The sequence below is a fragment of the Malaclemys terrapin genome, chromosome 14 (genome assembly GCF_027887155.1).
Source record: "Malaclemys terrapin pileata isolate rMalTer1 chromosome 14, rMalTer1.hap1, whole genome shotgun sequence".
NCBI lineage: Eukaryota > Metazoa > Chordata > Testudines > Emydidae > Malaclemys > Malaclemys terrapin.
Genome location: NC_071518.1, coordinates 34,754,474 through 34,898,652, shown reverse-complemented (window position 1 = coordinate 34,898,652; position 144,179 = coordinate 34,754,474). Strand labels below are relative to the sequence as shown.

Below are 144,179 nucleotides of genomic sequence, written 5' to 3'. Positions count from 1 at the left end.
TTTAGCTCACCACTGAACCAGCAACTGTTGCACTCACTTGCAGCAGTCCGCATTTGGCCCTGTGCGTCACCCCGAGTTTTGCAGGGTGTGTGTGACAGAGCTAGGACAAACTCAAGGGGAGAAGAGAGGAAGCTCTGAGCTGACTAAATAGAAACGAGTTCTGAGTGCAAGTGAACTGGGTTTTATTTCAAGACAGGTAACAGGTGGGATGAGGGTGAGCAACTGTAGTGGAGTGGGCTTAATAGTGCTCTAGCAAACAAGTGCTTGATTTTCCTTTCCTTGATGCGCATGTAAATCTGGAGTGATCCCAGTAAAGGCAATGGTATAAAAAGGATGTGAGAAGTGAGTCAAGACCCCAGAAAGCTTTGATTCAAGAAGAATGCTGATTGGATGACATTCATTCCAAAGGTAACATTATTCTGTCTGAAATGCCCAGGGCAAATGGAACCCATTCATAGCTCTCGACATGCCATCTCCGACTCCTATCCGCAGAGCCCCAATAACACAGGGATATCAAATTGCACCCTAGGAGGAATTCTGCTACTCCATCAGCAGTGAAATATCAGGGGGTTGCCAGATTGAACCTGGGCACAAACTCTTCTCGGTCCTTTATTCATATCGTGACTGGCAAATGAAGATACCCCATCTTCAAAAAATCAGGCCAGCTATGAACGGCTAAGGAGGCCAGCATGAACACTAAGGCCTTTTCATAGGGAAAATACCAGTAGCAGGTTGGGTGGGAAGGGAAAATGTCACCCTGGAATCCAACATTATAAAGGTATCCCTAAGGTCAGAGATACCTGAGTTAGTGCCAAGTGGTTTGGCACTGACTCTAATGTAATACGATCCAAAAATAACATTAAACCACACACCCGCAAAAACTCACCTTGCCTTCAAGGAACATTAAGCAACTTACTTCAACCTTCGCAAGTAAGGAAACTCTGGGCTGTGGTGAGCACTGTTCTCTTCGCCCTCCTTGAAATAGCTCAGGATTGATGGATCTATTGGAGTTCCTCACAGGGTCGCCCAATACCAGGGTGTCTGAGTACAGGGAAAGTACAGCTGAAGGCTCCAGTGATGCTGGTTTACAAAGAGAGCACTGTAGCCCTGTACTATGGAGACAGGTGCAAGTGCAGTGTGAGCACGGTGAAAGAGAGCCCCTTCTATGCACCAAGGCCCAGGATAGTGACTAATAGTGACATATTAGTGATAACACTTTGCACTGAGGGTAAGTTTCCATGAGGCCCCTGAATTGCCTTGCTGTAGATCTCATTGGTGTGTCTGTATAAAATGACAATGAAGACAATGAAAAAGAAAATCCTGTGAAAGAGCACAGGAGCAAAGAACAACTTGGGGGAGGGATAGCTCAGTGGTTTGAGCATTGGCCTCCTTAGCCCAGGGTTGTGAGTTCAATCCTTGAGGGGGCCACTTAGGGATCTGGGGCAAAAATCAGTACTTGGTCCTGCTAATGAAGGCAGGGGGCTGGACTTGATGACCTTTCAGGGTCCCTTCCAGTTCTATGAGATACGTATACCTTCATTTATTATATTCCCCAATGCCATGATGGTCCATTTAAGCAAAGACAGACCATTGTTTTCCATGTGAATCGTTGTTTGTGGAAGAGGCTCTAGTGAAAGAACTGGGATTTGAGGTCCTATCCACAGGATAGGTCCTACCCAGGCAGGGCAGTGCAAACTTCCCGGGATACTTCACCAATGTGCCTCACCTTTGGCTTGGAGGCTTCTGCACTTGTCGAGATGGAAGGGTAGCACGGTATCTGTGCACGTTGTGATAAGCGTGCCACTTGTGATTTTTATGATAGGGACACCTGTCCACTAAGAATAAGACTGAGGTCCTTAGCGCATTTCACGTGGGCCAATGAACAATCACCAGGCGAGAATGACTTCTGGTCATTCTTTGACCTGCCCCATGGAGTGACTATAAACCCTAGTACAACTCCAGCCAATAGCAGCATCTTCTTTTGTCTGAGTGGTAAGGAGGCTGGACTGTCCCAAGTTACCTTTTCTCTGAACCAAGGAAGTGAATGTTCAGAAGTCATTTCAGTTACAGTGAAACTGGGGAAGGAGACTGCACTTTAGTGTTAAATACACATCCCATTGATTGCATTTACTGAACACACAAAGTAACCTGAAGGTATTTCTGTAGCGTAAGATATTTCTTTGTGCCACATTCTACTCCTGCAACTTTCACATGGAGCACCCAACAGTGCAGAAAGAACTGCCCTTAGGGCAACCCCTAAATTATTCAATCTGAAATATCTCTAGTCATTACCATTGAAACTGGCTGCATGCTGGCTATGTGCATAGACTGGTACTTGCTCTACAGGTGCTCAATAGGTGATAAATACTTTTTAGAGTATTCCATGCCGATGTGAAGGTCCTATATAGTATGAGCCTGTTGCAAGATAGCTCATCAGTGGACCCAAGGAGGAAGACAGGAACATGTTAAAACTATGAACCAACTGCTGGCCTTTGAATTTGATATGCATGTGTGTGCACACACATTTACTGTCATGCAGTATAGAGAGATATACAGGTATAGATTTTTGTTTGGTCAGTTGAGATTTTAAATGCATTTTATTTGTTAAGACAAATGCATTTTATTTGTTAAGACAAAAAGCCTCCCCAAAGGAGAGTCCCTGTAGAAAACGGTGACAGTATTTTGCGTTAGGCTGTTCCGGCTCCCAAGGTCTTAGTGGCCAGAAAGGAGCTGAGTGTCCCCTGATAAATGCCGAGTATCTTCGACTCCCTTGGCCTTCAGGGGGAGTTCAGAGGCTCAGTGCTTCCCAAGATCTCTCCCTTAGTCTCTATCTAGCAAGCTGTTTGGAAGATTGAAATAGCCTGTTTGTTGTTAAATTCCTTTTTATCCCTATCTGAATAACATGTACTGTTTTTATTTCCAATGCCATATTTTCAATGTCAAATTCGTCACTCGACAAGGAAATCTTGCCGTGGCATAGCAACTGAAAGATTTCTCTCTTCCCTTCCCCCTCCCCGCACTTCTTCTTCTTGTGGCAATGAATATAGCTTTTTTCTGGTTTCCAAAATTCTTACCACCCTGCCCTACCCAGGTTTTAGTAGCGTGTCATGTCATTGAAAGATGGCACTCAGAGTAGAATTGACCAATGGACTCTCTTGGCCAGCATCTTAGAGGCAAACATAAGAATACAGCATAGTCTCCCGCAGGTCTGTCTAAAGGTCCAATTTCTCACATGTGGACGTTCAGTATCCAATCCAAGCTGCACCGGCTGGTTCTGCTCTTCCAGCCCTACATCTATCTCATGCATGTTCTTCTGGAGAGATGAATAGGCTCCTTGTTGGTGCAGCAATCTGTTCCGTCTTGCAATCAGTCAGCACTGGTTTTGATTTCACTGCCTTGTTTTCAGTGACAAAATCCGTTCGATGGAGAGGAAAATTTGACCTTGAGGGAAAAAAATTAAACAACCTTTTCCCTTACCCCCTTTCTTAATAAATGCTCTGCTCTATGCTTTGAGAGTCACCTTTGGATGAAAGAAATCAGGTCCTACGGTATCCGCCATCTTGCTAGTTTCTGGCAGTGAGCAAGCAGGACTATTGAAAATATAAATGCATGAGATGATGATGATGATAATACTTACTTCATACCTAGCTTTTATATAGCACTTTTCATGCATATCTCAAAGCACTTTCAAAGGAGGGGAAACTGAGGCACAGAGCAGGGAAATGATCGGTCCAAGATCACCCAGAAGATCAGTGGCAGAGCCAGGAAGAGAACTAAGGTCTCCTGAGGGCCAGTCCAGTTGATGATGATTATTGTAGTACCTACAGGTCCTAACCATTGATTAGAGTCCCACTGTACTGGGTACTGTACACACATGTACCAAAAAGATGGTCCCTGTTACAAACAATTTGCAATCTAAATAGAGCTTTAGCTACACAGATAATCTAAAGTCTGGATTCAAGAAACTCTCTCTCCAGTTGCTTGGTGAGAAGATCCGTGTCAGTCCCCACACAGATTTTCCAGGCCCTGTACAAGTTTCCAGAAACCATGGAGAATTTAACTGAATGTCTCCTTTGTTTAGCGTCAGTGGTCCAACCTTCTCTGCTGCGTTCTCTTCCTTCCCCTGCTCCGTGAAGAGACCCAATGAGTGACCCAATGCAGCACTCTCAGCCTAAGGAACTAGTCTCTGACAGATTAAAAACACCATGGTGTTATGATCCAAGCTCTCTGGCTCATTTATTTTTCTAAATCCCCACTGTCAACCATTGCCATTGTACATGAAGGAACTTTGTCATCTGTGAGGAGACATGGGCGAACAAGCTCAGCATGACATTTTCCATTAAACTGCTATTGAAGGAAAGGTAAGCCAGCGGTCTACAGTAGGACTAATTAGAAAAATTAGTTCCAGAAGTCAGCATGTAGATAATTTAGTGGTAAGAAATTAATCTAAATTCCCATCAGGTATTCATTACATCTTGTGTGTGTATGAGAGCGAGGTATCAGACCCACTCATGCGGGGTATATTTCCATACCTGTGAGAAATTAATATCACCTTATATTAATATTCTGGAGATGAGGGGGTGTTTTATAGCAGTACTTGGGCATGAATTGTGGTATCTCCTTTTCCTATTTATTTACTTATTTTATCAATAATTGAAACAAACTATAGCTGGAGAGTTACTGAACCCCACCCAGTAAACTAAAAGGATATAGGCTCACCAAACCTAAACCTTGCTCAGATCCGCCAGTGCCAAAGAGGCTCTAAATCTGTTTCATTGCTTAAAGTACAGCACATGGACTGTGAAACCATCCTCGGAGCTAAACGGCTGAGCTGCACAGAATCAGAGCCACTAGAACGCACCTTTGAGGCTTACTGGCGGTCTCCTGGATGCGCAGGTTCAGGGGACACCTCCTCTCCATTCTTCATATCAGTACCAGCCAGCGAACGGAAAGTTGAATGCGGCAAGCAGCTAGAGGAAAGCGATGGGAGGGTGAGTGGGATGCAGCTCTCATTCCACATGTCGATGTGGATGCTCTGTCTAATGCTAAGCAAATGTGATTTTCACCTCACTCCTCTGAGAGAATGCAGCACTTACCAGCTCTATGGTGCACGATTTTCTGCACGGACTGAAAGCAACTCTGAGGTGAAACCGTAGCCATGCAGTCAGCTGAGATTAATCTTAATGTGCAAGATGCTTCTAAATTAGCTGACGGGCGAAGATCAAAAGGTCCTGAAACTGTCTCAGTGCAGATGAGGCCAGAGATTTCAGATGTTTATTATCTAAACTTGAAGCGAAAGCTTGGGATCCTTTTTCGCCTCAATTGCCGAGACACCATTTGCGGGCATAAAAGGGCCGAATTTTCAACGAGCCTCCTAACCACATCTAACATATATGTAGGCGTGTCCATTTGCACATGCAAATTGGGTCACTCACAGTCCATGATTTGCACCTATAAATGGCTCTGGGTACTAATTCGGCATGTGCAACAAAGAAGGGTTAGATTGTGCACTTGCTACCCAACCTCTCCATGAAGGGCACAATCTGCCCAGTGCTGCACCAGCCCCACTCAGGGAGGGACGGGGCCATGGCCTCCTCCCACCTTCCTCCTCCCCTCCCTGTCTTGGGTGATTGGCATGCTGGGAGCAAGCAAGCCCTGCTCCAGGGTTTGCTGTTGTGTTCAGGGCCCCAGAAAGGTGGGGAGGATGAGTGCTCAAGTTTGGGGGGCTGAGCCCCCTGACTACTTTTAAGAGCTACCTCATTTCTGACATACGGCCCCCTTACTTCTCCCTGCTGTTGAAAGGAAAGCAAGCCACTTGAGATTCAGGGCCACCCTACTTTTCCCCCCATTATTTGAGCACTGGGAAAGGATTCTTAGGTACCCCCTCCCTCCATGTCAGTGTAAGGTCTGATCACAATCTAGGCCTGATAATCTGGCCCAGAGAAAGCAACAGTCCTATGTAAATGGTAACAATACAGTCTGGTACAGACCACTGTTGGGTTACTTTTGCCTTGTGCGTGTCTGTGGATAGCGCAGTGAGACTATGGTGCCATAAAGTGCCATGGCCACTTGTCACGGAGTTGGGGGACACAAGGCCCTGCACCCCCGGCTTCCTGCGACTCACCATGACTCTCAGCCAGCCAGTAAAACAGAAGGTTTATTTAGACGACAGGAACGCAGTCCAAGACAAGTCTTGCAGGTACAGACAACAGGACCTCAGTCAGGTCCATCTTGGGGAGTCGGGGGGGCCAGGAGGTCTGTCTGGCCTCCCCTCCATTTCTCCAGCCAGCTCCAAACTAAAATTCTCGAGCCCCTCCTCTCCCTTTGTCTCTTTCCTGGGCCAGGAGGTCACCTGATCTCTTTGTTCTTCAACGCCTTTAGTTGGCGTCTTTGCAGAGGAGGGGCCCAGGCCATTAGTTGCCAGGAGACAGGGTGTCAGCCATTCTCTGTGCAGACAGGATCACACTGGCCCCCTAGGGCTCTGCAACAATCACACACCCCTAGACACTCGAGAAATGCATAGGGGAAACTGAGGCACCCATACAGCACTCAGGGAAAACATTAAGAACATCCCCCCTTCGTCACATCTCTAGCCTACTTCGTCATGCCACTTTCACCACTTCTTGCTTCTGAGCCTGAACAGTAGTTGGGTTACTTCTCAGAAGCCCCATCTGCTATTGTAATCTGTTGCTGTGCTTTAGAAAGTGACACGCATGGTGGCTGCTGCTAAAATCCCGGCAGGGCTACATTTTGCCGAATCAACTTCATTGTGGTATTCCCTGTGCTTAGCATAGGGTAATGTTAATTACGGCCATAATAGTCATTACGAATGACAGCTGTCAAGGTTTTAATTGCAACTCAGTGCCATGATCAGTACTCTGGGCATCTCTATTCGCTGACTTCACTCTAGGATACCATCCTAAATTCTCCAGATAGATGCCCAAAGGAATATGGACTCCCATGAGTTTCAAACAATTGTCGGGGAGACAGCAAGAAATAGAAGAAGATATCGGAAAAAGCGAAACTATTGCTCTGTAAGGATTTCTTTAAACGATGCTCGGCATTGAACAACGTTGTCTATAAAACTTTGACCTGTTTCTGAAGCAGCTAGTTCGATCAATAGCCATCTGTGTAGTCTGAATGGAAAAGAAATCTAATTTAAATGTTAAAAATTATGTTTGTTCTGAAGTTGGGGGGCAGCAGTTTCTAAGTCTCTCCAAAGACAGAAGGGAAATCTCTCTCGCACATTAACTTTCTCCCTTTTTTTTGTGTTGAGGGGGGGTAAGTAAATAGTCAACACAGGGTGCTCAAAACACCAGGTCAGTTGCTGCAGCGCCAATCTAAACTTTTAACATGCTATTAAAAAAATCTCTAAACATCTTCCTACAGAGGTGTTTGCCATGGAGACTATCGTCAAAGAGAGGAGGGAGGTTTGGAGAGCCACAAGGTATGTAAAAAAGGGAAACATTCACAAACACGTTAGCCTGGGTGGACACACAAACAAACACAACCCATCCCCATAGCCTCTGCAGGACTCACCTTTCTAATAAAGACAATAGGGTCTGACCATTCTTTCCTTCTGCGGGTTTAAAGCAAAAGTAAACTCCAGTTGACGTCAATGGAGAGACAGAAGTGTAAATTAAAGGAGAATCCGCCCCATAGAATCCCTCAGGGTTGGTCTATTCCACCAGTTTAATACACAGCAGTTGCAGAAAAAGAAGAAAAAGCCACATTTTCATTGCATCACTATATTCCACACGTAATGGACTTCAGATCTGTATCCTGTTCTCAGAGCTCAGTAAATGACTGAAATTCAGAGTGTGGGACAAAAGTTAACAGTACAGTACACTCTGTGTGTATGGACAATAGGGTGTTCCCCGGCTCCTAGGTTTCCTACCATACTGGATAACACTGACGTATTCATTAGATATCGCATTCTTCTTCACTTCCTGATGCAACTGTTGTGTAGCGCGACAGTGTGCTGTTAGGTATTCCCTCCAGCACCCCCACGAGACGCAATTTCGCTCTCTCTGTCTCTCTGTATTTCTATAAAGTGCTTTAGGATTCAGCAGGATTAGAAATGCTGTCAAAGGGCTAGATTGTCACTTGGCCTTCACACCCACTCAGGAGGGTAAGAACCCTGCCTCCTTTGACCCTGGCACGGGCTACCTTGAGTCCGGACTCACAGGAATAAGTACCATTCCTGTCTCCCCTCGTTGGTGCAGGTAGACAAGGAGAGGGCGAGGAATGGGCAGAGTCTTAGCTTCATTTCCCTCAAATGTGCCGGCCAGCGTACCTAAGCCTGCACTGGGGGGGTATCATAATTTGCTGTTGGACCAGCACAGAAGCAAGGGGAAAGCGAGGAGGCACTGCACCTCAGAAGGTTGTCTCTGAGGCACCAGGCCTCCCAGATTGCCCCTGCTGAGACTCCCAGATCACCCCTTGCTCTGGGCTCTGCAATCCAGCCCCAAGTGTGAGTTCCCAAGCAGGAAAAGGTGATGGATGATATACCGTGTTCTCCCTCAGTGCTGAGTAGGCGGGCTGTCCCTGTAAATCACATATCGCATGTGCCTCAGAAAAGCCACCTTTCCATTGTAGATGTGGGCTTTGAGGCTGAGAGTTTCGAAGGGGCCTAGGGGAGTTAGACACCCGACTCCATGGGAGCCAGGTGACTAAAGATGGGATTTGCAAAAGCTCCTAAGAGACTTAGGAGCACAAGTCTCACTGATAGTCCATGGAACTTGTGTTCCTGTCTCTACGGTGCTTTTGAAAATTCCTCCCTAACCACCTGTTTCGGGGCATGCAGGAGGTGAAAGGCCTGAGAGGCCAATTAATGCATCTGGTTGCACCTGGAGAGTGGGATAGTCCTAATTACAGATGAAACCCAGCTCGGGAGGAGCTGGGTGGTGCTATAAAGAGGTGACCCCTATAGGCAGGAGCTCAGCAGGTACTCTCTTGGTGGTAGAGAGACCAGAGGGGAAGAGGAAGGCTTCTGCAGGGTAGAAGAAAGCCTGGAGGGGATGGGAGATTAGCACAAGCTCCTGTGGCTGAACCTGACCCAAGGGTAAGAATCCGAGGATGGGGCTGTGGAGAAAGGCAACCAGGTGTCTGATGGAGCAGGCGTGGCTCCTTGTCCTAGTGTCTCTAGCCTGGAACCCAGTGTAGAGGGTGGGCCTGGGTTCCAGGCTAGGGACACCAGAGGGAAACCCCTGATGTAAAGGCATACGGGTGATTTAAAATCCTGAGAAAGGGGGGAGGACCACAGGGCCCACAGTCAAGGGCTGAAGACCTGATGCAAGGTTTAGGACTATTATCTGTTGGGCTTTCAGTTACCATGGAAGGGGTGGAACTGACCCCTGACCTGGCTGGAGGGCTGAGTCCCAGGGAGAGTCAGACCAGCACAGGAACAGAGTGGGGATCTGGAGAGGAAAGAGCTGCTACACCCACCCCCGAGGGGGTGCTCCAGCGGGGAGTCAGCTCTGGTACACCCCCGCCATTTGGGCCTCTTTGAAAATCCCAGCCTACGCTGAGCTGCTTCAAAGGCTGCGACGGGCCTATACACTGGGCGCCGTACATGTGTGGGGCTTGTGGGGATGGTCTGAGGGCGGGAGCCTTTAATACTCCTCGCAGTTTGCGGTCTACACTCCTACAGGTCACAGAGCTCGGCAGGCCAAGCGCTTTCTCTCCTGACTGATATTGCATATGCTGGGCTTCTCTGCAAGGTGTAGGCGTTACCATGTTTCATGCTCACCTGAGAGCTGCAGTCCGTGCATCCCAGGGCTCAATTGACGGGCCTAGTTGATTTAGGGCACCATGCTGTGGCGTGTTTTGATAAATCAGCAGCGCTGCCCCTGGCAGGGGCACTCCAGCGTAGACAATCTCTCCCCAGGCTCCGGCTCTCGGGCTCTCTCTGGCTCAGCTTATGTGCCTGCTTAGATCTCACCACATAATTACATCCAGCCGCTCGACAGTTTGTGTGGAATTATTATTTTTTTTCCCCAGCCGCTGCTCTGTCTCACGTGTGTTGCCGAAAGCGAAGTGAAATGATTTCTTAATAATAGACCTAGCTGTGGAGGGCCCACTCTGGAAATGACTGCCCACATAGCAACAGCTTCTGTTTGCAGAGCTTTCCAGTCAAGTATCTTAAATTATTTCATCTGCCTTCATTCATTGTCTCGTAGAGACGGGAGCCCAGATGAGGACCAGAGAGGGGAGTGGCAGAAAGCCATTTATGGCTCCCTTCTAGTCTGACTTGAGTTGAGATTAGAGCAGCCTGAGGGCAGCTCTCACTTGTGCTAGCTGTCAACAGCCTCCAAGAGACCACATGCTAGCTGAGCACAGCTGAAAAGCAATGCGCTCTGCACATACTCCCTCTCCAGCTCCTAGTGCAGGGAGGGAGGGATTGTGGGAGTTAGCTCTGTCGCCACTGAGGACTCCCTCCCCCGCACGCAGAGTAGGGACAGCTGGTGCACACGGGAGGCACACAAGGGGATGGAGTTATAAGTGGCCCTTGGTTGGATCAGGGCCTGAGTCTGCTGCTAAGCACCCCTGCCCTGCACTTATCCAGCCCGGCCCAGCCTTAGCCGGAGAGTGCCACAGTTCTGATGGAGCTGAGCCTCGGTTTACCTTAATCCTCCCCCGGGAAGACTCCATTCCCTTCAAACGTCAGTTTCTAACTCTTGCGAGTTCCGCACCCAAGTGAAGGGAGGGGAAGTCCCTGTCTGCGACTTGAAGAACCCTCTTCGGCTTTTCGCGTGCCTGTAGGGTCTCAGCTTGACAGTCATCAGAATGATGCAAATCCTGATGAAACTGTCACTGCTGAGACAAAGAATGTCGGAAGGCCGCAGCTTCTGACTCCTGATGCTCTGGTTCTGATTAGTCTTTCATGTCGTCTGTGATTTCTCATCGTCTATGCATTGCTAACCCTAACCCACGATTGTGTCTCTCTCCAGAAGCCAAGATTTGCCTTTGAGGTTTCCCAGGCAGGGCAATGAGCCAAGGCCATCAAATGGGCATCAAATGTAATGTTTTCTATACAAATACGTGCACTGGAGGCTATTATGTGCTTTGACAGCAGTGCTGAGGAGACCTGCCCCGACCCTGGGGCAGATCTGAGAACGGTGACAGATATACAACTGCTTAATTAATAAAATAAATAGATGGAGATATACCTATCTCATAGAACTGGAAGGGATCCTGAAAGGTCATCGAGTCCAGCCCCCTGCCTTCACTTTTGCCCCAGATCCCTAAGTGGCCCCCTCAAGGATTAAACTCACACCCCTGGGTTTAGCAGGCCAATGCTCAAACCACTGAGCACTCCCTCCTCCTCTACAACCAGAGCTGGCACAACAGGGGCCTGGGGCCCCCAGCTGTGATGACCTCCAAATCTAAGTGATGATGTTTCTAGCCCTCATGATTGCAAAGAAAAAGTTGAAAATTCACACTTCGCCTAGCCCATGCTGTGGCACGTGCCTGAGTCTGCAGACAGCTGCTGGCAGAAGGAGGCGCAGCAGCTGCTAGTGATCAAGCTGCCTGGCCCAACACCCACTACCAGCTCAGATCAGATCAGTCCTCCTGCTCTAGATGCCACTCCCCTGCCATTGCTTGGAAGGAAGGGGGAGATCATTGGTCCATCGGCTGCTGGGGTGGTGTCAAAAACAGGTTGGACTCTACCCTTGGGGCACAGAAGAGCTCCAGTTGCTGAGGAGAGTTGTGTGAATGGACTGAGGCAGCCTAGAGCCCAACAAGAGCCAGACTCTGCTGTCCGTGTTACACTACGGATCTCCGAAATGTGTAAGAAGTTCTCGAGGGGCTTACGGCAGCTCCCGTGCTTAAATTACAGCAGCGTGGTATTCTGTAATCCTCCAAAAGTGCAGCTGCTCAGAGCCACACGTCCTTCTCATCTGAGATGGCGAGGAGCCATCTGGAGCATGGTTTGGCCAAAAATGGGCTTTTTAAGTAAAAAGATCAAATTAAGTTATACTCTAGCATCTTAAAGAGCCAGAACTTGAGCCAGTTCATTAAGCAGAAGTTGCAATTGACCTTAAAAGGATTCATGTGCCTTTAGGCTAACTCAGACTCTGTGTGTAGCTAATAGGGAACTGTTTGGCTTTTTTTTATATCTTTCAGCCAAAGTGGGGGTGTGAAGGTAAAATCTAGGACAGAGGGACACTGAGTTTTGGTGACACCTGAGCTGAACAGAGTGGAATAGTGCTCAGCTCAACACACGGGACTAACGAAGGTCCACTGACAGTGAGTGGATTAAACTGATCCATACATATATAGGTTTCTCATATGAAAAATAACGAATCCTATTTATGCTTCTGTTGGCCAGTATGAACAGGCACAGCCATCAGTCTCAACTCCTCATGATCTCCCCTGGAGACAAAATGTTCAAAGCTGCCGCTGTTCTGTGTCTTTTACCCAACACTGCAAGATATTTCAGAAAACATGGGGGAGCATATTTATATCCCTGCATTTCCTCTCTGGTAACTGAGAGAAAGGGAGAAGAGGCAATGAGGGAAATCTAAGCTCAAATTGATTTTGCCACATAGTCCGTTTGCAGAAGAAATCAAAAATAACGCAATGGACAAGCTCTCAGGTCCTTTCGCAGAGGGTCCCTCCCCTGGCCTTTGCCCCATGGAAGGTGGAGGATTAGAAGTGAGAATGGGTAGTCCATGCTTAGGGCAAAAGGACTCTTGATGGCAGTTCAATAAGGGAGGGAAACCTTACAGGTGGCAGGGCTGGCTTTGGGAGGACTAGTGCCTTATGCAAAGAAATGTGGGGATCTCCCAAAGTGACCGTGGCCCAGCTTAGAATCAGCGAGATGGCTGGAGTTCTCTGGACTGCCTCCTACAAGTTCTGCGTTAGGTGGAGTCTGAAATGAGATCACAGAAGTTGGATTATCTCACTTCCTCACAGTATTAAAGGGAGGCTGAGGTCCTGTCCAAGAACAGGCCAAATGATCTTACACCCTCCGTTCAGATAAATTGCTGACTCACTGCGGTCATGGCCAAGACAGTTGTACAACTCGCCAAAATGAATAAACCTCCTGAACTCCCTGATTTCTTGGGGTCAGGTAAAAATGAAGGAGATCAAAGGAAGGGGGGTTTTCAGAGAGTATGACTGGGACGCCCGCCCTTCAGTGCAGGAAAGAGGTTTTAAGAGAACACTGAGACATCAGGTTTCTGAGAGGATGACTTTGGATTGGAGATGAGCAGGCATAGGCCTTGTTGTGAGTCTGACAATAAGGCGAGGTGATTCTTCTCCAGGTTCCCATGTCAGATGGTCATGCAGGGAAATGCCTCCTTTAAAAAATGGTGCTGGAAGGATTTCCTACACCTGGTGCCATCTACAGTTTTTCAAAAGTTCGTTGCACATATGAATTATTATTTTAGTGCCTAGGACCCCTACTTAGGCCAGGACCCGCTGGTGCTAGGCGCTGTACAAACCCAGAACAAAAGGCATTCCCCCCCCAAAGAGGAGCCTTTCAGAGCTGTTTGTTGACAGCTCCTCATGTTGTGGCATCAGCAGGGCTGGCTCTAACTTTTTTGCCACCCCAAGCAAAAAAAAAAGAGCACCGCCCCGCCGTACCACCCCCCCCCGCAGTGCCGCCCCGCCCCGCTGAAACACATCCTGAGCGCCGCCCCGCCAAAACACCCCCCCAGCGCCGCGCCGCCGAAACAACCCCCCCAGCGCCGCACCGCTGAAACACCCCCCGAGCGCCGTGTCACGCCACGCCGCCAAAACAAAAACAACCCACCCCCCCAAGTGCCACCCAGCCAAACAAAAACAACAACAACAAAACCTTGAGCACCGCCCCGCCACTCCAAGATTGGCCGCCCCTTACAAGGTGCCGCCCCAAGCACATGCTTGGTCGGCTGGTGCCTGGCGCCGGCCCTGGGCATCAGCCAGTAATTAGTAGATTTGCCACTCTAGTTAAATCAGGGTGAGGGCCCCAGTTATATAGCATGGGGAAACAACACTTCGCAGTGTAACCCAATCTCTTCAGCAGTCCCAGCAAGGTGATACTATTAACTTTCCCTTGGCAGAGGGGAAGAGAACATATGACAGAATACATAGGGGCTTTATCTCTTGAGCAGAATCCTGAATCAAAGATTCCTGAAGGTATCTAAGGCTCTAATTGTTAGATTTAAAACTGATAAGATTCAGAAGGCAAGAAGTCTTACATTTTTCTCTTAAGACTCAGTCCTCGCTCACATTAATATATTCAGGGAGCACAACATAATACTATTCAATTGACTGATGGCAGACATTTAGGAAAACCAGCGCAGAGAGTGAAGGTGAGGGACAGAATTACCTCTTAAAATAAGCCTGAGTGGTCTGTATAGCTATTTCCACTGGAGCTGACATCTCTAAGGGTACGTCTATACTTACCTCCGGGTCCGGCGGTAAGCAATCGATCTTCTGGGATCGATTTATCACGTCTTGTCTAGAGGCGATAAATCGATCCCGGATCGATCCCGGAAGTGCTCGCCGTCGACGCTGGTACTCCTGCTCGGCGAAAGGAGTACGCGGAGTCGACGGGGGAGCCTGTCTGCCGTGTGTGGACCCGCGGTAAGTTCGACTTCAGCTACGTGAATAACGTAGCTGAAGTTGCGTATCTTAGTTCGAAGTGGGGGGTTAGTGTGGACCAGCCCTAAAGGTAACAGCTTCACGAGGAGAATGGGAGGATTGCACACTAATGCCATAAAAGGAGAGGCTCCCTAAAGACCTTTCGGTCCCACCTCTGGAATGGGCAGCAGAAAACGTTCGAGGGGTTCCCCTGCCCCAGTTTGTGTGTAGACACAAGAACTTTGGGGATGCCCAATAAATGCTCACCTTTTCCAGGAGGAAATGAAAATTCAGTAGCTTTTGCCAAAGAGAGGGCAAGTATCAATTGAGTTCTATTAATGTCCTACCAGCCGGGAAGCGAACCCTTTTGGCATTGTGGTCATATGACCCTCGGGGTTGTGAAGGGCCCCCAAACGGATGACTCGCAGCTACAGCCGTGTCTCTCGCACTGTTCCCTTACAAAAATACCACGCTGCAAAGAAGACAAAATAAAACATGTACAGAAATAGCAGCCTTTTAATGAAAAAGTTATATGTGGTTTACAATCCCCAACCTGAATCATGCCAAAGGAATTTAAAGCTCTGGTTTAGATCTGATTCAGCAAAGCTTTTATAACATCTCAGGGGATCCGGAGATTTGAGCCAGCACACAGTCAGTATGGAAAAAAGATTGATTTCTGTAATTGATGTGGAGCTCTCTGTAATAACTTAGGAATACTGTAGGCTGATCAAGTTATTGGGATGTTTATTATAGGTTTAATTTAGTAGGGGGCTGTTGGGGAGAGGGGAGAGCAGAAAGAATGGCTCAAGATAATCCACTTCTCAGCAAACACTTGGAGACACTGCCAAGACCTGAAAAGGCCCATGAACACGGGTGTTAAAAAGGAACACTTTCTCGAAGGGCCGGTAGTTGTTTGGAGGTACCAGACTGAGACACTCGCGGGTTTGGAGCAGTTAGGCCTGCCTAGGTAGGAGAGACGTGTGTGTAGACAGTTGTTTTAAAATCCTTATTTCTGTCCTGCTTTGTTCTCGTGGGCCTGGAGCCAGTCAACCCTGTTCAATGGGGGGAGGGATAGCTCAGTGGTTTGAACATTGGCCTGCTAAACCCAGGGTTGTGAGTTCAATCCTTGAGGGGGCCACTTAGGGATCTGGGGCAAAATCAGTATTTGGCCCTGCTAGTGAAGGCAGGGGGCTAGACTCGATGACCTTTCAGGGTCCCTTCCAGTTCTAGGAGATAGGATATCTCCATTAATTTAAATGAGCCCTGCTCTGCTACACCTCTGCAGAACGTGAGCCTTAAAAGGAGAAAGAGGGAGTGGGGAGGTTTGTTCTTAAGGAAAAGATGGCTGGGGAGGAGAGCAGGCCGGCTGCTGTGATGTGAGGCAAGAAGGGGCTAGCAACTGGTGAGAGATGGGGCCTGCCAGAGGCCTGTGGTAGGACAGTAGGCAGTGAGGCCTAAGATCTGTGGTGGGTGCACTCAGCCCAGGAAAGGGACAGAGGTGCAGTTGGCTGCCTATAACCATGACAATTACAAAGGTGATTAGCATGGTGACCCCCCGTGCAGGGATGATGTGACAGTCGTGAAGCTTTCCATGCTTCGAGAAGGTGTGTTGTCCAGTGCTCAGAGCCAGAAGACTAGGTGTTCTGGGTTCTAGTACTGGCCCTGCCGCAGTAGCTTTCTGTGTTCCTGTTTCCATGCCTGTAAAACGGGTATACAGGCCTGTCGCATCTTAGGCGCATTTAACATGTGCGATTTCAGCTTTACACGGTCGGCAAAACAAAAAACAAAAACAAAAAAAAGAGAGAAAAATAACAATTTAAATACTGTTTCTGTAGTGCGGGTGATTCTGCCCCGCCATTACACTCAACGTAATTTTGACTATAGGCGATTTTCGCTTTAGGCACTGACTGCGGAACGTAACCCCAGCGTAAGATGAGACAGACCTGTAGTAACATGGTATCACGGGGTCTAATTAATGTTGGCAAAGCCCCAAGAGATTCAGATGAAGGATGTAATGTAACTATATAAAGCATTATACAAAATCTAATAACAAGTAAGCCAGTGATTATTCAACTCTTTCATTGTTAAGACAAGTTAATGAGAGCGCCACCAGTATAATGAATCCACCTCCCTTCCCACATCTCCCTTCTGATCATGTGCCGCTCTGTATGTACACCATTGGTGGTCCATGCAGCACAGTGTGAGAAACAGTGATCCGTACTGAAAGGAGAGGTAGTCTTGTTGTTGAGGCGCTGAACTGGGCTCCTACAGACTTCCTATGTGACTTGAGACAATCACTTAGCGGCTCAGTTCCCCATCCAATAATACTTCTGTTGTCAGTTGGTTTGCAGGTGTGTGTGTTCTTTCCATGCGCTGTCTCCTGGCTCTGCGCAGATAACTGGTTCAGTAGACCTTGATAGTACGACCCAGCGTGGTTACATGCGGGAGACTGGAATATTGTTGCCTTGGTAGTGCTGTTCAGGCTGCTCAGCACTTCTGTCCTTGGAGCTTTAATGTTATTAGTAGATATCTCCGCCTGCTGAACTAACATGCTGCACTGTTACTCATAAAGAAAGACCATAGGCATGGTTCAGGGACAAAGGCTCTCAACCAGGCTTATTGCCATCAAGACACAGTCCTAGCGCCCTGGCTCCATGGTTACAGGTATGCTAACACAAGTGCCATGTGACAAGCATCAGCCCAATCAGTGGCAGGACTTTCTGCTGCCCTCTTGGCCAAACAAGGAATTAAGGTGAAGTACCCCAATATTTATAGGCTAAAAGAAGCAGGATTACCGGCGTCGACGGCGAGCACTTCCGGGATTGATTTATCGCGTCTAGACAAGACGCGATAAATCGATCCCAGAAGATCGATTGCTTGCCACCGAACGAGCGGGTAAGTATAGACGTACCCTTATTTTGTATGTGTAGAGTGGTGTTATGACATGGTTGGGGCCCTTAGGGTCTAGTGTAATACAGATCATGATAAGTAACAATGATATTGCTGTAAAGTGATCCTGTCCCTTTTTACAAAATCATATTTCAGTTTAAACATTTTTGTACACCCTGCTGTTACAAGTAACTCTTAAGGTGACCATAACTGAAAGAAATCAGAGAGAATAATCATTTTCCATTTTGTTTAATTTGTATATTTGACAGCATTGAAGGATATGGTCAGTTTTACCATTTCCCCCCTGTACAGTCAGTTTCCTCTGTTGTTTGGGTGGATTTTTCATAAGATAGAGGAACCCATTTAAAATTCTGGGAATTGTCACACACATTGGCAGGGAGACTCAGCAAGAGACGCAGTACATGAAATTTAACTTTTAACCTTTTTTTTGGGGTAATCGACTAGGTGTCAAGATGACAGAAAGTTGTTGGTTTTTTGCTCATTTTCCTTACCTATCTGTTCTCAATGTGCTCTTTATAATTTGTATAATCCCTGTTATGAACATGCATATCTGATATCATGGCATACTGGCTCCACCCAAATTAATGCCAAAAGGACATTTCCATTATTAATCAGATTAAAATTTCCCTGGATTGAAACATGCTACAATGGCCTCAGCCTAGAATGCACAGGATGTTTAGCTATGACACTCCTGGTGCCTTAGAAATACCAGAGCTAGTCTAAACTGAATGGATGGAGAGATGGATTTTATCAATAGAGGAAAAATGTAGTTTGGTCCAAATCCAGGCCCTTCATTACTCTTGCCTGTTCCCATTCCACAACAAACGGTACAGAATAAACCTGAGACGTCCTTGTGCACCAAATAACCAGCCCACCCTGCTTTTGCAGAGCTTTTCAGTGCTAAGCCACAGCCGAAAGAAGTGGGCTAGAACTTAGCAAATAAAACGGAAATCTTCACAGACTTGAGTTCTGACCATCTAACGGTCACTTGGTGCATTAAGGGCCTGATTTTTCAGAAGAGCTCCACTCACATTTAGGAACCAAGGCCAAAGTCGTCAACAATCGGAGCCTTAAGTTAGGCCCCTGAATTCATATTTGGGCACCTCAAGATGAGATTTTTCTAAAACATCTAAGTGATTTGGGAGCTCAGTGTTCACTGACTCCATGGGACTTGTGCTTCTAAATCACTTAGGAGACTACATTTAGGTGCTTTTTTTTTTTTCAACTTGCCCCAAAATAAGTGGCCAGATTTTCAAAACAGCCTAGCATCTAATGCTACTTATAAAGTCTCTCTGTGGGCTCCTGGGTTCTATGAAATGTGTATTAACAGCTGGTGAAAGATTTTGCCAGTTGTATTTTGTTGTAGGAATGTAAAACATACACTGTAATTGATTAATTCTTGATGTGGCAGCCAATCAGTTTGTCAAATATACTTGTCTTTGAAAAGATTATCACTTGATTAAAAATGTAATTGAAAAGTCAAGGTTTATAACAGATGCATGTGAATAGTAAAACCAGCATTTCCCATATCAACAGGGTACCAAGACAAGCAGATAAATAACAAGATGGTCATATAGCCCCTGATTCAGCAAAGCACCTAACCCCATGCTTAACTTTTAAGCAGGTGCTTAAGTCCAATCCTGTTCAGCAAGACATAAGCACATAATTAACTTTGGGACTCCATGGGACTTAAGCCTATACTTGTGCTTAAGTGCTTTGCTGAATCAGGGCCATAGTATGGATCACAGACACACCAAAAGTGCTGAAGCTGCAAAAACTGTTCTACAGTACACACTGGGGGTTAAAAGAAAACCATCTGAAAAGTAAATACATCACACAAAGCATCTGGTAATAGACAAAGTCTTAGTGTGGCGGAAAGTACATTAGAGATGTTGGTTTCTTAGCCTAGTTTGTTCTTTAGGCAAAAGCAATAAAAAGGGGCCACGTACAGGGCCGGCTCTGGCTTTTTGGCCGCCCTAAGCAAAAAAAAAAAAAAAAAATGCGGCGCGGCCAAAGCGTGGGTGCAGGGGGACCGGCTGGGGGGGGGAGGGGGAGGAAGCGGGCGGGAGAGAGAGAGAAGGGGGTGGCCAGGGCTACAGCAGGGGCGCTGCCACGCGACCCCTCCCGCTGCGCCACCTCCTGCCACCTGCCGCGAGGGCTCCACTCCGGTCGGTGGGGAGGGGAGGATGAGGACTGCCCTGCAGGGCGCTCTGGTTCTCCGCGCCGCCCTCCCCTACACGGCGGCCAGAGCGGAACAAAACAAAACAAAACAAAACACCATTTTGCTCAGCTGGTGCCTGGAGCCGGCCCTGGCCACGTATCCAACAATTGCTCATGTGAGTCATTCTGAAGACTGACAATTACCACCTCCCAGCCTCCCCCACCATGGCTAAGACTTCCCAGGGTTTTGTGAGCCATCTGTCCAGGGTGGGAGAACTAGTCTTTCTCTAACCAGCAGCAACAGCAGCTAAACTGCTCATAATAAAGAGCACAATAACCGCGTAGGGCTAAAAGACTGATCAGCAAGGCATTGTAGGAAGTTGTGCACTAGGTTCACTGAAGGCCCAGTTAAAATTCCTTTCAACAGAAGGCCTTAAAGACCAAGGTTTTCAAACCTGGGTGTCTATAGTTAATCTCCTAAATCCATACTGAGACATCTAAGTGCCCTGATATTTTTTTCCAAAGGGGCTAAAGCACCCACAAATCCCACTGAAGTCAATGGAACCCTTGAAAATTTACGTAGGTACCTAAACATGGATTTGGGAGCATAACTATAGTCATCCAGGTTTGAAAAGTTTGGCCAAAATCTCTTAATCTCCAGACCGCTTCATCATCCTGCATGTGGAGCACAAAGCCAGACAAAATCTGCTTTACCACTGCACTGAAAGAATGCATTTAATTATTAGATTAAATAAATCATTCCTAAAGCAGTATTAAAGGGATTATATACACTGTCAATGACTTCAGAGTCTGGGTTATGGAAGCCAATTATTCATTATGCATTGATTTCAATGTTAGTTGGATCAGACTCGTAAAGTGCATTATTTAAAGTTTGCAAGTACTTTACCAAACACTTTTTAGCTTAATTATTCTTGAAAATAAAAGTCAACATCCCTGGCTCCTCCACATTCCGAGATGAAGGGCTTCAGTTCACTTTGCTGGGAAAAGATATATCTCAGTAAGTGGTTCTGGCTTTTGGATGTGTCCACTTTCTTTTAGCATAGTCCTGAATTATACACACATTGTAACTAATCACTGCAATTAAATCCTTTTTTTTAACCTTTCCTAATTAGAGTCCATTTCAAGATTATTGTAGAATACTTGCAGTATGAAAGACAGCTACAATTTCACATTCAAGATCTCTCCTTCGAGCAAAGCAAAAGGAGGCGGGAACAACTACGGAACACAGCCAGTAATGGCTATTACCGCAAGCACTTAAGAGAAGAGCCTTCTTGTCACTTTAGGTAATACGTTTGTTTGCTTTTAATACTTCCAAATATGTGCTACCTTTTTTTTTTTCCAAAGGAACATTTTTTTTTGAATAGTGCATCGAAGAAGACCACAAGATTACCTCATCCCAGGCTGAAATAATTAGAATGGGCTGAGAGCTTACGCTGTTCCCCCTTTTTTTTTTTTATGCAAACTTTGCCACTAAGGGCTGCAGTTCCACTCCGTCAGGTGGGAGGGAGAGGCGGCCAGTCAAAGATCTCACATCCCTTAACGCCGTGAAGCACTGCTTTAGAGCACCCCAGATGGCATGGGGCACAGCACTGCTTTAGGGCACCCCAGATGGCATGGGGCACAGCACTGCTTTAGGGCACCCCAGATGGCATGGGGCACAGCGGTCCCATGGACAATACATATCCACTGCTAAAACCCCAGTGCATGGACTGCATACGAGGCAAAGGCTACGACTAAAGACTGGAGGTGGGTATAACAGGGCACACAGGCCTTGGGGCACATGCACGCATCCCAGTGTGCCTGTCCTGGCCTGGGGGAACCTTTAAAACTGACAGCTGTAGCTGCTTCTAGCTATGTGCCTTACAGGAAATTGCATATAAAGCTCCCTGTCTTGTAGGGTGCATCAACACAGGCGCTCGAGGTGACCAAACCAGTGTGCTAAAAATAGAGGTGAGGCCACAGCAATGCAAGCAGGGTTAACTGATTGTCAGCGCACTGGGATCTTAGGTACTTATGAAGTGGCTAGCCCACTGCACCAGCGTGGCTAAGTTGCTATTTTTAGCCTGCTAGCATGAGCAAAGCAGGTGAGTGTCTACCCACATTGGAAATTACACCTCCAGCTCCAGTGGCGACATACCCTGAGACAGGGAGAAGATGGGAGAGACCCAGAAGTAGAGGAAGACTGGGGGGATGGGCTTTCTGCAAGGATGGTTAGGCTGAGGGGAGACAACTGCGGTGAACAGGGCTGGCTGACAGGAAGCCTCAGCTATGCAGCGGGGAGGATGAAGCCCTGAAAGGAAGGCAGTGAAGCCGGGTGCTAAGGCTAAGCTCTGAGGAGCGGTGAGACTGTTTGCATTGTGGATCAGCCCACAGTTTACAGCAGGACTTTCGAAAGTGCTCTTTGGTAGCCTACCTCTCTTCTCATCCAGGCAAGGGTACAACTCCCATTGACATCAGGGGGAGCAGAGTTAGGCCAACACTGAGCACATGTGAAAATCCCGGCCTGTATGTCTGCTCCATGCTCTGATTTCCAAGAGGAAACCAAACCGCAAAGGAAATGGAGAGGACCAGACCCATAATTCCCAGCTATGGACAAATGTCTAAAGCACAAAGAATGTGGCTGTCGTCTAGACGTTTGGCTTCAAAAACCCAATTGCTGGGGGGAAATGAAACCATTGTGAGAAGAAACATGGGCTGGTGGTTAGAGTGCTAGTCTGAGCTGTGGGAAACCCAGGTTCAGTTGCTGCTTTGCCACAAACATCCTATGGGGCCCTGGTCAAGTCACTTAGTTCTCTGGCATGTCTACACTGAAGCTGGGACCGAACCTCCCAGCTTGGTAGACAGACTAGCACCAGCAGGGCTCAAGCTATCATGCTAAATATAGCAGTGTGGCCACTGCAGCCCAGGCTCTCCAGCCCATCCAACCCCCTGGGCTTGACAGCCCCAGCCACACAGCTATTTTTAAGCACCCTAGCTCAAGCCCCTTTAGTGAAAGTCTTTCTGCTGGGCTGGAAGGCTCACTCATAGCTGCAGGGTAAACATACCTCCTGTGCCTCAGTTCCTCATCTGGATAATGGGGATAGTCGCACTGCCCTGCTGTTGTGAGGAGAAACACATGAAAGGCTGTGAGGTGCTCCGATACTGTGATGAACGGGGCCATATAAGTACCAGATAGATGCTCTGATAAAGAGTGATTAGTCATTAAAATTGCAGCCATCTCTATGAAACATCTGACGAATACTTCAGCGGATAGTTTTTTCGTGGCTACCTGAGCAATACTTTCTGATACCTGGCTTTTGATGTAGCTAAAAGATGATACTGAACTTGCCCCAGAGGCCTCCATTAAAGATTTATAAACAGCCCAGCACCTTCTTCATATCAATATCCCCCTTACCAAATGGATACCAACTCTTCCAGAATCAATACCTGTTCCCACCACCACTTTCTAGCGTTCATTTGCTTCAGGATCTTTATTTATTTATTTATTTATTTATTTTGCCTATTCAACTGCAGTCAGTGAAGAAACAAAGAGTTTCCCTAAATGGCGCCTTCTCCTCTTTTCCTCTTGGGGCACAAACAACAAGCATGATGGCATTTGCGAGTCCTCCCGTTCCTTTCCCCGGCCACCCGCATCCTCAGCCCCACAAAGAAGCCGTGGTGAGTCATTTAACTGACTGAAGGTGCAGGTTGGGGGTTGAAGCTGAATCAGTCTAAGTCCTGGGCAAACAGACTTGTAGAGCCACAGGATAGGAAGGGGACTCTGAAGAAGAGGGGGGAATCTAGTCTACCCCCCTGCATTGTGAGACCATAAATAAAGGTCAGAGACCAATGGTAATTTCTGGAACATAGCAAATTCATTTCTCAGGTCTTTGCTACCTTAACGTAAGAATTTGGGAGCAGGGATGCAGCTTCCGCGCTCTTGGAATAATCACACATCTCCTGCCCAGGAGTCACCTGTGAGCTGCAGCTCTGAATTCTCCCTGAGGGGCCCAAGGAGTGAAGAGGAAGCAGTGTTCTGCAGAAGTCACGCTGCCTGGCGGGGGAAGAGGAAGTGAGCCTAAGTGTTTGGTGCTTGGGTCAGAATGTGGAGGTCTGCAACATTCCCCTGTTGCATGTGAGTCGCTGATAACGCTTGTGGTGTCGGTTTAACTTTTGCTTCAGTAAAGCAGAATCTAGTGCAGAAACCCAGTTTGGAGCAGGGCGTTAATTGCTTATCACAGTAAAATAATAATAACGATCCCTACTTAGTCTGAGCCAATGACTAGACTGCTGCAGATTTCTGTAGATATGAGGCCTAGCCCTGTGACATTCTGAGTGTACTGGTCTCACAGGAGGTATTAATTACCCTATAGGATTGAGTCCTTTGTTTGCTATTGCGGCTTTCTACCCTTGTAAAGCCCCAGGTAAATCTTAAGCCCAGAACAGCTGACGTAGCCTGGGAAGACTGTAGCAGTGCCCTGAATGGGGAAATCTGAAAAGAAATGAAATGTATATTGACTCAAATAATCCTGTGTCCCAAGGGATGAGTAAGAGTTTGGCAAGACACATGGGATCTGACTAGGAAATGAATGTCTTCTTACAGTCTGAAGTTATCCTCAGGTGAGATCAGCGGCTTTTTAACCAGAGTTCACCCCGGTTTCTGAACCATCTTAAAATGCAAATACTTAACCTACATGCCAACCCTACTCTCACCACTCAGCTTAGAGACTCAAATGTAAAGTCCAGTCTTGGTTGAACTGTAGTATCTTAAGGAAATACAATCACGGAGGCATTTTAAGCCCTTGCCTTAACCTGTAATATTTGATTGGTTGAATCCTGCATCCCAGCTCAGACTGGGTGGGTTTAAATTGTGTGCAGGGCAAATCATTGTTACAGTGGAATGCAACCTCTGGAGATGAAAATAAGGCTTGCATAGTGTACATTCCATCAGATGAGGAAGGGAAGAGAAAGAACAAAGCAAAATACTTTTCACTGATTAGATTTATCTCTCCAGCACCCCTGACACAATTCAGGATTTCTCAGCAAACTGAACCCGCCTGTTTTGCTAAAGCTGATTTCATCAACTATTCACAAAGCTGAGGAATGCTGAGGGCAGAGTTAGGAGGTTTTTGCTCCCAGTGGACTTTTCCACGATAGCATTTCCACCAGGGAGAGGTAGTGGGATGTGTGTTTGTGTGTCACATGCATACACAGTGATCTAGCTTGAAAAAAAATGAATACAAGCTGAAGTATAAAGGTGTGGAATGGTGCATTGCTGGCGCTCCAGTCTAGAATACAGTGTCCCATCTGGGTGTCCCATGTGGGCCTTCAGTTTTGACTGCTGCTCAGGCCAGACCTAGTGAAACGGTTTGTAAGAAGTTGTTGTGGTCTGTTGTAGGGTGTGAACCATCATCAGGCTTGCAGTCCGGGTGCAAGGAATGCGTTGCTTTGCTTGGCAGTCGCGAGACACACATTGCTCGCCGTATCCCCTACGAGGTACTCCAGATGGTAGACATTAACTCACAACAGATTGCAAAATAAATCAGAACTGTAAGGACAAGTTTGTGACAATCTATTGAGTGGGAAGTCTGGCAGTTTCATTATAAACCTCATATTTTAAAGGTGTGGAGAAAATCACTGTTACACTGGAATGCATTTTGTGGCCATTTTAAGTTGCGCGGTCATGAAACATAGAATGCAACCCTTTAGCCCGTCTTATTCAGGAGCCAGTCCCAGAGTGTTTGTGGCAGACGTGAAACATAGACAGGGCAAGAAACTTCTCCCTTGTCTTTACTTGTGAGAGGAGAAACTTATTTGCTATTGCTATTTCCACAGCTCATTAGGCCCCAGCCAAGATCAGGACCCCACGGGGGCCTGTGTACTTACACATAGCGAGAGACAGTCCCAGCCTGAAGAGTTTACATTGTAATTAGACAAATAGTTGGAGGGGAAATAAAGGCACAGAGAGAATCATAGAATCATAGAATATCAGGGTTGGAAGGGACCTCAGGAGGTCATCTAGTCCAACCCCCTGCTCAAAGCAGGACCAATTCCCAACTAAATCATCCCAGCCAAGGCTTTGTCAAGCCTGACCTTAAAAACCTCTAAGGAAGGAGATTCCACCACCTCCCTAGGTAACCCATTCCAGTGCTTCACCACCCTCCTAGTGAAAAAGTTTTTCCTAATATCCAACCTAGACCTCCCCCACTTTGCAACTTGAGACCATTACTCCTTGTTCTGTCATCTGGTACCACTGAGAACAATCTAGATCCATCCTCTTTGGAACCCCCTTTCAGGTAGTTGAAAGCAGCTATCAAATCCCCCCTCACTCTTCTCTTCTGCAGACTAAATAATCCCAGTTCCCTCAGCCTCTCCTCAGAAGTCATGTGCTCCAGCCCCCTAATCATTTTTGTTGCCCTCCACTGGAAGAAGTGACTTGCCCAGTGATGGACACAGCTAGTCAGTGACAAAGAAAGGAATAGAACCCGGGTCTGTTGACGCCCCATCTAGTGCAATATCCACTAGATTGCATGGCCTCTCAATGCTAATGAAGAATTATTCTGAAGGAGCAGACTGAGGAAATGCAGGCGCTATTAAAGACAAGTTCAGACTTTCACACCACTATAACATAGAAGGAAAAACATGTTATAATGGCATATTAATGCTGTGTGGTTAAGCACTCAAATCAGAAAATGCCAAAGGTGAAATAGTAGTTAATCACAAGCTCACATACTATCTCTCAAGCAATATAATACAATATGCTATGGTTTCTACACCTTTGCAGCACATGGTAATGTTCTTTTCACTCTGGTATGCTTACACTCGCATGATGGCCCAACATACCATTCGTGACTGAGGGCACAACTGATTGAGGGACACCTTAAGTCTGATTTTCAGAAGGGCTGAACACTTACATGCCAATGCAATGGCTCAGCACCTGCTAAAATCGGGCCCAGGGTGTCTCAGATTGGGGCCCTGAAATCAGAGGCCACATTTAAAAGCTTTACCCTTAGAATTTTGACGTTACTTCATTTTCAATGTATGTAATTTAATAAGGGAAGACCTGGATTCAGCAAAGCACTGAAGCACATGCCTAACCTTGAGCATGTGCTTAGGTTCATCCCTATTCAACGCAGCCGCTAACTTTAAGCATATGCTTGATTTCAGTGCAACTGAGCGCTGGTGGGCAAGACTCTTGAAAATCCCACCCATCCCAAATAGGGATGCTTTCCTGAATCAGAGCCTTAGTATTAATCCATGTGCTCGCCACTCAACAGGATAGTCTTGTTTTCCTTTTCAGCCCCAGGACAGAATTTTTTCAGTATTTCACAAGCTGCTTCTTCACGGAGTACTTCTAAAGGTTCCAATTCTGATCATAGTGGGGCCTGATCGAAAGCCCATTGAAGTCAATGGGAGTTTATTTCCATTGACTTCAATGGCCTTTATATCAAGCCCTTCATTCTGATCTTATAGCTCCAACTGAAGAAATGATTTAAGCACATGCTTAAGTGTTTTGTGAATCGGAGTCTTAATTCCAAAGCCCTAAATACGCCAGCCCAGTTTTACTGTTATTTCCCTTTGTTGCAATTCAGCTGTTGTAAATATGGTATATTGTGTCCCATTCATATAAATAACTTTCACAGAGTCTGGTTGACTAACCTACGTAGCGAAGCCCGTGGCAATGCAAGATGCTACACGTGCTTAGCTCGTTTGTTTGGGCATTCAGCAGCTTGTAAGAGGGTTGGTCTGTTATTCTCCCACCCATCCCTGGACACACCATTTTCTGTTTACCTTTATAGATAATTAGTGATTTAAAAAAATCAACCTGCGGAAAGTGAGACACACAGATTTGCAAAGGCTTGATTTGTTTCTAAGTAGTTCAGAGGTAAAACTCCTGCTCACTTTTTGTCCTTTTACCAACAGACTTCACATATATGCCGGTGGGCAGCAGCTCACCCTGCGTGGGAGCTGCCTGGCTCAATGTCTTTCTGATTTCAAGCCAGTGCTTTGTTCACTACCTTGATCCTTTTCAGCTGCAGCCCTTGTCTGCCTTGTGGTTCGTTATCAAAGGCTGTCTTGAAATCCAGATAAACTATGGCATATGCACTGCTGTTCTGAACTTTGCATGTAACCACTCAGACATGCTGAAGAGATTACACCAGGAGCGCTCTCCTTACATTTGAAGCCAGCTATGAATTTGTAGGCTGTTCCGATGTGTTAATCCAGTCATATAAAAAGGCATATATATAGCTGCAGCTCTGCCAAGCAGTAGCAGATGTCTGAGGCCTTGCAGATCGACTTCTTACCAGAGGGGAAATCAGGGACATCCATTCTAACTGTAACTAGTTACACATACATACCCGTCCAGGAACTGAGGTGGTCAAACAGTATGCAGGTAATCCCTTCTTACAGAATCTCAGGCCAGCATGAACATCAAGTCCCAAGGAAGCAACTCTGCCTCAAGTATTGACTGTATTCAGAGACCAAGACAGAAAGCAAACCTTGCATAACTTGCATCCCAAAGTACTATACCAGAATCAGTTAGATACCATACTGGCCACTGTAGCAGCCACTAGCACTCAGCAACTGATCACTCTCAGCCTTGGATGGTAGAAACTGCATTTTACTGGAAAAGGGGATATGGCAGAAAACCAGGGTTATCCGCCATTTTGAAGCATGTTATTTCTAAGGCCCTGGCTACGCTCCAACTTTTAACCACGTTGGGATCCAGTTAGAAGAAATGGTTTGTGATCACAGACCACATGATGTTTACAGCTGTGTTACTAACCAAAGCCTGGCACATGGTTTCTTCCTGTGTCCAGTTTGACATTTTTGCATGGACAGGACATGCTTATCTGTCTGTCTGTAACCAGTTTTGCCTGTACTCCTTCCTCCCAGCTTTCTGGTTGGTAGGACATCCCAACGTTCATTGGCCCTTGTGCTGTTCTGTTTGTAAAGGCTTTGGGCACTCTGTCTGCCTGAGGCACTCCGAGATACCTAACTGGATTTTCCCAGGATACACCAATACACACACAGATAGGCAGTGATGTAGTTGTGGACACATGAATGTAGTTGACATGTTCATGTTGTGAAAAAAGCAGCGGTGTGGTCACAACTCACTTGGGCTTGTTGCAGCCCGGTGAGCTGAATATCACAAACAGATTGCAAACACACAGTTGTAGCTGTAGTAAACAGAGGGCAGGGGAGGAGTGGGGTGGGGCCAGTGGTCCACAAGACACTTGGCCATATTGAGCAAGAGCATTGGGACCGGATGCATCCTCAGGGCTGTAGCAGTGGCCGGAGTGGCTCAACTCGCTGTATCTAGATAGAGTAAAAGGGATGATTCTTCATCGCCAGGCACCACAGAATATCGCTGAGAATTTGGACCTTTGTTAGCAGACTTCAGACAGGGCCGCATTCAACCAGCAGTATGACAATACTGGGTGGACAAGGACATACCATCAACTCTCTGGAGAAGGAAGCTTGGGTTGGGCTGTGTCAGGCAGTGGAATGGGAATAAAGACTCCTGGTTTCCATTCCCATCTCTACCACCGTAACACTTCAGAAGCCATTTCATCTCCCCATGCCTCAGTGTAGCCCTCTGCCTAGATGAAAGACGCTAATTTAGCTACAACTAATCAGGAAAAAGATCTTGGAGTCATCGTGGATAGTTCTCTGAAGACATCCATTCAGTGTGCAGCGGCAGTCAAAAAAGCAAACAGGATGTTAGGAATCATTAAATAGGGGATAGAGAATAAGTCGGAGAATATCTTATTGCCCTTATATAAATCCATGGTACGCCCACATCTTGAGTACTGCATACAGATGTGGTCTCCTCATCTCAAAAAAGCTATACTGGCATTAGGAAAGGTTCAGAGAAGGGCAACTAAAATTATTAGGGGTTTGGAACCGGTCCTGTATGAAGAGAGATTAAAGAGGCTAGGATTTTTCAGCTTGGAAAAGAGGAGACTAAGGGGAGATATGATAGAAGTACACCTCTACCCCGATATAACGCGATCCAATACAACACAAATTTGGATATAACGCGGTAAAGCAGTGCTCTCGGGGGGCTGGGCTGCACACTCCGGCGAATCAAAGCAAGTTCGATATAACGCGGTTTCACCTATAACGCGGTAAGATTTTTTTGGCTCCCGAGGACAGCGTTATATCGGGGTAGAGGTGTATATAAAATCATGAGTGATGTGGAAAAAGTGAATAAGGAAAAGTTATTTACTTGTTCCAATAATATAATAACTAGGAGCCACCAAATGAAATTAATGGGCAGCAGGTTTAAAACAAATAAAAGGAAGTTCTTCTTCACACAGCGCACAGTCAACCTGTGGAACTCCTTGCCTGAGGAGGTTGTGAAGGCTAGGACTATAACAGGGTTTAAAAGAGAACTGGATAAATTCCTGGAGGTTAAGTCCATTAATGGCTATTAGCCAGGATGGGTAAGGAATGGTGTCCCTAGCCTCGGTTTGTCAGAGGGTGGAGATGGATGGCAGGAGAGAGATCACTTGATCATTGCCTGTTAGGTTCACTCCCTCTGGGGCACCTGGCATTGGTCACTGTCGGTAGACAGGATACTGGGCTGGATGGACCTTTGGTCTGACCCAGTACGGCCATTCTTATGTTCTTATGTTATGTTCTTATAGAAATGCCAATTGGTAACTATTTATTCTTATTCTTGCCACTGCCTAGAAGATTCATCATCTGTTTATAAGTGCTCCTTCCCTTACAGTTTGAGGAGTATCCTAGTTAATTATTTTTCCTCCTTTCCTGGTACTCAGTGCTTTGAAATACCAAACATTAATAGCACTAGACAAGCTTCAATTGTTCTGTTTGTTCAGCTATGGGGTCATTATACCATCAGCTGTCCCAGTACGAATCCTTTCTTCCATTACTCCCCCAGATTTACCTCTATCTGATTAAATTAACGGTATCTTGAGCTGTTTGTCCATTACGGTGAATTCCCACTGAAAAGCATGGGGAAAATATGACAAGGCACGGGATAATCAAATGAAAATTTAATGAGCACTTGCGAGAATACGTTAAGAGAAACACCAATCAATATAAAACAGATTTCCTGTTTTTAAACACAAAATGGACCCATCCTAGAGAAGTCACTTCCCCTAAACCCATGTCCCAACTAACCCAAACATGCCAGTAACATTGTGTGAGATGATTGCTATTTCAATCAAATGAGGCAATTACCTGAAGGTGCTGGAACGATGTGGCCATAAAACACAAAGGCTAAATGATGCCCACAGTGGTAATGCACTCAGAAGCTTTTAAACCCAAAGCGCTGCATGTTCCAGACACTCCTGTTACTACTGTTACAGCCAATATGCGAACGGAATGGAAAACTGCTTGACATCATTCTGACCAACATTGTTACATTCCCTGTGCAGCATCTGATTCAGGTTTGTCTCAGTGCTTTGACTCTAATCTAAGCGAATGCATTTTGTACGCGACGTAGTCTGTGTTGCGTGACCAATGATTTCAGATTCCCCTTTGTTCCTAAGAACAGCTGAATTATAGGCAACAGCAAAAGCCAGTTTGGGGGTGGGGAAGTGTGCTGCAGTCAGAGGTGTGATTGCAGTCTGTGCAGACATGCCGGAGCTAGCTTTAATTTCGCCAGTGTGAGTGAAGTAGCAGTGATGCTGTGGCAGCATGGACTTCAGTGCAGGCTAGCCCATGAGTAAGTACCCAGGGGCCCACCTGTCTTGTATAACCTGCAGTGAAGCCCATGTTGTCGCAGCGTCACTGCTTCTGGTACTTGCGCAAGCTAGATTAAAGCTAGCTCAGGGATGTCTACATGTACGGCTATCACATCTCCGACTGCAGTGGAGACGGACCCTAGGAAGTCTGGTTTTCCTCACACTTGTACCAGTGTAACTATTGAATCCAGTGGGGCTGCTCCTGATTTACACCAGCACGGGAGACAAGAACCAGGCCTTTCCTGTGTGAATTCTGGTTGAGGGGAAATGGGTGGCTGGAGGGCAGAAATGGGACTATGGAGCCATGAATCTAGTCCAGGTTGGTTGTGAGCAAATGCTGTTAGCGTGACCAGCCTTTGTGAATGAGTTTGGTGGTTTCAGTCTCATGCCCAATGGAAAAGCCACATACACATTGTTAAGCTATCTGATTGGCTGTCTCAGCAGAGAGGGCAAAGATTCGATTGGCCTTGGAAGCAGAGAAGTTACCCCTCTAGGTCACGCTTGAGGCCTAGGGTGGGGCAGTGTTAGGTAACTTGTGATGCTGTCCATGCTGTACCTGCTGTGCGAATAAGGAGAGGCCTTTTGTCCGAGAGCCATCATTCCTTCACCTTTCAGAAGCATGAAATGCACACAAAGCATTTAAACAGAAAGGATTTTTAAAAAGTCTCAGATGAATCACTTTTACTTAAGACTGGTGTCAGCAGCTCTAGGTTTTTGTTGGCCTCTTTGGTGTCATTTCCCTTTAAACCACACGAAAGACCTTGTTTTCAAGCATCTGTGCTTGATTTGCACACACCACTGTGTGCCACTGGGGAGTTTGCAAGGGAAACTGACCCGCTAGATGCACGACTGGTTGCTTGTATGCACAGGAACCTCATTTACATTGACAATTGCCATAAGTGTTTGTGCATAGAACTGCACCCTTTTTTTGTTTTTTTTTTTAGTATCAGGCCTGCAAGGTCATACTTGTCATTTGTTAATTATTATTACAAGTGTTTGTAAGGGCACCTGTCACTTACATCATGTAAAGTGTATCCAGATTGCAAGTGGAGAGCAATTCGTTTCCGGTACGTAGAGGTAATATTAACTGCCAGACTGGATCAGACCAATGCTCCATCTAGTCCGGTATGCTGTTTCTGACAATGGAGAGTTATGGCATAACATGCCCCCAGGGGAAGTGTCCTCCTAGTGTTAGAAACGCCAAGTAATACTGATGCCACCACAATGGTTAAGAGCCAAGAAGCTCCTGCATAGCCCTTGATTCTAATTCTCTCCTTAATCCCTTTGCTGCTGATTCCTTTCCACCGGTTGGGCACCCACCTTCAGCTAACACTCCATTTGAAATCAGTGGAATGGCCAGTTATTCTTGGCAGATCGGTAGTAATTTCTGTTTGAGCTACCAGATGCATCTGACATACACAGTGACATTGGGCGTGTGTCCTGCCAGCTGTACTGTAGCTGGTTCTTTAGGCAATAATCAACAGAGTACAGCCTGATCTGGAGATTTGATTTCTTCTTATGTTTTATCTAACAGCTGCTAAAATCCAGTCAGGCCGCTGCAATGGTTATCTTGGCTTTAGTCCTGTATATGCAAAAAACTAGAAAAACACTAAGCAGCAGATTTTTAAAGATATTTAGACACCTAGTGGGATTGATTTCAATGGGGGTGGGGTGCCTAGATGCTTTGGAAAATCCCACTAGGTGCCTTAATACCTTTTAAAAATCTGGGCTCAGGGCACTTAAGCACATGAACGGTCCCATTGAAGCCCATAGGTTTATTCTCAGGCTTGAAGTTGAGGAGTAATGGTCTCAAGTTGCAGTGGGGGAGGTTTAGGTTGGATATTAGGAAAAACTTTTTCACTAGGAGGGTGGTGAAGCACTGGAATGGGTTACCTAGGGAGGTGGTGGAATCTCCTTCCTTAGAGGTTTTTAAGGTCGGGCTTGACAGAGCCCTGGCTGGGATGATTTAGTTGGGGATTGGTCCTGCTTTGAGCAGGAGGTTGGACTAGATGACCTCTTGAGGTCCCTTCCAACCCTGACATTCTATGATTCTATGTGTTCCTGCATTTACTCAGCCATGACCCAAGGGACTGATTTACAGAAGTGCTGGAGCACCCACCGCTCCAGCTGATGTCAATAGGAGGTATGGATCTTCAGCCGCTCTGGACGTCAGATCCCAAAAGGATTAAAGGGCGTGATTTCTTAGGCAAGGCTGGGGAAGCTGAACGTCAGCAATACTAATGGACTATCATGCTGTGCTTAAATCATAGGTATCCTGCATCAGACTCCAACAGACAGTATCCTCTATAAAGGTCAGTCACGCACAAAATAGCTATAAATCCCGTGACTTGAAATCTTTACTCCCTTGGCATTCATTATTAATGAATCGTTAATTATGTTGCAAGCCTCACAAACAAAGGACCCGAAATGTACTTAACTCCTGGCTTAACACAGACTTAACAGGGTGGCTACTGTCTGGGACACAACAGCAACCGATCACAGAAGCACCCGTTTTGAGGATTGACAGCTCTGTACAACTTCCCCCTTTTTATGGCCGAATGGTTACGCCTACCTTTTGAATAATCAGCAGATATTTAATTATAATCAGTCACTCTTGGAAGTGAGATCCAGGGACTAGGCCTGTGACAGCAAGTTAATAGAAGACAATCCTATTGATCCTCAGTGAACACATACCGATTTGTTGTAATGGGAAGGAGCAGCCTCCAAAGGGCTGGAAGAGCTATGTCATGATAGGATTTCAGATCCTTCTCCTCCCAAGACCCATGCACCTCTTCTAAAACCCCTGTCACCACTGTCGTGTAGACAGCCCACCAAAGGGCTCTATTGCCAGTTCCGTAATTGACTCACTGTGTGACCTTGGATAAGTCACATGGGGCCAGATCTCCCAAAGGAGCTCAATGCTAGGTTTTGAAGAGCTCAGCACCAAGCGTCAGGACCAGATCTTCAGAAGAACTCACCTGTCATGTAGACACCAAAATAAGGGCCTGATTTTCCAAACAGCTCTGCATGTTGGCTTCTGAAATCTGAAGCCTAAATGGCAACTGAGTCCTATTGAAAACCTGCTGCTTAAATTCTTTGGGCCAAGCGAATCCTTGAGAAAAATCGCTGGAGTTGCTCCAGGGATGAATTTGGCTCTTTGGGCCTTAATTTACTCCTCCATCAAATGGGGTAATGAAACGTATCTATCTGATAAGAGTGGTATGAGACTCATAGACTGTAAGGTCAGAAGGGACCATTATGATCATCTAGTCTGACGTCCTGCACAACGCAGGTCACAGAATCTCACCCACCCACTCCTGTAATAAACCCCTGACCTATGTCTGAGCTATTGAAGTCCTCAAATCATGGTTTAAAGACTTCAAGGTGCAGAGAATCCTCCATCAAGTGACCCATGTCCCACGCTGCAGAGGAAGGCGAAAAATGCCCAGGGCCTCTGCCAATCTGCTCTGGAGGAAAATTCCTTCCCGACCTCAAATATGGTGATCAACTAAACCCTGAGTGTGTGGGCAAGATTCACCAGCCAGACACCCAGGAAAGAATTCTCTGCAGTAACTCAGATCCCACCCCATATAACATCCCATCACAGGCCATTGGGCATATTTACTGCCAATAGTCAAAGATCAATTAATTGCCAACATTAGACTATCCCATCATACCATCCCCTCCATAAACTTATCAAGCTTAGTCTTGAAGCCAGATATGTCTTTTGCCCCTACTGCTCCCCTTGGAAGGCTGTTCCAGAACGTCACTCCACTGATGGTTAGAAACTCAGTTCATTAAAGTTTTCTCAGATGAAAAGATGTTATACTATATGAGTACTTGTCTTTTATCAACAAGACAAAGCCTGAAATCCTCAGGCAATAGAAAAGCTATTTCATAACCAGCCAGAATTCAACCAACAGGTTGCTAGTTCAACACCAAAAGAACCAGGGACTGTTTATGCAGACTGAGGATCCCTGTAAAATCAGACAATTTGGGCAGGCTGAGGCCCCAAGATGCTGTGTGTGGCTTTTTCACTCTCGGCACTCCAAGCCCCTATGCCACGCCAGCTGTCAGCCTGGGAACAGATCAGGGAATGGGTAATAGTATGTGACTTTCCATTGCCTTATACCTTGGGCAGTTATTCACCTGTAAAATGCTACCAAGTCAAAATGCTCCATGCAGTCACATTGGTGGTAGCGATACACACTCAAGAGTGCACTCAAGCTACAAGGCTGTGGAGAATCAGGCCCAATGAGTCCACAACTGTTGAGTGGAGTGTTTGTGGAGGGCATGGTGGGTCAAGATTTCCTGTTAAACAAGAGGAAGGGAGAAACTTGCGATGTGTCCTTGCACCTACAATAAAGACCAAGTAATCCCGATTGTCTTCCATGGCTCAAGTTCCCATCCACCCAGAGCTCTCTCTGCACAAAGCAACAGAGGGTCTTGTGGCAGCTTTAAGACTAACAGAAGTATTGGGAGCATAAGCTTTCGTGGGTAAGAACCTCACTTCTTCAGATGCAAGTAATGGAAATCTCCAGAGGCAGGTATAAATCAGGAGATAACGAGGTTAGTTCAATCAGGTGCTCTGCTAGCAGTTGAGGGGTGAACACCAAGGGAGGAGAAACTGCTTCTGTAGTTGGATAGCCATTCATAGTCTTTGTTTAATCCTGATCTGATGGTGTCAAATTTGCAAATGAACTGGAGCTCAGCAGTTTCTCTTTGGAGTCTGGTCCTGAAGTTTTTTTGCTCTAAGATGGCTACCTTTACATCTGCTATTGTGTGGCCAGGGAGGTTGAAGTGTTCTCCTACAGGTTTTTGTATATTGCCATTCCTGATATCTGACTTGTGTCCATTTATCCTCTTGCGTAGTGACTGTCCAGTTTGGCCAATGTACATAGCAGTGGGGCATTGCTGGCATATGATTGCATATATAACATTGGTGGACGTGCAGGTGAATGAGCCGGTGATGTTGTAGCTGATCTGGTTAGGTCCTGTGATGGTGTTGCTGGTGTAGATATGTGGGCAGAGTTGGCATCAAGGTTTGTTGCATAGGTTGGTTCCTGAGTTAGAGTTGTTATGGTGCAGTGCATGGTTGCTGGTGAGAATATGCTTAAGGTTGGCGGGTTGTCTGTGGGTGAGGACTGGCCTGCCTCCCAAGGTCTGTGAAAGTGAGGCATCATTGTCCAGGATGGGTTGTAGATCACTGATGAATGTAGATCTCTGCACAAAGCAACTCATTCTCCACTGCTTCCAGCATGGGGCTTTGAATAGTAAACATCACATTAGCTCTGGTTGGGACCCTGTGATCTGGGGCTCCTTTCAACTGTAGAGGTAGCAGCCTTGTCTTAACCAGCCTTGAAAAGCCATATAGATTATATGAATTGTAGGCTCAGAGGACTGAAGTGCATAGAGCAGCTGTAGAGGAAATAGATAAATGATGCTGTTTAGAAAAGATGTGGATTGTGATTGCGGGGGCTGAGGTTTGCCTATCTCATGGCTTCCTTATAAGTAAAGCTGGTTGACATTTCAACCATCTTCAAAAATGTGGTTTTACTGAAATAAAAGTTTTCCTTGCGAAACGGTCGATTTTTGGACAAACTTTTCCACTTTCTGATCTGGAGAACTGAAATGAAAAATCTCATTTCAAACCAAAGTTTTTTCATTTCTAAATGTCATTACCAAGTGACAATTTCATTTTGACCCGTCTAATCCTTGTGTTTCAATTTGACATTTTGTGTTCACAATTCAAAACTCTCTGGAATTTTTCATTTCATGAAAATGTGTGATATTTGGACTTTTCATTCCCAGGGATGGGAAGTCATTTCAAACTGACAGCATTTCCTATGAAAGGACATTTCATATTTTTAACACAGCTCTTTCCTAAGCAGCCCTGTAACTGTGAGTCTTGGTTGTTCAACCTTTCACATTCTGCACATTAAGGAAAAAGTGAACCGAAGGACCATGGGAATACAAAGGAGAAGTTTTAATATATATTTCACAAACTAAATTTACACTCAAACAACCAAAAAGAAATCCGCGGTGGTCCTTCCAAAACTGCTTCGCTTGGTGCTTTCCCCCATTTTGTGCACAACAGCCCTTTTGTTGAATATCACATCCGGAAAGAATTTAATAGCATTTTTATTTTTAATTCATCTCCTGTGTTTTGTTTGGACTAATCCAGTGGAGCTCCATTCTCAAGAAGTTCTTTTCCAGTGCTACTGAATTTCTTGTAACTTAACCCGTTGATAACTTCAGGACATATTTCTGCCCTCATTAAAAAAGCATCATTGTACATTCAAGTATACCACAAGTACTTGGGTATGTACTAAAAATCAGAGATTGCTTTTGGATAAGGGTGGCTATCTCATTTCATTCGGGAGGAGGCCAAAACAGTGCCTTAGTCGAAGGGGAGACATCCTTCATCATTTATGCCAGAAGCTCATGAAATGCCTGTCTTATGTCTAATTTTAAATTGATGTGAGATAGGCTTCTCTTCTTGTACAAGGTGATGAGAACTGTGAAATGCAAACATATAGGCTAAGAAAAGGAAAATAAAATGGGAGCAGGATCAGAAGAACAAGTTACATTAAATATAAAATACATAATTTTATATAAATAAAAACATGGTTTAGTTGCACAAGTTCCTGTGGGATTTATTAATAGTAGTATTTATTATTATGTTGAACTTCAATAGCACATTTTGTTCAAAGATCTCAAAGAAAGTTACAAACATTAATTAACTGAATCTCACAACACTTCAGACAGGTCAATTAATATTATTATCTCCATTTTACAGATAGGGAAATTGAGATGCAAAGGAGCTAACGGCCTGATTTGCAGAGGCGTTGACCATCCACAGCACCTATTTATTTCAGCTGGCATTGTGGGAGCTCAGAACGTCTGAAAACCAAAGTGACTTGCATAGTGTCACAGCAAATCAGTGGCAGGTGGGAATTGAATCCAGGAGTCCTGTCTTCCAGTCTCCTCTTTTCTAACTAGACAACACTCTTTTTTTTTTTTAAATCCTAACCCTGAAAAAAAATCTCCTGGATGAGCCAGTGAATGTTCAGAGCAGAGGCATAATTGTCACTTAAATGGTATATTCTCAAGCTAAAATCTTAGTGCTAGTACTCTAATGCATCCATGTGTTCACTGGAGGCTGTTATGTTCAGTTTGCATTGGAGTTTATACTCTTCTCGTCTGTGGCCAGAAAAGAAGGAACAATCCTGCAATGGCCAAAGAGGGATTAACTAGACTAACTGTAACAGACACCATTTAAATATTGACATTCACTGAACCACAGTACTTACCTTTAGCACAGTATTTGCAGTGTCCCCTATACTTAGACTATGAACTAGACAGGCAGGATGGTCCAGGGGTTAGGCAACTAGCCTAGGACTTGAGAGACATAGATTCAGTTCCCTCTCCACTCAGATTCCCTGTCACCCTGACCAAGTCACTTAGCCTCTCTGTGCCTCAGTTCCCCATCTGTATAATGGGGATAATAGCACTGGCTACTCACAGAGGTGTTGTGAGGGGAAATACATTAAAGATTGTGAGGACCTCAGCTAGTACAGTGATGGAGGCCATGTGAGTACCTTACTTAGAGAGAAATATAACAGTTACAAATAGAACGACTGGTATATGTATAGGTAGCAAATGCCTCATTTTAATGACCTGCATTGAATGTGATTTTTCCATTTCTTGACTTCTATAGACCAGTTCCTCAGCTGGTATACTTTTGGTGAAGTTCCATTGACTCCAATAGAACTACATCAATTTACACCAACTGAGGATTTGGCCCTGTGAGTCTGTCTAGAGCAATCCCTGTGTCCATATTTAAAGTCCATAATAGCCAGCCCAACATCATCTAGATTCTGGTGTAGTAGTAAATGTAGCCCTGAGTCACCAAAGCACTTACGCATGTGCTTAACTTAAACCATATGCTTAAGGTCGCCTCTGTTCAACAAAACACTTTAATTAAAGTTAAACATGTGCTTAACTCTCTTTGAAGTCAATGGGATTTAAGCATATGCTTAAAATTAAGCATATGCTTAAGTGTTTCACTGAATCAGGGCCTGTATGCTAAACACTGTACATTCCTATAGTATCCAGGTCTGATTCTTTTATTAAGATGTGCCTGTGTATATTACATACAATCTGAATGGAGCCCATATCATATGCAGCATTAAGTACAATGCAGATGAATCTTTGAGCACATCTGGAACCTCTAGTAGTTTGGGTCATGAAGAAAGTTAGCTGATGTGAAATAACACCCACATAAAGTGGCTTTATATAATCCTTCCAAAGTGCTTGACTCTCAATCTGTGGATTTTTTTAGAATTAAATCCAGATTCTGCTTTGAACTACAGATACATTACATTTTGCTTTTATTGAAACATGTATCTTTTTGTTAATTAACAACAGGAAGGCAGGACAGTGTGGAAGCGCTTGGAGGAAGTTCATTCAGGGATTACATGTTCTTAAAGAGAGTCATAGCTGTCCTGCTATATAGGAAGGAAATCCAAGCCTAGCAAGGATAGAGTTCCTAGATTAAGGCTGGATGGTTAATGGCCTAGAATAGGCCTGTGAGAAATACCGCTTTGTACATGCCGCAAGAGAAACTGATTTATTCCAGCTTAGTACTAATGTGGACACGAGAACGAATGGATATAAACTGGCCGTGGGGAAGTTCAGGCTTGAAATTAGACGAAGGTTTCTGACCGTCAGAGGGGTGAAATATTGGAACGGCTTTCCGAGGGAAACGGTGGGGGCGACGGACCTGTCTGGTTTTAAGATTAAGTTAGACAAGTTTATGGAGGGAATGGTTTAATGGTAAAACATATTAGCCAAGGAATACCAAGCAATGGCAGGTAAATAGTATAATGGCTAACAGGGGTCAGGCTGGAGACTCTTGCCTACATGCTCGGGGTTTTACTGATCGCCATATTTGGGGTCGGGAAGGAATTTTTCTCCAGGGTAGATTGGCTGAGGCCCTGGAGGTTTTTCGCCTTCCTCCGCAGCATGGGGCAGGGATCGCTAGCAGGAGGGTTCTCTGCCAATTGAAGTCACTAAAACACAGGATTTGGGGACTTCAACAGCAGAGTCAAGGGAAGGGGTAGGGACGGTTTTGTGGCCTGCAGCATGCAGGGGGTCAGACCAGATGATCATAATGGTCCCTTCTGACCTTAAAGTCTATGAGTCTATGACTCTAAGGCCAGAAGGGCCAACTGTGATCATCTAGTCTGACCTCGTGTATAACACAGGCCATAGAACTTCCCTTCCGCCCCCTCAATATTCCTGTTTGAACTGGAGTATATCTGGGTTTGGTTGCTGTGCGTTTATCCTTCCGGGTTCTAAGAGCAAAAGTAGCGTGTTAGGCTGCAGCCTTCCAGCAAACAAATTTTCATCCAACTCCTCTGCGTGTATAGCAGGAACACGACCTGGTTTCTTTTCTGTGACCAAGAATAGAACTTGGAGAGATGCACACAACATATGCAAATAACTCCCGACAGCCATAGCAACACAATTATTTAGAAGGGTGAGAGTAAAGGAACCAGACTGGTATTTATCCTGAAGCCCAGCTGGAATGATGAATGACTGCAGGAAAGCACATTTACATGATGGCCATCAACACCCATTTCTAATTTCTTAGGAAAGTGCCTTGCACTGCTGACATTACAGCTTGGCCGCTCTTTTTGATGCACATCTTAATGTTGCTCAGCAACAAATGAAGTGCATAAAGCTTTTGAGTGCAACTTGATACTACACCAAATCTTGGCCTGTTCTCCTGCCATTAATATTAATGATGCAGAATATTAATGGATTTTCAGGAGTTGTGGATGTTACAGGAATTTTGCATGGGACAGCGGGGTTCCTGTAACTAGTTCTTTCTCTGTGTGGGTTTTCTTAAGTCAAGTGAACACTTAAGAGGCCATTTCAGAACTCATCACATTACTCAAATCTGTTGCTGGAGCAGCACTATACATATCACACGAGGAGTAAGACAGAAGGAAGCACTTGTATACAGGACAAGGTTGTATAGTAAATGGAGGCAATTTGTAAAATCCATCCATTTGAGCCTCCAAATGACAAATGGCCCATTTTTGTTTGCCGGGAATCTGTCATTCTTGGCTTCCCCAATTATAACGCCCATTGAGAGGGTAGCTCTGGGGGTTGCAATATGCTCTCTGGCTGGCCAAAGGATGTCACAGTTCTTAGCTGCAATCCACAAGGGCAAGGAGCATCGCTTTGCAACCACACACAAACATTTTCACTTCGCACATTATTTGACCTGATGAAAAAAAGAGACCCTTCAATCTCCATTACAGACTCATAGATTCTAAGACCAGAAGGTACCACTGGTGATCATCTAGACTGGCTTCCTGGACAACTCAAACCAGAGAACTTCCCCAAAATAATTGCTGATTTAACTAGAGCCTATTATGGTTTGGATGGATGATGTTTTGAGACTTCCCTGAGCAAGGTGGCCTGATGGGCTTTTCCAGCTTACCTGTGAAGTGTTATCTTGAATAACCAGTTTCAGGAAGTTTACAAGGCTTTGGTTTGGCACGAGTATTAAACAGAAACCAGAATAATCCTGTGGCACCTTTGAGACTAACAGAAGTATTGGGAGCATAAGCTTTCGTGGGTAAGAACCTCACTTCTTCAGATGCAAGTCACACATAGCTCACACATAGCCCTTGCATCTGAAGAAGTGAGGTTCTTACCCACGAAAGCTTATGCTCCCAGTACTTCTGTTAGTCTCAAAGGTGCCACAGGACCCTCTGTTGCTTTTTACAGATTCAGACTAACACGGCTACCCCTCTGATACTTGACAGAATAATCCTGTTGCTGCACAGACTTCTCATATCTGCACACTGTGACCCAATGGACTTCACTAACACAAGCAGGGATTGAATACAAGACCGTCTTCTCCAAAGACACAGCTGCTACCACTGAAGAATCTGTTTGTCTTCAAAATGCCATTAGTTGTCATATGATTAGGATCAGCCAGTAGAGATCACAAAAATTTCAGCACATCTAACAGGTCATCCAATCAGGTGTAATGGAGATACACATGCACCAACGAGCACACTCCAAGAGACAAACAATTGGTTATCCATGTTTAATTGCCACAAAACAAACTAGTTTAGTAGGATTTATGAGAGGTTTAAATGGATATCAGATCTCATTTACCTGATGATCCAGATCTTCCCAGCTACCATTTTAGGAAGTGATCTTCATTTATGTTTCCTCCACAAGATACACACACAATTCAAACTCCAAACCAACTCAGGGGGATATATCTGAGTCTCTCCCAACTCCAACTTTACAAGGCCAGACTTAGCAGTCAGGATAACACCCTCAACATGAGGCTAAAAGAAGCTGCTAGAGAGGAGTCCATCCCTAGAGCACAGACAGCAGGATGAGGTTAAAAAACTCTATAACTCAGTAAAGGCTTGTTGAGCTTGTGAGCCTGGGTTAATTGTCCCTTCTGAGTTTTGCTCAGTTTCAATACAGGCCTCATATCCCCACCCAGGTTCACTTGAAAACAAAATCAATACTAAGCTTCTGCCAAATCTGGGCTTTGTTGCAAGTTTGGAACAAACCCCAAAGCCAGGTGAGTTCTGTGGAGGGTCAGGTTCTGTTGAGATCATTGTGCACAGATGTAATTTTAAGTGAAGTGGTTCATTTTGTCTCACGGAACTATATTCCCCATGGTTAACTACCAGGTTCATGGCAGTAAAAATACGGTGCACACCCACTGAATAAACTTCACTGAATAAACTATGAAGAACTGGGAGACAAACATCTCACTGACAAAGTATCCTGGAAAAACTGTCTGGGCTGAAGCTGTTGCCAGATCCACCCAAACAAAGAAATCTCTCTGAGGCTGATTTCATGTTGTCTGAGCTTTAAAGATGCAGCAAAATGGGAAGGGGGGGGAGTGATATTGGGATTAGGGCACTGCACTAGGTCTCAGTAAATGTGGATTCAATTCCTGGCTCTTCCACAGACTCGCTGTGTAACCTCAGGCAACTCTTAAATTCTCTGTGCCCAGTCCCTCATCTGTAAAATTGATACAATAATGATAATAATTTCTAGCTCACACATAGCACTTTTCATCCATAGATCTCGAAGCACTTTACACAGGAGGGCAGTACCATTTTACAGGTAGGGAAACTGAGGCACAGAGGGGGAAAAGACTTGTTCATGGTCACCCAGTGGGCTAATGGCAGAGGTGGCAATAGAATCCAGTGCTCTATCTACTAGGCCATGCTGCCTCCTTAATACTTGCCTACAGGGGCATTGTGAATGTCTTTGCTAATACAGAGATGGGGGCCATAAAGCACCTATAATAAGAAAATTAAGAACAGAGTCATCCAAATATTCACAGACCTCTTGCTGGGTCTTGTCTAATGGATCTACCATTCTGCATTCTGAACTGTATATTTAGGTGTACATGCGGAATGCTTTGGATGGAGTTTTAGCCATGCGAGTCCCTTTCTTTTGACTAGATGCACAGGGTTCTTCTAGGAGACAGCCCCGTCTCATGGAATTCAGGTTTAGAATGAATGCACACATTCCATTCAACGCTTCCTCTTTGCCACACCTGCTCCCTGCCCACTGGCCACTCCTTTTGTTTCACTGTGGGGAAGATCATTCATTGCAACAAGAATTATTTTGGGGACTGTGGGAGGAACTCAGGACTTTGAGGGCCACAACTTAGATAGCGACAGTTTCCGGTTTAGAGCTTGAAAACAATGGCCCTGTAAATATTGTGCCCTCAAAGCTACCCACACATCCATTACACATGCCCCCCGCCTCTTTTGTGTGTGCTAATCACATAACTGGGTACCCAATCTGAATGCACAAAATGGGGGTGCATGTAAATTGCAGAGAGATTGCATAGTGGGTTTTTTTGTGGGTGCTGACTTAGAGGCTGCTTCCACACCAGCTGGAAATTTGTCTCTAACAATTACCTCCAGAATCTAAAAATCCCCAGTTACTGTTGAAAGGAGCAATTTGTCTTCTACAAGGCAAACTGTCATGCAGTCCAACCTGGCAAGACCCATCATTGCTTTTTCTCTGGGCAGCTTAGCTAATCAACAACATCTTCTTCCTTTTGTCTCCTTTTTCTCTCTTCTCACCAAGCTGCTTTTCCCCGCCCTAATTCCAGTGAGGGCAGACACTCAGAGGGCTGGTGAGGTAATGCTTTGCCCAAACATAGCCAGTCACTTTTTTAGGCTGGCTTCTTGAGCCGAAAGAAATCTTGAGTTATCGTTTTTTTGGTTTTTTTTTTCCTGGCACCTTAAAGAATTTAAGCCTCCTTGGATTTCACAACCAGCAACCACATAGCTTTTATAAAGCTTAAAACTGACATGGAAACATTTACAAGAAGCTCCTCTGGTAGCTTTAGTCTGCAGAATTCTGCTCCCCAAGCGTAATCTCCCGAAAGAGTGTTCTAGGGGACTTCAGCCCAACTGGTATGACTTGAGGGGATTTCCAGAGGCACAAAGGGGAGTTTGCCACTCAACTCTCATTGAAAGGCAACAGGAGTTGGGCACTTAACCCACTTTGTGCCTTTGAATATCTCCCCTTTTAATTGTATTTCAGTAGCCTTTAGAGGCCCCATGAGATCAGGGCCTGTACAGGACAGTAACAGAGATGTCCCTGCCCCAAATAGCTTACAATTAAATAGACAAAGGGGAAACTGAGACACAGGGCATGACTTGCACAAGGTCATCCAGCAGGTGAGTGACAGAGCCAGGACCCAGCTCTTCTGAGTTCCAGTCCTGTATCTTATCTCATAAGTGCATTTTTCCAGTCGGATGTGTGAGCTCCAGAGTTGGGAAGCTTCGAAGGGTGAAAGTCTCTACTTTCCTCGGTTGGAAAAGGGGTTAAATTAAATATCATTTCACCCCCAGTGCATTTCTGTCCGTGTTTTATTGCTCTGTGTTTGGTTGTGGTCTCTTTCTGGAATTTCTATTGAATGGTGCATGTAAGTGCATTTTTGTAAAGCAGGGAGATTATGAGAGGAATAGCCTTGGGAAAAGTGGGTCACCCTGATCGAAAGGTAGCAGACTGTGAGCATGGAGTCCAAAACCCAAGGAACAGGGAGCGCCAAAGGACTCTATGCGGAAAATATATGACCCTCTCCCTGGGGTCCTGGTGTGGCCTGCATTTCCCACGCTGGCATTCTGGAGTCCTGTGAGTAGAGGATTCTCTGACTGGACCTCACAGCATTAGATTGGCGACAGAGTAGATATGACTCTCCGCAGCTGGTAGAGTGGACTCAACTCTGTTGGCCTGGTCCAATGGTGACGGAGTGGACCTGATGTTGTGGAATTGGAGCTGTGGACGCAGAGCGGAGTGGGGTGTGACACCATAAACCTCACTGGATGGAAGCAAACGGGTGGGGAAACCATCTGCTTCACCACCCACTGGATCTGAGTGAGTGAGTGAGGTTTGGATGGTGGGATGGAGTTCTTCCCCCTTGACCAGTGGAGGAGGGAATGAAGTCTGTGAGGTGGTCTACACCCTGCATGCACTATGTGGGGTTTGCCCACTTTATTTTAGGTAAACATCTGCTGCTTGTGCTTACCTGGATACAGGGCGGGGTGGTTCATATGTGTGCTTGCAAGTAGAGAAAAGACACCTGGAAAGGGGAGCCAGGAGGTTACATTTTAGTTTCCTGGAGTACGGCTCTGGGTGGGGGGATGAACTGAGGCTTATTGAACCCAGCCCTTCGTGCTACCATCTAGACCAGGCAAAAACTTGGGACGTCTGGTTCTAGAAGCATGCCCCTCTGCTGCCTGAATTAAAAGAGCCAGGTCTCTTAACCCAGGCTGTAGCAGGCTCATCAAGTGCTCTGTGTCACCCAGCCACTAGAGGGAGACAGAGCACCATGGTGAATAAGCATGGGTTACAGATGTAGATTAATTCCACATGCCCTTTTTTTAATAAGAAATATTAAAAGTCCAAGAGCCTATTTACGGATGTTAGTGGAAACTATGTGTTGCCTAGAAAGCGCATGTTAATTAAACCGCTCCCTGCCATTTCATAGATCCCATCGATTTATCAGAGGGTGAGTCACTGGCAACAACAAGAGAGAAGCCAGTTTGGGCGGCACTTGCCAAAGCCCTACTAGTCATCCTTACGCTGGTGAGTGGAGATTCAGTTGTGAGAGGCAACAATCCACCTCACCTAGTAACACAGCATTTCTCTCCTGCCCACAGAAGTGGTTGCTGTTTACCAGGGCTAACAACTCACTATCCAAATAATAGTAAGCAGACTGCAGGCTCCAGTTCAAAAATGTAAGAAGATCACTAGTGTATCAAGATGTGAGTTTGGGTCCTCTTTGCTAAGAAGGAGGTCTGCGCATGGGCTAAAAAAATGGATGTGTGTGAAAATAAGCTGTTATGAAACTTGAGGCTGAAAAGATATATTGTTTGAAAGGGGGGAAATGAACACAGCTCACTCACCCCCCTCCCCACTTCATATAGCAAAGTAAAACCCAATATGTGGGCGTCAGTAAATATAGCCTCAGCTACAATGTTTACTTAATAATTTTTCACAATAGCATCCTTTATATAGATAGACTTTGTTTTTCCTCTCCTTGTTATGCATGAGACCACTACACAGACAAGGAGGCACCATGTGTATAAAAACTTGCTGCATCTTGCCTAGAGGCAGCAAATTTAAAAGCAAAATTGGATTCTTAGGGCTTCATAGAAAATTACTAAACCTGCCATTCAAGGTTTGCTGACAGTTACATTAACTCTCTGTGCATTACATTTTTCTTAGATACGTCCAGTAGCCCTAGGTACTCAGATACCATGCTTATAAGCATGATATAAGAACCTAGATCATAAAGCAAGCTACAGACAGATGGTGAAGGCTTTCTTAAGGGACAACCAAGGGCCCTGCAAAAACTAGTGGCTTAATGAAGGGAAAGCAAAGGGAAGGCAAAACTGAGGTATAGCATGGTCTAGAGAAGTGGGCACTTGAGTGGGAGTCAGAAGATGTGGGTTCTTTTCCTTGCTCTGCACTAAAAATAGTACCTCATTTTTGCATAGTGCTTTTCATCAGTAGATCTCAAAGTGCTTTACATGTGGGAAACTGAGGCAGAGTTGAAGTCACTTGCAGACCAGTGGCAGAGCCAGGAACAGAATCCAGGTCTCCTGTGTCCCAGTTCCGTGCACTAGGCCACAGTGCCTCCCCCACTAACCAGCTGTCACTTTTCTTCTTGGCTGTTTTCCGTCCCACCCTTTGTCCATCCCGTTTAGTTATTCTGTAAATTCTCTGGGGCCGAGGCTCTCTCACTATGTGTTCATACAGCACCTAGCACAGCAGGCCCCAAATTCAACTGGAGCCTCTCGGCACTACCAGAGTATAAATAATACTAACTACTCAGTACATTTAAGGATACTTTACAGCAGTCTCTTCAAACAGGCAGCTGTTTACTGAAGGTGGTCTCTTCTCCAGATTTCACTGGATAGGTTTAGAAGTTAAAAAGGAGACTTTTTTTTGTATGAACTGTGGAATGTTTTCCACATAATTTGTGTTTGTTCAAGGTCTGGCAGGACTGGGGACTATGCTTTTTGTCACTGGCAAAGTAGATGACTTCGGGTAGTGAATTGCCTAGCTTGGCAATAACTTTTCCATCTGCTGGGGGGTTGTTTTTTTTATGAGTGGTTTCTAATCTTCTCTCATTTCTGCCTGCATAGTCACCATATTCTAGCTTTCTTCATGGAGAAATGGCCTCCCTGCTGCTCACTTCAAAGGAGAGCAAATCAGCTTCTAGTGGCAGTAAAATGGTGACTCATTCCATACCTCACCAGGTTCAGCGCAGTTCCTCCATATACGGTTTGCAAGCGAAAACTCTCCAAAGGCAGCTGCATTTGCAAATGTATTTTTCTTATTATCCAGCTCCCCTCAATGCTGATCTTGCCACACACCTAAAAGGCCTCAGACAAGATTGGGGCCTTTTATGCTAGATGCTGTCCGTATACATAGTAGGAGACAGCCCCTGCCCTGAAAAGAGTCCTATGTATCTTTAGCAGGGAAAAAAATAGGGCTAGATTCAGATCTTAGTTACATCAGTGTAAATCCAAATAACTCCATTGCAGTCAGCAGTTATCTGGTGTAACTGAGATTGGAGTTGGACCTTTAGTAACCAATGTAACATGGTGCTGTCTTTCCAGTGTGCTTATTTTGTGGGCCAGTTTTCGAATAGGGGTGTATCTATAAACAAAGCCTTTGCATCCAGCAAGCACAGCGATCCACAGAGTCCCCCAAGTGTAAAAATGCATATTTAAGCCTTACCGTAATGAGAACTGGACTCTCCAAAATACTTTGAACCTCCCACCTCCTCTCAAGCCCACAGTGCTCCCCTACTAAAAGAGTCACACCTTTGCTTGCATACAGGTTCTCTCCAAGAATGTGGTCTGCAGCTGATTACACTGAAATCTATAGAGAAAATAGGTTAGGTTCCTTCATTAAGCAATAATCTATTAGGAGTGCTTTTGTGGCTTTGGCCTACTACTTACTACAAAGCTTAGGGCTAAAAGCACTGGCAGAGCCAAGCTCTACCCATTACTTGAGGTAATTCCTATAATTTTCTATTAGATTACGGGTATAAAATGTTCAGAAGCTTTTGAAGTATTGAAGCTTTTTTTCCTTTGAGAATTAACGCTCATACACCATATTTTGAGGCTCTTGCTTTCTCAAGGCACGCTGACTCCCAGCTCTTTGAGTAATGCATGCTGAGCAAGGCAGAACTGGCAGTAACAATAAATTCAGTCGCGCCAGATGAAATTATGGCAGTTTTAACATTGCTCTGCCTAGGCGAAGTTTTGGGCACAGGTAACCTACCAGAGAAAAACATAAACAATGCTCGCAGGGACTCAGCAAGCAATTACTAGACATGTTTACTCATGCATTCCCTGAGAGCCGTAATCTGGCCCAAATCACTCTCTCTGCAAACCAAATAAAAATCCACTCGTGTGCTCCTCCTTTAGACCCACAGAACTTCTCAGTAGCGATATTACAGGCCTGATTCTGATCTCACGTGCACATGTACAAATCAAGAGGAACTTCTTTTCAGTCAATGGAATTACATTGGTCTAAAGCAGCGCAAGATCAGAATAAGCCCTCTGGCAGTCACAAAACTTCTAGCACATCGACTGGAGCGAATGGTTACGACAATCATTCACCTGTATCAGGCTGGCTTTTTGCCAACTACAGCAACATCAAACAGTTTCTGCAGGTTACATGGAATGATAATCCAGAGCAAGGCTGCAAACAACAGGCCGTGTGCTCAGGCACTGGTCTCACAAAGCCCCCACTGAGTTCTGCGGCCCAGGATCTGGGCCTGTCTTTGTTTTTGAAAATGAATTGAAACATTTGCTCTGCTCTCGGTTTGAATGACATGGGATGAGGCATCTTCCATGTCTTTTCAATGGGAGGTCATAAGTTTTAAAAAAACCTTTCCTATGGTTTTGATCGATTGTAAAATTTCACAAGACCTAGCTGGTTTAGAGCATAATGCAACAGTGCATCTTTTCCAAGTGGTCGACATGTATTTTTATGTTTTCTTGTAGCTCTCTTATGAGGCTGACATAGCAGCACAATATCCCACCCTTTACGACATCCAGCATGTGTGTCTATCTGTGAGCAACTCTCCGAGCTCATGCATATAAGCATATATCATAATACACAGATAAGCAGAGGCTTCTATCTGTATCTTAGCAATACAATACAATACAATACTAATATTATTGCTGATTTGTGTTACTGTTGCACTTGGGAGCCCCAGTTGTGGACCAGAATCCTATTGTGCTAGAACAAAAGGATCACCATGTCAGTTGTACATTTTGCTCAGTAGTTAGCAATGGGAGCTGCCATTAACACGCAAGACATAGGAAAAAAGTGGCGTTAGGAACTGGTTCCGGCTGATTGCATTCGTCACAGGCCAAATGTGGCTAGTCTTACCCCCACTGGTTGCAATGGGACTACTCACACGAGTTAGGCGAGTGGGATCTGTCCCATGTACGGTATGGCAAAGTGCCTCAACCCACTGTACACTGGGGATCCCTCCGTTTGGTGTCTGTAAGAAGTAACAGCAGAAGTTTGGCTGTCATGAAAATTCAGACCTATTCACAGAGTGCTATGGAATATCTAACAAACCAACACTGGTTTTCTTCTACACTGCTTCAGCGAACTATGCAACAGAACTGGGCTCCCTGCTTTGATGATGAGACTGCAGACGTATGCAGTGTCATTAGCAGAATTATAAAGAGCAGACAGTGGGACAGCCAACACCGTGGGAAATGAAGACAGTCTAGCAGAAGAATACTGGATCAAAGGGCAGAGCAGTGTTCTCCAATAACAGCCAGGCCCAGTCAGCCTCATGTGTCATGATTTTTTTTTCTTTCTTTCCATTTAGGTTAAAGAGAGAGCTCACAATTTAGATCTGCTTCCTTGTTTGTGTTTTTCTTCTGCAGAATATTTGCCCCTGAAATGTTGGAGTTAGTTGGTGTATTTGTAAGCTGAAAGAATATCAACCACAGCCTTCTAAATGCCTCTTGTGAGGTTCTGAGCGCTCTCAATTTGTGCTTCATCAATAGGAGCTTAGGGATCTAAGCGTCTTTTCGAAACTACTTAGCTCCTCCCAGAATTTGGCCCTTAAGCACTCTGTGCTTCATTTCCCTGTCTGCAAAATGGGCATAATTATTAGATACTACAATCATCAACCCCTTTGGGGGGTCTCTGGCAGGGCCGGCTCCAGGCACCAGCCAACCAAGCACGTGCTTGGGGCGGCACCTTGTAAGGGGCGGCCAATCTTGTTGTGGCGGAGGGTGCTCGGATTTTTTTTTTTTTTTTTGGTTCGGCGGGTCGGAGCTCGAGGGTTTTTTGTTGTTGTTTTTGTTTCGGCCAGGCGGCGCTGGGGGGCTGGGTGGGTTGTTTTTGTTTCGGTGGCGCAGCACTCAGGAAGGTGTTTTGGCGGGGTGGTGCGGCGCTCGGGGGGGGGTGTTTTGGCGGGGCGGGGCTGCACTCGGGGGGGGTGTTGGGGTGGCGCGGCGCTGTGGGGTGGGGGTGTTATGGCGGGGCGGCACTCTTTTTTTTTTTGCTTGGGGAGGCAAAAAAGTTAGAGCCAGCCCTGGTCTCTGGAGCGCTGTGTTGAGCTCGGCACAAAGCAGTTTTCCATCCTGCAAATATTTTCAAGAGTGAAATTTCCCCCCATCTCGAATTGGGATGACAAGTCCATATCTCAAAAATATTCTCCAACCCAAACTGTTTTTCCATCTCAGGTCAATCAAAATGTCCCATTTCAATGTCAACCTCTTTTTTATTAAAGCCTTTTGGTCAGTCTAATTAACTTTCCTTTCAAAACGAAAAGTCGTTTTGAACAAGAAAACCAGGATTTTTCATCCCAGAAATGTCAAACAAAACATTTCAACATTTGTGACACTTTTCTTTTTTAATTTTTTTTTTTTTTTTTTAGTTAGTAAATTCGTTGAACCTGACCAGGATTCACAAAGAGAATCGGTTTCAACAAAATCGGCATTTTTGGATGAAAATGATTTGTCGAAGAATTCCCGACCAGCTCTACTGTTGTGTTACATGCCTCCCCTCTGCATGTTTGCTAGTTTGCTCTGTGTATTATGAGTTCAGAGTTCCTATGAGCACTTCAATTAGTAGACTTTAAGGCTCTAGCACGTGGTGGGTCCCAGATAGTATCCTGCCAAGTACAACCAACCACCATATTCTTTCCGTAGCCCCCAGACACCCTGCCTTCCAGTTACCCCAGAACCTTTCCCTCCAAGTGACCTATCTTCTGACCAGGAGGAAGAGAGCAACAGCTTTACCCTTAGCAGGTTCATCATACTCCCCTCTCCTGACCTTCCCGTGCCTCTGTTTCCCTGCCTGCAAAATGGGGAAAATTCTTAAATACATCACAGGGATGATTTATCTAAATATAATGGGATTCTTATTGATTTTTATCACATAGAATTTTAAGTGCTTATTCCTAATTTTCTCTAGAGAACTGGGGCATATATAGACAACTATTGTTATGAGCTTGTTATGGGTTGAGTTAAAACTTCACTCATGCTGATGCATGAACAAGTCCTCCATTTAAGATAGTTGTAAGAGACAGTCGAGGGGCCAACCCAAAACAAAGCCTAAGAGAGTTTGCCCAGAAACTAGCGCCATGGGGCAGTGGGTTCTCCTGGGTATTGTGACCAGTGGGTGTGGGTGTTTGAGAGAACACACAGACAGATACTGAGGTCACAGACAAGAAGAGAGCGAGGCAGAGAAAACAGAGGCAAGAAAAGCCAAGCTGGAGCCTGTAAGCACAGCGTGACCCTGGAGAAAGCTAGAGAGTTTTTGTTGACTTAAGGCGCTTTGGGGGGCTGGTAAGCAACTGCTCCTTATTGTTCTTTGTTCCTTCTGCATTCAGAGACATGGGACTTTGTACATTCTTTGTAAAGAAACAAGACTGCATCCAAGAAATACCTGCCTACCACCAATTTCTACTCCCAACTGGAACACCGAGAAAGCCCCAAACTTTGACTAGCCACTTGGGTAAAAAGGAGGCAACACCATTCTGTTCAATATAATATACCAGCTTTCCTGGTGTGATTATCACTACAATGTAAAAGTTAACAAATAAAGAATACAAATACCATTTATTTAAGACTCTACAACCAAAAAAAGTCTCCCTTATTGTCTTTATCTGAACCTGGGCCACTGTCTCTCAACTCCAACAAAACTAGAAAAGGGAAAGAAAAGACATCTGGATAAATTAAAAGGGCTCCTAGCCAGTAAGCAATGCGCTAGAATCTCTATTCCATCGTTTAGCACCATTAGCTATAGATGAGATGAAGAGTAATTCATAGATGATCACAGAGGAAGCTGACCATGGCTCTAAACAAATTTTTATTTTAAATAGCCTCAAGACAGAAACACAAAAGAGAATCCTCGTTCTTTGAGAGTTCTATTTTGGAACATACTTTTTGAAAAGTAGCATACTGTACCAATCCCACAATTACTGCAATTTCTCCTAAAGTCTTCTCGGAAACAGATGATCCAAACAATATTTAAATAAATCTCCCTGGCATGAAAACTCCTCCAAGTCTCTTCTGAGCTTCCCCACAGATTTTGGTTTGCTCTCTAGCCTTGATCTCAGTCACGAGATTGCCTGACTGATCAGTGTCACCCCACTCAATCAGCTCCAACAATGTTCTGACTCAACAGGGTCGACTGACCCTCTGTGGCAACAGGAACCAGACAAGACTATAGCACCACAGCCCCAGGCTTCTGACACACAATGAATCTACCAGGAGAAGAAGTGGGGAAGAAAAGATGTGGGAGGAAAACCACTTTGGGACGCTTAACTCCTACCCTTAGGAATGGGTTTCAGTAAGTGATCCATGGGGTCGTGCCATTGTACATTTCATGTCCCATTGGGAGAATGAGAGATTGGCGTTTTATTTGACTCATTGCAAATGTTCTTTGGTTCTTCTTTGTTAACTCTGTATAGTGGGGAAGTGGGGAACTACCTGAGCGTGATTAACATTCTGGTAAGAGGAACCTGTTTAGATCAGGGGAACACACATGAGTTCTAAGATATAAGCTTAATTGGGTCAGCCGTCCTTATATTACATATCTTCATATTCATTTCAATGTCTCTTACACTGTCCGTGCATTTTCAGTTTGGAGTGCGCCCTGGATTTTTGTTCTGATAGTGGATCAAGATGGAGGTTTTCACAGCTGGCAAGGGGGCAGCAAGGACTTTTGGAACCCAAGGAGACGTGAGAGGTGGCTTGGAATAGTCAGAGAAGCGTACTAGCAGAGCACTTTTGTTAAGCACTAAAATAACTAACTAGGTTGATATCTAAATGTGAATCACGCACGCAGCCTGGCCACCGAAGGTATCTGTTCATGAACACAGCACCCTAACACTGGACGAAACCTTTATGGAAGCAAATAAACCCAAAGAACTTAGAAGGACTAAATGACTCAGGTCATGATTCGTTAGTTTGAACAGTATCCAAACTGACATGCTTTGAGGGCAGATTCTGAAAATGACTAGCATCTATACAAAATGCAGACTCCCTGTGTCGGTCTCAAGGGACCGCCCGGCTGGCAAAAGCTCAGGCTGCGTTTCTCCAAGAGCACGGCTTCCTTGCCCATGTGTTACAGCTGTGTCTGTGCATGTGAATCCCGGCCCCACCTCAGAGGCCTACTCACTTCTGAGTGGGCACAGTTGCAGGATCAGGGTCTTAGATCTCAGCTGAGTCACTATCAAGTGGTTTCAGGCATCCAGTTAAGATTTTGTTCCCTGTTTATCGGCTGTATTTAGTTAGTTAGTTTGCACGACACATGTTAAGCAATTTTAAGCAAGCTGTCCTCATGTAAATCAGGTCTACACTTGGCATTTGTGCTCAGGCAACTAGACAAGACAGATGCAGGGTGAGAGAAAGGATGGATTATTTATTATCCTATTGTACCGCAGAGGAACTGAAGCACAAAGAAACTAGGTGTCTTGCCCAAGGTCAAACAGGAAATTTGTGGCAGAGTCAGGAATTGTACCCAGATGTCCTGATCCCCAATTCAGTGCCTTAACCAAAAAACTGTCCTTCCTTAAAAAAATAAAAACCGGATTTCTTGTCATTGATAGTACCCTGTATCTAGTTTTTGCATACAGATTTTTGCCATGCCTGTGTTCGTCATTTTTCTTATTCCACACAAATAAAATAAAGTTAAAAACATGGGCCCTGGTCCTCAAGTGGGTCTTAGAATCACACAGTAAAGCATCGGAGGTGCAGTGCAAAAATGGCTTTTGATTCAGACCTACCAGTGCCCCAGGCCAATCCCCTGGTGGAATTTAGAGCAACCTGAAATTGTGCCAGCTGCCAATCCCCCTTCCCCCCCCTCCCCCCCAGGGGCTGCTGGGTAGTTGTTGAAAAGCCCCGGTCACTGCCCTTCACATTCCCCACAGGGAGGGGAGTAATGTAGGAGCTGCTGTACTGGCTCTGTGCCTCCAAAGGATTTTCCCATGGCTGGCTATGCCTGACTTAGGTTCAGTTTGCACTGGAGGAGGAGAGCAAAGAGGCCAGAATGCAGGAGAAATAAAGACCATGGGCCAGACTTTCTCAGACAGGGAAAAGTGGGATCCCGTCTGGCCTTCTGATTCCAGGTGCTGATGTCCTGTAACGGATGAGGGTAGTGAGAAAAATACTGTTCCTTTGGATTCCTAGGTGACTGAGTTCCTTTAAAAGCAGACGAGAAAATAATACTTTGTGCTTCTCTTCTCCAAGGATCTCAGTGCAGTTTCCCAGCATTCACAAATGAAGTCTCACAGCCTGCGTACAAAGTTGATAAATATTATGCTCATTTTGTCTATGAGAATAGTGCATCCCAGCAAAATTAGGGCCTGATCTTTCAGCACCTGGCCCTATCACCTTTGCCTCTGTACATTTGTGCACCTACTTTGCGTGCATAACAGTAACTGTAAATGATTAAATCCCTGGTTGTGTGCACACATGGGTAGCTGTCTGCCTGGCAAACGGCATGCATGCATACATTGGGATGTTCATGAAAAGCAGGTATGCACTTCTGCACTCAGAGTGTGTGAACCTTCTGGCTTAAGATCAGGCTGCAAGTGCTTTTACCCACGGTCACCCAGCAGAGAATGAGGCAAACACTTAATCTCATCAGCTTTCACTACTGGTAGATTTCCTTGCTGGAATATTTAATGTATTCCAAGAACAACTTCCCCCAGGACAAGTTAAGCAGAAATCCTACTGGAATTGGAAAAGCTGTTGCCTTTGGCCGACAAGGACAGTTCTCAGCTGTGGCAATGTGCGTGCAGATAAAGGAGTGAAGCTACTGCACGTTTAGCGGACTCAACTGATTGCTTCTCTGTGCTGGGGTCCAGTTGCAAAGCACAACAGGATCTAGAAGCCTTGTTTTTAAGCTGTCCCTGTCTCAGAGAGAGCCTGATTCTCCTGTCACTGCAAATGACATAAATCAGGAGTAAATCTGCCAAAGCCAACTGAGCTGCACTGGTGTGAAGCCAACATGAGAGTAGGAGAAGGCCTGTCGTTTCTCATCCATAATGACAGGGCCAGCTCCAGGGTTTTTGCTGCCCCAAGCAAAAAAAAAAGGGGCCGGAGTGCCGCCGCCGAAGCAAAAAAACAACAACAAAAACCGGAGTGCCGCCCCTTGCAAAGTTCCGCCCGAAGCACATGTGTGGAATGCTGGTGCCTAGAGCCGGCCCTGCGTAATGAAGCAGTTTTTTGAGCCTAGCAGGAGTGGAGCCGACAGCCCTAAGATACGAAGACTGACCCCGGACAATTGTTTGCAACAAAGAGGGTTGGGGAGGCAGTTAATAACATTTAAGCAAAGAACAGAAAGTAGGGATATTACATCCAGAAAGTCTGTTCAGGGTAGAGGCAGGACAGAATGATATATCTTTCTGTCAAAATAAATGACCCTCTGCAGAGAAGTATTTTGGAGACTTTTTCTGCCCCCCTCCCCAGAGATCATTTAAGAAATGCATTACCACTCAAAGTTTAGCCGGTAGATGAGTTGCAACAAACATATTTTTCCTTCTATGCTCTATGGCAGGGGTAGGCAACCTATGGCATGGGTGCCAAAGGTGGCACGTGAGCTGATTTTCAGTGGTACTCACTCTGCCCGGGTCCTGGCCACCGGTCCGGGGGGCTCTGCATTTTAATTTCATTTTAAATGAAGCTTCTTAAACATTTTAAATCCCTTATTTACTTTACATACAACAATAGTTTAGTTCTATATTATAGACTTGTAGAAAGAGACCTTCTAAAAACGTTAAAATGTATTACTGGCACGCACAACCTTAAATTAGAGTGAATGAATGAAGACTCGGCACCCCACTTCTGAAAGGTTGCCGACCCCTGCTCTATGGACCCGTGGATGTGTTATTAGAGAACCATAATGCAAACAGTAGTTTCTGATTAGAAGGGAATATCACCAGCATTTCTCCAGTTAAGCATCGAATTTCCCTGCATACAAACAGATTGTTAGCAAACTTTTGTCTCCCTGCTGGTTACAGAAGCCGGAGAGAGGCTTCGAGAATGTTGCCAGCATAGTCAGAGCCTCTACTCAGAGTATGGCTCCACTTAGAGCTGGGGGTGTGATTCCCAGCTCAGGCAGACATACTCACACTAGCTCTGATCCAGCTACTGTGCTAAAAATAAAGCCTACTGTGGCACACACGCTGCAGGACGGGCTAACTGCTCCAGATCTGTGCTCAGGGTCTCTGATGAGGACACGCTCAGGGAAGCCAGCCCATCGGACCGCTCGCACTACCGTGGCTATGTTCTATTCTGAGTGCACCACCAGGATGAGAGCCAGTGTGCATGTGGGACTCACGCCCCCAGCTCCAAGTGCGGACATACCCTACGTTTCTCTTTAAGGGCCAACTTTTCAGCTCCTTCCCATCGACATGCTCCAGCCTTGACGTGAAGGGAAAACTTCTGAGAATCAGAGGATAGTTCATTTTTCTTGTCTTCACTCAGACCTTGGTCTCAGTGGTGCCAATTTTTATTATGTGTACACCTGTCCAGTGGGAAATGAACTCAAACCACCACATTCATTTTATGCCAACCACCAAATAGCCATCTGAGATCAATTACTCTGAGTCGTTACTCATCAAAAACTCAAGATCGTTACTCATCTTGGTCCAATTTGAACCAGTGACCCACAAGTGAAAGCTTCTATATTCATCTGCCAGCAGTGTCCAGACCCACTCATTGAGGTCTCTACTAGTTATTTTTATTTATTTGAAATGCTATTTTAATATCAATTTGAATAATTGTCTCTGGTTGTTTATTATTTTAAACAACCATTCATAATAAGCTAGTGAATGTGCTTAATTTATTGAAGGTACTAAATATGTAACACAGAGGCAGTATTTGTTGGACAGTGTATATTGGATGTTTATTCTTCGGGTGGAGTTATTTAATAGGTAAAAAAGATACAGGCATATTAATCAAAGGAAAGCAACCTTAACTACAACATTTGCAGCCCACAGAGGCTATAATTACTGCACATTACTCAAATCTCTCTTTAAATCTATAGAATCAACAATCCCTTCTCTCTGAAATGTATGTCTCCATGAATAACTATGTTGTTTTCCAGTAGCAGGTGTATAAGGAACAAGACGATATGCCATTAATCTAAGTTTGCAACTAGCTTGAGATGAGTAGAGTATCTCAGCAGGTTTTAGAACGGGTAGATGAGATGTTTCGAAAGTTGACAGTTGTACTTGTTAATGAATGCGGCAATATTTCATACATGCAATGTCTAGTCCAGTCTGTTCTCTGCTTCATACACACAATTCGGGTGAGGCTTTCAAAAGTGCTTGGGAGATGATCCACAAAGGGATTTAGGTGCCTAACTGCCACTTTGAATGCCTAAATCGAAAATGTAGATCCTCAAAGCAACTGCCGCTCAACTGCCATCTAACCCCGGAGCACCTAAATTCTCTAGATGCTTAAGTTTCCACCAGTAAAATCCCCGAGGTACCTACATTTCTGCCAGCGGATGCCACCTAAATTTGGATGCTGCTAAGCTGCTCAATGCCTGAGCCCTAGAGGGATCCTCAAACTAGGCATTCCCCCACCTTGCCTACTGGATCAGGCCCTGCATAAAACACAGCTACAAGAGGAAGAGGCAGTGCTCTCTTTACACCCAGTGGTTAGAGGGCTCGACCCAGGATATGCTGTTTGAACCCCGGTGTCCCTACTCCCAGGTGAGTGTTCTAACCACTGGGCTGCAGGGTATTCCGGGGTGAGTCTCTGTCTCTCCTGTAGAAGCTGTTCCATTTTGTATAAAATACTTAAATGTTCATTGGGCCAGAGAGAGGGGGAATGCGAATGACTCTATATCCCAGTGGTTAGAGCACTCACCTGGGAGACTCCGGTTCCCGTCCCTGCCCCAGTGAAGATTTAAATATTTCCTAAAAAGTCACGAAGGGATCGTTTCTGACATTCTTAATCAGGACAGCTCAGCCATAGATGATTCCAGAAGAAGGAAGCCTAGACTAGCTTGGTGGTATAGTGATACATCTAATAACAGCACTGCAGAAGCCTAAAGCATTCTGCATCTGATTTTAGAAACCACTCACTTCAACCCAAGCTGTGTTGACAGAGTGGAAAGACTTTTAAGTTGCCCCAGCTTGGAAAATGGTTGGTCTGCTTTGAAAAGTCTGGAGTTACTTTTTCTGATTAAAACGGTCTTTGTTTCAAAATTTACTTTCAAATGCTTTTCATTTCCAAATAAATCAATGCCTCTATGGAATTATTTAACTGGCACAAACGAATTCCAGCTAAAATAATGATAAGCCTAACAAAATGATAGGAAATTGTTAATCCGTCATTGCATAACTTCTACTAGTGTATATTTCCGTAATCAAAATTCAACACGCTATCCAATCCAAGGAAAACATTTCAAAGAGTTCATCAAACACCACATGCTTCCAGGAATATTTTCTAAAGCCGATAGCTGGAAAACTTTACACATTATAATCCACCTTCCAACTTATATATATATATGTTATGAAAAGATGCCAATTCAAAGACCAGTTTGTACCCCAGTTATTACAAGACATCACCTCTTCAAGATCTGTTAGCTGATGTGCTCCTTCGCTGCATTAAGCAACCTTCTAATATGTTATAGCAATTCCTTTTTTTATATACTCATGGGCTTTTTGTTGTTTGTTTGTTTTTTAAATCAGTCTTACAGCCCCTGATTCGGGACAATACTAAAGCGTGTGCTTAAACCCCACGGAAGTCAATAGGACTTAAATACATGCTTAAGGGCCCTTCCTCAATACAGAAGCTTTCCTGAACTGAGGCCGTATTTATCCAGTGCAATACATATAACTCAGGATACAGTGGGAGCTCCAGGTAAGCCCCTTAGGATATAATACTGACAATTTAAACACAACTACTAGTTTTGAATGACTATTTCTGTCCGTACAAGTTGGGGTAACTTTAAAAGTTCTGCCTGCCAAGCCATGCCCTAGGGGCTGGGACAGAGGAGGTCTTGCAGGAAAAACTCCTAAGAATAACTATGCCTGGGGAGAAAATGTAGGCTGACGCTTATATTTTGTTGATGTTGACGTTAGCAATAAAGCTATTCCCCCTGAAGAAGTTATATTTGACCTATATAGGTAGCATATGTGTATGCTGTTCAAAACAGGCTAGAAACATCATCTGGTTACAGACATCTTTCAGTACAACAACCACTCGGACTTAAAATAATCTCTACCCCTTATCAGACACTTTGCTTGTTCTATATTGATGATCGTTTTTCCTCAGACATTTGCCCATACCAAACAATAAGCAGCAAGAACTTGATGGGAACAATTTGGGACCACATTCTGAGGTAAGGCTGGTGGGTCCCCATCGATGTAAATGAACTGAAGAAAATAATGCTGGGCATAGCCACAGGTTTTTGTGAACAGTGAATCCAACACTTTACTTTCTCAGTAGTTCCGTAGGCAGCTCTGTAGCTTAGCTGTGTAAGTCAGCTAAAGAAAGAAACCCTAAGAAGGGATGTACTGTTACTGAGAGTCGCGGTATAATTGCATTGAGAGCAGAAATGTGGTGGAAGAATATATGTTATAGCAAAAGCTCAATCTAGTAAGAAACTGATGAGAGACTGATAAAGGGTTTAAAGGAAAAATACAGGAAGTTAAGAGGAGGAAGTTGTCTGGGACAGTTTGAGAGTTTCTGAAAGGATACTTGACTTGAGGAAAAAAGGAACTGAACAGGATAGAATAGGATTTAATGCTATCTCATAATTCCAGCCCACTGTCGTGATGCAGTAGGATAAAGTGTCCTATCTGTGGGCAAAGATAGGGAAGAGTGGTTTTGTTGTTATAACACAGGCCTGGGAGTCAAAAGTTCTGGGTTCTAGTTACTGCTGACTCATTTTGTGACCTGGGCAATGCGCAACCTTGCTGCACCTCAGTCTACCCAACTGTAAAACTCAGACGATTTCGACTTTACAAGATGTTGTGAGGTTTCATTAATGTCTGTAAAATGCTTTGAGATCCTTGAACAACAAGTGCTATGAAAATGCAAAGAAATATACTCTTATTGGAGAAAACGAAGCTGGGCTACTTTTCTGGAAGTGCTAGTGAAGATGGAAGTGCTGAATTTTGATCTTCTGTAAATTAACTTTCTGAAGACTCATATGTTCCCTGACTACATATGTTTTGTTACAGAGAAAAGGCATCAGCTTTGTATCCTGTATTGCTGGCAGCACTTCTCAAGTTCAAAGGCAGTTCAGAGGAATGGTATTTTGGAGACCCAGATATTTCCATCCAAAAGATACTGTACACCTCTTGATTTAACTATTCCTCGAATTGCACATTGCATGTTTAATAGTTCAGGGCTCACTCTGTGTTTTGTTACTTATCAAATATTAACAATACACTTTCCACGGACAAAAAAGAAAATCCCAGGTATAGTTAAATAATATGCCTCAGGGTGAATTACAGACAGTTTCAGACTTAAATGTGTGGGTTTGATTTTCAAAACACCGTACAATGTTTCCAAGAAATGACTTATGAAAGTCCATGTACTGGCAACAGCACAAGAAATTAGAAGCATATAACATTGTCAAATGGGATCTAAATATTGCACATGGCTGCTCATGTGACTGTATGGCTCAGAAATGGGTGCATAATGGGGTACATATGAATGTGTCATGATCCTTTTTTGTACCTGGTTAGGTATATACAAACAGTGCAAATAAAACTGAGCTTTTGAGTGGCATTTTCATGGACGTGAGTGAGTTTTTCCTAATTAGGCTTGTGCCCCATTCTAATAATAAATATAAGCAGCATAAATGCTTGGTTACACCTTTCATTCAAGAATCATATGGCACTTTTCACCTACATATGTGGGAGGAATATATTATCTCCATTTTACAGATGGGGAAACTGAGGCACGACATACTGGCATGACTTGCCCAAGGTCACACAGTGAGGCAAGTTACACAGACGGGAATATAATCCAGATTTCCTGATTCACGCTGTGTGAACTAGCTGCAGGAGTTACTGCCTGCAACCTTCCCTTTATTTTATTTTATGTTTCATGTCGCAGTCTCTCCCTTATCTCCTTTTCCCGTCACCACTGTCACTCCCTGATGACGATTCTTCCTAGCCTAGCTTCTATTTCCACTGTCCCTTTCCCCACAATGATCTAGTCTCATCCACCCTTTCCTTCACTTGCCTCTCTTGTCCTGCTCATCTTCCACTCTCCTGCCTTCCTATCCCCATGCTCCACAGTCCATCTCCTGGTTCTTCCCTAACATATCTCTCACTCAAGTGTAGTGGTTCCCACTCGTGCATGCATGTTGCCTCCTCATCATACCTTCCCAGGTGTGGGGTGCGTTCCCAGTGCTCAGGGCCACAAGGAAGGTGCTTGAGAGATTATGAAGTAGTTGGTTCTGACTTTTTTCTCCAACTGCCTACATTCAATTCCACCATGTTACACTGAGGGTATGTCTGCACAGCAACTGGGTGGCACATTTACAGCACATGTAGCCATACCGAAACAAGGGCCATGTCTATACTACAAAGTTAAGTCAACTTTATTTATGTTGACATTGAGCCTCCAAACTAAGCAAGTTGATCTTGCATGTCCACATCACCCTCATTGTGTCAGCGGAGTGCATTCTCTCTAGCAGTGCTTGCATCGATGCATGGAGCAGTGCATTGTGGGTTGCTATACATATATAAATGCATGCAGCTCATTATAAAAGCGGCATGTCTGTGGGACAGAACCAGAATGACTGTTCGCCACCCTGGTCTTCTGGTACACTTGCCAAAGCTCTTTTATTTTCATGTGGGACTGATGCGTGTCCCTGGTGTAGCCCTTCTCCCCCATTGCCCTGTGTGATCTTGGCATAGATGTCACATTTCTTCTGCTGGATCGGAGCTCTGCCTCCACAGACTCTTCTCCCCACACAGCAATAAGATCCACCACCTCCTGTGTTCTCCATGCTGGAGCGTGTTTGCAGCCTTGAGTCTCCATGATCAGCTGTGCTGGTGGATCAAACAGGCAATGAAAATTCAAACGTTCCCAGGGCTTTTACAGGGGAGGGACTATTTCCTGTGTACCTGGCTGCCGTTCAGTGAAGTTGAAAGTGCTCTCCAGGATGGTCACAGCGGAGCACTGTGGGACACCTCCTGGAGGCCAATGCATTTGAATTACACAACATAGCGTCTACATTATCCCCATGTCGACCCATGGATGTTGAATGAAGCGCTTCTCCTCTCGCAGCAGTGGAATACAGAAGTTGACTTTACCGGCGACTTAGGTCAGTATAAGGGACTTGGTAGTGTAGACACATACATTATTAGATCGACTTACCGTGGCTTCTCTCGACCTATGTTTGTAGTGTAGACCAGGCCTGGCTTTGATTGAGCTCGTAGCTGCAGTGACACAAGCCCTGGCATGGGCTACCCACCTGAATACAATCCTGCCCAGGAGCCTTGGTATGTCCTTGGATGGCTACACTGTTATTTTTAGAGAGGTAGCTTGATCAGAGCTAGCTCAGGTATGCCTGCACATCCCATCCCAATTGCAGTGTGGACGTACCCTGAGAGGCCTATTGAGTGAAGATAGGGAGAGAAGGACCATGTGGAATCCCAAGTTTTGCATAGCAGCAGCCTCTAGTAACCACGAGCAGGAGCTGTAGGAAGAACCTTGCTCATTTCCTGCAGCCCTGGCTGTGAGTGATATTTCAGCTGGGATCAGTGACATTTGGGAGGCCTGGAGAGTGAAAGTGGAGAGGGGAAGAAGTGCTATTATAAAGCAGGGTAAATTGTCAGCGAATGGCAGGGAAATGAGGTAACAAAGAGATAGGGGGATAAAAGGAAACCAACAGAAGCACTGAAGGAAAGGAAAGAAAAAGAAAGAAAAACAGACAGAGACATTTACTTGAAAAGTTATGTGAACCAGCTGGTGTGCATCTTGGTGGGCATGTGAAAGGGATGAGTTACTGGTGGTGTACCCCAGGGAGCTACCCGCCCCCTTATTAGATATTCTGTGAGGATGTTGTTGTTACTAGTGCTGTACTTGGATGGATAAATGGGCTCACAGGATAGTATGATTAGCACTTACATTATTTTTGTAGCTTGGTGTGGGAATTTGAAGTTTCAGCACTGATCAAAAGAGGAGACTGAGTCATCCAGTTTTAAAAAAAGAAGAACAGGAGTACTTGTGGCACCTTAGAGACTAACAAATTTATTAGAGCATAAGCTTTCGTGGACTACAGCCCACTTCTTCGGATGCATCCGAAGAAGTGGGCTGTAGTCCACGAAAGCTTATGCTCTAATAAATGTGTTTGTCTCTAAGGTGCCACAAGTACTCCTGTTCTTCTTTTTGCGGATACAGACTAACACGGCTGCTACTCTGAATCCAGTTTTAACTATATCTAAGCCCCCTCATTTTCAGTTTCAACCGATTTTTACTAAAAAAAATCCCAGGTTTTACAAAAAAATCCCAGGTTTTTTTTCCCTATTTTCACCCTACTTTTGTATCATTCAAATATATACAAAATAACTTGTTTTATTAGGAAAATACAATGCATTGCACGAGATACATGTATTACGATAACATATTTCTCTGTGGGTATATACAAAGCTGCCGGTGAAGTAAGGCTATGTATTAGTCTAGAAGATACACACAATAAACAAACAGGCATGCATGCAAGCTCTGAAATCCGTGCGCATCTGAACGTATTTGTGAATCTCATGCCCACCACATGCACATTTCAAACTGCTAGCAGATAACGGTTTAAAGATCTGACACACTAACATGGGAAGAAAACGAAAATCTGTATCAGAATATATTTCAGAACACATGGAAGTATTTGAAAGTTAAAAAACAAAACAAAAAACAGGAGAAAAGGATGAAGTTGAATGTATGCGCTGCAAATGGTGTGGCCCAATTATTAAATAGAACTATCAGCCTATAAACATTTATAAGTCTACAACAGTAAACTGTTTATTTAAATGAAAAGTTTTATTTGGGGATTAGAGATGTTGTTTTCTTAAACTCAGAGGTGGTATTGTGTTTTGAGTTGTGTTTTAGTTCTGCAGTGGGCCACAGTGAATTCCGTTCATCAAAGCATTCATCTACTGAATACTTTTCCCCCCTGTACTTCCATCCACCAAAATAAACCGTGATATTGACCCAGAAAAATTATTAATATTTTTGCACTGATTTTCACCTGTTGTTGTAGTTGTAGTAATAAACACCGATAAATTCCCAGGACAAATTAAATAAAATAAAAACAAAAATGAAGGGCCCTAGTTTTATCTTGATGTAGTCAACAGGGGTAGCCAGCAGTAGCTTTGTGCCTGATGGACTGCAAATAATTCATAGACTGAACTAGACAGGGATATTTCTAGTGGGGAAGAAACAGATTTCTCCCATCTTCATACATTCATTGGGAATTGACTTCCCTGGGATACTAAACTTTTCAGGTACCTGTGGCCTTTCCTATGGGAGAATAAACTGTAATGAGCAATACAGAAGAAAACCTGCCACCTGCTGTTAGGACTACAATACTATACGTATGTATGTATCTTAACTATCTTTGTGAGGGAAATGATAAAACTGTTCCAATGCAGGAATTTCTGATGGCAAGACACACCGAGTTACTTCTCATGAGACAGATTCAGGTGTGATTCTACTGGCATTGAGGTACAGTATTTGTTTGTAGATATTATTATAGTCTTCTATATAACTCAGTATTTCTGTGTAGAGAAGTGATACCTTTTATTAGTGTATTCATGAGGGGGGTCTCATTTTGCATCTGAGCTGCATTACTCTTTCCTCGCAGAACTTTCACATGCTTTTTCTCAGCAGTTGAGGTTCTTTGTTCGAGAGCTAGAATCCATGAGGAAACCAGATCCGACTTTGATTCACATGAATCAAATTTAGATTGTAGGGTTTGAATAGCCACTAGAATTCTTTCTTGTGAAACTTTTGAAGTGCCCCCCCGTTTATTTAGAGTGTCAATTTCTAGCATAATTGGACTTTCCCAAAAGCTGAATGGCCGAAATAGACCAGCAAGGCAACTGAGAGGTGAAGGTCGGGGGGTAAATCCCTACTCCTGTCATCATTTATCCCTTGCTGTGGTAATGCCAATTGATATGAATTTTTCTATCCTTCCTCCCTTCCTTTAGGAAACATGATCCTGAAGGGGGGAGCTACATACAAAAATGCAGATTAGAGGTTATAATAGTAAGGGAAGAAAAAATCTTATGGTAGGGTGTACTGGGGAATCTGCCTTTGGACATAAGCAAAGGAGTACACAATTAGACCTTGATCTTGCAATCAGATCTGCCTGGATGGACTCTTGTGCTCTCCCAGAGCCACACTGAAGTTAATGGGATCTTTGTGCTGGTGCAAGGCTCTGCCCACCTGGATCCAGTTCCAGGTTTGGGACCATAGTAATTTACATTCAATAAAGACAAACAACTGCAGCAGCAGAGAAAAAAGTCTGAGAATAAAGTTACTACCACTCCCCACTTCTTTGAAATCACTTCCAAATTCTCAAAGGATAAAATCAGTGAGAACAAAACTACAGCACTATATTAAAATAAGGGGAGGGAGGGCAGAAAGGCAGATACACACCCAAGGAAGGAGCTCATCTTTATTTTCTCAGTACTGATGTAAGTTAGGTGGAACTAGCTAAAGAATCTCCATTCCAGCAACAGCATTTATTTATATGCTGTTTGTAGAATGTGCGGTAAAGATTGCTAAAGGTATATAGTCCCTATGGTCAGAGTTCTGTGAGTTTGCTTGCAGTATAATGCGTTGATGAAGAATATCTTTTATAAATAGCTGCGGACTTGGAGTCAAGATATCTGAGTTCAGTTCCTGACTTTGCCACAGACTTCCTGTATAAGCCCTGAATGTGTAATTAGATTATAAACTTTTTGGGGCAGGGGACTGTCTTTTCCTATGTGTTAATTCAGCTTCCAGCACAATGGGGTGTTGGTCTCACTTGGGGCCTCTTGGAGCTACCATAATACAAAAATAAATAATAGTAAATTGATTGGTGTTATGAAGCAAGTTGACTGTGTGGACTTGTGGTTTATGGAAGTGTATGTAGACACTGCAAGATTTTATTTTTAATAACTATGCTGTGTAACAGTTTTTTATTGCGTAAGGTAACTATATGTTAGTGTTATGTGGACTCCAAAGTAAAAATTGAATTTTATAATCTATTAATTTGTAATTTGAGTTTTTTGCTGATTTTTGTGAGGCAACTTTAAAGTTGGATGTACACTCAATCAGGTGAAGTGATGGTGACCCGGAGACGATTATATGGCAGTAGGAAAATGTTCATTTCCACACATTCAGGATGATTTCTCCCAAGCCAGCTCAGAGACTTCGACACACAACTGTAGATGTTAACGAGAGTTGTGTTTCTAAATCCCCTAGCCATCTTTGGAAATCTCAGTCTCTCTTTTTGTATTTTTAAAAGATGTAAAATTTCAAACCCCTATATTTTAATACTCCTTTCTGGTTTTTTGCCAAACTTCCCAGAAAAACACCTAGGCTGAGATCCAGCATGTACCATTTTAGGAGGAATTGGGTTGGGGCAGGGAGAAAGCTGATCATTGGAAAAGTTTAAAAATTCAGATTATCTTCAACCTTAACTATGATGCAGCTACCACAGCTCCTTAAATACAAAAGCTGTTCACTGTTTGATCCCTAAGGACATGTCTATACATACAGTCCTCCAGTGTCACAGCTGTACCACGAGAATCTCTTCCCCAGATATAGCACTGTGCACATGAAAGCTTATATCGGAGTGGGTGAATGTTTCACCCCTAGGTGCCCAGAGGTGGAATATGCACACCCCTAAGTGACATATATTTTGGCTACATAGGTTGTTGTGTAGACATAGCTTAAGAGGAGAGAATTTTAGATGGAGCTGACATGAATAACCTCTTCAGAATCTGAAAACTCATACTCAGAGTAGCCATAATTCTGTACATTACCTGTTTTAAGAATGATGTCACTTGTAATCTTTCAATTAACGGATGTATTGAATATAACATAAATGAAGAAATGCTATGCCACCAAAAATAATCTCTGTATTGTTTTCCTTTGTATATGTTGCAATACAAGCGATGCGTAACTGTAATGTATTATAGATTCTAGAAGCTCCAGATTGATATCTTGTCCAACCCCCAAATAATAAATCATGTGAAGATAAAATCTTCTTGAAAATGAGAAAAGATGTGCTTTTAATGACTGTCTGAGCAAGGCTGCTGTTATTATTCATTCCAATAAGTTATCATTTAAGAGTTATTTGAAGGCACACAGCTGAAAATGTTTGTTTACTAAATTTACTGTATAGCTAAAATGTCTTATTTTTGTACATGCAAGTTTATAGTTTTTCCTCTTTATAGTTATTTGCCTTATGCTGTCACCTAATACAATCATCACAGTACCAAACACAATAGAAAGGGGTGTGTTTGCACACACTGTCACTGTGAAAACACCCTTGCTTCCTGTCTCAATATGAGAAAATGAGAGAGTAGTGACTGCGCACAGGTCATAATCTGTGGCCTGATTCTGATCTGACAGTGGTGTGAATTAAGAGTAATTTATTGGGTTAAATGGAGTAACAATGGCTAACATTGAAACCAGTGCTGTTTCATGAGTTTAAATATGAGAGATCAGAATCAGGCCCTATTTGTCAGTTTCCGCTGTAACTTTCACTCTCTCTTGCCATCTCAAGTTAGCACACTGATAGTAGCTGGCACCTCCAAATGTTTGGCTCACACATCTTGGACCTGAAAATGTTCTCTTCTGGTCATGCAGGAGCAAAGATGAGTGATTTTAGGACCTGATACATGTGATTTATACACACAACCTCTTTCTCTCTCCTCCCTCTCAGATGTTAGCCACAAGTTTAGTTTGGATCAACAAAGTCAAAGCACAGAATATTTTTAGAGTTATATTAATGATACACTGATATTAACAACCCAGAGGAAGAGACATAAGATAAACACAAATAAAAAATAACTAAATGGAAGTGTTGTTACATTTAAATCTAGCTAGTATAGGAATCTAAAGGCTGAGACTTGAAATTGCAGAAACTATATTTAGCTTCTCCCAAGCATATTTAGAGAGAGCTGACTTGCCTGCTGCAGGGCCTATGTAGCTGGCAGACTACCCAGCCCTGATGAAATGTGGACCTTCTGCTGTCCTGGAACCTGTCCAGTTGTCTAAATTTATGGCAGCCCACTGACCACCCTTTTCCTGGCAAGACAGGATCTATGGTTTCTCCCCCTCACTGATGACTTTTGAAATACCTCAAAACTGTCAATTCAAGTAGGGCTAAGATAGAATAGCCCCTGTTTCTAAGCTATGCTGTATTCAGGATGATATTTTCTCAAGAGGACTGCAATGATGGGATATTTGATTACATTCATTGGATTTGAGTCTCTCTCTTGACACCACTGTAACTCAAGTCACTGACATGGAGTTAATCCTATTTTACACCCATTGTTGTTTCAGGGAATGGAGTTAATGTCCTTAATCCTCAGGTCCAGCCAAACTGCTTGGTGCAGGGCCACGCCCTCATTCCGAGACTGGCCAGGAGTCGTTATTTCCAGTCCCATTCCCAGCTCTAACTGGTTCTGGCTGGTAATAGATGCCAAGGGACTGTAACATCAGCTGGGGACTGCTGGAGCCCTACTCTGACCACACTCCAGGCAGTCCTTCTGGTTATGCCAGCTTTATGCCACCCACAGATTCCTCCATGCTGGGTGAGTGTCGGGTTAGGGCAGCCTCTCTGGACATCGTAAAGGGGCTATATTGGGACTGAAGATCTGGCCCATTTTTCTCACTGTTTGAAAGTCTTTATTTTAAAAAGTCCTGACACAGTTTAGCCTGTAAGCTCTGTGGGTCACAGTTTCCAATTTGTATGGCACTTTTATGCTTTGTACATTAGAATATTAATATGTTAAGCAGTTAATATTTCTCTTTTCCTGAGTACATGAATAGATTCTTAGTGATTATCTGTACCAGAGCATCCCCCTTCAAAGAAAATAACAATAAAAATAATGGAGACAATGACAAGATTATTACAGTTTTTCTAAACACTGATTTTTTTATGTGTGCAGGCATGTGTGAATTATGCCTTTTGCCCAGTTAAAATGATATTCTCGTGAGTTTTAGAAACAAGAGTCTGGATGTTCTTCCTTTTCTCAGTTTATGCCACAATCTTTAAAAGGAAAAGCTTTTTCAATAGGGAGATCACATGGTCCCATTGTCTAACTGTATATAAATGGTGTAGAATCGTGCAAATTGGTATCAGTTTACTCATCTGTGTTTCTAATAATGAATAGGTATGAAAAAGTCAAATAGCCCTCTGGGAAAATCTGTTTAATTCTTTAATTGTATAATTCAATCCACATTGCATCATCAGATGAATAATTGGTTCTGATGTTCTGAAGTCTGCATTCCATGCTGGTTTCTAGAAAAATGTCTGCATTCCCTTTACTAATTGAAAGAATCTGAACTGACTTCCAACTTATTATGATGGGTTCAAAGTATCAGAGGGGTAGCCGTGTTAGTCTGTATCCACAAAAATGAGGAGTCCGGTATCTGAAGAATACTCCATGCATCTGAAGAAGTGGGTATTTTACCCACGAAAACTTATGCCCAAATACATTTGTTAGTCTTTAAGGGGCCAATGGACTCCTCGTTGTTTTTATGATGGGTTGTTTGCCTATGGTATTGCCTAGTTCACTAATCAGGGTCCCTTTTTGTGGCATCACAAACTTAATGCTACTGGATATCAAAATGTAGCTTTTTATGCCTCTATGTCCTTATCTTTCTTTAACCATATAATTGCTGGTAAAAGAATGCCAGAGAAGTTTATTAAAATAATAACACCACCTCGCTTTTACACAAAGGTTGGTATCATTATAGCCATTTTACAGAAAGAAAAACTGAGGCACAGGGAGGGAAATAACTTGCTCCACAGTCATACAGCAGGCCAATGGCAAAGTAGAACCCAGGTCTCCTGCATCCCATTCCAATGCTCTGTCCACTAGGAAACACTACCTCCTATTTAGCTATCACAGATTATGTGGGCTCTGATTCTGTGAGAGATATGGGGCACATATATTTTTAAATAAAAATCACTTTTTCTTTACAAAGGAGTTGCTTTGATCCATTAGATATGTATATTCTAGCAGACTGAAATTCACCCTGCTACAGAAGACTAGACCAAGGCCCTTTGTACCACTTAAGACCCCCATCAGAGTTATGTAGGGGGTCTTTGGACCACACAATGGATTTAGCTGATGGTGGGCTGGCAAAAAAGATCACTTTGGAAGTGGGCTGGAATGGTTTGGGGGGGAAGTCAAAGGAAGAGGCTTTGGATCCATGGTTTTTATGGGGTCACTGGATCTACAATTCCCTACCCAACTGGTGTGAAGGGGCTACAGATGGAGCACCAGCGGTACGTGTGTGGAAATCCAGCCTGCCTAGGGGTATAGGAGAGAACCTGAACACTAGGCCTTTATGTGAATGGACTGAATTTCACACTTAGTGCTCATAATTATACCTTTCAAATAGTCTGTTATATGAATTGAACTGTGATTGGCTTGTATATACATACCAGCAGTATTTGATTATGCTCCAAATGCCACACCTCAATGGTTTAGTGTACACAGACATCTTGCTGATTAATTTGCACAATACATGAAATCTAGATAAAAAGGGGCACAGCACCTGTACCCTACACTTCAAATAATGCTCATCAGTAACTGCAACCTAAGTAATGAAGGCGTTCTTTGTGGAAGAGAACTTAATAACCACAGCATATACACAACCTCTAATTTGAATAAAATTCCCTTGCTCAGAAATAACCTCTCTGTAAATATTAAAGCGCCATCCTACTTCAAGTTATTCATATGCTTTAAAAATGTATAAAAGTTACTTTGAAAAGCAGTTCTGCTCTGAAAGCGATTGTAAAAGCAACATGTTTATTGATGCTCAATTATTTCTACTTTCTGAATGCACACTCCGTTACAGAGCTAACGGGCAGGCTAAATTCTTACCTTGTGAATCAACACCAAAAGAATTTGCAGTCCAAAGTAGAACCTTGGTGACACCTGTGCAACCTCGGAGTCTTCAAAAGATTTGCATAGGTGTCACTGAGAGGAACTTAGTAAGCAATTGTATTGGTTGTGCACAAGAAGAAACTAAATCTAGCTCATTCTTTGCTGTGATGGTTCTGCAGTGCCCAAAAGTTAGGGTGATCAGATAGCAACTGTGAAAAAATGGGACAGGGGTGGGGGGTAATAGGTGCCTATATAAGAAAAAGTCCCAAAAAATGGGACTGTTCCTTTAAAAACGGGACATCTAGTCACCCTACCAAAAATAGAAAACAGAAAAACATAGTTTTGTCACTGTTAAGAGTCTTATCTGCTTTTATAAAGAGAAACCAGATCTGTTGAGTAAGAAGGTGTCATTTCTCAGAGTAGAAATGAATTTTAAAATATCAGCTCAGCTTAAAGACAAAGAAAAAATGCATGGAGTAATACATGTTATTTTGTGCCAGTGTTTCACAACCAGTAGTTAGCTGTCAGGGGACTTTCCTGCCCTGTTTCTGTATTGAGAGTAATGGAGGCAACAAAGAGGAGGCAGCCTTTTGTTCTGTTGTGAGCAGTCCACTAATATTATTGCCTAGTTTTATTTAAACAAAAACATTGCAGAGAAGAGAGGATGAAAACTTAAAGAAGACAAGTGACATGTAAAGGGTGCTGGGGAAGAAATCAGTCAAACTTAACTTTGCCTCCAAATAAAATTTGGAAAAAATATATGCCAAGGTGAAATTAACAAATTGTTAGGTGATTATAAAGTCCCATTTCTTAGTTAAGGGCTTCACATCCAGTAATCAAATTTGTTTTGACCCGGGACATATTTTTGGAAACTTTATTTGGAGGCAATGTTAAGTTTGGGAGAGGGACGTAAATTGGGGGAAGTAAAAGTGGTGAAGGATTACTGACAATCAGGAAGCAGCTGGATCGCTACTGTAAAAAACTGGCAGTTCTCTTGCGAGGCCACACTGTTAGCAGATGCTGTTGATTCTGCTGGGAGACATGTATATAACCTTTTTCTTTGGTCCTTTAAATATGTTTTGCCTGCCTTAGAAGTTCATTTACTTTAAGAAGTACAAATTTGAGTATAACTATCCATTCTCATTATTTTATTATGTCAATCAAAATATAGTTTCTCTTCACTTTGACCATAACTAGAAGAAATAATAACAAATATTTGTCAATTATTTTGTTGTTTGTACTGTTGTTGTAGCTGTGTTGGTCCCATGGTATGAGAGAAAGTGGTTGAGTTAATATCTTTTATGGGACCAATGATCTTCTTCAGGTCTGGAGAAGGTAACCAGAGTGTCCAAGATAAAAGGTATTTACAGGGCATACCTGGTATTTAGCTTAGACACGCTGATTACCTTCTCCAGACCTGAGAAAGAGCTCTGTGAAGCTCAAAAGCTTGTCCCTTCCACCAATAAAAGTTGGTCCAATTATTTTGTTGTCATATAACCTTTAAACAGGATAGACAGAGAAAATTGTAATGGCAAAAGGTACATTAATACTAAAAATAAGAAATTAATACAAAGATTAATTATCAGTAAAGTTGAAAATATGTAGAAGTGGAAAATGTATTAAACTTTCCATAGAATAATTCTTCTTCCGCAACCCCCTCCCCTCAACCCCCCCCTCAACAATAATAAAATCCTAAAGTATGAAAGTCTAGAAATAAACAATTAAAGGATACAGCCACTTTGTTCATATCATCTGTTCCTCCTTAATTTACAAGGACTGCATGCAAATCATGACTCCCATCCAGGCTTAACTTTGCTCTCTCTTAATTTGCATGAGTATATGTAAAGTTAAGAACATGTTACTAGGAGACTATAAAACCTCATTTCCTTACCAAGGGATCTATATAGTTAATATGCTTTAACTAGGCTTGGAAAGATTAAACTTTTATTGGTAAATGTCAGCAAATGTTAATTTCACCATACACACACAAACTAAGGAATATTTCCATTGATAATAACTGAAATTTACAAACAGGCAAAGTAAGAAAAATGTCACTTAGGAACTTACTAGAGTTTGATAAAGGATATTTCCTTTATATATTTTGCCATCAAGTTCACAATTTGTGTTTTAGTGGTTATAAAGCTTTAACTTTACAAATCTTGCTGTCCACTGTTGTTGAATAATTATTGTCTGACACCCCCCGTCCCACAACAGTGAAAATGTAAATTGATAAAAATGGGAAAAAATGCTTAAACAAACATCAATATTATTCATCAATATTATAAAAAAATAAAAATTGAGTTCTGACAAGCCTAGCTATAACTTTAATAGAAAGGCTGCTGAAATAGAAATAGTCAAATATCAGTTGGTAAATGTACCTATCAGGAATGTCTACATATTCTTACATTTATATAAGATACTGTGGATGGAATCCACAAAGGGACTTATGCATTGCAACGCTGAGCATCATAGAAATCACAGGAGCAACATTGTGAACCACAAAGCCATGTTAGGCACCTAGGCATGCTCTACAATGAATGGGGAGAGACAGGCACCTCAGAGTGCAATTCGCCGGCATGCTAGGTGGGGAGCTGCCTAAGCAAGCCAATGGGAGATGCAGAGGAGAAGGGTGTGGGCTGAGCCCCGCCCCTCTCTCGAGATAGGTACCTACGTTTCTGGGCTGCAGGGAGGCGCCTAGCTCTGTTTAACGATCCACAAATGGGATCCCACCTTCTGGAGTCAGGTGGCTTGGGAGCTTAAGTGATTTCTTGTAGGACTGAGTTAGGCACTCCACAAAATGGGCTGCCAATCTTCTAACGTTTAGCCCACCGGTTAAAGCACTTTCCTAGACCCAGGTTCAATCTCCCCTTCTCTGGCGGGGCGGGGGGAGAAGAAATGTGGGAGACCCCTGTTCAAGTGTTATCAGAATACACTGTGAAATATTCTGATGTAGGGCTCCCTCAAATCTCTGCTGTTGCACTGTGGCCTAATAACTACTTAAGTATTTACAGTGGAACAGTCATTGGGCCAAAGGGGGGATTGAGCCTGAGTTTTCCACAACCCAAGTGAGTGCTCTAACAATGGGGATAAAGTTATAAAGTGGATGGTGACATCTCCTCCTCTGTCAGGATTTTGAATGGGAGCTGATCCAGTAGGTGGGTACAGAGGGTGCCTAGTGGATTAGGCCCTGCCTGTGATTTAAGTGACGAAATGGCTATTTTTCCCTGATTCGTGAATTGCTCTGGGGCTCAGGCTATGTCTACACTACTGCTGTAAGTCGACCTTCGCTATGCAACTCCAGCTATGTGAATAACATAGCTGGAGTCGACGAACCTTAGGTTGAGTTCCTGTGGGGTCTACACTGCAGGGGGTCAACGGGAGAAAATCTCCCGTCGACTTACCGTGCTCTTCTCATCGGGGATAGAGTACAGGGATCGGCTGAAGAACGATCTGCTGTCAATTTGGCGGGTCTTCACTAGATCCGCTAAATCGACCGCTGGTGGATCGATCTCAGAGTGACCATCCCAGCTGTAGTGTAGACTTGCCCTTAGGTGGGAGATAGGTCTTCAGATGCCTACAATGAGGCAGCAATGCACGTGCCCAGAGGCAGAAACTTAGGCTGTGCGTTTAGGCACCCCCAGGATTCAGCAGGAGTTTTGTGGATCAAGGTGCAGGGAAAAGTGGGACTTACGCACCTAAGTACCTGTGTGAATCCCACCCCATATATTCAACACAATCAGTAAGTGCAAAGATAGCATTTTCCTTTTATTCACAGAAAAATCTTAGTGCTCCTTCAAAATATTTTACTAGTAGCAAAGTTAGGGAGCTCTGACATACTTTCTCAGGCACCTTTTGATTAAATTAGGGCCTGACAGTGCAAATACAGGTGGGTAATAAGAAAGAGCCAAGGTCTCGGGCTCAGGATTTAGTACGGCGCTTTGAACAAGAACTGATTCATTAACAGCCAATTTAAAAAAAAATCATTAAGACTAGATGCCTTGGCTTTTGAGTGGCCAACTTGAGACACCTTGGACCTGATTTTCAAAGGTACTGAGCAGCTGCAGCTCCCCTTCAGTTTAACTGACGTTGTGGGTGCATGGCACTTCTGAAAATTGGGCCTACAGGGACTCACGTTGGGCTTTCAAAATGAGCGACCACTCTTGAAAGATTTGCCTAACCCCTACTTGGTCAGCATCCCCTCAGCCAGGTGGAGGTTGGTGACCAGCGACGCTCAAAAGCGGTTTTAAGTTTGGATCTTGAAATAAAGGTGATCGCACAAGTCGACTATTTGGTTTGGGGATCCAGGAGAGGAGATCGTTTCCAAAAAGATGATGTTTGCTGAGGCCACCGGCAATGTAACAATCACGCGTTCTGCTTTGTTTTAATCTGTTGTTGTTACAAGTTACATAAGTTCCTTTCACCCAAGGAGAGGGCACAGATCTGGCAGCATGCAGACACGCTTCTCTTGCCTGGGAGGTGTTTCTCCCCCCTACACACCACCACAACCCAGAGAAAACAGGGGGGGGGATTAACCCCCCCCCAGGACTGGGGCAGGTGCAGCACCTGAGCCTATTTTGAACGCCCTGCGGGAGGCTGCCAAGCCGGAGCACCCGCAGGGGTTGGCCTGGGGCAGCCCAGCCCGCCCAGAGCGCTGCCCAGCCCCGGGGCGCCGTGCCCCAGCTCCCGCGGGGTAGCGGAGCGTGACCGATCCCCGCGGGGTTCCCCGGGCGGGAGCGTGTCGGGACACGCAGGTCCCGCCCGTCCCGTGGGGGCTCAGCCGGAAGCCGGCGAGACGGGCTGAGCGAGGGGCGCCCGCCCCGCTCCCGAGGGCCACGCGGGGGCGGTGACTCACGCCCGCCCAGCGCCTGCCAGGGAGGGGCGGCAGCGCGAGCCCCCGGCTCGCGCCGCGCATGCGCGGCAGCATCAGCCCGGAGTTGTGAATGGTGCGGCTGTTTGGCCGGAGTTTACGAGCCGGGGAGGAAGTCGGGGGGGAGGGGGCTCGAGACGCGCGGCGGCAGCAGCGGCGCGAGCTCTGGCGGTTGCTGCTGCTGCACTGGGCGCGAGGCGGCGGCGGCGGCGGGCGAACAAAGGGCAGCGGGGCGAGCCGCCGGGGCGGCAGCGGCGGCCCCACCATGCCGCGGGTTGTCCCCGACCAGAGGAGCAAGTTCGAGAACGAGGAGTTCTTCAGGAAGCTGAGCCGCGAGTGCGAGGTGAGGGGACCCCCCCCCGGGGGAGCAGCGCCCCCCGCGCCCCGTCCCGCCGGCGCCCGCACCTCCCAATCCTGTCCCGGGCTGCCGGGGCCGGAGGACAGCGCCCGCCCGCCCGCGGTGCTATCTCCGCACTCCGCCTCCCCTTATCGCTCGCCGCCGGCCCGCTCCCGGGCGGGATTCCTCCTCTGATTTGCCTCCTGTTCCTCGCAGATTAAATACACCGGCTTCAGGGACCGACCCCACGAGGAGCGCCAGGCCCGGTTCCAGAACGCCTGCAGGGACGGCCGGTCCGAGATCGTAAGTGCCGCGCTTCCAGCATCCCCCCCCCCCCCCACACGCGCCCCCGAAATCCACCTGGGCCGCTCGCCTGGCCCCCCGCGGCACGGCACAGCACGGCACTGCCCAGCGCCGTCCCACGCGCGAACAACCCGGAACTGTGCGGAGCCCAGACACCCCGCTCGCTGCCTAGCGCCTGCCGCTTGTGAAACAAAGCTGCGGATGCTAAACCTTTCAGCAGCAGGAGCGACTTCCTTATTGTCTGCCCCATTCCAACGCGCAGAGGGGGGGAGAGCTAGATTCACCGGTTGTGGATGTCAATTGCCGACGCTTGTCGCGGCCAGGCGCTTAATCACCAAACTTAGCCAGCCCTAAACTCCCCCCAGCATAAAACTTCACTGGATAAATAACTGTTGTTGCTACCAGCAAAAGGGTTTGGGCAACCATGTTTTCACTTGATAGGGAATAAAAAAGGGAAACTAAAACCCAAGCAGCGTAAGTTAAACTACCCAGCCACTTCTTTAAAGAAATAAACGTGTCTTTCTGTCCAGCAGCTTAACTAAAATGTATAGTAATGTTTTAAAAAAATACTTTAAGGAAGAGGAAAAACAACAAGGAGCCCTTGTTAGAGACTAACAAATTTATTTGGGCATAAGCTTTTGTGGGCTAAAACCCACTTCATCAGATGCATGGACTGAAAAATACAATAAGCAGTATATATATTACAGCACATGAATATATATATATATATATATACTGCTTACTGTATTTTTTGCTCTATGCATCTGATGAAGTGGGTTTTAGACCTTTAGCCTACGAAAGCTTATGCCCAAATAAATTTGTTAGTCTCTAAGGTGCCATAAGGACTCCTCATTGTTTTTGCTTATACAGACTAACACGGCTACCACTCTGAAACCTTTAAGGAAGAGGAACACTTAAAGTCATGGATTTAAAACTCTCATGGATGGGTGGGGCAGAGTGGATCCTGTTTGAGGGATGTTTTGTAGAAATGTTTTGTAAAACATGTATGTAGGATTCATAATACGTATTCTGTGACTTATTTTTAAATAAATCAAGGGATACTTTGTAAACAAGTACCTTAATATAAATACATTGAATGTTGATTTAAACAATTATTTACTTATCTGTCCCCTAAGGAGTGGGCCTTGCATTGGAACATGGGGTGGTTGTGCTTCTAAAGTGTAGCACCCAGTTGTGGAAAGCTTTAGTTATATCTGTACTCTAGAAAAGAAAGGGAAGATGAATGTTCATTAACATTTAATATTCTCCATATAACAGTATTTGCGTCTATAAAAGTTAATTTTAGAAAACTTTTTTTGCCTAATAGTAATAGCTAATTCTGCTATTACTAGAGGAATAAAAAATATGTATCTTGTACGTTAGGATTTAAAAGTAGTGTTATGTATGTGAAAAAGTACTTTATAGCCAACAAAATGATCTGTGAGAGTATATTGGCAGTTCTTCCTTCACCATTGCATATGTTGAAATTATAAGCTACTTATTTCAACTTTAAATTCCTTTGTCTAGGAAGTAGTGACTTCCAGGAATAAATAAGACTAATATGAAATTATTCTGAACTCGAGCCTATCATTTGGTTAAAATGAATTAGTAAATAACCTTGATATAGTGAAATTTAAAATGGAAAAAAAAATGCAGTCACCGAAAGCTTTTTGAAGTAGAGTAAATAATCTTTTCTGAACCAAATTAGGCACGTTTCAAACTAAACTTTACAATTTTAAATATTGGATTTTTTCTTAGTGATGGTACTAGTAGACCACTCTCATCCATGAAGTAAAACAAGGTTAATATGGCTCCATGTAGTCAAAAAGTGGCTAGAACTTATTTCCTGATTTATTTCTGTTTGATGTTTCTCAAATAGGATCTGTATCTTGTAGCATGCTTGTTAGTGATGTGGTTATTTGTACAGTTCCTTAAAACATTCATATTGAAAAGTCACCGATTTTTTTGTTACTTATTTAAAACAATGAAAATGGTGACAGAGTTTTCCTCTTCATTAAGGGTTTATTTCAAGTGAGAGGAGGATTTACCTGTTTTTTGATTCTGGCTTAATAAAACACTTCCATATACTTATCGTAAACCTACATTACTACATAGTAAAACTAGAGATTTTTTTTTATGCACAGTGTACATAGTGGAATACACCTTTACACAAATTATTAAAATAAGTTACTGTATTTACTTTAATTTGTGAATAGAAGAAGGGAGTATTCTAATATAGCAGATTCCTATTATTCTAGTTATCCGTTTTCAACAGTTATCTAATACAGCTAGAGGGGGATGTTTTATATTGTGTATTGTAAGTGAGCAAGGTTTATAGAGAATCTGTAGAAAAAAAGTAGATATTATTCAAACCCCTGCGTAGCAAATCTCTTGGGCTTGTTTAAATTATTGTCATTGAGCATGATTTTTTTTAATATTTTAAAAAGTTTACTGTTGAAAACAATTATGGATGGAGAAAAACATAAATTTTTAGCCTTTTAAGGTTCCTGGACTGGTGGCAATGCACAGTATACGTCTGTAATTGAACACTTCACTGAAAACTTCAGATCTAAGCTTATAATTAGTTACAGCTAATACGGTTTGTGAAGAGTTATTTTTGTAAAATGGGAAATTACTGTCTCTTCACCATCTTATTTCTATGCCTGCCCTCTCTCCCTGCCAGAACTCTGCCCCTTGAAATCTCCGGTGATGCCTGTTGCACACAGTTTTTCAGTCTGTTATAATAATAGGAAATAGCTGCTTCTTTTCTTGACCTAAGACATCTGGTTTGGTCCAGTAAAACTGATTGCTTGTTACACATCCATTTAGAAAGTGAGGGTACAGTATGATCAAAGTTTTAAAAACTAACCAGTTAATTCAGTAAGAGGTTATGTAGATGATTTGCTACAGATAAAGAATTTATTCTCATCTTTACACAGGGAGGTTGTGCCTTCTGAGGCAGTGTGTCCAGAAGTAGTCTAAGAGTAATATAAAGATGGGGTTGGGACATAAATGCGTCATACAAAGGTCACAGTTCTCTAACTTCAGACCAAAGTGATCATGTCATGAACAATTTTTTAAAATAAAAAAAGTCATTACTGAGATGTAGTCTTAAATTATCAGTGGTATATTGTTTTGTGTATTTTGAGGAGAGAGCTTGCCTACAGCCACAATAATCTTCGAAAAGTGGTGGTTGTGCATGTAAAATAACTCCCCTGACACTTACTGTACATAAATACTCAGTTAACCTGAATGGTTCTAAACAAGTTTTTCTAGTCTACTAGGTAATGAAAAGCCCTTTGGAAAAGAAAAATAAATGTAACCAATAACCTTTACAGTCTATTGATCCATAAAACTACTTTTGAAACTTAAAACCCCCAAAACCCTGTGTTAAGCATATTTTCTGGATAGATTTAAATAGACTTGGTCTCTTGTGTATACATATTTTATAATCACCTATAAATCTTTTATGGTAAATCTTTTAAGTTCAAGTGGAAATTGTTTTTTTAATGTTGAACACGGTGACAAAAGCCAAGAGCTTTAAAAGGCCATATCCAACCTAAAACAACCACTGACTGCCTGACCTGCAGAAAGTCTGTCATATTTTGAAGTCACTCTATAACCTTGGTATCAGAGTGCTGATGTGGTGGTCTGTTCATCCTCTTTGTTGTGACTGCATAATATCAGTTTAGATGTTACATGACCATCAGGTTTCCACTCGCTCTGTCATTTATGGCAGTCAGACTCATGGGAATGACATCCTGATGAGCATGGAAGACAGGAGTTCCTTCCATGGCTGACATCTAATCAACATGGGAATAACTTGAAAAGCCCTGGATTGACAGACACTTCTCTCTCCTTTCTAGAGGTCAACCAGAAAGCCAGAAATAGGGTTTATGGGACTATAGACTACTTGCTAGCTCCCTACAAAACACTAATGATGATGGATGGTCAATACATCACTGATTTTTTATGTATGTACCGATAGTAGTCAGTTATGCCTATCTGGTGATTGGGAGAATAGGAGAGGCATCCCCAGCCTACACACAATAGTGTTCGCGCGCGTGTGTGTGTGAGAGTGAGAGAGAGAGAGGAGGTTGGGGAAACATAGCAATAACAGCCACGTTTACATGATACATTAGATGGACTATTAGATTTTGTACATGAACTATTGATCTAATATAATTGGTTGGGGGGGCGGACACAATGCTTCTAAAAATTCACATGATAGCCTGTATCTGGCCTATAGACTAAGGCTGCACAGTTCCTGGGCGTTGGTGTGCATTCATATTTTCTGTTGTATTTTCTATTATTTTCCCCGTCTTCAAGCTTTTCTATGATTTCCTGGATACATGTAAGGATTTCTTCTCTTGGTGCTTCATGCTAGGGTGACTTTTCCCCGAATGGAATATACTACCGCTAAAGCTAGCATCCAGGGGCCATCAGAAACTTGTGCAGTCTGGAAAGCTGCAAAATTCAGCTGGCTCAGCCCTTTCAGAGTTTTGTATTAGCGTGTGCATGTTTGTTTTTAATAACAGCCTTAGTTTTTAAAGGCTAAAAATGCTGAGAGAATGGTAGTAAAGCTGCTTGGCCGTGTTGGTGTTACTGCATTGTTGATTCAGAAGAGTGTTTAAATCTAGAAAATTGTTTTTCAAAATATCGTATTTACATATGAGCAAACAAAAAAACTACAAATTGGGAAAATGATGTAATACAAGGAATCTCCACCAGAGTTCTGATGACAATGGCTCTAGTTCTGTTCTTACGGTTTACATGTTACCTGAAGCTGTTGATGGAGTATATCCTTAAGTTACACTTCTGTCTAGCTTTTTACTGCACATTTATACTATTTAAAATGTTTTTCTTTGAATGTTTTGTATCCTAAACAGATTAATATACTTGTGCAATATCACTTTGATACTAGTGACTGCTGTCGTCAATTTTAATGACTGTCTGTGTTGGCTTAATGGGAATGCTCAAAAACTGCTTATAAGAGAAAGTCAATAGATGAAACCTAATCATGGGATATTAGTCTCCTTCTGCTACAAAAATGTCAGGGCAAAGCAGGTTTCATTTTCAAAGTGAGAGATATTGATCCTGTGACACTGTTCTTCTACAATGACTTATACAAAATGACGCAGAGCGAACTATATGTTAAGTGGTAGTGTAGTTGAGTGATTTTTTTTTATTACCGCTAAGTTGCTGAATTCTGCATTGCTTAGAGGAAACATCTATTTTATGCTCCTCTCAGTAAATCATCTCTCTAAATTCAAACTATTTTGAGCTATATTTTTATGTAGTTTTTATGAATAAACTGTTTTCTGGATTAGTAGTATTTTAAATTTAAGTGAATAATGGTAGTTAGTCCAGCAATTTGATTGCAAGACATTCTATTTGATATAATTATATTTTAATGATATGTTCTGGTATAAGTGTGTATCCGTGTATGCATATTTACGCTGTACTCTATCATAACTGAAACAGTGAATCAGAATTCTACTTCTACCCACATTGTTTTCCCCCCTCCCAGCTGTGCAAGTTGGAGCTCTCTTTCCCTGTTTGAATTGCTGTGATATGCATAAGTCTAAACTTCTTATGAATGAAAATGAAACTTTGTTTTCAGTTGAAGTTGAAGGTCATGGTTTACTTGAATACAAGGATTCTCATTTCTGATAAGATTAAGTCAATGTCCCTTCACGAGTTTTTGAGAAAGAATACAACAGATTTCTAATACATGGAACATCTACTAATCTAGATTTCGCTGAAGTGTTTGCCCACTCACACACTAGCTATAGTAGCAACAAGATTTCACAACTTGACAGTGTAATATTATGCAGTATATGGAGGGGTACATAGATGGTGCATTCGCTCATCTGTCTGTCAGTATGCAAAATAAGGGTAAATAAATATTTTCCTTGCATTTTTGTCTTTAGATCTCAGGTAATATGCCTCCTGGATTTATATATCTGTGAAAAACAGATAGGATTTTTTTGTTCAAAATCTGTGCTCCCAGTAACAAGTCTCTGCAACTCACTTTCTTCTGAAAGTTCTTCTAACTGGGAAAAATGCTACTTTTTACAACATGTAAGCACTTTTTTTAGTAGGTTTTGGTACTGAGTTGTTGGTACGGGATTTCCTGACAGAATTCTGAAATAATAGATTCTAATGTCAGCAAAAACTGATTTGAAAGAAAGTATTGATTCCATGTTGTATTTTATATCCAAAGCAGCCAATGGCAAATGTTGTCAAAATGGAATCAGATGTTTGTAACTTAATACTTAAGAAAAATGATGAGTGCATGTTTTTGACTTTAAGTATTCTCTATGCTGCTTGGCTTAAGACATAAACTGATGTAAAAATAAATGACTGCCTGCATAATTTATGTAATGTCTTGCTCCCTGATCCTGTTTGTATTGATTTTTCTAAAAGGCTTTTGTGGCCACAGGAACCAATCTGTCTCTCCAGTTTTTTCCGGCCAGCTGGCAGGGGGAGCAGCGACAGACACCGACCCGGGAATATGTCGACTTTGAAAGAGAGGCAGGCAAGGTAAGAAGGAAATGGTTGCAATTCAAAGATTTTTATGTGCAGTGTCAGTGAGCTTTTAATATAAACTGTGTATTATTATTTGAAATTCTTAATGTTCCACAGTTCAATGCGTAGTAGAGTTAGTTATAAAAATACTAATAAAAATTATTAAGATGAAATCTGCTAAATTTCTCTAAGGATTGTTAAAAAATAAATTTAATTTTAACTTATTTTAAAACACTTTTTATATTACTTGGGGAAAGGTATGTGGGGTAATACTTGGTTCTTTCCTTCTATTAACTTTCATTTATTTTGGAGGGCAGAAGCCCACTTCTTCATAATAAAATGTTTAGGAACAACTGCAATTTGTTAGTTTTTAATTTACAGTAGACACACCTTTGGGACTGCATTAAAATTACAAACCTTAACTAGCAAGTTATCTTAGAGAATTTTTCATTAGTCTCACTGAGCACATTCCCTTGGCAGGGCTCAGGTTGGCAATTTATATGAAGTGTGGGAATTGCTTGCTCTTGTTCATCCACTAGACATTTTTTGCTTGACTTTCACCATCACAAATTATAAAGAATAAATACCACTTTAAATAAATTGCTGACTTTGCCTGTTTTGCTGTTCTGAAATGGTTGATCCACAGACTAAAATTCCTTAATGGCACAGCGGTACTTTATTAGTGTTTAGGTTGTATCTTTCATCTCAGAAAACTTGTTTGAGAGGTCACTGTGATGAACTTTTTTTTTTTTTTTTTTTTTTTTTTTAAATGTATGGTTTCACTGTATAGGAAAAATACTTAAAAACAATGCTTAATGGATATGTTTATCTGTACTATGTAGGCTAGATGGGCCTGATCCAAAGCCATTGTAGTTTGTGAGACTTTTCTTTTGGGTCAGACAGTGTATATACTCTTGGACTCCACCCGGAGCCGGGTAACTTTTCTGTACTATTGTTTTCTAATAACTCTTTTTATAAAGGTTCTTAAAGGGACTTGCTCAACTTAAAACTCTCACTATCTGTTTTCAACCTTCTTTTGTTACACGTAACTACTAACATTAAAAAAAACTGAAAGACGAGGAAATATTTCATAAAGTTTTATATAATAGCCTATTGGGTTTTCCCACATCAGTATAAATAGGAAAATCTGATTGCAAAAGCACAAAAATTCTCAAAGGACTTACTCAGTGTCAAATGTAGTACCTGAAGTTTCTTTTAACTCATATTTTGAAATTAACTGGAGTTCAAGTTGATAGTACTGTATCATGTTTGTGTTTTTTGTAAACCTATTCTACTGTACTGTGGAAGCCTGCAAAAGTTTTTAAAAAACACCTTTTGGGCCGGGAGGCGGGGGAAGGCTGGGTACTGGCTTCTCTGGTGAACAAGATGAATTGAGTTTGGCTCTTACTGAAAAATATTGATTCTGGCTCATCATTGAATGAGGAATTTTTTCTTGTAACATAGCAAACTGAAGTCTGTTTTTGCTTATTAAAAAAATAAACAATTGTATTTACTTCCATGATTTTTTTTAACTTTGTTTCCTTGGAATGAATTTTTAAAGGGGTGAATTAAGAACTTTAGAATGGCCATACTAGGACAGACCCATGGTACATCTAGCTCAGTTGCCAGTGCCAAATGCTTCAGAGGGACTGCACAGAACAGGTTAATTCATCAAGAGCCATCCTCTGTTGTCCAGTCCCAGCTTCCAGCAGTCAGAGATTTAGGGAGACCCTGAGCATAGGTTTGTGACTCTGAACATCTTGGCTAATAGCTATTAATGGACCTATTTGATGTGATCTTGTCTAATTTTTTTAACTCAGTTATACTTCTGGCCTTCACAACATCCCCAGCAGGTTGACTGTGCATCATATGAGGAAGTACTTTCTTATGGTTTGTTTTAAACCTGCATCCTATTAATTTCATTGGGTGACCCCTGGTTCTTGTATTGTATAGGGGTAAATAACACTTCCTTATTCACTTTTTCCACACCATTCATGATATTCTAGATCTCGATCATATCCCTCCCCTTAGTCATCTTTTTCTAAGAATAGTCCCAGTCTTTTAATCTCTCCTCATATGGAAGCTATTCCATACCCCTAATCATGTTTGTTGCTCTTCACTGTGTTTTTTCCAATTCTAATGTATCTTTTTTGAGATCGGGTGACCAGGACTGCATGCAGTATTTCGGGTATAGGCATACCATGGCTGTATATAGTGGCATTATATTTATTGCCTTTTCTGTCCTTTTCCTAATCACTCCTAACTTCGTTAGCTTTTTTTTTTTTTGGACTGGTGCTGCACATAGAATAGATGTTTTCAGAAGACTATCCACGATGTCTCCAAGATCTTTCTTGAGTGGTAACAGCTAATTTTGTGTATATTGTTGGGATTGTTTTTTCCAAGTGCATTAATTTCCATTTATCAACACTGAATTTCATTTGCTATTTTGTTGCCCAGTCACCCAGTTTAGTGAGATCCCTTTGAAACTCTTTGCAGTCAGCTTTGGAGTTAACTATCTTGAATAATTTTGTACTGTCTGCAAACTTAGCCACCAGATTTGCAGGAACTTAGTATATACTACTGCGAAGCCAAATAGAATTGATCTCATCACTGTATGCTGCTTCTTGCATTTTACATGTTAGTTTATAGTAAACTTTCAGAATATTTGGCTAAATTTAAGTCTCCTTCCGTATTTTTTCATTTAAGGCCATTTAGAAGTAGAAGATCATCCAGTAAAACATGAATGGTATTATACTGTACTTTGGATAAATCACGAATTCCTGGGTGTGATTTAGCATTATTATAAATCGCATGTGACATCAAGCTTGTACTATACAGAACTTGTTTTAAAGTGAAGTTGCTCCCATAGCATGTTGAGAAGAGAAGCAAACAGGGTAGAAGTGCGTTACGATATCAACAGAAAGCACCTGATGGCATTATAGTATTGTAGTTTATTTGCCTGTCACTTATTCTTTATATAACTTTTTAAGGAGTTTCGATTTTTTTTTTTTTTTTGCACATATTCAACTGTCTCTACACTCAGACATGTGATTTCTGTAGCTCCACGCAACAATTTTTTGTAAGCTTTAACTCTTGAGGCAGTGGCATAATGTGTGTTTGTTCATCACTGGAGCTGTGCCAGCAAGGCATGTTTTTAATTATATGAATAAAATATAGGCCATTGAGGGAGCTGTCATTTAATTATTATTCTAGGCATAACTCTGAGATTCTGAATGTAGATAAAGTTAAACTTACAAATACTGGAATCTTTTTATTCTAGAATTCTTTACTGTTTCACAGCGTTTGGTTAACCAACTAATGTCCCAGAAATAGTTTATTCAGAATTTGTAAGTGCATTGCTGCCGACTATAAACAGTTTTTGTCCTTAATCATGTAATTTTATTCTCCAGATAAACAGTTTTCTAAACTGTTTTCTAAAGGAGCTTTAAAAAAAATTCCATAGTTGAGTCCAGTTTGTTGTCCAGGGAAAATGAATTAGCATCCTGTTCTTTATCTACAGAATAGGAGTCTGACATACGAGGCCTTTTTAAGGATAACAAATTCCTTAATAGTTATTGGGACTCTGGGGGATAGATCTTCGCAGACAGATATATGCAATTTGAGTTATTTTGTACCTACAAGGATATATACGTTCCAGAAAATTGGCCTCTAGAGCCTAAAGATCATAAAACAAAATCTTTCAACGATCTTCTAAAAATAAAAAGCTCAAAAGACGTGTAGGAGTTACACAGTGGATCAGACTTGTAGCCCACCTCATCCGGGGTCCTGTCTGACAGTGGCCATCACCAGATGTTTCACAGGAAGGTTCAAGAAGCCCAACAGTAGGCAGATGTAGGGTAATCTGCCCACATGAATGTCTCATCCTCATCCCTATGAGTTAGAGATCGATTTAAACATAAGGTTTTATTTCTTTTCAGATTCCCTTTGCTAGCATTAACTATTGTAACTCTGGATATTTTTATCATCTATGTAAAAGTTGACTCTGCCTCTGAATATTGCATTGTTTTTGAGATGAACAACATGCCATGGCAGTGTGGTCTGTATTGTGAGAAAGTATTTCCTTTTATAAATTTTGAATGTAACCTTTTTAATTTCATTGAGTATCCCTTTTGTTTTTCTATTATGAGAAAAAGAACAGAAGCCTCTGATATTATTTTAAATGCTTCTATTATTGTAAAGTTAAAAATATCCTACTCTTTTCCATCTCCATCCATGTGAGGTTTTTCTGTCCCTGATCATTTTTGTCATGCTTCTCTGAACCTATTCTAATTTTGCAACACTGTATTTGATGTGTGGCAACCAAATACTGCACACAATATTCCAGAGGAAGCTGTGCCATTGAGTCATAACTTTATATTAATCTCCATTTCATTCCTTATGCAGTTTAACATCTTGTTTGCTTTTTTTGACAACAGCTGCACATGATCAGAGGTCCTCCACACAGCCAGCGTCCAAGATGCCTGTGTCTTTTCTTAAGTTCATATAGTAAATTTAGATCCTTGTAAAGTGTTTGAGTAATTGAAATCTCTTCTTCCATTTTGCATTAATTAGTATTGCCATTGTCTGCCGTTCACCTAGTTTAAGTCCCTCTGACATTCATCTTTCTTCAAATTATGCCACGTTTGAGATCATTAATAAATATATTAAACACCGGATGGAGTATGGCACATTGAGGCACCCTGCTGTTAACCTTTTGCCAAGATGTAAATTGACTATTTATTCCTATTTTGTTTTCTCTGTCTTTACCCAGTTTTTCATGCATGACAGTGCCTTTAAGACCATGACTTAGTTTCTTCAGCTTCTTGTGAGGGACTTTCTCAAGGTCCTGCTGAAAGAATAAATAAATTGTTAACCAGTTCTGCTTTATCCACTACTTTATTGACAGACTTTTCTTTGCTGAAATCATGCTGGTTGGACTCAGTCATTTTTTAATTACCTTTCCAACGAATTTACTGATGTAAAGCTTACTGGTCTGTAATTTCCCAGATCACCCCTTGCACCTTTTTAAAATAGATTTAGAATATTTTTCTATCCTCCAATCCTTTGGTATGGTGGCTTTTTTAATGGGGTTTCATATTTTTGCTAGCAGCTCAGCTGCTTCATGCTTGAGCTCCTTCAAAACTCTTGGAGTTGTATCATCTAGGCCTGGTGACTTATTTCTTTTTAAATTATCAGTCTGTTCCAGCATCTCTTTTTCTGACACCTCAGTCTCTTATAGTACCTCATCTTTATTGCCAAAAATGGTCAGGTCTGTAGTAAGTATTTCCCTGACATCCTTTGTGGTAAACTGATTCAAAAAATGAGTTAGTTTCTCAGACATGTCCTTATCTTCCTTAACTGCTCTTTAACCTTTGGTAATCCAATGGACCCCTCAATTTTTTTCAGGCTTCCTGCTTCTTGTATATTTAAATAATTTGTTTGTTTTTATACCTATTTCCTCTTAAATCCATTTTTATCCTCCTAATTTCCCTCTTACATATAGCCTGCTGTAACTTATATTTGTTTGACTTCCCTAGAGGTACAGTTCTTTCAGAATTTTTTTGTTTGAATATCCTCTCAAGCCTTGTTAATTAGCTATATTGGTTTATTGCTTGTCTTCCTGGTTCCCTTTTTTTGTAAGGTGCCTTCTGAGGTACTATTAGTGTTTCCTTAAGTAGCCGCCATACGTTTGAGGGTTTTACTTCATTTGACCTTAGGGCCTTCTTTACTAGCTTCTTCATTTTTTTTGAAATCTCCTTTTAAAAAGTTTATCATGGCATCAGATTTTCTTTTTAACATAAGCTCTTAGGATGTAATTCAAGAATTAACAGTAGTAGAACAACTAACTCCTCTGTATTACTTAAGACTAAGTAGAATAGCCTCTTCTTATGTGCTTTAGCTCTTCCAAGAGCCAGTCACTTAGTGTTAAGAAATTCTTTCTCTAGACCTTGTCCTATTGTGTCTTTTTAACAGTTTGTATGAAGGTAATTGAATCAACTGATGGTACACAATGTTATTGTATTGAGTAAGTTATATAAAAACTGGTGACACACTGGTCATGAATATCATTGCATGATGTGTATATACCGATGGTGTGTAAATAGGGGTGTGTGTGTGTGTGCTGGAAATATGTTCCTAAAATATGTTGTGGGGGCAGACTTGGCAAACAAGTCTGCTCTAGACAAAGGAATGTCAATTTACCCATCTGGGTTAAGTTTTGTAAGCCATAGACCATGAAAGTACATTTACAAAAAGGGTAAGCAAAGCAGTCAAGCTAACAAACAGTGGGATAATCAACCTGGTGAGCACACTGGGGAACATACCGGAGTTTGACATCCTGAGGTCTTCCTGGCTCCTGAGACAAAGGCAATGAACTCTGGAAAATATAAGGGGAGCAAATTTTAGTTATCCATCACTCAGGGGACAAAGGGGATGGCACACTCTGGTTCTGTGAACCTTGGATCCTTTTGCCTGAAGACTGGAGATGCTGGTAACTTAAGGTGAAAAAATGTGTTGGGCAGAGACCTAGCTTGATAGAATTAAGTTTTAGGTACTAGAAGTGTTATTTTTTTGTTTTGTTTGTAACCTTTTTTTTTTCTTTTTTCAGTTCTTGCTTGGTATTACTTAAATCTGTTCTTTATAAATAAACGTATTCCTATCTTATTATAAAAGCATCTTAGTGCTATATATTAAGATAAAGAATGGGTCCTCAGCGAGCCAGCAGTTGGTGTGTGCACTGTCTCTCTGGAGGCAGCATGCTTGATAATTCTGTGAGTATCCAGTGAGAGTCACTGGACACTGCTCAGTGGTTTGGACACTGCAGAGAGACATCTCTGGGGAACTTTGGAACTGAATGTTACCGGCAAGGCAAGGATAAGAATGTCAGTGATTTGGAACTTTTAGTGAGGTGGGCAGACTTGAGTGACAGGGAGCTGATGTACAGTCTAAATGCCAGTAAACCTCTCCCTTGTTGCAGCAGAGCGAGGTAACATAGTGGTTTACAGTTCTGGGTGCCCTGAGCTGAGTGTTACAACAGTCCTGTCACTATTTGACCCCACTGGTGAAAGAACAGTAGGATTCACCAAGGGCAATGTTACCATGGTGCGCCTCCTCACAAGGAGACCTTTAGGTCTGTGTGGTCATAACAGTACTGCCTTTGAGTAGCACACAGAACATCTAATATGCTCTACTTAGCTGGAAGTCCAGGGAGGAACTGTGATTAGGAATGGGCTTTCAAAGCCCTTTAAATCAGATCTGTAGTAACTACACGTCCATCCTGCTTTACATCTGGAGCTTGCTTAGAAGGTTTCTATGCTCGAGGCACTTGGACCCTTTGAGCACAATCCTGTTCATAAAAGATTTTTCTGATAGGATGATCTTATTGATCCACTGACCTAGAATGCAGGAAATCCAGGTTCAGTTCCCAGCACTGTAGACTTCCTGTGTGACATTTGGGCAAGTCCATTTAATTCCGTGATATCTAATCTCCAGCATGAGGGCCCAAGGTATTATTTCAGAAAGGTCAGGGGCTCACAATTAATACTTTTTTGCTACTCAGGAACTGCCACTCCCTCCTCCAGACTATTTTAACATGTACCAAGGCTGTGGCAGACAATCAGGGAGCAGTAACTGTCTTATTCTTGATTTTGTTGCTTCTCCTTTTCCTCTTTTTTGGGCTGCTCTGGATACTTGGGGTATGGGGTAACTATCCTTTGATATTCAGTTCCCATTGACTTGGACAGAACTTGTCAATCTCCTATCCTGCTTTCCCTGCAGCTCCCACAGCCCAGAAGGGAATCAGGGAATGGTGCAGCCGGAGAGGTTTTTTTCCCCCTTTTTTGTGATGCAGCTGTTGGTCAGTAGGGTTGCTGTTAAGTAGCTGAAGCAGTGAAAGGACAGCAGTTTGTCTTCATAGAGTTATGAATAAGGCGTAAATGCAGTAATGTTGTCATTGCAGACTGAAACACTTTCAGAACAAAAACTTTAGGTTAGCAACTTCTTTAGCATCTCCATACTTACTGAGATTCATGAGATTCCTATCAACCCTTTATGTCCCTGTAGTACTTCATGTCTGCAATTTATAAAACTGCTTTTTCCTTAACTCGAACTTTTATTACATGTTTTAGAATCGCCACTTTATTCAGTAGCATTTTATATGTTTCATCTTTTTCTAGTGGTCTAAACTCGGCCATCCACGCTGTAAAGGCAAGACTTCAAATTTCCTAATACCGGCCTCTAGCTTCCTAATATTTGCCAAAATGAGAATGAAAATAGAATAATTGTATGAGTTAACTTTTATAGTGGGGAGCCAACTAGAAGATTTATGAGTGTTGCATGAATTGTTATAGTTCCTGAAGTGCTTGCAGCATAGGTTTGGGGGGGAAATCCAATCTTTGGGTTTTTGTGATTCTCCTTTGTTCACACTTTGGCCTCTGTTTACTAGACAGAATTGTTGCAGTTGTGTGATTTCTTATTTTTTTCAATGCAGGAGAGAAGTAAAAGCTTCATCTCATTAAAGATTTGACTGAGTCTAGCTCTTTGTGAAATTCAGTTAAAAGAATACCTCCACCTTTTTAAAGGAATTGTGCAAACCTATGAGTTATCTAGACACTTACTACTAAAAACCTTGGTAATTTAAAATGATTTTTCTGTAAATTATTGGAATGCATCTTAAGTTATTGTATCATCCAGACTGAGTATTGGAATACACTAGTAGTTGGGATAATTATTGGGCCATAGAACTGGACTGATTTACCAGATACGCTTTAACTGGTATATGTTCATTTATTTTGGCTGGGATTTTTAAAGGAGCCTAGGAGACTTAGGCACTCAATTTCCAGTGACTGTCAGTGGAAACTGGAGGCCTAACTGTTTGGCTGCTTCAAAAATCTTCCTTTTAGTGTCCTTTGATGGTAAAAGCTATTGAATATTAGCAAAGCTGGTAGCAAAGGGATGCCACTGATGTAGAGAGTAAAAGGATTACTTCTGATGAGGATACACTATATCGTTTTAAAGGAAAGAACTTTAAGGCTTTGTCTATGCTTGTTGCTGTAGCACTGTAGCTCTTCAGTATAGACACTCACTACAGCGACGGGGAGGGACTGTAGTTGATCCACTTCCCCGAGAGACGGTAGCTAGGTTGATGGAAGAATTCTTCCACCAACCTAGCGCTGTCTACAGTGGAGTTTAGGTCAGCATAGCTACATCTATTGGGTGTGGGGTTTTTTACATGCCTGAGCAGGGGCAGCTCTGTTTTTTGCCGCCTCAAGCACGGCAGTCAGGCGGCGTTCGGTGGCATGCCTGCAGGCGGTCCACGGTCACATGGATTCGGCGGCATTTCTGCGGGTGATCTGCCAGTCCCGCGGCTTCAGCGTACCTGCCGCTGAAACCGCGGGACCGGCGGACCTCCCACAGGCACACCGCCGAAGGCCGCCTGACTGCCGCCCTCACAGCGACCAGCAGGCCGACCCCTGCGGCTTGCCGCCCCAGGCACGTGCTTGCAGCTCCAGGCACCAGTGCAGCTCCTGCTCCTAAGAGATGTAGTTATGCTGATGAATGTTTTTTTTTGTTTTGTTTTCCCCAGTGTAGCCCAGCCCTTAGTAAATGAAGATCTCTTGCATGATACAAGCAATTAAATACTTAGTATATATTCAGCTAAAAAGTCAAGCAGGTTAGCTTATTGGCCTACCACAGCATACTTTGTGCCTGATAAATAGGAACAAAGTAACTTTTCTCGTACTGAGGATTATTATGGCAACTACAGGTGTTGCCAATGTAAGGATTATCTCATCTCCTGCTTACTGGTTGTTATATTTTCAGATGTTTGGACTAAGTAGAAAATCCATACATTTCCTCTGCTTCCCCAGGATCCAGGCTTGTAGAGAAGATAAGAGTAGACAAGAAAACTAGCATTTCCATTTGCTTTGGCTGAACTTAAAGACACAGTTATCAGAAGATACAACAGATCATGTACAGACAGGTCCTTTGCTTCCTTTATGGAAGAATCTCAATAAACATTTTGTCCCATTCTCAATCTTTCTTCAACTTGTCTGGAAATCAAGACCCAATTATTAAGTGCATTTAGTTTAAACTGCTTTTTGAGATAGTGTAGCTTGTGTCAGTTTATTTTAATGTCAAGAATTGAGTGGTTGGTGGGGAGGTCAGGAAGTGGTAAGTGCTGCATAGGAGTTTAAGAAATCAGTCCACCCCAAAAATTTGTTAATGGTGTCTCACTGTTGGGAAATTCTCCTCAGACCATCTCTTGTCTATACAAAACTGAAATGAATCTAATTTATTATTTTGACTAGAGTAAACTTTTCAGGAATTTGAGGTATAAAAAGCTTGGTGTCTAAGACAGTTTTGTGGAAAATAACTACTTCGTTGATTTACTAAAGAAAATTCCCAGCCGTTGTTGGGAATGTTCCTCATTAGAAGCTGGTTGTCTTCTATGCAGAATAAGCAAGATGCTGCAAAATGTTGTTGGGTGGTGAAAGCTAAATAGCTACAAAAAGTACAAAAGACAAAAACTGAGTAACTTGCATTAATTTGTCTTAATACCATACCATTTATTGAATAAATATTCCTACATTAGATTCTGTGTACCATATGTGCTTAAGTTCCTTATTTAACCATGTATTCAACAATATATAAGATTTGGAAGTGGGATAAAATAGTATAACAATTATAAGCAAAACAGGTCATTTTTAACTGTTTGTGTCTCTCTCTTTTCAGCATAAACTATAACATTTACATTGATTTGTTTCTGTGGCCTATGTGAAACAAATTTCAGTTTCTCTCATGTTTCCTAGGGCAGTTTTACAAATGACACAATCACCATAATTGTCACTAATTGGCACTCTTGTTGGGCAGTCTCAGCAGAAAACCCAAGGATTTGAATGCTGTAGCCCACACCCCGCTCCTTCCTCCTCTCCCCCCAAAAATGTTTGAAGCACGTTTCCAGGGAGGCATGAAGAAGCCTTTTGCCCATCTCCTTGAGAAGCCTGGGCTTTTCCATATATATGACAATTTTAGTTAAAAAGGGTGAATAAAATAATTGTATTTTATGGCATTTATTACAGTGTCTCTCAACCTTTTTTGATCTGCAAACTACAAAAGCTAAAAAAAGAAATTGTCCCATAACCTGCTTTGTGAAAAATGAATGTAGTAAAATTTAAATACACCAAAATGAATGGATTGAGAGAGAAAAATAACTAATGCATGCAATCTAAAAAGTTCAACTTGCTTTTCCAGCCATCAGTTTTTCTGTGCTGTTTTGTAGAGATGGATAGGTAAGGGTTCTATCCTCTTCCCTTCTGCTTTCCTAAGTGAACACCGCTCTGGTGGAACTGCTTGCATGGTCTATATAGTATCGCTTCATGCCCTCCAGAGCTGAGTTGTACATGAGAAGAAGTAGTGGGGTTGAAAAGTTGCTGAGGGATTGGATGATAATTAAAGGGGCAGAGGAAGTGAGTTGATGGTTTTTGCCCCTCTCCTTGCTCCTATTCAATCCCACTAGCATCCAGAGTTGCTGCTTTTCTTTTCTTTAAAACATTCTTTCAAACATTCTTTCTAATGGGTGCTCCCTTGCTACGCGCTTCTGAGTTCACTTCACCAATTGAGAAATGGTAGTCTAACAGACTAACAATATGTAATAGCTCGCCTTTGAACCTTGGTGCTCCATGTTCTTGGTGGGGAAAAAAAACACACTGCACCTGTTTGGGGATAACTCCTGTTTCACTTACATCTCTTGTTTATCCCTTTATCTTTTTGCTGTGTTTCCGAGCTGCCTGCCTTCTCTTCCCCATCCCCCCACTTCTTGAGAGCAAATGTTATCTACCATAATGCCATCCTAGTCAATTTTATTCCTAGTAGCCAAAGCACTATTGTTCTTGAGTACAACCTTATTCCAGAGTAGGGCAGAACACTGATTATTCCTCACTAGTCTGCTGCCCAGATGTGTGGCAGAATTCCAATTGGCAAGCATGGTGGCCTTGCCATGTATAAGTGCTTTAAGGGGAGTGCTGCAATTTATTTGTAAATTTTGTATCCTCTACATTTAGGTTAGAGGAAGCCCTTTTTGTAGTTTTTATTTGTAATTCTGTTGTTCTCATATCATCTTAGAATATTGAAAATAAATTTCCTCGCCAATTTTTTGTAATTTTCCATCTAGAAAGCATATAATATGTCTAAACATGGGAGAAAACAGCACAATTTTATTTGTGAGTATGATTTGTTAGTGAAATGTATGCAGTGTTATAGTTAGACTTGGAAATATTTGATTTTTATCCGTAAATGCTGATTTCACTGTACACTCAGAAAGCAACAAAAATATTTCTATTGATGATCAAAATTTACAGATAGGCAAAGCAAGAAAAAATGTGGTGTGAGAACTTATTACAGTTTGATTTAAGGATATTTACTTTACTTGTGAAGTTGATGGTTTGCATTTTAGTGGTTATAAAGCTTTTAAGTTTTTGAATCTCAACATCTGTCATTGACACCCCCCCCCATAATTTCCTGTGTAAAATTTAAATACTGTATATACTAGTTCATTGCGATATACAAATGCGAGAAGTATGGGGAATAAGCAGGAAGAACTGGAAGTGCTAATAAATAAATACAACTATGACATTGTTGGCATCACTGAAACTTGGTGGGATAATACACATGATTGGAATGTTGGTGTGGATGGGTACAGCTTGCTCAGGAAGGATAGACAGGGGAAAAAGGGAGGAGGTGTTGCCTTATATATTAAAAATGTACACACTTGGACTCAGGTAGAGATGGACATAGGAGACGGAAGTGTTGAGAGTCTCTGGGTTAGGCTTAAAGGGGCAAAAAAACAAGGGAGATGTCATGCTAGGAGTCTACTACAGGCCACCTAACCAGGTGGAAGAGGTGGATGAGGCTTTTTTCAAGCAACTAACAAAATCATCCAAAGCCCAAGATTTGGTGGTGATGGGGGACTTCAACTATCCGGATATATGTTGGGAAAATAACACAACCGGGCACAGACTATCCAACAAATTCTTGGACTGCATTGGAGACAACTTTTTATTTCAGAAGGTTGAAAAAGCTACTAGGGGGGAAGCTGTTCTAGACTTGATTTTAACAAATAGGGAGGAACTCGTTGAGAATGTGAAAGTAGAAGGCAGCCTGGGTGAAAGTGATCATGAAATCATAGAGTTTGCAATTCTAAGGAAGGGTAGAAGGGAGAACAGCAAAATAGAGACAATGGATTTCAGGAAGGCAGATTTTGGGAAGCTCAGAGAGCTGATGGGTAAGGTCCCATGGGAATCAAGACTGAGGGGAAAAACAACTGAGGAGAGTTGGCAGTTTTTCAAAGGGACGCTATTAAGGGCCCAAAAGCAAGCTATTCCGCTGGTTAGGAAAGATAGAAAATGTGGCAAAAGACCACCTTGGCTTAACCACGAGATCTTGCATGATCTAAAAAATAAAAAGGAGTCATATAAAAAATGGAAACTAGGACAGATTACAAAGGATGAATATAGGCAAACAACACAGGAATGCAGGGGCAAGATTAGAAAGGCAAAGGCACAAAATGAGCTCAAACTAGCTACGGGAATAAAAGGAAACAAGAAGACTTTTTATCAATACATTAGAAGCAAGAGGAAGACCAAAGACAGGGTAGGCCCACTGCTTAGTGAAGAGGGAGAAACAGTAACAGGAAACTTGGAAATGGCAGAGATGCTTAATGACTTCTTTGTTTCGGTCTTCACCGAGAAGTCTGAAGGAATGCCTAACATAGTGAATGCTAATGGGAAGGGGGTAGGTTTAGCGGATAAAATAAAAAAAGAACAAGTTAAAAATCACTTAGAAAAGTTAGATGCCTGCAAGTCACCCGGGCCTGATGAAATGCATCCTAGAATACTCAAGGAGCTAATAGAGGAGGTATCTGAGCCTCTAGCTATTATCTTTGGAAAGTCATGGGAGACGGGAGAGATTCCAGAAGACTGGAAAAAAAGGGCAAATATAGTGCCCATCTATAAAAAGGGAAATAAAAACAACCCAGGTAACTACAGACCAGTTAGTTTAACTTCTGTGCCAGGGAAGATAATGGAGCAAGTAATTAAGGAAATCATCTGCAAACACTTGGAAGGTGGTAAGGTGATAGGGAACAGCCAGCATGGATTTGTGAAGAACAAATCATGTCAAACCAATCTGATAGCTTTCTTTGATAGGATAACGAGCCTTGTGGATAAGGGTGAAGCGGTGGATGTGGTATACCTAGACTTTAGTAAGGCATTTGATACGGTCTCGCATGATATTCTTATCGATAAACTAGGCAAATACAAATTAGATGGGGCTACTATAAGGTGGGTGCATAACTGGCTGGATAACCGTACTCAGAGAGTTGTTATTAATGGTTCCCAATCCTGCTGGAAAGGCGTAACGAGTGGGGTTCCGCAGGGGTCTGTTTTGGGACCGGCTCTGTTCAATATCTTCATCAACGACTTAGATATTGGCATAGAAAGTACGCTTATTAAGTTTGCGGATGATACCAAACTGGGAGGGATTGCAACTGCTTTGGAGGACAGGGTCATAATTCAAAATGATCTGGACAAATTGGAGAAATGGGCTGAGGTAAACAGGATGAAGTTTAACAAAGACAAATGCAAAGTGCTCCACTTAGGAAGGAAAAATCAATTTCACACATACAGAATGGGAAAAGACTGTCTAGGAAGGAGTACGGCAGAAAGGGATCTAGGGGTTATAGTGGACCACAAGCTAAATATGAGTCAACAGTGTGATGCTGTTGCAAAAAAAGCAAACATGATTCTGGGATGCATTAACAGGTGTGTTGTGAGCAAGACACGAGAAGTCCTTCTTCCGCTCTACTCTGCTCTGGTTAGGCCTCAGCTGGAGTATTGTGTCCAGTTCTGGGTGCCGCATTTTAAAAAAGATGTGGAGAAATTGGAAAGGGTCCAAAGAAGAGCAACAAGAATGATTAAAGGTCTTGAGAACATGACCTATGAAGGAAGGCTGAAAGAACTGGGTTTGTTTAGTTTGGAAAAGAGAAGACTGAGAGGGGACATGATAGCAGTTTTCAGGTATCTAATAGGGTGTCATAAGGAGGAGGGAGAGAACTTGTTCACCTTAGCCTCTAAGGATAGAACCAGAAACAATGGGTTTAAACTGCAGCAAGGGAGGTCTAGGTTGGACATTAGGAAAAAGTTCCTAACTGTCAGGGTGGTTAAACACTGGAACAAATTGCCTAGGGAGGTTGTGGAATCTCCGTCTCTGGAGATATTTAAGAGTAGGTTAGATAAATGTCTATCAGGGATGGTCTAGACAGTATTTGGTCCTGCCATGCGGGCAGGGGACTGGACTCGATGACCTCTCGAGGTCCCTTCCAGTCCTATAATCTATGAATCTATGAATTAGTCCGTTCGTTTATAAGCTGACCCCCCCTCCCAAAATGGATAGGTAAAAATAGCAAAAACTGTATGACCCTTTCATAAGCTGACCCTATATTTCAGCGGTTGGAAAACTTTGGCTCCCGGCCCACCAGGGTAAGCCGCTAGCGGTTCGGGATGTTGGCTGGGAATGGCGAACCGTGGCCACAGGGAGCTAAGGGGCTCCAGGTAAACAAAACTACAATGTATTAGATCAGGGATCGGCAACCTTTGGCCCGCGGCCCACCAGGGTGTTTACCCTGGCGGGCCACGGGCCAAAGGTTGCAGATCCCTGTATTAGATATTCAATTCAATGATTCCATAGAGTTTAAAATCATCAAATTTTGGTGTAGACCCGTTTATAAGCCAACCCCCGCTCTTTGATGGGTCCCTTTTTTTACCAAAAATATTCGGCTTATGAACGAGTATATATGGTAGATAAGATAAAAATCAATATATCCATTGAAATTATAAAAAATAAAAATCAAATTCTGCCAAGCCTAGTTTTAATAGAAGTGCAGAAGCATTTGTCTTTTTAATAGTGTCAAAATGACAGCATTATTCTTTTTAAAAACATATGTATTGTGCCTAGTTAAAATTTTAAAATTGCAGTTTTTCAAAACCTGCCATTTGTGTAGTGTAGAGGGTTAGGTTTAAGTTTAAAAGCCTTTTCCTTATAGAGTCTAGCCATTGTAATATAATGGATAATGCTCAAAAGATTTATTTTGGATAACCCCAAAGCATCTCTGCTAATCTGAATGTATCCAGGCATTTTAATCCTCGCTGTCTCAGTTGAAATCTGTATTTTGTTATGTTTTGGAGCGGGGTTTGTGTTTTTGTTTTACTGTACTTTTGGGGAGTGTGGGCCTACTTGTTGAGGTTGTAAAGAGAATAAGCCATCAGGGTGCCTTTTTTTACTTTAGCTTTTGTTTTCAGGGTTTGGTCAAGTATAATGTGTGCCCCATACTCAGTCCAACAGTTCAGAATTCTTGAATATGGGAATTACCTCCAGGTTTGCATGTTGGCACCTGTATTCCAGAATGCTACTGTATCAGGTTGTATCACCTCAGAAAATAATTATGGGGAAGTAACTATCTCTCATTTAAGAATACAGTTTCGGTACAATTAAAATTTAATTTTCTCCACCGACTTCTAAATGTAGCACTGATGGTTTTTAATCGAGGAATAAAACCTGTAGTACTGGAAAATTTTATTAATAGTGTCTTTTCTGTTATTGTTAGCAGTTCTCTTCAGACCAACTGTGTGGTTCATTAAAACTGCTAATTAGCTTGTTTATTTTAACCAAACATTTAATAGTCTTGGAAAAGGTATCCTGTTACATAGTCGCTGTAGTAGCAAAAGATAAAATTGCACTAATAGTACTATGACTCTCACTTTTCTAAAAGCTACATTAGAAAATTCTATGCTATTCACTGTAGCAGGAAAAGTGTTTTCTGTTGTTTCTTTACGTCTCAGAAACCCAAACTCATAAGAACACAAGAGCAACCATACTGGGTCAGACCAAAGATCCATCTAACCCAGTATCTTGTCTTCTGACAGTGGCCAATGCCAGGTACCCCAGAAGGAATGAACAGAACAGGTAATCATCAAAGTCATCCAACCCCTGTTGCCTTTTCCTAACTTCTGGCAAACAGAGGCTAGGGACACCATCCCTGCCCATCCTGGCTAATAGCCATTGGTGGATCTATGCTCCATAAACTCATCTAGTTCTTTTCTGAACCCTGTTATAGTCTCAAAACTCTCATGTATCAGTGACTTATTTTGGCAGTATGGAAAGTTGTCTGTCACAGTTGTGAACTTTGAAACAAGTGTTTTTCTAGCTGGAATTGACGAATGAATACTACTTTGTTAGTAAAAATGAATGGCACTCCATTAATATTGAGATACGTAAATACTTTTAAAAAATAATATCCTGGAAAAATGATTTTTTTTTTTTAAATTAAAGCAGACACCATTTAAATGTTGCTAAGTTGCTTAATGACAATCCATCGGCTTTTGCTATGGAACATGCTTTTGGGCAGTGCTCCAGGATTTGGAATAAATACCCTTATAAGACTTGGTTACTTTGAATCTGAATCCATATTTTTATGTTGAGTGGCCATACTGAGGGAATGCTACTATAGTGTTGGCATTCTTGGATAGAAATTATTGCAGCATTTTTCAATATTCATGTTCTGAAGAGTTAGCATTTTGAGCCTGATTATCAAAAGTAGTTCAGTATTTGTACATTTAAATGGACAGCTACGAATCTATTCATTTGTGTGCGAAAATATTCCCATTGCACACCTAAAACTACTGAAAATTAGCACTGTTCTCCCTCCTTGTTCTTGAGTGTTGAATTAGGCAGGTGATAGACTCACTGCTGAAGTTAAAACTAAATGACACACTTTTCTGAGAATGTAGAGGGTGAAGTTGATTCACCATATATCATTCCTGGAAACCATGTGTTTCTTAATTTAGCTGTATCAAGTTCCAAGGTACAAAACCAGAATCCTTTGCTCTATGGTGGGAGAGAGAAAACTCTCCGGAATTTATAAATGTTAAATAGCACTTTGACTCGCTTAGATATAAAGAGCTGTCTAAATAATTTACAGATTAAATATTTAACACTAGGCTCAAATATTTTTAATATTTTGCCATCCCAAATTTAAGAAAACTGTGCTAGAGTTTATTAGCAATTCATAAGGGCTTCTGGAAAGTTCGCAATTCAGTTGTTAAAAGGGATAAAATACTCTTTATTATTCAGCAAAACTCAAAATGTCCGATTTTTCTAGTCCTGAAATATTGAATTACGAAATGCTGTTTTTAAAAACAATATATAATTTTTCTCATTTTATATAAAATGCTAGAATAATTTCTACTAGACAGTCCAGCATGTAAATGTTAAGCGCTAATGTGCTATAATGTTCATTTCCATATGTTTCTTCGGGGTTTCCTTAGTTGCCCAAGGCTAATGGCGCATAGTTAAATATAAGCTTTGATTTTGAACTCTAGCTTTCTAAAAATTGTGGAATGTGATTTACAAAATTAATACTGTGTTTTGGATATGAGGTGTAAGTGACATAATGCAAAGGGGAAAATGGTAGAATTGCAACCAGATTTAATCAATGGGGAGACACTGTACTATGCGATTATGGAAGATGTTTAAATAAGGGAAAAACAAGACTCATTGGCTTACTGTGGCTCAATGAAAAAGGGAAAATACCCATGGTAAAGTTATTACCGTTTTGTCTACAAAGCATGGTGACATTTACTGAGTGGGGAAAAGAGTCATACCAATTGGAGATGGGGCCGAGTTTGTCAGGAATTGAGTAGCTTCCTTTTCATCTTTATGAGATTTGTTTTTAAGACCAAATTTAAGTCACTAATTTGGCTAAATTTAACTTTCAAAAAGATGACTTTTGTTTTAAGAATTTTCTCTAAGTGATTATGAGATTAAACTATATTATTTTTTCTTTTAAACAGACAACTTTCAAAAGAATGAACTTGTTAATATAATCTATGTTCAGAGTACCCATGATGTAACACCTCTGTTTAGAAAGATCTAGGTAAGCAACCCAGAATTTAGAATATTTGTATATGACGATCACTTGCATAAATGTCACCAGCTAATATATACATCTAAGAATCTGAGGTCAGAGAGATTAATTTCAGCCTTTTGTCTAGGAATGCCAAATAAAATAAGATTTAAAAAAAATACCTTGCACATTGACATAATTTAGCAATTTGAGAGATCACTTGGTATAATGATAGTGAAGAACTAATAGCATTGTCTCGAGCAGGGTGTATTGTATAAGTTACTAGTCAATTACATAGTCACACTTGATCTAAATCAATATTTGGATCTTGGTCTATCGTGTACAAGTCCAGTGTGCCATCCAGTTTCTTTATTTTTGTTTTCTTATCACCATGGTCTGCAATATTGATAGCCAGAATTACTTTCTCAAATGATAATTTAGGGATTAACTACAAATCTTCATTAATTAAAATTTATTTTACTTTAAACTATTTTGGAAAAGTAATAGATTGGTTAATATGTGTTTAAAAATTTGTTGAAGATTTATATCGTCCATTTGAAGGGAGTCAATGAGAACTAGATCTTAGAGTGTTGATCATAGCAACAATGTAAAAGCCTGCACCTTTTAGTGATTGCTAATATAACCTTAATGTACTGTTTCCTTATTGGAGAAAACTAATTGGCACAGAGTGCATAATGAAACTAACAGACATTTTGATTAGTTCTGTGTGTTACCAGTAACTTGGTGATTGTTTTTTCCTTGGTTTCTTTGAGCAGATTTGTGTGAATGATCAATATGTAAAAGTATTATCTGAAGCAGGAGTTTTACATTGACTGCTCTTAAGCTATAAACTTGTTTTAAACTTTGCTAATTAATCTGCATGTCACAATTATTGTTGTAGCCCATCCTATTTTACCAAAAGGATTTATTTTTAATGATATGCAAATACAACTTTTTAAAATAAAAATTAACAAGTTAAAGGGCATTTTTTTCCTAATTTACATAAATTCATCTTAAAACTATGAAAATATTGGGGGAGAAAGTTCCCATCCCCTCATTTAGTGCCATAAATGCTATCCTACACAGTGTATTAACATGTTTTTACCTCACAAGTGGCCTCTAGAGTATATTCTCCAACTTGTAAAGTAAGAAGCTTTGTGACTCTCTAATGATGTTGCCACATGTTATATTTGAGGACTTTAATAGAAGTTGATAATGCAAGTAAACATGTATAAAAACATTTAGGTTTTCTAAGGTAATTGAAAGCTAAAGATGGATACATAACTTCCTAACTGAATATTTTACTTGCTTCTCTTGAACAGAGTTTGTACTTTTTAAACTAGTGGGCCCTGTACATAAACCAGGTTTTGAGTAGATGAGCTGATACAAAGTTGAGCTTAACCTTATGAAATTTCTCTCACTGGGAGCAAATATTTTATAAATATTTCTTACACAGGAGACAATATTTAGTAAACTAAACCATTGGCGAGACTGCTGTTTTAAATAGCCAGTGTTGGGTATGATTCAGAGACAGGTGGGATCAACGTTGGAATTTAATTATTGTGATCAACCAGCAAACAGGCAGTTGACCGAACAGTTATGAATGAAGAGATGCATGTGACGAGACTGGGGCAATGAGTCAGAGCTGAGTGTCTTTTAAAGGAATGCATCTTGGTCCAGTGTGCTGGAATAGGATAGAAAACAAAAGAGAAGGGGGCATACTGTTTCACTGGGGACTATTATTTCCTGGGGGATTGAGTTAGTCACAGTGGTGGTTGTGGCTGCTGTTTAGTGTGCTGATTCATTAGTCAGTGGGTGGTGAGAACTGTGTGCAATCTGTGGGGGGGAAATGGTTCAGTTGCTTTAGGGAGAGGGAACGCTTCTTTTTGTAACTGCAGGATGTGTGGATGAAGTGTACAGATAACATCTGAATCACATCAGTAAATCGCCCTGGTATTGTATGATAAGGATTTACCAGAGGACTTAAATAGGATGGGAAACTGAGAACTAGGTTTAGTGTCTTGAATACAAATAAATTGACTCTTTATTTCTTTCAAAACAATTGAGAACTCTCCTCTTGTCTAGTTAGTAAATGCAATGGGACTCCGTCGTATTTTACTTCTTAAATATATGCACCGGACTGAATCTTTTAAAATCAGTCCCCAGCCCTTTCAGAGGGGGAGTTGGTCATGATAGGGCAGCGGAATGCATGTGCCCTAATTTTGAGGAAAAACACTTTGCAGTGTAAATTATGAGCGAGTAATAGTAACACTTATATTTAGGTTGCTTAACATTTTCAATTTTGTTAGAAATATTTTTTAAGTGCAGTTTTTTTTTCCACACTGTGTGCTTGTGTTTGTGGTGTGCTTGCTGCTTGACTGAAATATACCGTATAGTCTGTTTGGGGGACTGTGTGCTGAACCTAGCAGCCTGTTAGGCAAGGCTGAGAGCTTCTTAACAAGGCTTTGATCCCTAAGCTCTTCAGCACCCATCAACCCTTAACCAAGGGGCGGGGCTACTCAGGAAGACCAGGGCTTTAAAAAGCCTGTTCCTAAGCGACCCAAGGAGCTAGCGGACAAGAGAAGCTAACAGGAGTTTTATGAGGGAGCTCTCCAGGTGAAGGAGGAGCGATTACATGACCCTGGGGGTAAGTTTGTTGTCTGTAGTGTGTTTTGTGGGATCAAAGCCTCAACAAAGGACCGAGCTGCAGGAGTAAAAAAACGAATACATGCAGAAGTCCAGCAACAGAGTGGGGGTTATTCAGTTTATTGCACCCAATGCAGCATGTATGATTACCTGCCCTATGGGCAGATGACGTGTGCATTTGGTGCAAGGAGCTCCTGGCCCTCAGAGACCATGTACGGGCTTTGGAGACCAGAGTGGCTGAACTGGAGGAGCTAAGAGAGACAGAGAGGTACATAGATAAGACTTTACGGGACACAGGGTCCCACCTGTGCTCTGACAGCCTCTGTGCTGTTGGGGAGTATGAAAGTCTCAGGGAAGGAGAACATCCAACTGGAGCAGAGGAAAATGATCCCATAGTTGGGACCCTCCTTCCAAATGATGTAATGGTATCCTCTTGCACTGAGGATACCTCTCCGGGGGAGAGAACTCCAATTATTAAGAAGAGAAGGGTAATAGTTATGGGGGATTCCATCGTTAGAAACATATATAGCTGGGTTTACGATGACGGGAAGAACCACATGGTGACTTGCTTGAGGATCTCTTGAGACACATAGATAGACTTATGTGTAGTGCTGGAGAGTAGCCTGGTGGTCGTGGTACATGTAGGTACAAAGGACATAGGAAAGGATAGGAGAGAAGTCCTGGCGGCCAAATGGAGGCTACTAGGTAAGAGATTGAAGTCCAGCACCTCCATGGTCACATTTTTCTGAAATGCTTCCAGTTCCACGCACAGGGCTAGTTAGACAAGCAAAACTGCAGGATCTCAATGCATGCATGAGATGATGGTGTAGGGAGGAGGGCTTTAGATTTATTAGGACTGGGGAAACTTTTGGGAAAGGGGGAACCTATACAGGAAGGATGGGCTCCACCTAAACAAAAATGGAACTAGATTGCTGGCACTTAACATTAAAAAAGTCATAGAGCAGTTTTTAAATTAAGGAAATCAAACCGGTGCAGAGGAGCACGTAGTTTGGACAGAGACATCCCTTTGGGGAGGATCTATTAATGGAGATTCTCTGTCCTAGTAAAGAGGAGAGAATGGAAGACGACAAAATATGGGTAGGATCTGATGAGAAACAGTCAATTGAAATAGTCCCATTCAATTACATCATGTAATGGCAGACAGCTAAAAAGTGACAGGTTTTTAAAGTGCTTATATACAAATGCTAGAAGTCTAAATAATAAGATGGGTGAACTAGAGTGCCTTGTATTAAATGAGTACATTGATATAATAGGAATCACAGAAACTTGGTGGAATGAGAATAATCAATGGGACACAGTAGTACCAGGGTACAAAATATATCGGAAGGACAGAACAGGTTGTGCTGGTGGGGGAGTGGCACTATGTGAGAGAAAGCGTAGAATCAAATGAAGTAAAAATCTTAAATGAACTGTACCATAGCATCTCTATGGATAGTAATTCCATGCTCTAATAATAAGAATATAGCAGTAGTTATATATTACTGACCACCTGACTAGGATGGTGATAATGACTGTGACATGCTCAGGGAGATTATACAGGCTATAAAAATAAAAAAACTCAATAATAATGGAGGATTTCAACTATCCCCATATTGACTGGGTACATGTCACCTCAGGACAGGATGCAGAGATAAAGTTTCTTGACACCTTAAATGACTGCTTTGTGGAGCAGCTAGTCCTGGAACCCATAAGAGGAGAGGCAATTCTTGGTTTAGTCCTAGGTGGAGCACGGGATCTCATCCGAGATGTGAATATAGCTGGACTGCTTGGTAATAGTGACCATAGTATACTTAAATTTAACATCCCTGCAGGAAAACACCATAGCAGCCCAACACTATAGCATTTAATTTCAGAAAGGGGGACTACACAAAAATTAGGAAGTTAGTTAAACAGAAGTTAAAAGGTACAGTGCCAAAAGTGAAATTCCTTCAAGCTGCATGGAAACTTTTTAAAGACCCCATAATAAAGGCTCAACTTAAATGTATACCCCAAATTAAAAAAACACAGTAAGAGAATCAAAAAAAGTGCCACCATGGTTAAACAACAAAGTCAAAGAAGCCATGAGAGGCAAAAAAGCATCCTTTAAAAAGTGAAAGTTAAATCCTAGTGAGGAAAATAGAAAGGAGCATAAACTCTGGTAAATGAAATGTAAAAATATAATTAGGAAGGCCAAAATTTGAAGAACAGTTAGCCAAAGACTCAAAAAGTAATAGCAAAACATTTTTTAAGTACATCAAAAGCAGGAAGCCAACTAAACAACCAGTGGAGCCACTGGACGATTGAGATGCTAAAGGAGTACTCAAGGACAATAAGGCCATTGCGGAGAAACTAAATGAATTCTTTGCCTCACTCTTCACAGTTGAGGATGTGAGAAAAATTTCCAAACCTGAGCCATTCTTTTTAGGTAACAAATCTGAGGAACTGTCCCAGATTGAGGTGTCATTAGAGGAGGTTTGGGAACAAATTGTTAAACTAAACAGCAATAAGTCACCAGGACCAGATGGTATTCATCCAAGAGTTTTGAAGGAACTCAAATGTGAAATTGCCAAACTACTAACTGTAGACTGTAACCCATCATTTAAATCAGTTTCTGTACCAAATGACTGAAGGATAGGTAATGTTGTGCCAATTTTTAAAAAGGTCTCCAGAGGTGATCCCAGCAATTACAGGCTGGTAAGCCTAACTTCAGTACCGGGCAAACTGGTTGAAACCATAGTAAAGACCAAAATTGTCAGACACATAGATGAACATAATTTGTTGGGGAAGAGTCAACATGGTTTTTGTAAAGGGAAATCATGCCTCACCAATCTACTAGAATTCTTTGAGGGGGTCAATAAGTATGTGGACAAGGAGATCCATTGGATATAGTGTACTTAGATTTTCAGAAAGCCTTTAACAAGGTCCCTCACCAAAGGCTCTTAAGCTAAGTAAGCTGTCATGGGATAAGAGGGAATGTCCTCTTATGGATTGGTAAGTGGGTAAAAGATAGAAAACAAAGAGTAGGAATAAATGGCCAGTTTTCAGAATGGAGAACGGTAAATAGCGGTGTCCCCCAGGGGTCTGTACTGGGCTGAGTCCTATTCAACATATTCATAAATGATCTGGAAAAAGGGGTAAACAGTGAGGTGGCAAAATTGGCAGATGATACAAAACTACTCAAGATAGTTAGGTCCCAAGTAGACTGCATAGCGCTACAAAACGATCTCTCAATACTGGGTGACTGGACAACAAAACGGCAGATAAAATTCAATGTTGATAAATGCAAAGTAGTGCACGTTGGAAAACATAATCCCAACTATACAAACAAAATGACGGAGTCTAAATTAGCTGTTACCACTCAAGAAAAAGATCTTGGAGTCATTGTGGATAGTTCTCTGAAAACATCCACTTAATGTGCAGTGGCAGTCAAAAAACAGAACAGAATGTTGGGAATCATTAAGAAAGGGATAGATAATAAGATGGAAAATATCATATTGCCTTTATATAAATCCATGGTATGTCCACATCTTGAATACTGTGTGCAGTTCTGGTCACCCTATCTCAAAAAAGATATATTGGAATTGGAAAAGGTTCAGAAAAAGACAACAAAAATGATGAGGGGGATGGAGTGGCTTTCATATGAGATATGATTAATAAAACTTGGACTTTTCAGCTTGGAAAAGAGACAACTAAGGGTGGATATGATATAGGTCTATAAAATCATGACTGGTGTGGAGAAAGTAAATAAGGAAGTGTCGTTTACTCCTTCTCATAACACACGAACTAGGGGTCACCAAATGAAATTAATAGGCAGCAGCTTTAAAACAAACAAAAGGAAGTATTTCTTCACACAGTGCACAGTCAACCTGTGGAACTCCTTGCCAGAGGATGTTGTGAAGGCCAAGACTATAATAGGCTTCAAAAAAGAACAAGGTAAGTTCATGGAGGATAGGTCCATCAATGGATATTAGCCAGGATGGGCAGAGATGGTGTCCTTAGCCTCTGTTTGCCAGAAGCTGGGAATGGGCGACTAAGGATGGATCACTTGATGATTACCTGTTCTGTTCATTCCCTCTGGGGTACCTGGCATTGGCCACTGTCGGAAGACAGGATACTGGCCTAGATGGACCTTTGGTCTGACCCAGTATGGCTTTTCTTATATCTTACAGCAGGACTTTGAAATGTAGCAGAGGGATAGTAATAGGGGACAATAAAGTACCTTTTGCTGGCCTCGTGAAGTTCTGTTCAGCGTTGTCTGCATTACAAGATGCTGAAAATTTCCATTGCACGTTTTTGTTTCATATGGCACTGCTTGTTTTTGCCTTACTGCCAGAAACTCTCAAGATTCCATTAACGCTATGCATAATACCACCCTGGTTCCTTGTTTCAGCAGTCCACGTAAGGAGCAGGAATTCTGGATAGGTACAGAGAAGTGGTTTCTCCCATCAAAATACGTTTTGGCATAGATGAAGATGCGCTGTGCTGGGAGCCAGAAGATGATGGGTTTTTGCACTTGGCTCTTCTATTAAATTAAATTAATTTTGTGCCCCTTCACAATCCTTATTATTGAGAAAGGCCTCACAGGTTACACAAGCTGATAATAGAACCCAGATCTCTAACATGGTAGACCCAAGTCTCGTCCAGTTAGCCCCACTCTCTCTCAGAAGGAGTCTGCCAAATATTTATTCTTGGCTGTGCTACTGCATATGTAATCCACTGTTTCAGATTGTTAGGCAGAGTCCTCTAATAAGTAGTCCCCAAAGGATATGAGCCTTCGCTTGCTGCTTTTTTAATCTGCCTTCTCTTTTAGCTGACATGTTGGGGGACTGCTGCTGCTGCAGTGCTGAACATTTAGGGTTCAAAATCTGCTGCAGATGCACGAGAGGAGGGTTGTTACAGGTACACATAATAAAGATTGACTTTTATGTTCTTTTTGAAAAAACATGAGAAATTACATATGACTGTTACTTTGCTTACTTTTGTAATTTTTCAGAAGTTAGAAAATACAGTAGCAGGTTTATGGTTGCCTTTGCAACTTGAATTCCGCTTTGTGTGTATGCATAGCTATACAGTGGTCAGTTACATGATCAGCTGCTATCTTCTCCACAGGACCCCTGCTTCATTCAGTGCACAAGACAGGCTGCTCCATGTATGAGGCGGCTATTTAATATTTCTTCTTAATCTCATCTTTCATTGTCTGGTCCCATGTGATGGTTTTCTGCACATTATCCAAACACTGAACTGAATATGGAATTTATTGCCTTACGATCTTTTCTGTGCTCATAGCGAATATATCTGAGCTTCACAAACCAGAATGAATTTCAGATACCATGACAAGCCGCATTAGGGGAAAAATTGACAAAATTTTGGGTAAGCCATTTTAGCTTGAAAATAGATTCTCACTTAAGTTTTGATGGTATTGTGGTTAACAGCTACATTTCTCAGCCTAATTTTAATCATAAACTGTAAAAATAATTTTGTAATAGGAAAGGAGAATCTTGGGTTCTTACTAGAATTACTGTAGTCTTTGACTGCCTTACTATGATCCAGCAACTTCTGAATAAATGACTTTGGAGTGCTAATATCAGATTTTAAAAGATGCCATGCCTTTGGATTGTGAGGTGTGTTGGTGATAACTGCTCTGCAACAGGAATTTATTAATATTTGTCAGGGTCTGGAAATTGAAGGGAACCAGCAGAGTTGTATCTAAAAAGAAGGAAATATGTGGTTAAACGGTTTAGGCTACAATGGCAAGCTGTTTCCCTTCTTCCAGAAAGAGGGGAGAGAGAAACGAGCCTTTACATTTTTCTCTGAAATAAAGGAAATTGCACCAGTATGCTTGGCTGGATGTTTTGATGGGAGAAATGTGTTTCGATGTCGGGGGAAAGAGGGCAACATAAATACATACAGCTTCCAATAAGATTTTTTTTTAAATAGGTTTTGTTTTTTATACAAGTAATTTGAAAATTGTCAGTGTACTTATGTGCAGTGGTAGTGTAGCAGTGTCGGTTCCACGATATTAGAGAGACAAGGTGAGTGAGGGTAATATCTTTTATTGGACCAACTTCACCTTATAATGGACCCTTAGAATATGTGCTAACTACTTACGCTAAACTATCTGTTCTACGTTGTATTTAGTTGTGACACTGAGTACCTATCCCAGACCAGAGAAAGGGCTATGTGTAACTTGAAAACTTTTTTCTTTCAGCAAAAGAAGTTGGTCCAATGAAAGATATTACTTTACCCATCTTGTCTTTCTAGCAGAGTTGTAGATCATTCAAAAATCCCCCCCTTCCAAATTACAATTAGTTTTCACTCCTGAGTTGTTGTGATGTATGCCTGCTGAAAACAGTACAACTGAGGGTTAAAAGATGGAATCCCAGAGCTTCTTGAGCTTCTCTGATTACCAGATGAAATTTAAGGTGTTGGTTTTGACTTGTAAAGCCCTAAATGGTTTGCATCCTGGCTGCTTGGTTATCTGTTTGCAACTCCATGGTATCACACAGGGAATCATCAGAGGTATTCTGCACAAACAGCTCGTAGAGTCAATGGGAGGGGGCTGGCAAGCAAGGTGTTATCAGAGTGGGCTCCTTGGCTTTGGAAGTCACATCCTTTGTCTGTCTAAGACCAGATTTGCTGACTTTCAGGAAGTGCTATACAACTCCCAACCCAAGCTTTTTGTGGTTGATCATTGCAGTTAATTGGAGGGATTGGGAGGCTTGGTGAAAGAGAGGCCTTTTTGGGGTTGGAGAAGCTTGTTAGATTTGTGGTGCTTTGCCTAAAATAATTTTATATTTTAATGAGCCTAAAATAGGCATAATTGATATCCTCTTAACCTCTCATTTCCTTCTAGTTCCTAGTCTCAAAAAAGCTGACTCTCGACTCTGCCTGTCGAGGCCTTGGCTATACTTGCAGCTGTACAGCGCTGTGAGGTAAACTTGTCTTCGTACAGCTAAGGAGGGAAAGCACTGCAGTCTGTCCGCACTGACAGCTGACAGCGCAGTGGCGTGGCCACACTTGCAACATTTGCAGCTGTGTTGGGAGCGGTGCATTATGGGCAGCTATCCGAGCATTCATATGGCTGCAACGTGCTTTTCAAAATGGGGGCGGGGGGTGGAGTGTGACAGGGAGTGTGAGGGGAGAGAGTGCTTTTTGGAGCATGTCAGCTCTCTATTTTGCAAGTTCCGAACTCCTAGTCCCCTGCTCATTCATTCACTCACTCAAAGCAAACAGGAAACTGTTTGCTTTTTCTCTATGGTACGAGCTTTGAAACTGGCACTTCCGCATTCCTTTAGCCGGCCATGACAATGGAGAGGATTGGTCACTTGACAAGGTGATTAGTACAGCGCTGCAGGTTGATTCCTGGTACACACTCACAGGGGAGAGTCGTAGCCACTCTGCTGTATCTCTTATGCTTCTCGGGGAGGGGAAGTACCTGCAGTGGTGTACCCAGGGAGATACAGCGTTGTACGTGACCTGCCAGTGTAGCCAGTCAGTGAGTTACAGCGCTGGGGGAGGCTGTACAGCGCTGTAACTCTCCAGTGTAGCCAAGGCCTGAATGGGCTGTTTACAACTGCTGTTTTGTTCTCTCTCTCTAGGTACTTTGGTCCCCATTATTTTTATTTTTTTATATATATATATAGTATCTGATTTACTATATTTAAAACCTGAAACAAGATCTTTCTTTTCTATCCCAGTGTGTAGGAGAAATAATGTTTGTTTGGCACTCTGTACATGTGTGTAGATATTGCTGAGGGAAAGCGAAGTTGTATTTAAAATGTGTTGAAGTTAGTAGCCTGTTTTAGTTCTTGGAGCAAGTTACATAGTCTAGATCAGGGGTCGACAACCTTTCAGAAGTGGTGTGCCGAGTCTTCATTTATTCACTCTAATGTAAGGTTTCACGTGCCAGTAATACATTTTAAAGTTTTTTAGAAGGTCTCTTTCTATAAGTCTGTAATATATAACTAAACTATTGTTGTGTGTAAAGAAAATAAGGTTTTTAAAATGTTTAAGAAGCTTCATTTAAAATTAAATTAAAATGCAGAGCCCCCCGGGACCCGGGCAGTGTGAGTGCCACTGAAAATCAGCTCGTGTGCTGCCTTTGGCACGCATGCCATAGGTTGCCTACCCCGGTCTAGATTCTAGGTCCAGCTCAGTCTCCTGCACTTGAAAAGCTCCCCTCTTGGTCAGCGATTCAATTATGTAGGTGGAATGCAGCACTTGTGGGAAGACATTGTCATGGAGGGTGAGGCGACATCTCAGGTAGCTAGGTTTTGACTAAAAGGACAGACCTTGAACTGACCTCTTGTATTCAGTGGAGAGGCAGCGCAGGAAGTGGAGTGATGTGTTTACGACAACCTTTGTTTTTAAGCTGATGAGTTTGCTGCATTTTGTACTAGTTCAAGCCTTTTCAGGCTGTGTTATTTCATACTGAGGTATGTTGAGTTCCAGTAACCAAGCCTAGAGTTCACAAATGCACAGATTTTCTTTGGATGGAGAGTAGAACCTCTGGTCAGTCATCTGGTCTGTTAATCTCGCTCTCCCATCCCTAGTCAGTCTCATATGTAAACAAAGACTTCATATCAATCTCTCAGAAGTAGGGAAAGTTTGGGTTTTTCCCTGTACCTCCCAGAGTGTGTACCTCTACCCTTTCTATGGGTTTCCTTCCTTGACACTGAAATGAGGAACTGGGGCTGTGGAGGGGTCAGGGGGCTAGAATCTGAAATGCATCAGGACAGGAACTGTCCTCATTTTGGGATACTGTATAGCACCAAACACAGCATTGCTCAATAAATTGGTGCTTTAGTTGGTGTTGGTCCTTCCTTGAGCAGGGAGTTGGACTAGATGACCTCCTGAGGTCTCTTCCAACCCTAATCTTCTATGATTCTATGAAATAAAAATGAGGATCGGTGTCAAGATGGACCTAAATTCTGTTCCAGGGCCCCCTGGTTTACCTACCACTTTGGTGCAGCAGCTAAGGTAAATCCCAAAATGGAATTTTTTAATTGATAATTTAACCAAAATGAGTAAACAGACCATATGCTAAGCCTTGTTTTGATATTAAATTCAATTTACTTTGTGCTGTCAGAGTTTTCACTATGCTGCAGCTTGCATATTGATTACATAACTATTGTTGAAGTTGTCGGGTGAAACAGGAGATTTTGCTAGCTGGGGCGGGGACAGTTGATGCTCTTGGTAATTAGGAAAGTGTGGGAGACAGTTAAGGAATGTGGAATAAGTACATTAATTTAGATGTTTCGCCTAAAATGATCGACACTGAAATAGTTAAGAGATTGTATTTATGTTGTCATTAGGTGTCAGAGTTCACCTCCTGACTGAGTTGTATCAGGGTAACTCACGCCTTTCTTAGAATAAGTTTTTGTGAAATAAATTGTTCTGGAATATAGGTTTTCCTTCAAACTCTGCAAATTCCCACCTGTGGGTACCATGCCACCTTGTGGTGCCTTACAGTAAAACCTTCCTCGAGCAATGTCAGAGCGCTCCGATGCCACTCCTCCCCTCAGCATCACTCTGTACTGAGGGCAAGACAATATAGGGCGCAGAGCAGCCTCATCACCTCAGTTCCTTCCAACAATGTGCCTGGATGGATGTTGACTTCTCCAGTCCCACTGGCCCCAGTTGGCTGAGGTGTGGCAAGGGGATGAACACTTAGCCTCATGCCTCCCACTTGGTGTTTTGTAGTCGAGGAGAATTGCAAGTCCTGAAGAGGTCCATGCGCTTCTGCTGAAATTAGAGCTTATGGAGGATGGATAAAACACCTATCCACCCTAGTTTAAATGTGGCGGAAGGAAAGCAGATACACTTTTGCTCTGGGTACGATATGTCTACAGAGCAGGACAGTATTACATAGTAACTACTGAAAACTGCTTAACGTTTTCATGAGTTACGTCACACTGCTCTGTTTGACATTTTAAAAAGTCAGCAGATGTAAGCTGTCAAACCCCTTTAACACGATATCCATTTCTTTTTAAATTTCCTGTGAGGAGATTCATCTCTGTTCTTTGGAGGGGGAAATACTTCAGCTTTAAATCACAGTATTTTGTACCTCTATGTAGACTGTAGGTTCTTAGTAGCAATTACCTTACACAGTAATAAGAGAAATTGTACCATGCAAAGTGTGGTTCAGTAGAAATATTTAATCCCCTGTCATTTTTCAATTTACCTTTTACAAATATTAGAAAATAACATAAGAAAATAGGCTTCCTCAGTCTTCTGTACATTAAGACATGCCACACAACGTCTTTGTGGTTTGGATAGTGTATTACATTAAGCTCTGACTTTTTTTTTAAGTCTTCATTTGATTATTTTAGGCTTGAGAAGGAAGAGAAATTGGTGTTTATTCTTTTAGTATTAAGAAAAATAAATTTGTGGCAAAAGCAAAATAAAACTCCCTCTGAGTGTAGAAAAGCATTTTGTCTAACATTTGTCTAACACTTCAAAACAAATTTGTAATAAATCTTACATTGCTGATAGTGTGCACATATATATATAATTAAAAAAAAACAACATATAAAACAAATGAACATAAGAGGTCTGACAAGAAACACAAGTGACTTTAAGTGTAAGCAGTGACAGAATTTTCGCTAAATGTTGGTGCATACTGGTTTATAAACTGGGGAAATAAATTAATTCTAATATGTATAATATGCAAAATACAATAGCCAGATTATTAATTATAGTATTTACAGGCTTTTGATTAAAATGTAGTTAGCAGAAAAAACAGTTAAGGGGAATGTCAAGTTACTAACTGGTTCAGTCATGTTTTGTATAGAGCATTGCTTTGTATCAGAGTAATAGTTATAGAAATATAGTTAAAAAATAAATACAGTAACCATTTGTGTGTGTGTGTGTGTGAGTATATATACACACACACAAAAGCTTTTGAACTCAGATGCATGTGTCTGCCTATATTTCAGGTATACTTAAAGGCACCTATGATTTTGAATGGTGTCTGTGTTATCTGGAAAGGCTGGATAGATCTGCAGAGGCTGGATGGTATGGGCTGCCTGGAATTTGATGAAGAGAGAGCACAGGTAAGGCAGTCTCAAACCTTCTGGACTACCCATGTACTGAATCTGTAATAAGTGTAACTCTACTACTTTTAAACAAATGCATTTTCTTTCAGGAGAGAGAATACATGCAGTTAGGAGGCTTCAGATTTAATTAGTCATCCAAGTAATCACACCCTTTCATTTGTGTCTTCTGACTTCACCTATGTGTAAAAATGTCACAGAAAACTTCTAGTATGGGAATCCATTGACTTAAAACTCTGTAGCCTCAGTTAAATCCCTTATTAAATTGAGAGTTATTTCAGGCATGGATCGTGGGCCATTTACACATGCTGAGAGGGCACACAGCACAAATTTGAGTACCGTAAAACTGATCTTTCTCCACTCTGCAGGAAAGAATTGGCAAACTAGTAGTAACATCAAATAGTGCAGATTCTGTTTGAAACTTATGAAAGTTTTCAATGAGTAATGCCATTCACCTAAAACCAAACACAAACAAACAAAAAAGCCCATTCCAATTGATTACTGTCCTTCCTCCCCCCACCCCTTTCCCCACTGAACAGTTTTATCTTATTACTTTGCTTTTCTTTATCTTCTTTATAGTAGCTGATTCTGCTTTGTATAGGTATGACCTCTTCTGAGAAATCTGACAGTGTTACTAGTGTAAAGTGAATAATTAAGTCTTTCTGAAGCATACAAGAGTGCAGCAAACATTTACAATCTGTGGTTTTATTAGATGGGGAGATGACTCTTTAAAATACAAATTGTACATAAAAATTTCATTGCATCTCTGCAAAATTACTTACTAAAGGCTTGGTTCCAGGACAGAACCATATGCTAAAAAGCATATATTCAAAATTTAATTCCTCTGCTTATATCAGAAAGCTGATGCAGCAATTTATCACAGCTGTCTTATGTGGGCTGCCTTGATGACTGCAATGGACTGTGAGTCTACCTTTGCTTCAAAAGAAAAATAATTCAAAGGTATACAATGATAAATAATACCAGTAAAGATCATTTAGATCATCCATTATTGACCTGCATTTTGCAGAACTACTCCAGCATTTATTTTTATAGTGCCAAAATTGTGGTAGATGCATTAGAGATAAATGAAGATATGGTCCCTTCCCCAAAGAGCTTCTGAATAAAGTGGGAGGTAGCAGATGAGGGGAAAGGCTGCAATATAAAGCAGAATGATTGAGCCGATATGTTACGCATATATTTTGTTCCATGTGGGGGATCAGGTATCCCAGCAAATCTCTCTAATCTGTTCTTTTAGATGTGAAGTGATGGTGCCTTGATTAACTCCATTTACTCATTCTGTTTAAAACTTTTTCCTAATTTTTAGCCTAAACATTACTTCATTAACTTGAGGTCATTGCTCCTTTGCCCAATGTTTCATTTTCTATATTGCTATTTTTAACTTGAAAGTCTTGTTCTCCCTGAGTTTCTCATCTTTATGACTATATAATTGCATCTGCCTTAATCTATTTACATGTTTTGTCCATTTTATTATTTTTGCTGCCCTTCTTTGTATCTTTCCTACTCGTTCCTGTAGCTTTCCTAAACTTTGGGGCCCATAACTACCACCTGTTCCAGCTGTGGTTGAAACAAGGCCATTTTGAATGGCTGTATTGCCTCCATAGCTTTATGTGACGACTTGTATATAAATCAGAGCATAGCATTGACTCTTTTGCAAGATGTTGCTGCAAAATTATATTTACTACTTTTTCAAGCTTCTACTTTAGATAGTTGTTTTCCAGTTAATATTTTTATTGCTTATTAGCACTCTTCCTGGTTCAGCGTGACTTCATATTTCTTGTTTAGATTTTGTTTCAGTAGAATTGGTGCATCGTTTCAGATGCGCACTTTCTGTAAATTGGAAGAAATAAACCTATTTTTCTCCAAGAGTTACTTTTACAGATCCCCATCATTAGGATACATGCCCCTCTGAATACAAGGCAAGAATCATCTTAAAAACAACGACCATTATGGCCACAAGCTCCTTGCTCATGCATGGAATGATCCGTGAGATTAGAAAAAGGAGGTGGGGTTGGATTCTGCAGTAGCTTGGAACCTGTTCCTCACTGTCTTGAAGACAGTAAGTTTGACACTACTGCAGAGAACCTCAAGGCACATTTGACAAACCTTTCACCTTTGCCTTTCCTGTTTCCTTTTGGGGATATTCTCTTTTTTTGGAATTACTTCAGGCAGATGGATTCCACAGCAGTATAAAGGTCAGGTATTCTGTTCCTTTATTCCAAAAGGGAAGGGGAGGCTTAAGTCTTATACTGGAATGGAGTCTTAAACTCAGCAATTTATTTAAAGTTCCATATGGTGATATTAATGCCATAATCCCTTTGTGTCCTCAGGGCTCTCAACTTGAGAGATGCATATTTCCACATTTCAGAGAGGCCGTGTCATTGGGAATACATATTTCTGGGTCAGACAGAAGCACTGTCACTAGTGGGGTCTTCCCTTTGGAATGTCCACAGCACCATGTGCCTATATGAAATGCTTAGCATTGGTGACATGGCTTTTCTCCGGAATAAAAAGATGTCATGTCTACCCTTACATGGATGATTGATAAGAATTTGAATGATTCGGGAAATAATATTGTTTCAAAACAATTTGTCAGTTATTCCAGAAGGAGCTGTGGTTATATTGGAACAAATCCACTATACTACCAGCTCAGAAGAAAGCCTTTATAATGTATGAGCACTACTGAATATCTCTCTGCCTCAGATTTCACCTCATTCAAGACCTCATAGCTGTTCTGAAAATGAATCTGCTAGTTCAACTGAGAACACTTATTGTTTTAGTCATATGGTCTCTCATACTGGGATGGCACTTTGTCATATAACACACGAGACTTCTTCAAAATTGATTGAATGCGCTTTCCTTGAAAAGCTGTTAGAGCACCCGATTAGACTAACTTAAGTTATGGACACTGCATGTTATGTAAGGTGCTCCAATCTTTCCCCAAATACTGGAAGTTGTGATAGGCACACAATCTACAATTAAGAGCATCAGTGCTGGCACCATCATTCTTCAAATTTTAAAACAAACAAAAACTTAGAAGCAGAAGTGGAAATGTTTTTCTGTGTAGAACCATGTATTTGCTTCAATTCATAGCTAGCACTATTTCATTTTGCTTTGAATTCTTTGTTTTAATTCCATGATGAGCAGTTTGATGGTACTCCAGGGAGAATTTCCATTGCAAATCACGGAACTCTTGGTGTTTTGCATGCTCTTGGCACCATGATCACAGACACTTCTAGAAAGCAATGAACTTTGGGGTTGTGTGCATTCTGAGCACACTGATCGGAGCTCTTGGTGTTAGGTCCATGATTCCTTATCTACCCTCTGCTGTAAGTAGTGATATTGGGAGCATCCTTTAACTCTATCAGTTTATTTTGTCCAGGTAATTTAACTAATACTGCCTGTGGTGAGTAAGCGTTCCTGGGTGAACAAAGGGGGGGGACTGATGCCATCAACTTGTATAAAGGCTAAGCTTTCATAGAGAGGGGGAAGGATTTCTAGCCTTTTATGATTTAAAGAAATCCAAATAAGATATGGAAATGCGCAATTAAGGTGCCCAATCAAACTTATCCATGTCCTGTAATGATACCATGAAAGAAAACTATGAAAAAACTGTATCTTTTAAAAATCAGGTTAATATAATCTAGAACTACTATCTCTTATTGCATACCATTGCTACAGGCCAGAGTTAAGGCTGTTTGGGTGCCTTAGTTGTCTGTTTCCATAACCTAACAAATTTGGATTTCTTTTAAGCCTAGCCTTAACTCTGAATTTCCTGAGTTTATACTACTTCATTTTCACCCTGAAGCTACTAATACATACTCTTAGCCTTAACGCCATTCTAACAAATGTTTTTGTCTTGGAATATATCCCCGCACTGAACATTTAAATCTATGAGGGAATGTACATGCAGCCTCAAATGTCAGTGCTTTCTTGAAGTTTCTGAGCTCAGGGTGCTGAGGTGGAAGCATCACACCAAGAGTGTGGATCTGCATAGGTATATACCTGTGCAAACTCAAAATTACAGGTGAGTAACCTTCCTTTTCCGTTTCTTCTCTTGCGTATCTTAGTATTAATGAGTATATGGTTACGTTGTGTTGCGTTTTCCATTTAAAGAAGAGGTTACATTTGTTTTTTAAAAGCAAATTACCCATTACTAAAAGTGTGCCATTTGAGCAATATAATTCTTCTTTCTGTTTTGCCAGCCCCTCAAAAGACACTTTCTAATTTTCTTGTATTTAAACGTGTATTAGTACTGTCCGCCACTGGGCTAGTTCTTTAACACTCTTCCTGTATTTCTTTTTCCATTGTAATTTTAAATTGGTTAAATCATAATTTACTTCCACTTCTGAAACTCTTGCATAATGTTGTTAATGGAGGATGACTGGCTGCTATATTCCACCCCAGAAGTGATTAATTTCAGAGGACTAAGTGGTCTCTGCATATTACACACACCGCTACTATATAAACAATTTTGTAATTTACATAGCCTCCATTTTTGGAAAGCTTACCTTATAAAAATGTATTCTCTCCCATTTTCTGATTTCATCACTATTTTACTTAAAACTGGATTCAGACTAAATTGATCATCTTTTCTTCCACCTTTCTGGAATAAGAAACTATCTACTACTAAGTCAGTCATATATGCATTTTTTCAAAAGATACCTTGGTAATTAAAATACGTCATAATTTTATTTTTAAAATTCATGTTTTTGCTGTTTGATCTGTAATGTACCAATCTTCTCATTTACTAGTAAGCAGTCTATAGCACACTATCCTTATTTAAGGCCCCATTCAGCTAGGTGTTCAGGCACATGTGTAAATTTAACATGCATATTGTCCCATTAAATTCAGTGGACCTACTCATGTACTTAAAGTTACTCTTGCTTGAGCACTTTGCTGAACGGGGGCCAAAATTCCCATCTTTTAATCCATAGACTTTTGCTGTTTCTGTCTCACATCTGTCTGTGCTTCAGTGCGTGTATATTTTGATATATTAGCACTACACTAGATCCTTTCCATCTAGCGCTTAATATTTGCTATGTAGATCTAGATTATTTCACTCCTGTCTTTTCTGACCAAGTAGCTGCAATGCCTTCTAAAGCAGAACTATGTTTATTCACGGCAGCCTCTACTACTTCCTATTCTCATGTTGAGACACCTAAGAAATGTTTTGCATGCTTTTCTCATTGATACTTTGTCAGTATTTTGTTACTAGATACATTGTCTTCATTGTAAAAACAAGGCCTTGTTTTAGATAATTTGATTTTATATATATATTTTTTTACTGTACAATTCTCCAGACGGAAACTGTTAACTTTTTTCAGCTGTCACCCCAAATCCACTGTCTATAAAAGTTCTTGATGAATGTTCATTTAATTTACTTCATAATGGGCTGCAATAGCCTGAAAGCAGAATTTTTTTTTTTTTTAAGAAAATGACAACCTCACATTTTTTCCCAGGTGTTGGTGAGCCATCCTTTCAGCCATCAACATACATGGCTAGTCTGGATATCAGCAGCTTGTTTCTCTCCCTCCTCTGAAGTCTTAATTTGGGTTTTATTCCAGATTTATTGGTTTGTTTTTTAATATTCTGGCTGAAGCTAGAACTTAGAGAAACTATTCTGATTCATCTTCTAGTTTGCTTATTGAACAAAATCCGTCTATGGCTTAAAAGCGTTAAGGTACCTTTTTGTGATCACTTGCCACCTTTTGAAACCTTGACTTCCAACCTGAAACAGAGTTCCGCCTGAGAAGATTGAATAATTGTTTGTTTATTTTTGTTCCCATGGAGCCTTTCAGAACTGTCATTACTTAACTTCTTAGAATTATGGTATTTTCCAGCCTTCCATCCAGACAAATGCTTAAAAAGACTTGTATCTACCTTTCCAGTATCTAAATGGTTACCAAATTGTTATTGGAAACTAAATGACAAAATTATTGGGCTGTTCTCCGGATCAGATACACTCTTGGGGGTGGGGGGAACGCTTCTCTTTATCAGTACACACACACGCATCAGCATATGCATAGCTGTATTTTTTTTAATTTTTAGGCTATCTTTGAAAATTTGTTTTTCCACTTGGTTTTGCTTAGCTTAAAATACTGCTATTCTCTTATTTAAAAAAATCAATTTTCATTAAAAAATTTGGTAAAGTAGGTAATTATGAAATTTTGCCTGGGTTGCCTAAATTTAAAAAATGAGAGCTTTTCTTTAGTCATCAGTAATCAGCTAGACCACCTCTTTTAGTTCTGTCCTTCTCCATTAAAAGAAATGAACTCTATTTTCCCTTCCACTGTCCCACCATAATTGATATATATTACACCAATATAAAAATCACCAAAAGGAGACAAAGTTATCATTTAAAAGTAGAAGTTGCTGTCAAAATGGTATCTTAATGGCAGCTGTAAACGTTGTCCTTTGATATCTTTCTGGAGACTGAGCTATGAAGATCTATTGATTGACAGATGTTTGTATTAAACTGTGTTAGGCCACAGGGGAGACACTTTTTTGCATCATTTCACAAAGTAGCTTTAGGGTGTAGGATAGTGCTGCAGGCAAGAAAAGCAATTTGACATTCTCTTAGGCTAGAGACATGTTATCTTAAATTTAAAAGTTAATGCACTTAATCCCTTGGTATATAAAAACTGAACTGAGTTCTTGGGAGCGGAACATTTTTGTCCTCTATAAATCAAGGTTAACATTTCTGTTTTTTAAAGAGAGAGACCCACTTGAAAATAACATATGACAGTTACTAGTGCAATCTATAATTACTGTGACTGAAAAAAGTTAATGGTGAAAAGAGATTTTTTTTTCTGTTTCACTGTTGACCTGTACGGTCAACTCATCTCTTGCTGATCCTTACAAGCATCGGTGGGAGAAACAGGAACTCACCTTTTTATTTTAAATTCGCACAAATTCTTCTAAACTGACTAAACATGTCCCTTTAAGTAAAGGGTATATGCAGATTTATTATTGTGTTAATATTGGCTTAGACAACATAAAACTTAAATCTAAAATGTTACCATGTTTAATAGAAAATATTGAATAGATTTTATAAAAACAATTAAATTAAGATTACTGTCCATCCTTTTTGTTGTAAAGTTGTACTAAAATCTGGTGGGTTTTTTTGGTTTTGGGGTTTTGTTCTTTTTGTTTTGTTTTGTTTTTCACCAAAATATGAAAGTCCACTGATACTGATGGATGTTTGTCTACACAAGAATTGGGGGAAGAATATTTTCTAGCTCTTAAGTTTTGTATTTTAAATTCTATACTAAGGGATGTGAATATTCATTTTTGGTCAGATGTTGCTATAGATGCAAAGTGATGAAGAGTTTCACAGCTAATCTGTTAAATTGTTTGTTTTTAGAGCATAAAAATTGAATGTAAAGAACCTGATTATCTAATTTACAGTTATCATTAATTTGTTTAGTGCTGTCATCTACCTTACAAAACTACTTAATTTTTCAAGATCAAGAATGAAAAATATTACCTCTGTAATATAAGCTTTGAGGTTTCCTTTAACTTCTTGGTTTAAGAAACTTAGTCAGACTCCACTTCGAAACTATATTTTTGATTCTTTAAAAAGCAGTTCTGATCTGCAAAGTGACTTTTAAAAGTGGCATTGCATAGCTCCAGATTTGTCTAGATGATTTCGTATCCCATTTGCTCAGTTTCCATGTGAATGGATATCTTGTCTAACTATTAAACCTGCACATTCATTCTTCAGTCTGAAGGTCAAGTTCTTTCCTTTCTGACTTCTGCGTCATCATTAGTAATAGATTTTAGAGGTCAGATTTTTCTCCCCTACTCCCTGTGGTCAACCTTGTTGTCCTTAAACAATGCCCGGAGTTAAATAGAACATAACTTGGGAGAAATGTATGTAGCCTCGTAATTTTATGTCTTCTGGTTTGGTAGCAGGAGGATGCATTGGCACAGCAAGCCTTTGAAGAAGCTCGGAGAAGAACTCGTGAATTCGAGGACAGAGACAGGTCTCATCGGGAGGAAATGGAGGTGAGGGTTTCACAGCTGCTGTCAGTAACTGGTTAGTACTTTACCAAAAATCTAGATTACTTCCTATAACTTGTCTGTCTGTATGTATAATGATCGGGAATTCCTGTTTGTTTTAATTTTGCTGTTAAGAAAATAGTAAAGCATGATTTAATATCCTACTTAAGTTATTAAAACTTGAAAAGGCACATGGAAAACAACAGGTTTTTATTTGCATACACGTAAGTTGGTGTTACCATTTTCCCTGTAGGTGGCCCCAATTACTGGTTGCAGACTCGTGACTAGGGCCCTACCAAATTCATGGTCATGAAAAATGCGTCATGGACCATGAAATCTGGTCTCTTTGTGTACTTTTACGCTATCCTATACAGATTTCATGGGGGAGACCAGCATTTCTCAAACTGGGGATCCCGACAAAAAAGAAGGTTGGGGGGGGTGGGTGGATTTGCAAGGTTAGTGATGGGATGTTGCAATATTGCCACCCATACTTCTGCACTGCCTTCAGGCCTGGGCGGCTGGGAGAGTGGTGGCTGCTGGACCAGATCTGAAGCAGGGCCAGTGCAACCCATTACGCGACCTAGGCGGTCGCCTAGGGCACTAGCATTTGGGGGGTGGCATTTTGGGTCCTTCGGCGGTGACCCCATAATGGCAGCATGACTAGTCCCCTCTCAAGCTTTAGTAGATTTCTTTCCTGGGATCACTCAACCCTGTCTCATCTCTTCTTGTCTTCATGGTCTCCTTGCTAAGTGAAAAGGGAAGATCTGGGGAGTGAGACCAAAAAGAAGGGCTGGTTCAGAAAGTAAGTCAAGCTGGGGAACAGGCCTACGGAGACTGGTGAAGTCAGTAAGCTAAGAGTGGAAGGCATGTGGAAGAGCTGCGCTGGGCTGGTCTCTAAGGAAAAGCTGGTTAGAAAGGCCTCAGGCAATTTACTTGGTTAGTTACGAGAGAGTGCCTTCGCTACCTCTACTCTAGGAATCACTGCCATGCATTCTTGCCAGCCCCAAATGTTTAAAAATGCATAATCAGTCCCCTAACTGCCCCCCCCCCCAAAATGATATAGGCTTAAGTCATGAGATTTAAAATGTTGGGTACTTTTTGTTTGCCTTCAGGTGCTGGAGTCTTTAGGGTTCACAATTTCAATCTCTGCAACCTTTTCTCTGCAACCATAAGGGGCTAGAAAGTTACTGATTTTAATGAAAACTGAGATTCTACTGTTAAGCTTGTACAGACGCAGTGAAGTCTAATGGTGGATGAGTTCAGAGGTGTAACTAAGAGCATAATTTGGCCTTCAAGCATCTTATTCATTGAGTTTTCACAGTGCTGACAAAAGAAACATCTTAGAATTGACATCTTGGAAACTGAGCACATGTAATCTGTAGCTGTTGAATTACAATAAGGGTGGAACCTCACCAGTACCAGTATTGGTTTATTTTGAGAGTAAACTACACTTTTAATTAATATTGAAAACTTGGAAATCTTTAAACTTCTTTTATACTGTTTAGCATGGCATGATCAGCAAATCTGGGAACCACTAGACTTTTTAACATCTCATCATTTAGTTCTCCTATGGATTGCAACAATGTCTGTATAAAATTAAAAAATTTCAGACTGTAGTACTATAGTTGAAATAGCTTTAATAGAGACCAGATTCCAGTTTGAGAGAGAGAGAGAGAGAAATCTTGTAATACTCCACCCACCGCTACCCAAAAGAGAGGCGCCAGCTCTTTGGAAATATTCATCCAGAGCTTGGCAGCATATGAAAATGATCATAGATTTTGTTCTTTATTTATACAGCTTTCTTCCTTAGTAGAGATGTTTACTTATTCTTAAAGTCTCTACATAGATTATTTTTCAAATGTCGCAAACGGGTAGATCATTGCCAAAGAACGATCCCTAAACTAGGCATTTGAACAGTTAAACTATTTTTTGTTAATAAAGAGAGAGTATTATTTTTTAACGACAATAATATTAGGCACAGTGGTACTTTCAGAAACATAAAATAGAGATTGCAATAGCTGCACCAGAATGAAACTTTTGGTAGAATAATAGAATAGTAGAAAATAGAGTAGAAAAGCAGTGCTTTTTAAAAAAAAAAAAAAAAAAAAAAAATCTGTTTACACCTACAGGCATAATAAAAGCTTTATAGAGAATATATACAGTATATCTGAGATTATTTGTATCTTCTTCCAATCTCTTCCTGTCATGGTCTGTTTTCAATATGGATTACCCAGGGATCAGTGCTAGGACTGTTATTATTTAATATATTTATTTAAAAATCTGGAAGCAAAGGTGAATGTTAAGGTGCCCAAATGTGTGGATGATAATTATTTCAGATACTAGAGATCCGATAATTATGGTTGGACAAAGCAGCAGTTATTTGAATTGAGTCTTGGTGAAGTCTTGGAGCTGGCAGGAGGCTGTCAGCTGCAAAGTGATATTGCTGTTCCTGCTGTGTCTCTCACAGGAGTCTATTTCCACACCAGAGGGGTGGGTTGGAGGGCTCTGGCTATTAAAGAAATTAAGGTGTAGTTCCAAGAGTAGCTTTCCATGTTGTGTGGACATAATGCAGTTTATTTAAGTAGCAATTTCACTTTGTATTTTAACTGAGCTTCTAATACAGTGCCAGCTAGAAAGATTTTGATGAAGAAATGATTGCAGGACCCCAGGCTAGTGGAGTCAGTACATGTTGGAAGTAACATGGTCTGTATTCAGTCACAAAAAGCTGTAATCATCTACTTTTTGCCAGCTGTTTAGTGCAGCAGGAGGTACCAAAATGGTGGTCTTACAGCAAGGAATGGGTAAAGTGGAATGGAAAAATTATATGCTCCTGTCATGGTGTCTACAGATAATTTTTGTGAGGGTTAGCTTTGTATTGTGGGAATTAGTTATAGAACGGAAACAGTTTTTTGAAAGGTTGGCTTGTATACAATCTATGACAAAAGCTCAAATTTTAAAAAAAATTTCCCAGCCCATTCTGTTGTGCATGAGCTTGGCCAGACATGTTCTGCTGAGTCTAATTTTCTTGAGATTGAGTTGTCCAAAGCTTTCTGAATACGTTTCATGCAACAACAAAAAATCAGTGGTTTAAAAATAAATCATGATCAGGCCAAGAGTTGTTAATTTACATTCATAATTTGGATTGTGTGAATTCTTCATTTGTACTGTTGCCTAGAGCCATCACAATAGCTGCTTTTGTTTAAAAGGTAGCATGAAATTGCAGCTTTTTGGCATCTTATGCTGAAAAATTGACCCAACCCAATATCCTGTTTTCTGTCGTGAAATGTCAGTTTTTGGGACAGTTAAAGAAAAGTTTTTAAATATAAAATAATTAAGATTTTTATATTGATGTGAAAGTGTTCTTTTTCTAGGATAAAATCTGAAATGTTTTCTTTTGAGGAAGTATTGTTTAAAGGCTAGTATAGCTGTTATAAATATATAATTAGTATTGATCTTTCAGTCAGTATTTCTCTGTTGCTCAGCCCCCTTCTAACCTTCATTGACTGAAAGAAGATGCTTATATTACAGTATTTCCTCATTTGCAAAATTGATTTTCTCTGTACTATATTCAGCATTGATTGTGTACAGAACATAAATTGTTGGGATTTTTTTAATATATGCACTATATAGCACTTATAGGCTAATATTAGCTGTTTTGAATCTCTTGTAGAACAGTAACGAGGCAAAATGATTATTGGAATGTTTGACTATGTTAACATCTTGTATCTCAGACATTTTTTTTAAAGTTACGTTCAGCTTGAAATTGGTTAAATACAGTAAAATAACAAAAGGTCAGTTATATCCGTGTGATGGATTCCATTCGACTTGAAGGATCCAATTTGTCATTTGGACCAGACACATTACCAATATATGATAAGTTGCAATATGATTGAAGCTTCTGGATAAACTTGGCATATGTCCAGAAGGAAAGTCTCCCTTGTATTGTCTGTGCTTGAAGTCAGTAGCGCAGTTTCAGATCTTTCTTACAAAATCCAACTAACCTATTAGAAGTTGAACTGTTCGTGGGCTTTTAGTAAAGGAAGCTGTGTCTTTAGAAAATAGACTTGACAGGAAACACAGAATGGAATCTTGATGGAGGTTGATGTTAAATGCTTTATATAATCTTTGTCAAGAAAGCTACTAAATTTTATGTTCCCAATGATTTTATTTTAAAAGCTTGTCAGTAGGTAGGTAGTCCTAAAAGCAACTAACTGCCATTCATTGTTCAGGTTTTTTATTGTTCATAATGTAGCTTGATTTTTCATTTATTATTTAGTAAATAATAGAGGCAGATACTTGATGCCAAAGAATATAGCATATCTAATCTGTTTATCCCAGTAGTGTGTAGCTGCCAAAATACAATTAAGAATCACATTACAGTTGCCCATGAAAGAGACTTCTGTGACCATTTCTTGATTCATCCTCCATTGTTTTAGATTTTCTGGTCTCTTCTTTCCTCATCTCTCCATGGGAAATTTATGCTTTAAATATGGAGACATTTGAGGGATATCATATGATCTAATAGCTGTAACCAACTAAAAAACTATAAAAAAAAAATTTCAGAGTAGCAGCCGTGTTAGTCTGTATCCGCAAAAAGAACAGGAGTACTTGTGGCACCTTAGAGACTAACAAATTTATTAGAGCATAAGCTTTTGTGGACTACAGCCCACTTCTTCAGATGCGTTGCTGGTCATCAATGTGTACCATGTATAGCTTCGTTTCCGTTTAAATGAACACTGTATATGTTCTTGTCAGCAATCAAAGTATTGATACCTACAGCCATGATTTTCCAAAATAGGAGCCTAAAGGTAAGGTCCACAAAAGTTTCCAAAGTGTTCAACCCAGTAGCTCCTATTGAAGTCAGTGGGCATTCAGCACTTTGGAGAATGAAGCTACCTATTTACAATCCAACATATGGACTTAGGAGCCTACCTTTAGGCTTCTACTTTGGAAAAATTGGCCTAAATTCATACCCATGATTGTTATTATTTGTTATGAACACCCAAAAGCTCAGTCAGTATCAGGGCCCTCCCTTGTTCTGAATGCTGTCAAAACAAATAAACTGGTCCCTGCCTTGAAGAGCTTACTATATAAATAAACAAGGCAGACTATATGTCCGCAAAATGTCAGATCCATAACACCGTACTTCTAATTTACTTAAATGGCATATTCTAAGAATATTATTTAAAATTTGGTCCCAACTTAATTACCTGACAGGTCTGCACTAAGAATTTTTGCTCCCGGCTGCTATTGATTAGCTCTCATGCACCAAATGAGGTGTACAAACAAGGAATCTTAAACTCTGGACTGGATAGCTGAATGAGTGACATGTAACTTTCAAATATTTGGTCTTCATTCTGCACCTAGTCATGGGACCTTCCAGGTACTGCTTTAGCCTCCAGTGCAAGTTGGAGCACACCCATAGCTAGCTGTCATGACTCCCAAGGATTTGTTCTGGCAGCCAAAGTATTGCTGATCTACAGCCCTGACATGCCCATGTGAAAAGTAGGGTGGACTAAGGCAGGCTTTTCTAGCTTTATCCCACCCAGGGGTTCCTCTGCACCAGGGAAATACCTAATTAATAGTGTCTACCAATTATCCAGTAACTCTGTGCTGTTGGCTAAGAAGAAAGGCAATTGTAAGCAAAGTAGTTTGTAGTTAGTAAATACAACGCTGTTGAGGGGAAATTGTATGGACTCTAAAATTGTCCTTTGCTGTTGCACATTCTTTTTTTCTCACCCCATTGGGCTAGTACTTTAAAAGGTGTTAGCCAGATCATCTCCTTAACCAGAAGAACCTAGGGAGGACTCTGGGGACGGACAGTGTCATCTAAAATTCCCTCTGAGATTATTCTCTTCCCCTCCGCCCCACATGCATGCAATTCCATTCTGTGTGTGGAGAGGGGGATGGTCTGTTGTCGTCATCTCCCTGTCCCTAAATTTAGCTGGTGCCCAATGGTTCATGACAAGCCAGGGCCATCTTCATGGAAGTCCTCTCCCTTCCCCCCGCCTTCTCCCCACATCTAACCCTCAGCAAGGTCTCCACGTGCTTCTGGATCCCCCTGACCCATAGCTGCCCCCAGGATTTCGAGAGGGGCAGCAGCTTGGGGTTGTATTGTCTTTTCTGGGACAACTCCAGTGGGCTAAAGGGAGAGTTGTTCATACCCCTCTCCAGGCTCCTTCTCCAAGAATCTCTGAATCCATAGAGATGCTTCTGTAAGCTCCAAAGTGGAAGTGAGGTCACAGTGCCAAAGAGATGGGAGGCTTGTGTATATAAGATTCTCTCTGCATGGATTTATGGGTGGTGATCAGGGATATTAACATCTGACAGTCCCTGTCCTGCAGAGCTCACAATCTAAGGCCCTAATCCTGCAATGAGCCCAGTGCCCACACAGAGCTAATTGCGGAATCAGGGCCTAAAATGAGACCGCATAAATAGGTGTTACAAATGGAAGAAATGGGCAGAGGGGGATAAGGTAATAGCGATGATGTATGGTTACATAGATTAGCTATTTGTACAGTTTAGATTGTAAATTATTTGTATTGTGCTAGCACCTAGGAACCCAAAGTACAGACCAGGGCCCCACTGTATTAGACATTCTACAACCACAGAACAAAAAGGTGGTCTTTGCTTACGATCTAACTAAAGAGTAGTTGCTTTTGAGTCAGCCATAGTTTTTGTTTTTAAGAAACAAATTAACAAAAAATAAAATGTATTCTATACTAGCCTACTACCTCGCCATTATCCATTGGCCTATACGTATACTGGAGTAAAGTTCTGACATAGCTGGCCAAAGTGAGTGTGCAGAAGAGCATAGCAGCAAAATTAACTCCAAACACCCTTTCTTTTGTTGATCTTTGAGAACAATGATGATTATTTCTGTTTTAAATTGTCTTTGTACGACTTGATCGCAGTCCATTCTCTACTCTTCTCTCTCCCCCCAAGCCACCCCCCTTTTTTTTGCAGCGTCTGGACCAGTTGAGTATAAATAACAGTCTAGACTAACATGTCATGAGGAGGATTTCAAATGTCTTCTGCCAAATAGGTTCCTGCATTTTTCAGTCGTCATACCATCTCCTACTTTCTTTAGAGATTTTAGATGGCTTGTTGCCAGCTATAATTCCTTCCATATTGCAAAAGAGTTGCATGGTTTCATGTGCTGTAAGTTGAGTGAAGTTTCTTGGGTGTTGGAAACTCCCTGTGTTGCCACAGCATTGACTGTTCTATTTCAAGATACTTAAAATGAAACTGTCACTGTTAATCATAAAACGTTAGGTTTAAGAAACATCAGTACACTGGGTTCTGTCTATATTTTTGCAAAGTCAACAAATTGGTAAAATACAAGCTCTTCTCATAACCAAATGTTTATGCTAAGGTAATTTCTGTTTTATCACTTTGAATAATTGTCATTCATCTGTTCTTAGTGAAAAGTACTAAACTCTGCTAATACATTTCTACTGCTTGTTAAGCAATTCCCTGAGCATCAAACCTAGGATTTTCAAATACTCTCATTCAAATTTAACTTCAGCATCCTACTGAAAAGTGGAGTAGGCAGTAGTAAGATGATGATGATTTTTTCCCTCAAATTTGGTGTGTGATTCATTGAAAAAATATTTTGTTTCTAAATTGAAAAAGGCAGATGCAGTTTTTGTTTAAATGAGTCTCCCTCAATGTTCAAAAACTCAGACAGCACAATATTTAATGACAGATCTGTGTGTGTGTGTGTGACGTTTTAGTATTTTCTTTAATTTTTGAAATATGCATTTTATGGTTAATTATTACAACAGTCCCATAGGGGATTGCTTAATGGTATAGAAGCATCAGGTTTAAAATACAGAGCATTCTTCAAATCATAAGTTTTAAACCTGGCAAAATTGACTTACGCTTTTTATGTTTCTGTGGTGGATAAATTGAATTCCTGATAGTATACTGTGTGGAGGTTTTCCAGATACAGCCTTACTGAAAACTGAGGTTCCGTCTTGTGTGAATACTAAAGATCCCATAAAAGTTGTAGATTAGCCCATGGCTGTGGCCAAAAATGTCCATACTTTTGCCCTGTAGTATGCAGTGTTCTTGCCACCTGCACATTGCTTTGTTTTTACTCTTCACCTGAGAAGTGACGAAGTTTTTGTAAGGAAGTGTTTATTACGTGTGTGTGTGTGTGTGTGTGTATTTTTATATAGTTTTATATATATAGTTTTAGAGAGAGAGAGAGAGAGAGAGAGAGAGTGTGTGTTCCTTCATATGCCTAGGATCTAAAGCACGATCTTGTTGTTGTATGTATGTATTAATTATATACAGTGGCCTACATGGTTTGGCAGAATGGTGATTGATAGAACAAGTACATGTTTCATATATTTATACATGTACAGGTCATACAAATAAATGGGATGACTCCGTTGGGCTGAGCTGTCATTTCACTGTCAGAATTGCCTGTGTAACTCCCCACTCGTTGAAACACAAAATTACATCTTCGTCAATATTTACTAGTAAGATAATATACTGTAATGAATGCTTTTCAATACACTTGATCATAATTTGTCATTCCTTTCACGTTATTTGAAAGGGCAGAGCTGGTAGTTCCACAGTGACTTGTGCAAAAACTTACAACTAGCTATGATGTCATAAATCATGTGGGTACTTTCATGAATTTAAAAGAAAAGGCCACGTAAGAAAATTATAAATGCAACCATATGCTTGTACTTTGGAGTCTTCATTGAGATTTGACAGTAAAATTATTGTGGAAATAATTTTTTTATGAAAATAAACTTTTTTAAAGCAGAAGTATCCTGTCAAGTGATTTGCTGTTTTTACTATTAGATGTGAAAACATGCACTGAAAGTAAATTTAGTAACTACATTTATTTAAGGTTTTGCATTGAGACAATCAGCAAAATCGTAAATAGAGATCGCACTCCACTTCTTTCCAAACAGTGGGAGACTCTTGAAACTAGAAGCAATAATGTAAGCAAAAACAAAAAAAACAAGGTTAACCTTTTGCTAGCTAGTCTCAATGATAGTTTGGGTATACTTTTCAAAATTACAAAATATATTTTGTAGTAGGAAATAACTATACATCACAATTCTCCTTTTGTGGGAAGAAAATTGATCTGCAGCCTCATTAAAATTGAATAATTCAGGTTGTACGGTCATTAACAGTGTAAAAAGGTTAATGAATTAATGTGTAAAAACTGATTTAAACAGTCTCTAAATTATCTGTAGTTCTATAAAGGAGGCAGGCAGTTTACAAAAGGCTTCCTTGGGTGCAAGGGACAGATGCCCTCTAGCATTTAAAAGCTTTAGCGCTGCGTGTGACTAATAGACTATTTCCTTTTTTAATTCAATTGTCTGCACACAGAAAGCTTTCTGAAAAATCAGGCTTTGTATACATTACAATGATGGGAGCTGGAATTGTCAATTTTCAGCTGAGAGGCCGGCAGAAAGGAATACAGCTTGCTCTGAGTATCACCAGTGTGTAAATGGTATAATAAAGGAAGACCCAGCAGTCTATGCCCCCAAAGAGCTTATAATCCAAATTGGACAGTAATGTTTGGACAGACAAATGCATCAAATCACTAGATGAAATTTTGATCTTAAATTAGATCTGAATTTTAACACAATTATTTGATTATTTCTGATTGGCTTCATAGAAGTGTGTTTAAGGAAGACTTGAGAGGGTGGCTATTTGGTGGATCTGCTGTGGAGGGACTTTCAAGCATAAGGATCTGCATGGAAGAAAGGTGATAAAAGGGCACTTATGTGGGGCGCTTGGAAGGAGTATAGATAATTGGAGTAAATGAAATGTAGACAGGAGCTGAGTTGTGCAGAGCCTTGAAGGTGAAGATGAGGAACTTGGATGCAGAAGATGAGAAGAAGCCTTTGGAAGGAATCTAAGAGCTCAGTCATATTATCGGAACATTGAAGTAGTAAGATCTTAGCAGTCACAGTCCATACTGAATGGAAAGGTATGAAATACCAGGTGACCAGAGAGGAAGTTACAAAAGAGATCAGATGACCACAAATGGATAAAGGTTTTTTGTTGTCGGAATAGTAAAGAGAAAATTAATTTTTAGAGTAATTGTAGTGGAAGGAAGAATAGACAGAATTTAGCTACAGTCTGATAACATGGAAGAAGTTGAATACAAGTCACAAGCTTCCATAACAGGCAAAAAGGTGGAGTACACAATAGTGATGGAGGAGAGAGTAGATGGTTTAGTTTGGAAAGAGTTCAACTTTCGCCACGCTTAGTCTGAGCTAATGATAGGATATCCAGCAAATCATGTCAGAAAGACAGTTGGAGGTGCAAGACTGAACAGAGTGGAAGAATTTAAAGAGAAGTAAATTTGAGAGTCATCAGTTTAGCTGAGGCGGCGGGTGGGAAGACAAGGACAGTGTGAGGGAGAGAATGGAGTACTCTGAAGTATGCTTGTGGAGGAGGAGAGCATGCAGTGTCACAAAAGCCCAAGATTAAGGAGTGGAACACTTGACTGTTAGAATTGGCAAATAAATAAAGGATGAAAATAGAGAAGAGGCTATTCTGTTGAGGTTGGGTTGGTTTTTCTTTCTTAAAATGAGATAACGTTGTACTTGAAGGCAGAGATAAAGGAGTCAGGTGAGAGGATGGTTTCAGAGTAAGGGAGAGGAAGCAGTGAGAGAGCAAAAAAAGTCTGGGGTTAGGAGGGAATGGAGTTGAGCATATGTGTCAAACGATTGGGAGTTGAGGTTAATTAATACTTGAAGTTAGCAGAGAGCAAGTTGCGTGTTCTACAAGTAGGTTAACTGCAGTAATGATGGGAAAACTTCCTCTGTCAATAAATTCAGAAAGTATGACTCAGAAGAAATACAAGGAACAAATAAGTACAGTAATGATGTAATTTTTAGTTACTGTTCTGCAGTCACATTTAATTACAATATTTGAATTGTTAAGTGTTGACTTGTAAATTAGATCATTACTAAGGCTCTGCTTAATTCACAATATTGCGGATCCCGCAATATTAGGCATTCACCGCAGTTTTGTCATCCAGGTGGCTGACAACGTGGGCCATCAGCCACCCTGGGCAGCTGACAGCGAGGACAGGTTTTCCAAATTACTGCAAATAATAAAGGTCCACGATTACTTTTCTGCAATTTTCCTTATCTTGTCTGTAACTCAGCTTCAGTTATTTGACAATCATACAGCAATTCAAGTAGGGCCTTAATCATTACTTAAATAACTGATGTCAACGTTACAGCAAAGAGGAGTGAGGCCTTCCGTGGTGAGACTGGAACCACACAAAACATGAAGAGCCAGATCTTCAGCTGGTGTAAATCCTTGTTGCTCCATTGACTTTATGGGCGCTTGCTAATTCATACCAGCTGAGAATATGGTCTGCAATATTCTTTGCATTTGCAGTAGTGCCGAAAAGCGAGACCTGATTGTGATATGCACTGTACAAATCTAAAATACAAAATATATCAAGATATTAGAATACTTAAAATGGAAAAAAATAAAATTGTGAAATATTTCCTGGACATCAGAAAAATATAAGAACTAATTTAAAAAAAAATGTTGTATATTGAACAAGGAAAAAACCTTTTAGAAGAGCTTGCTGAGTAAAAGACTTTCTTGTACTATTAGAAAATCGTGGGGTAGGTTGGTTAGAATATCACTCTGAAAGGAATGAAAAAATCCTGCTTCAAGAGGCTTTGATATTTATTAAAGGCACAGTTTGGAATAGGTTCTTCCAATCTTGTCAAGTTGGCTGCAGCTGTTAACACCTTTGGCACTCTTAAATAGGAAGTCAGTAATGTTTCCTCCATGACTTCAAATTAGCAGAACTGGAGGCAAAAGTAAACCCTTTTAGACTAGTTTAAACTGAATTAGTCTAATGAAAAGCCTATAGGGAATAAACATGATCATTTTATGTAATCTTGAACTCTTAACTAGATTTGTCCTGTGCCTCTATCACTGGCTGTTAAATCAAGACTTTTTATTCAGATGCAAAGAAAAAAATATTATTGTTTGTGGTACTACTCATTACACTCTTAAGTAGTTTCCAAACAGTTATGAAGGATGGTTCCTGTTCAGAGGAGCTCACAGTCTAAGCACAACCAAGTAGAAGCAAGGCATGGGAAGGGAAATAATAAGCCAATTATATACAAGTCTGCTTGATTCATTATAAGCAACATGGCAGAAATGGGTCTTTAAGGGTATGTCGACATTGCAATTAAAAACCTGCAGCTGGCCCATGCCAGCTGGCTTGGGCTGCAGGGCTGTTTTAATTGCAGTGGAGACATCCAGGCTTGGGTTGGAGCCCAGGCTCTAGGACCCTGCACAGTAGGAGGGTCCCAGAGCTCGGGCTGAACGTGTACACAATAATTAAACAGTCCTGCTGCCTGAGACCCACAAGTCAAGTCAGCTCCCCCCCACAAGAGCACACCCCACACACACACGCCAGAGCCGCCCATGGCCACAGTAGCGCAGCTTGACCCCAGCCCCAAAGGAGTGCCAGGAGGGTGGGTGGCGCCTGGCCCCCGGAGCGCAGGAGGGTGGGGGGCAGGCAGCCACAGCCTTCCCAGCTCATGAGCATGGGAAGGCACAAGGCCCCAACTTCAGCAGAGAACTGGGGGTCTGGAGCCAGAGGACTGGAGCTGCACGCTGCCGCAGGGAGCGGTCACAGCAGAATGCCGGGTAATGTCTGGCTGTTTGGGGAGGCAAAGCCTCCCCCAGTCTGTGCGACCCGCCGCCCATGAGTACAGACATATCCCAATGGGGATTTAAATATGGATGGAATAGAGGTCTTTTGTCCCAAACTCAGGGAGTTGGACCATGCATATGGGGCTGCATGGAAGAAGGCACAGAAGTGATTGAGAGATTGACAGATGCGTGGATGAGGTTGAGAGCATTGGCACAGCAGAAGGAGCAGAGGGCAATGTGAAACTTGACAAGTGGGGATAAATTGGGAGGGGCAGAGTTATAGAGAGGGAGCTTTGAAGGTGGTCTGACAAGAAGTTTAAATTTGATAGAAATGAATCCTTCTATTAGCTTCCCATCCCAAAAAAGGGAGTTACATGATCATGTCACTGCACAAGAGAGAGGAGTTTATGAACGGCCTTTTGTATGTACCGAAGGGTGTCCATTTGCGCGTTTGGGAGTCCAGAGAGGAATGGTCGACTAGAGAATATCTAGTGAGGTCCTGAACTAAAGAGCTGGCTATAGAGACAGAGGGGGAAATGACAGATTGTAGAGATGCTCAGGAACATATAGTGGTAGGATTTGGATATGGCCTGGATGGGTGAAGAGGGAGCTGTCAAAAAAAAAAAAAAACCTACCAGTTCCTGGGCCTGAATGATGGTGATGTCAGCTGGGATGAAAAAGGAGCTATAACTTTTTAACACTTGACGAGGCACAGGAGTTGAGCTCCTTGTAGCAGCAGCCATTAAAAATGTTGTGTTTAGGCTATGTATACTTTGCTGCATAAATCCATGGTGGATGAGGAATTAAAATGGCCATATAGTCGCGGCAGAAACACTAAAATATATGGGATTTAATTTGTCCTCAACTACCAGTGTTCCAGGACAACTGGTAAGATTTCCAGGGCTTACATCTAGACTTGCTGTGATACTTGTCATTAAGAGAGTAGACAGGGTGAGGATATACTGGAGAAGAGAACTAAGGTTAGAGAACTTAATTCTCTACTTTCAGATTTATATTTTTTAATTGTCAACTTAGAAATTCCTTGCTTTTGGACACTTGTGTTTATGAAAACTACAACATCTTCAAGATGTTATCTTCTAAGATTATATTTATAACCCTAGCTGCAGGTTAATGATTTGTTGTTTTTTGGCTGGGGATTTATTTTTAGACTCTTAAAATGTTCTCACCAGAATATATATGATTTCAAAATTATTAACAGTTTGACTATTGTCCGCCTTAAGTGGATTTCCTTTACCAACAGATCAAAAAAAAAGTCAGCCTTTATACCTGCAGACTAACACCTCAGAAAATAGGATATTCTTCATCGTTTCTGAATCCAATTATTCTGTGCAGTGATACTTCCTTCACTTGAGCTTTTTGCTGCTTGCACAATAAGGAAATAAAAACTTAACTAGTCAGGCAAGAGAGACCGTTTGACACGCCACCAAGAGGACAGACCTGCCATAGTACTCTGTTTTCATTATGTTGATAAGTAACCTTTTATATTAGCTGAACAGCTTCTTCTCTAATTGTTTTGGTTAGTCTTGATGCTGATGGAGTTGGTATTGTGATTAAATATTTGAGTTAAACAGATTCATTTCTTGCATTTTTAGAGGCATTGACATTAAAAATGTGTCCTGTTTCTGTCATAGAACAAGAAAATACATCATATGCACTGTTAGATGTTTTTACTGGATCTCTGTCTCAAATTTTGGTATTATTACTCTTGACTTAAGTAGCAGAAAATCTGATACAATTTTAATGGATTTATTTATATTTCATATGTGTGTGTGGAAGTTCTTCACCTCAAAACGGATTATAGTTAACATCCATCATATTAATAAAGTTCAGGAGAGGATTTATTTGGGATTAATGGTTGTGTGTAAAGCTGCCCTGTTATACTGTAGACATCCCATCTAAGATCCTGCAAATGCTTACGCATGTTTAATTTTACACATGTGAATAGTCCCACTGACTTGAATAGGACTACTTATGCATAAAGTCAAGCAAGTATGTATTTGCAGGATTGAGGCCCAAGTTAACAGCTTTCTTCTCTGGCCTGGCGTTGAAGTCACTGAGATGTATCGTCCTGATTGACTTCCAAGTTCTGAGTGGATGAAGCTCTTACAGAGTGTTTGAAATACTATAGTTTCATGGTAGATATTCCAGGTAAAGGAGAACTCAGTGTACAGGTGGATGGATGTACTACAGATCTTAAACAAAATGTTAAGTTGGATACTGGGAGAGTGAAGACCAAATCCTTGTCATGATTTGACTTGTCTCCAGGCTGCTTGTCCAGTTGAGAGGTAGAATCCCAGCAGACATAGATGTGCCATACTGAGGATCTAGATTTTTGTCATGGAAAATTTGGGGTACAGACAGAGGTCATGTATCTATGATGAGTCTCCTGGAGCTGTCATCAGCCTTTGACCATTGTATTAATTCTGAGGTTATGGAGACTTTTCACATGGTATCTAGCAGGAATGGACCAACTGTGCTTCAGTGACTCTTACTCCTTTCTGTCAGAGAGATTCCAGAGGCAGGTGATGAGCAGTTTCTCATTGCCCCCAGCAAGCATTTTTGCAGCTTCTATTCTCACTTTGGTTCAGTTTCTGTATGTGGGTAGTAGGGGAGATTGTGAGACAAGATGAGCTGCATTGTCACCAATGTGTGGCTGGCACTAGCTCTGCATTATTGTCTGAGCAAGACGATGCAGTCACTTGGCTTTCCGAATGGTTGTCAGTTAAGGCATGGATAAAAAGGTCAGACAAGAGGGAGGTGATGCTGGTGGGTAGGGGATGAATTTACAGGAAATAGCAGGGTTGTTATTTGCATCTCCAATTAAAGGAATGTTTACATCTTTTTAAAATGAGGGGTGCAATTTTTTGGGTGCAAAGAGACTACATAAAGGTCTGTCCTCGGACGCATACTTATCCATGCCTTAGTTACCTTCAGATTGTATTATTGCAACATGCGCTCCATAGGGCTGCACTTGAAGACATCTAGACACTTCATTTTTTGACAGAATGCTGCCATTTGCCTACTTGGTGCAAGTTTATTGTAACTCTGCTCTGTAGATTTCACTGTCCTCTAGTTGCCTTCTAAGAACAATGCAAGGTGTTGAATTGGATCTATGAAGCCTTAGATGGTTGGACTCTGTACTATATTTCGTAACCACTCTGCTACCTCTGACCTCTCTTATCTGTTGAAATAAATTAAGTAGAAATTTAACAGTCCTTAGATTTGAACATCAGGAACTTGTGCAGCAGCATTTTCAGTATAGGGTCTTCTACTCCAGGTCCATCAAAACCAGAGCCAGGCCTTCAAAGGATTGTGTGAAGTCTTGCTTTTACTCAGGGTTTTTCACGAAGGTGGGGGATTAAGTAGGGAGTATTGATGGTATTTTTGTATTTATAGTATGTATTTAACAGTTTGAAGTGTAAATTTCGTGTCGTGGAATTATTTGTGGTCATAAGCTTGTAATTAATGCATTTAAAAAATCAACTAAATTGATATTTCTAAACCATTCCTTTGACCTTGAATATATATTTATTAATACAGGCAAGAAGACAACAAGACCCTAGTCCTGGATCTAACCTAGGAAGTGGTGATGACCTCAAACTGCGTTAATCAACAGCAGCAGCAGACATGCCATGGGTCTGCGCATATGCATTGCTTATACTTGGCAAAAGATTAAATAAAAGACCAGAAACTGTGATAACTGGGTTACTATGGTCTGTTTCCTGACCTGCGGCAGTCACAACCAGCATGAACTGCCATGGTTTGCACTATGTTTATGTTACAATATCTGCATTTCCTATTGTAAGCATGTAGCCAGTGGCAATTTGAGATTGTTTTTCTATGCAAGCTTATTTTTGTTGGCACTATTTTAGTGAAATGGAAACTTAAGCAGCTATAAACCATTTTTCTCAACTGTCATAAAAAAAATTGTCATTTAAAAATAGGTCAAGACATTGCAGATTACAAATTTTTTTGGTTTTGGTAAATTGCTGGAAGCCAAGGCTTTCCAAGCTTAATTTTTTTATCTGGGCTTTTGGAAGTTTTGGTTGTCATTATTGTGCTCCTGCTCTATTTTAGATATGCATTCTTGTCTTTTTTGCAATTTTCTTTATCTTCAAAATTTGCAAGACATTTTAAAGACTGCTGACATTTTTTGCATTATTTACGAGCTAAACCCAGTAGCACAGAGCTGTCAATCAACTTTCTAACATGCATGTATGTTTGTTAAAGTTGCAATATCCTTTTAACTGCTAGCAATTCATTGGTTCCATTTTTTAAAATAAAATGTTTTAAAAATATTTTTGATGTCAGTGCATTCTGCCCCAGAATCTAACCTAGTTTCTATTCTGTACTAAATGAGTTTGGGTGGTTAATATAGCCCTGTATATAGTACCTACTGAGACTCCTAGGAAGTTGCAGGCTGGCTTCTGTTTTATTCAGGGATTTTTTTAAATAGTTCTGGAAAGGGATATTGCAACTTCATGATTGGATTTGACAGCATGTTAAACTGGGGACAAAGGTGATCAGCTGCAATGGTGATATTGTATTAAAAATAATGTTTAAGATATCTGCTTTAAGTGTATTTTATATCTTATGCTTTTTGTAAATTTATGCTGAATGATGAAAGGAGAGATTTGGGGTTGTGTGTAGAATCTCTCATACTGTCCATAGGACACTTTCTTTTATTAAATCATCTACATATAAAACTAATTTACAGTATATATGGCTTTTTCCAACAGAGTAAGATTTGGGATGGATTCATTTGTATGAATAATTTTTGTAAACAGGCTTATCCCCAACTTTCCATCAACGTCCATTACTTTAAAGAAACAACTGGAAACAGCAGTGTCATTTGGCATTGTTTGAAGCTGATGCTTTCTGTATAGCTTAATTAATTTTTTGTCATTTGAAATAATCTTTAATAATAAAATGCTGACACTAGACCACTTATTTGAAAGAAAAATTATGGTTTCATGATGAATTTTGAAAATGAACTGAAATTGTTTATGATTAGCATCATTAAATATTTATTTTTATATGGTACCCTTACTGATGGCAAAACATTTGAATTGAAATTATACAAGGTCTTGCAAAACTATAAACAAATAATGGAAACGTGAACGGGACTCCTTGTATGTTAATACCATGAATATTTAATAGTTTGCTAAAACAGTTATCTGTAACTGCTGTGACATCATAAAATGGAAATACTTTGATATTGATACATTTAAATTTGGCTAATCTGACAGATAAGGTTTCACATTCTTTGTGGCTCATGTTATTTTTCCTCTCCTCTTCCCTGAAGAAGCATTTTTTTCTGAAAAGCTTCTGTAATGTGATATTTAAGGTACCCATCGTTCTACTCCTGGATCTGCTCTGCATCCCCTGTATTTTCGATGGAATAGCATGAAGATTTATTTTACATAATTTTCCTAATGGTTTCAGATCATGGTTCCAAACCATAAGTACACAGGAAATTATACTGTCAGATCTAAACATTACTATCTTTGTGTAAATACTGAACTTTCCCTCTCATCATTTAGCATTGTGCTGCTTACTATATCTTAATGCTGGCATTAAGATCAGAAACCCTTACCCTCTGCTGGTTAGTGCAGACTTTTTAAAGTACGTTTTAAGTTATTGATGCAATTTGATATTTTTCATAATTTCTATTTAAACAGAAGTTGCATCATCCTTTCTTGAATTCGTCTCCTTTAAGAGTTGCCTTAAGCTACAGGATTGCTTTTGCTACCTTTTGTGTTGTATGTTTAACTTTCATAATAAACTTCGGTGTAGTGAAAACAAATGGCTGTCAGTTTTATTTCTGACCATTCTAGTGATCGACGCTAACAGGTTTTGTTTCCAAACTGCTGTCATTTGTCATTTCCAAACTTACTGTCCATTTTAAAAGCAACAGTGACATCCAGTGGTCGTTTCATCTAATCCTAAAATTCCCTTTTAGCACTGATATTCCAAAAATATTAAAGATTCCCAAAGTACTTACAATAACGGTAAGGGGACGCTGTCAAGGTTGAAAATTTGACTGACTTTTCTTGAAAGGGATTTTTTGCATGTAGTTTGACAACCAGTTTTACTCTAACCATATATACTACAACTTCAGACAATGGCAAATAATTTTTTAAAAAAACATGACTTTTTACAATCCAGCAAAAAGCTCTGCACACACATAACAGACCGTTTGTATGCATATTTTTGTAT

The 144,179-nt window shown here is 41.6% G+C and overlaps 1 protein-coding gene across 7 annotated transcripts; it reads left to right on the top strand.

Moving 5' to 3' along the window:
* Positions 1–77,620: 77,620 nt before the first annotated feature.
* On the top strand, positions 77,621–143,766 carry CBFB (core-binding factor subunit beta). Of its 7 annotated transcripts, none has more exons than XM_054049135.1 (6): positions 77,621–77,759; positions 77,970–78,056; positions 84,486–84,602; positions 117,126–117,242; positions 125,175–125,270; positions 141,501–143,766. In XM_054049135.1, exons 1-6 carry the CDS (start codon positions 77,682–77,684, stop codon positions 141,567–141,569), a joined length of 564 nt encoding a protein of 187 aa, XP_053905110.1. In that variant the 5' UTR covers positions 77,621–77,681; the 3' UTR covers positions 141,570–143,766. The 7 variants fall into 7 exon arrangements, with proteins under 7 accessions (XP_053905110.1, XP_053905111.1, XP_053905113.1 ...); XM_054049136.1 differs by having other exon boundaries at positions 125,175–125,301; XM_054049138.1 differs by lacking the exon at positions 84,486–84,602.
* The last annotated feature ends 413 nt before the right edge of the window (positions 143,767–144,179 follow it).

Excerpts from the sequence above, each read along its gene's own strand:
- CBFB (XM_054049133.1), top strand. The coding sequence starts at position 83,913 with ATGGTGCATTCGCTCATCTGTCTGTCAGTATGCAAAATAAGGGTAAAT. Across the intron at positions 84,603-117,125 it reads TTGAAAGAGAGGCAGGCAAG|GTATACTTAAAGGCACCTAT; the intron begins GTAAGAAGGAAA and ends CCTATATTTCAG. Across the intron at positions 117,243-125,174 it reads TTGATGAAGAGAGAGCACAG|CAGGAGGATGCATTGGCACA; the intron begins GTAAGGCAGTCT and ends CTGGTTTGGTAG.